At 41.0% G+C, this 132232-nt stretch overlaps 14 protein-coding genes across 17 annotated transcripts; 9 read left to right on the forward strand and 5 right to left on the reverse strand.

The window, feature by feature from the left end:
- Nucleotides 1-8657: 8657 nt before the first annotated feature.
- LOC106715565 (low density lipoprotein receptor adapter protein 1) lies at nt 8658-12445 on the forward strand. Its single transcript, XM_045682436.1, has 5 exons — nt 8658-8828; nt 11072-11174; nt 11357-11600; nt 11941-12026; nt 12157-12445. Exons 1-5 carry the CDS (start codon nt 8775-8777, stop codon nt 12249-12251), a joined length of 582 nt encoding a protein of 193 aa, XP_045538392.1. The 5' UTR covers nt 8658-8774; the 3' UTR covers nt 12252-12445.
- Nucleotides 12446-19014: 6569 nt separating this feature from the next.
- On the reverse strand, nt 19015-24097 carry LOC106715580 (uncharacterized protein PF11_0207). Of its 3 annotated transcripts, none has more exons than XM_045682519.1 (5): nt 24000-24097; nt 22931-23048; nt 20920-21005; nt 20250-20397; nt 19015-20113 (listed from the first exon to the last, which is right to left on the reverse strand). In XM_045682519.1, the coding sequence occupies exons 2-5, from the start codon at nt 23036-23038 to the stop codon at nt 19304-19306; spliced, it is 1152 nt and encodes a 383-aa protein (XP_045538475.1). In that variant the 5' UTR covers nt 23039-23048; nt 24000-24097; the 3' UTR covers nt 19015-19303. The 3 variants fall into 3 exon arrangements, with proteins under 3 accessions (XP_045538475.1, XP_014364381.2, XP_045538474.1); XM_014508895.2 differs by having other exon boundaries at nt 22931-23045; nt 23991-24097; XM_045682518.1 differs by having other exon boundaries at nt 23991-24097.
- Nucleotides 24098-31565: 7468 nt separating this feature from the next.
- Nucleotides 31566-32713, forward strand: LOC106715592. The gene is made up of 2 exons (XM_014508911.2): nt 31566-31645; nt 31797-32713. The coding sequence occupies exons 1-2, from the start codon at nt 31590-31592 to the stop codon at nt 32704-32706; spliced, it is 966 nt and encodes a 321-aa protein (XP_014364397.2). The 5' UTR covers nt 31566-31589; the 3' UTR covers nt 32707-32713.
- Nucleotides 32714-32901: 188 nt separating this feature from the next.
- Nucleotides 32902-34205, reverse strand: LOC106715588. Its single transcript, XM_014508907.2, has 2 exons — nt 34042-34205; nt 32902-33829 (listed from the first exon to the last, which is right to left on the reverse strand). The coding sequence occupies exons 1-2, from the start codon at nt 34095-34097 to the stop codon at nt 32938-32940; spliced, it is 948 nt and encodes a 315-aa protein (XP_014364393.2). The 5' UTR covers nt 34098-34205; the 3' UTR covers nt 32902-32937.
- A 5264-nt stretch (nt 34206-39469) lies between these two features.
- On the forward strand, nt 39470-41280 carry LOC106715575 (zinc finger protein 253). The gene has a single exon (XM_014508888.2). The coding sequence runs from the start codon at nt 39480-39482 to the stop codon at nt 41073-41075; it is 1596 nt and encodes a 531-aa protein (XP_014364374.2). The 5' UTR covers nt 39470-39479; the 3' UTR covers nt 41076-41280.
- Nucleotides 41281-42607: 1327 nt separating this feature from the next.
- LOC106715578 (angiotensin-converting enzyme) lies at nt 42608-50105 on the forward strand. Its single transcript, XM_045682672.1, has 16 exons — nt 42608-42623; nt 43921-44257; nt 45599-45675; nt 45793-46012; nt 46079-46460; nt 46645-46836; nt 46979-47093; nt 47296-47445; nt 47897-48021; nt 48153-48237; nt 48511-48604; nt 48928-49002; nt 49120-49194; nt 49395-49528; nt 49605-49703; nt 49907-50105. The coding sequence occupies exons 2-16, from the start codon at nt 44147-44149 to the stop codon at nt 50103-50105; spliced, it is 2133 nt and encodes a 710-aa protein (XP_045538628.1). The 5' UTR covers nt 42608-42623; nt 43921-44146.
- Nucleotides 50106-53890: 3785 nt separating this feature from the next.
- LOC106715567 lies at nt 53891-58766 on the forward strand. The gene is made up of 5 exons (XM_014508881.2): nt 53891-54233; nt 54540-54718; nt 56615-56696; nt 58023-58058; nt 58624-58766. The coding sequence occupies exons 1-5, from the start codon at nt 53975-53977 to the stop codon at nt 58764-58766; spliced, it is 699 nt and encodes a 232-aa protein (XP_014364367.2). The 5' UTR covers nt 53891-53974.
- Nucleotides 58767-59380: 614 nt separating this feature from the next.
- LOC106715568 (protein artichoke) lies at nt 59381-65928 on the reverse strand. The gene is made up of 18 exons (XM_045682719.1): nt 65731-65928; nt 64807-65091; nt 64470-64639; nt 64230-64382; nt 63937-64040; nt 63763-63861; nt 63571-63672; nt 63350-63494; nt 62842-63269; nt 62136-62339; nt 61827-62064; nt 61527-61726; nt 61218-61302; nt 60836-61031; nt 60672-60749; nt 60397-60594; nt 60034-60307; nt 59381-59946 (listed from the first exon to the last, which is right to left on the reverse strand). Exons 2-18 carry the CDS (start codon nt 65075-65077, stop codon nt 59496-59498), a joined length of 3396 nt encoding a protein of 1131 aa, XP_045538675.1. The 5' UTR covers nt 65078-65091; nt 65731-65928; the 3' UTR covers nt 59381-59495.
- Nucleotides 65929-67842: 1914 nt separating this feature from the next.
- On the forward strand, nt 67843-81743 carry LOC106715604 (3-hydroxy-3-methylglutaryl-coenzyme A reductase). Of its 2 annotated transcripts, none has more exons than XM_014508924.2 (2): nt 67843-68014; nt 78627-81743. In XM_014508924.2, the coding sequence occupies exon 2, from the start codon at nt 78688-78690 to the stop codon at nt 81226-81228; it is 2541 nt and encodes an 846-aa protein (XP_014364410.2). In that variant the 5' UTR covers nt 67843-68014; nt 78627-78687; the 3' UTR covers nt 81229-81743. The 2 variants fall into 2 exon arrangements, with proteins under 2 accessions (XP_014364410.2, XP_014364412.2); XM_014508926.2 differs by lacking the exon at nt 67843-68014 and adding an exon at nt 77296-77487.
- Nucleotides 81744-83576: 1833 nt separating this feature from the next.
- LOC106715569 (paired amphipathic helix protein Sin3a) lies at nt 83577-98815 on the reverse strand. The gene is made up of 27 exons (XM_045682673.1): nt 98483-98815; nt 95129-95221; nt 94693-94756; nt 94234-94421; nt 93839-94092; nt 93049-93172; nt 92515-92681; nt 92064-92182; nt 91644-91726; nt 91400-91528; nt 91030-91209; nt 90784-90933; nt 90543-90639; nt 90225-90462; nt 89618-89958; nt 89360-89457; nt 89154-89270; nt 88902-89078; nt 88233-88337; nt 87950-88148; nt 87571-87738; nt 87183-87295; nt 86554-86647; nt 86353-86471; nt 85923-86279; nt 85459-85596; nt 83577-84929 (listed from the first exon to the last, which is right to left on the reverse strand). The coding sequence occupies exons 1-27, from the start codon at nt 98813-98815 to the stop codon at nt 84357-84359; spliced, it is 4818 nt and encodes a 1605-aa protein (XP_045538629.1). The 3' UTR covers nt 83577-84356.
- A 3922-nt stretch (nt 98816-102737) lies between these two features.
- On the forward strand, nt 102738-106918 carry LOC106715603 (protein seele). The gene is made up of 7 exons (XM_014508923.2): nt 102738-102930; nt 103006-103073; nt 103948-104047; nt 104344-104498; nt 105832-105924; nt 106178-106273; nt 106469-106918. The coding sequence occupies exons 1-7, from the start codon at nt 102843-102845 to the stop codon at nt 106658-106660; spliced, it is 792 nt and encodes a 263-aa protein (XP_014364409.2). The 5' UTR covers nt 102738-102842; the 3' UTR covers nt 106661-106918.
- A 2072-nt stretch (nt 106919-108990) lies between these two features.
- LOC106715570 (ras-related protein Rab-17) lies at nt 108991-112174 on the reverse strand. Its single transcript, XM_045682674.1, has 4 exons — nt 111777-112174; nt 110422-110549; nt 109339-110128; nt 108991-109094 (listed from the first exon to the last, which is right to left on the reverse strand). The coding sequence occupies exons 1-4, from the start codon at nt 111817-111819 to the stop codon at nt 108991-108993; spliced, it is 1065 nt and encodes a 354-aa protein (XP_045538630.1). The 5' UTR covers nt 111820-112174.
- Nucleotides 112175-113567: 1393 nt separating this feature from the next.
- LOC106715576 lies at nt 113568-120198 on the forward strand. The gene is made up of 10 exons (XM_045682675.1): nt 113568-113691; nt 116373-116601; nt 117075-117198; nt 117469-117489; nt 118163-118272; nt 118564-118615; nt 118991-119199; nt 119353-119501; nt 119873-120013; nt 120145-120198. The coding sequence occupies exons 2-10, from the start codon at nt 116442-116444 to the stop codon at nt 120196-120198; spliced, it is 1020 nt and encodes a 339-aa protein (XP_045538631.1). The 5' UTR covers nt 113568-113691; nt 116373-116441.
- Nucleotides 120199-127584: 7386 nt separating this feature from the next.
- LOC106715618 (kallikrein-14) lies at nt 127585-131214 on the forward strand. Its single transcript, XM_014508949.2, has 5 exons — nt 127585-127668; nt 128611-128819; nt 128974-129122; nt 130693-130839; nt 131041-131214. Exons 2-5 carry the CDS (start codon nt 128642-128644, stop codon nt 131179-131181), a joined length of 615 nt encoding a protein of 204 aa, XP_014364435.2. The 5' UTR covers nt 127585-127668; nt 128611-128641; the 3' UTR covers nt 131182-131214.
- The last annotated feature ends 1018 nt before the right edge of the window (nt 131215-132232 follow it).

The following is a 132232-nucleotide window of genomic DNA, read 5'->3' on the forward strand; positions in this document are numbered from 1 at the left end:
GTGATATCCAGTAAATAATAAGAATAAGATCGCACACATATTTCGAGTTTAATCGGTGTACGTAACTTTATTTTTGATCTTCAGATGTGCGACTTTGAGTCAGACGCGTTGCTATGTTATATGCTACACAATCTAAATTACCATAGACAACAACCAGTTAGGGAAATCCTAAGCTATGTATTTTCATCTGTATATATAAAAGAAAGTCGTGTTAGTTACACTATTTATAACTCAAGAACGGCTGAATCGATTTGACTGAAAATTAGTGGGCAGGTAGCTTAGAACCAGGAAACGGACATAGGATAATTTTTACCCCGTTTTCTATTTTTTATTCCGCGCGGACGGAGTCGCGGGTAAAAGCTAGTTGTCTATATTTATCAAAAAGCTATTATGTCGTAGAATCTAGTAGAATTCTAAATTCTATGAATTAGCTAAATTATATGACACAGTTACGAGATATCCAGCGATCAACTCGTAACAAAAACCTCCCCCTACATAAAACGAAAAAAAACTATTTTTTTGAAAGCTACATAGCTATGGGTAAGTTGACAATGATCTAACATGATGGCCCTGTTTGATTCGCATTCGATTTGAATCTTGTACCAGCCACGTGATTATAGCCTAGAAACACCGTAACGGGATGACTACAGACTATCTCAATGTGCGTTCCCACTGCCGAAATTTCTGTGTTGTCAAACTCTCCCACCTCTTAATTTTGAATTCCAATAAATTATATTGCCACGTGCGAAATAAAGAGCCGCCATTATACGTATGGTTCGTATAATAATATTTGTACCGGACGAAGTTCATTGAATGGTAGGAAATTAACATAAAAAATTTACCTAAAAATATATTTCGTCATATGACCTTTAAAGCATCTGACTTCCAAAATATAGGTCATAGTACAAACGCGACATTACATCCCTAAGGTTGATGACACGATTAGATGGTCACAGCTGGTGGTCACATAACAACAAAGGTATTTGACGGTAATTAATTAGAGCCCTTATTACGCTGACTCACCGTCATTTAGGTAAATACTGTTTACCTTGTTAAAGTGAAACGATATAATTGAGAAGATCTTGCAAGAGTTCGGTGTTAAAATAAAAATTGTTGCGTACTGTTGTCGTTTTTATTTGAATTAAAATCCACTGAAAGTAAATATTAATCGAGTAGAATTGTTCAGTTCATTTTCTATATCAATTATTATATTACTTAGTTATGTTATTTTTTAAGAGATGATAAACAGTTGAACAGCCATCTGAAATGCGATGTAACCTCTGCCCATAGATAAGTCAGACTGCTAATTATTTTTATAATGTATTAGCACAGTAAAGCAATCATCACACTATATGAAATTCGTAGAGAATAATCTCGAGTGTTTGCAAGAAAGGGCTTTGTTTTACAAGTCTCATCTGATTTGTGTAATAACAATGAGGTCGTAGAGAGAGGTAGAGAGAGGACGCGGTGAGTGTGGCGCTAGTGTCGCCTCACAAGGTCGTTGCCAGCGCCCTCGCCCCTCGCCGCTACACTTCTCTCTCGTCTCAGTTCACACAACTATTTGTGATGCATACTGCGATTATTTTTTTGTACATATTTCTTAAATAATTCGTAATATTTTTTCACTCTATTTCTTGCTCAAAGCTGACCGTCCTCTTTCCCGCGTCAACTGACACAACTGCAGTCGTAATGTACCGACCCATGGATAGTTTATACTAGTTATATTTCATTTGTAATTACATTATATATAAATTGCACAGTGACGCGTCTTGAAGAACAGCTTATAGGTTAGAAGGTGAACTTTATTATCGTTAATTTTAAATATCAACCAAACAAAGCTCTTTAGTTTTCAATTACTACTATCAGTTGACAACTACATCAGACAAAAAAACATTTTCTGTCTTACTTAATTATAGCATTATCGATGATTTTATGTAAAGAAAAGAGTATGGAAAACATCACCAATTGAACATTAGTGTTAAGGTTTTACATCCCACCAAAAAAATATTAAACATGTTTTGTCTCATTGGGTTCCATTTTAAATTTAGAGAAGTGTAAGAAAGAAAGTAAATAGCCCACGATGGGTTTATAGACACTTTTAATATAACTTTGTATTTTGTACCCTGTTTAATATAAATAAATAAAAAAATAAAAAGTCGTATTCACTTTTGTAGCAATTAGTTTTGATCTTTCATTGTGGCAACGATACTGAGGCGTTCACAATCTGTCCGTGAACCGTTAACAACAAAACCGCAAAACTATAAACTGTCAAATAGAATTTGAATGATTTAGGTTTAGGTGTTGCTTTTAAATGAGATTCGATTACAACAATTGTAATTAATATTATACTCAATAATGTTCTTCTAAATTAAATAATTCTAGTGTTTATGTCAGGTATCTTCAGTTGCAACAGATTAACAAAATCAAATACTTTCACCATTCTTTTCATACATTGTTTCTGAAAGTTAATTGTCGAGGATTGTTTGTTCACACATTTTAAACGTGAACCCTAATCTGGCACAAAATTTTTATGATTTTTTCAAGATTATTAATTATTTAGTTAGTTATTTTTAATTAAATAGTAAAACATTTAATTGTTTTGTTGCTGCTTGTAATTTAAAAGGCGCGTCTCTTTAAATAGCTAACTTTTCATTCAAAACAATAATTCTAACTGAAGTAAATATATTTTGTCACCAGTGTAGCTATTGCTTCATTTATATCAATTTTATACAATTAATATGCAAAGTGATGAAATGATTACAAATATAGAAACACGATTAGTGTCATCTATTACGATGATCCTAAATTGTAATTTTTTAATTAAAATACTTTTATCCATTTCTTCCCCACATTCACTTTAACCGTGTCAAGTTTTACGTTTATCCGTTTTTTACATTAAACAGTCTTCATATATTAACGTAATGACTAACTCCTACGATAGTTTTTTTTTTTGACATTTTAATTTCGAATTTTTAATTAATTATTTCTTGAAATAACCTTTAAAACGGTAATGAGCCTTGTAAGTTTTTTAGAATTTAGATCGATGTTCGTTGTCAGCAGAGGGTGTCGAACTCTGGGCCCCGAACTCGCTGAACCATACCGGCACAGTCGAGACCGTGTGAGCCGCGTGGGCGACGCGCCCAACCGTAGACAATACATACGCCACCCCACACCTGTACAAGTATGCTTCACTTGAGGATTTTTATTAATGACAATAGATTTTTCATTTATAAGTTTCATTTAGTATACTTCATCAGTCTTCATATATATATATATATTTCTTTCCTACTTCGTTTCTGAATAAAATCCACGGCAAAAAAAAATTTTAGATTGTTATGGTTTACTATTTACTATAAATTTGTATTTTTAATCTGCATTTTTAAATTAAATATAGACAGTTAATATTCTCGATAATTAATCAAGTTTTTTTGTACGTATAGTAAAGTACATTTTAACCCTGACTACGAGTAATATTTTCAATATAAGGATATTACGAAGTTAATTAGGTGAAATTGAAGCAGAGCATCCTGGCGTGCAGTGCCGCTCCATGGCCGCAGTGCGTGTGAGTGTGTGTGTGCAGACATACATACACGTTAGCAGCGCCACAGGTGATCATGAACACTATACAGCATGTTCTAGATTTACTTTGTCCTATCAACCAGCGAGATTATGTATAATTTTTGTCTATCCAAATCTATGTTGAAGTATTTTTAATTATATATTTTTTATAAGAGAAGGGGGCAAACGAGCGCGGGAATACTGAGGTGATCAGCGATACCTATGGACATCCGCAACACCAGAGGAATTACTGCCGGCCTTTAAGGAAATGGTATTATCGCTTCTTGAAGGACCCAAAGTCGTAATGTAAACTAATTAGTATATTTTACTCGTAGTACAATATAGTAATGGGTTTTACATCAGTGTTTAACTGTTATTGAAAAACATGCACGAAATGTAAATGTATATAGAGTAATTACGTGATGTAAAATGAAAATTATTTCATACTTTTATCTATTTTTTATTTTTGTGTGACTTACTAGGTTCTTGTAATTATGTAAAATTTTTAAACTTAATTTTAGAAACATACTGTATGTCTTATCACTTCATTACCTTAACCATTGATCAAAGAACCAACATATGTGTGCAGTTGTTAATACACTACTCAACTTTCTTGCTAAAGCAATAAAGTTGATTTTGTAACAGCAGAATCGCAAAAAAAACTTATGATTATACCAGTATAACTTGACCTCACATGGCGCAGTTGACGAGGCAAGAGTAATGTAGCATGCGGATCATCATATTCTGGATGTGATATACGTACGTTTTGAAAACACAATTTTGTATTCAGAATTGCGCGTCGCCCGGCCCGCCACGGACGCGGCCATTTTGCGATTGACATTTTTAATTTTATATTTTTTGCTGTGATTTGGCGCGATTTATAACAGTGTAAAAATTTCAGTGTTTTCGAACTTTGGACTGGATTATTTTGCTATTGTAAGTTTTTAATTTTTATAGATATTTAATTTTCAACCAGCCTTATCATTAAAATAAATCTTTCAATGATTATCAAGTACTTAATGATACATTGTGTGTTTTTTTATATATGAATTTTGTTACGTTTACGCGGTTCTACTTCTCCGTTCATTTACAAGGCAAAGGCAAACTTTACTTGTAAAAGCCTCTTTGAAAAGTAAATTATGTATGAGAGTGGATTTATGAACTTATTTAGTTTAATAACTAGTAAACAAGTAAAATATTTAATTCGACAAAAACTATGCATTTGAACAATTCTTTGATACCAACTCAACGTTAAGTTTTCGAAATATTAGACTAACGTTTGGATAGATTTTACTTTCCGCCTTTTCCTCTGTTTATCATTTCAAATAGTCTAATCGTGTTATAGTTACTGTACGAAAAATTATCAAAATTATTTTGAGTTTTCGGAGCAAAAACTTAACCTTGTATAGAGGATAGAGGTTGATATTGTCATATTGACATTGTTACCTGTATAATGAACATAATCTTACTAACATTATAAATGCGAGTGGATGGATGGATGGATGTTTTTTGAGGATATTATCGGAACGGCTCAACGGATCTTGATGAAATTTCGCACAGATGTAGAACATAGTCTGTAAGAACACATAGGCTACTTACGAGTAACAAATTTTTTACTTTTTAATTCCGCGCGGTCAGAGTCGCGGGCTAAATCTAGTAGATTATAAAACAAAATTATAAACACAAAATACGAGTAATTTTTATGTGAACACCTACGTGTATTTGGCGCGTTAACTCCGCATCTTTCAAACAATGATATATCTCAGTTTGTCTGTTTGTACAACTTCTTAAGAAGCTCCCATATATGAAGCAGAATGTTTAACTTTTTATCACGATGTGAATTCGTTGCGCACAACAAAATTCGTTACATAACCTTGTTTTGTGTTGAAACTCGTATTTTGAACGATTTCCGTTACTTTTAAATATGAAAAATAACTTTATACGTGAAAGAGTATATGCGTAAGAATGGAGTGAATTTAGATATGACAGCTGATTGATGTATGAAGAGTAAGTATTTACATTCAACCCCTCGTAAGGAAAAAATTGAGTCATCCTAATTATTTTAAAGCGAATCTAATTTTGATACTTTACTATAACTTTACTATAACAGACTTAACGTTATACGTATTTATAGATTATAGACATAAAATTAATTGCGGACAGGCAGACGGCCAGCCGTACAAAATTAAGCCAAAACTTTAAGGTTTGCAAAACCTTGTGCTCCGACACGTGAGTGGGGAAAGGTCAGAGAAATGATGAAACTTAGAAAATAATTATAACTTTTTAATATAAGGAATACGTATCGCGCAAGTAAAAATATATCATATGATATGTGATATATTATCACTATCAGCAGTGATAATGTGCTATCAGCTCAGCCGGCGACATGTTTTCACACAAACGTGACGTGTGACGTCACAAATATTTGCAACCAATTTGTCTTTTTTAAACGACACTGCGAACTGAAATGATAAATTTTATTTTACTTAGTTTCAATGTACAACTTATTCACTAAAATAATTGTATTTTAACTATATTTTTTTTATAATATTAGGTGGCAAAACAGCGAAGCGACCGCTACCCATAGATATCAGCAATTTCAGATGCGTTGCCTACCTTTAATCGACGGAGGAGGGAACGCACATAAAGAGAATATTTTTCCTTCCTTGGGGTCCAGTCCTCCTTTAAATCCACTGCCCCTTCCTACCCTTTTCTTATAAGGAAAGTGGGAAGGGAAAGAGGACTAAAATTAGGCCTCCGGCACCACACTTGACGTCTGTGTTCTCTGTGGTCGTGGTATTGCACCGGGCGAACCAATCAATTCGTTCAACTGTTCAAAGTTCAAAAACCGTGTTCAAAGTATGTAGCAGAAGTCCAATAACTTTTTAATTATCTTAGTTCGAATCATCAAGTTCTTTAAGAAGCTAAGTCCCTTGAAGTACGTGAATGCAAAATAGTTATATTTGGTAATTACGTCGGGTGGTAATGCCTCGGAATATTGCCACTGGCAATAATGAGATGGGAGTTCCGGCACGAAACCTTTACGGTCCTAATCTTTGTTGTAAAAAGCATGTATGTACACTTCTTAGAGTTTGTAATCCATAATGAAAATCAATGATAATGTTGTTAGCACACCGAGCGCAGCGTGGCGGGCAGCCGCCGCCTGACAGATTGATAAGATAATACGACTACTAAACCCGCCAATGACACCCGCTTTTTTTATTAATTGATTATATTTTTATGACCACATGAATCACTCGTTAACTCCACTATGGCCAATTGAAAATCTTTCAAACCAAGGTAATATAAATCGGAATATAAGGTGGTTAAATTATTATGAATCAACTAACACAAAAATTCTAGCTGGGGAAAAATGAATAGTGCAAACAACGCCCAGTAAATATGTTTCCATGCATCCCTCTCGTTATCTTTGAAAACAACAGAGACAATAATAATATTCTTATGCATCTGTTACAAGACAATCGGGCTGAAATGGCTCGAGACCAAACGCAGAGCCCAAGATAGAGCGAGCTGGCGACGCACTGTGGACACCCTCTGCCTCACTACGAGGACATAGGACATTAACTACTAACTACTACTATATGTTATGACAATAAAAACGCTTCGAGGCATTTTGAGATATACTCTTTGTAACTTTTATAATCAGAATAGCCAAGATCAAACAGCGTCAGTACAATACTTGTGATAAAACATGTGGGTACTTACATTCATGCACAATAGTTCTTAACCAGATATTACAGACAATAACATAATTACGACCGCAGTGATGTGTGTACAAGTGCATTTAGAGGTGAGAGTATCTAGAAATGATTATAATTGGTATAGTTTACAATTATAAACTTAAAAGCCAGACATTGTGCGGATAAATAATATACACAAGAAAGCAACGAGTTGAATGTGGATGGTTGAGGTAGAGGATGTCCAAAGAAAGTATACACATAGTCCAAAAGAAGGTGAATTTGGATATAAAGGTAGAGTTCCTAGTATACTGTGCGTATTCTCCGTAGTGAAAAGGGTAGGCAGATGATGTTAATTCGTTCTGAGGTCTGAAACAAATGCAGAGTCAGTAACTGACTCATTTGGCTCATTGAGATTAATTGATAATACCAATTTATTATGACCTCTTGTTGTTAGTATATTTATTGTTTTGTTGTCCAATGTCCGCTCCCTCGCAATGTTTTGAGACACGTCTTTCAACAATCATAATGTTTTTGTTTGTTTATTTGGTCGTCTCGTCACTCACACGCGTTCACAATGACATCTCGCATAGTCGCCCCTTGCTCTTTGTCCTATAATCAAAATAAAATATTACTCATTTTCACATAATTTATTCATATGAATACTAACAGACATTTGTGGGACGTAATAACAGCCCTTGTAATAAACTGAAGTGCTTTAAAAAAAAGACACATCGTCCTTTTGCAATGTTTACAGATTAAGTAAAACTTTGATGAAGATGATTCTTATTTTTCTAATCCAAGAATATATTTCAATAGCGTTGCATTTTTAAGTGTCTAAAGAAACGCTAGAACCAATTAAACTTCTGTTAAATTTCATTCACCTGTTCTCTTGTAAGGTATATTTGGGGGGAACGCAACTGTCGGTCCCATTTTAAATAAAGCAGGTGCGATGCCATATGTCTTATTTGTTGATACCTGCTTATCACCCTAATCTAATACAGCTCGATTATAATCCAAAACCATAGCAAAGCAAATTAAAAAAAAAGTAAATAACCGTGTATTTCCACTACCAAAAAGACGTTGATAAAAACATGTCAATTTCTTTGAAATGATAAAGAAAATAGTACGTTTTGTCCATATGTTTCCGCGGTGAAAACTTACGTTTACAACGAAATACGTAATGTAGTATTTACATATATCACTCAGAGTAACTGTACAGTTTGTAGCTCCAATTACAGTTAGCCGTAACAATTAGAAGGCTTCGAACCGGTTACATGACGTCAATGAACCTGCACGTTTAATTAAGTATTGATAAACAGTTGATAAGCGCTTGAAACATACGACAAAACAAAAGGCAACACCACCTTTAGTATACTGCCTATGTGCCTATGTGAGAATTTATGTATTCAAATGAACCCTTTTTATCCTTTCAGATGTTATATAATGCTGTGAACTGCTAGTGGCTAGTTTGAATGGTTCAAGTTGGAGTGATCGTATTATGTGAAGGGTACAGCAATGGCGGACAACGAGGGACCTGTCACAGTGGACGATCTGCCGATAACATTTCAAGTAAGCTCCTCTCGTCTTGATATTGTTTAAACTTTCTTGAGACATTCATCACAGTGTACGAATCAACTGCTGAACATAAGCCTTCTTTAACACCATTCCGTACGATCCGCCGGACTTATTCAAAATCTTTTTTTTTTCACATTAGACAATCTTATTAATGTTATAAATGCGAATGTTTAAAAGGATGGATGTTTGTTAGAAGGTATGTCCGGAACGGCTGAACGGATCTTGATGTAATTTTGCACAAATTTAGAACATAATCTGGAAGAACACATAGGCTACTTATTACGTTTTTTTTTAATTCCGCTCGGACGAAGTCGCGGGCGACAGCTAGTATATTAAAATAAAAAATGGTTACACTCACACTTAGTTTAGTCAGGTGTCGGCACCGACTACTTTCGAAAACCTAACTAATTAAGTTCTTGATAAAGAAATTATTATGCTAGAAGCACATAGCGCATAACCCACATTATTAAGTGACTCATAGAGCACAATTAGGGTTAATTAATGTTACATGAGCTAGCAGTGACGTCATGTTACGTTTTATAAAGTCTGAGCGTTAGTAAAATAAAATGTACGAGTAAGCTTTTATTAAATGTAAGTAGTATGGACGCATTTTTTTAATGATTTTTTTACTTATATAATATATTTTTTATAAAGTGGCAAACAAACGTGCGACCACCTTATTCGCTGAGATAGCGAAGCGACATCCACAATTGCAGATGTGATACCTATCTTTAATAAGAATGTTTCCCCTTACTATGCGTCCCCTCCTGTGACAAATCCTCACCACATTCCCATCCTTTATAAGAAAAGGGTGAAAAGGGGAAGAGGTCTAAAATTAGGATTATTAACAACTTACATCAAAACTGCGTACATACACTAATGTTTAGTTTAGCCTAGATAAAAAACAATGCTGTAGTTTACGCAATAACTAACCTCGAAGTGATAACATCAAAAAAATTCGTGGGATTTATTTTAAATCTAACGGAATTGTTGCTAAAATCAAGTATTATTATTATCTTTAATTACAAACATAACAAATAACAAACTATGTCTGACCAACAAGGCTATATTTTAATCTGACTCAGATATATTATATAATATATTACTACATATATAAGTATATCATAGTATATATAACTGATCTATTCATATATTAGGTATAGGACTAACAATGAGAAGGCTGCACACATTCGCATACAAAATGTATGTTGTATTCAGTAATTTAGCAAGTCGGTTCCGCTCTGCTCACTCCGATCTGTGCGATAGTCGTGATGGATGACTCCCCCTCCCCAACCTCCACTTCGTGCCTCTTCCTCCCTACACATTACTATAGATTAAAACCAGGTAGCCTGCTGTTAATATTCTTATAAAGCTTTACTTAATTATCACTAGTAAACTGCGAAAACACAGGCAATTCAGATGCGTTAATAAATGAAAATAATTATATTAGGCTAGTTTTTATGATCAGAAGTCTTAGAGTTATGTCACTTTAGATTAATTCTTCTTAAACTGTCTGCTGCTAGGATTGATGTCAGTATTGTAACAAAAAAAAACCTCCACAATGTAGAGTCATAACGAAATGTATCCGGTAATTGGAGCAGATCCGAGGCACCGGAAGTGACGTCACTGAGCTACGCCGCGACCACCGGAACTTAACTGGAGAGCTGTGGACTGTTGGATAACTGTTGAAATCAATATTCGATCCTTGGGATCGTTCACAAAATCCTCGAAAACTTTTTGTAAAACCGAGTACAAATTTTATTAAAATGTTTTCTAAAACAGTAGATCATGTTTTGCGTTTGCTTTTGCGATCTTATTATGTTACATTTCGGAGCCAAATATAGCGGATAAGCAAAGAGTGGTTCGAAGCCGATTTCAGTAACCTTTGCGGAGGACGTATAGCTTTAATATGGATTCCGTTTTCAGTTGTATGTAGCAATAGGTCTGTGTACGATTTTGTAATATTACTCGTTCATTAGAGCATAATATTATGTATGACCTCGGGTCCGCAGAGAAAGTTTATTGAACGGAAGTGCGACAAAAGAAGACATGAAAGTGACGCCTCATGTCACCGCCGCTGCTACTGTATGGTCAAGTCATTACAAAATCACATCGTTATGATTATGTCGTAACTTAGATATTACTTAAGTGCACACAGCATACCAGCTATGAGTTTTCTTTCACTATTTTTGAAACATGAAGGATCTTTCTCTTAAAAAAGTTGTTTTAATTTACAGGTAAAGTATTTGGGTCAGAGCGATGCGAGAGGCCTGTGGGGCATCAAGCACACGCGCAAGCCTGTCGACCTCATGGTCGCCGCCGCTAAAGCCTTGCCACCAGGTAACCCTCCAACCCTTTACGCACTATGTATATTTTACCTCACTATAACAGTTTCATGAGTGAAACACATTGTTATCTGCTTTTTAATAAGCAATTGAAAAGGATAACAATATTTTGTACGCAGTTATTTCAACTGCAGTAATCCAAGGCTGGTTGGATGACAGATAATTGGTATATTCCAGGTCAAATCCTGCCGATGGTAAAGCTGATGATCACAGTGGATGGCGTGCACGTGGAGACGGCGCGGCTGGCGGGAAAGCGCGACGAGTTCGAGCACATGGCGGTCTTCTTTAACATCGAGTCAATCTCGTACGGCGTTCAAGACCTGGTGTACACGCGCGTCTTCTCCATGATCGTCGTCAAAGATAACGCGGACCTCAAGGGGTTAAACCCATTCGAGTGTCACGCCTTCGTCTGTGAATCTAGGTATGTATTTTTAAAAGATGTCCATCCGATATATTGTCTTATTCACAGCAGAGCTATACATTGCTTCATCGCATTATCAGATCTCGTCCACTCTCGAGCGATGTCTGATAAAACATTGCAAATAACGCACTATCTTCTGAAGACGCATCTCACTTGACATGTTCCAATTTTAATAATTCTCACGGCACACTTCATGCTGTTTATTTTTTACAACATATAAATCTGTGTCAGATAACAAAAATAATTTTATATTTTATTGACTCACTTCCTAATTGATTTGTTTTTAGAACTATATTATTCATTTTATATATCGTTATAATTTCTAAATAAAAATTTTCAGAAACGCAGCGAGACGACTGACATATTCACTGGCTGCTGCCTTCCAAGACTACTCGAGAAGAGTTAAGGAAATGCAATCCGCACCAGGTGATGACTATGTTCTTAAAATTACTGGTTATTCTACGATCCATCAAAAGTCCTAAGTTGTTCAGTTTGAACGCTTTATGATCACTTTACTCGTTGAATTCTAATTACCTTAAAAATATGTGTTTTCCAGATCAAGAGGACAAGCCTCCGAGCCTTAAGAAAAGATTTGCAATCGACTTACGCACGCCTGAGGAGATAGAAGCGGACTTTGAGACCGAGGCCTGACCAAAGATAATGCAGTACCCAACGCCTGTTGGCACGTCAGACACTAGAGTACCCTTGTTACCGACGTGCCAACTTAAATACCGAGTACCTTTGCATACGAGTATTAAACTGCCTCACTCATTGTCATTAAGTGCTTACTAAGCGGGTCTTACTCTGAGAGAGGCTATAAATAGTACGTATAATATATTATACACGTTTTTAGTTTTATATTGTAAAGATGTTAGTTTTTATTTGCAATGTTAGGTGACTATCAAATGAGTGAGTATTATTTTTGTTTATTTTAAAAACTGTATTATTTCTAGATTATAAATATGAATGATGTAAATACAGTCAAAGATTGTCTAATTTAGTAGTTTCAGATTTCTACATTTTAGTAAAATTTCTAAAATTCGATTTTTATTTTCGACAATACGATGTATTAAATAGTCGTATTTTCATACAAAAAACGATTTGTATAAAATTTATTATAATTTTCTGTAGAATTAATAGACAATAAGAGCTCTTAATAATAAAAGGCTGATAAAAATCCTGCCAAAAATAATTAAAGGTTGTATCTATTGACCAGAGACAAACTGGCTCTTTAATGAGCACTTAAACAGTGCCTTACTGTTCCTTTAACGTTTCATATAGCAGTTAACTGTGAATTTCTGAGAACAAAATATCAGTTTAAAAAATTTTTAGTCATCTCTGTCCTTATATTTGACAAAAAATAGATAACAAGATATTTTGGTCTCAGAAACCCACGATAAATGTTTTTGATAGATTGTGTTATATCGTAAACCAAAGGTTTCACTTGTGTGTGTAATAAATGTGATTCTTAGTATTTTAACATATTTAATTTTAGATTTATTATCGAAAATTGTACTTTTAATTACTTATTTATGTAAATTTTTATTAAGCCTTTTTAAAAGAAACCTAATATCTTATCTTGTAATACCACAGATAAGAATTAATTTGATAAACATTACTGTAATTTAAAATTTTGTAATATTTTTTCAACCAAGGAGTTTCCGTTTGAACTCCGTTGTAAGAAACATGTTGAAATCATCATCATCAGCTCACTATAAGTCCCTCATTGAGGGGCTTGGAGTCTACCCTGAGTCAGGGGTGACTAGGCCATAGTCAATTACTCTGGCCAAGTGCGGGTTGACTTCGCACATATCTTTGAATTTCTTCTCAGATATGTGCAGGTTGCGTCGAATAAATGTACATATGTAAATCAATAATCACATTGGTACATGGCAGGATACGAACCCAGGACCTGCAGATTACAAGTCAAGTACTTAACCCCTGAGCCACCAACACACCATGTTAAAATACCAGCATGAAAAAATGACTTAAGCTGGTTTGAAAATTTGTTTTTCTTTATATTGAACTTAAATAATTAAATGAATATATGTAAATAGCTTATAAAAATAAAGGCATAATTTATTAAATTGTTTAAACTTTCGTGAGACATAATAATAAATTATTAAAGAACGACTTAACTCACGTATAATTCCGATGATGGCACCGAATAGTTTGGGACCTGTCGGAGGTCCCTCTTCAAGATGGGTGTTTATTTAGAGAACTCCGCGGAGATCTCGAAGATCTCAGGCGTCATCGGAAGATCATACGTCAGTTAAGAAGTTAATTATTAATTTAATATAATTTTTTGTGTGAAGGTTTGTATTTATTGGTTGAGTTATATTTTGGTCGCTATTACGTTTCATTTATTTGTAATTGTAGTTTTGTGAAAGTTGTGATACTATTAAAAGTAATAAAACAGTTAAATATGTTTTTTTTACATTATAAATAACAAATTTCATCAACTTTCCGCTTTTTTTATTGCTCTCAACAATCTCAACACAAAGATGAATTCCTCTCTTGTTCTCTCCACTTCTTCTCTATGGTTCTGTACGAAGATTATAAAGTTATCTTCTATACCGTTCTTAGCACCATCTTCTATGACACCGAACAGTTTAGAAGTAGCGAGATGAAGAAGTAAACTCAGAGATACTTCTCTCTCCACAGGTAATAGATACAAATGCTTTAAATCGTGAAACCAATTTTGCTTCTTAAATGTCGTGATAGTTGCTATTTCCTTAACTGCTTCATGAAGCTAAAATTATTAAAACATGGTTAATGTTAAGTTAATCAGACCATCTGTTTGATATCAAAGTTTAAGTTTAGATAAGTTCAAGTTTAAACATATTGAAAAATCAATAAAATCTATATCTATATATATAAAAGAAAGTCGTGTTAGTTACACCATTTATAACTCAAGAACGGCTGAATCGATTTGACTGAAAATTGGTGGGCAGGTAGCTTAGAACCAGGAAACGGACATAGGATAATTTTTACTCCGTTTTCTATTTTTTATTCCGCGCGGACGGAGCCGCGGGTAAAAGCTAGTATTCTACAAATCGTATTTTTAGGTAATGAAATTGCGTCCAGCCTTCTGTGAACGATTAATTTCATTTGACAGTATTTAACTTAATCATAATTTGATAAAAATACATCATATACCTTGTTCAAACTTGACTGTAGATCTAATAAGAAATTCTCGAATTCCTCCAATGCGGTGCCACTCATCGTTACACTCATTTCTTGAATCTCTTTAATGTCTTCGTATATTTTACGTAGCGTCTTCACCGACTGGTCTATGTTACCACCCACTCGATTACTGACAGCTCTCAGTGGGGACTTTACAATTTCATCTTGTTTATTTTGACTTCTTTGAATGTCCCGTTCTGCATCTTCTTTGATAACTTTATTAGAAGTTTGATATACAAATAAGATATATTTAATAAGTTCAAAATCTGAATAATGTAATTCTCCGTTTATTTGTAAAGCTTCACTGGAAAATATAAAAATGCATGTTAATATACATATTGATTATTCCGTATTTCGAATTTCCTTTCAAACTTATTTTAATATTTCCTAAGAAACATTGGTCTTTTTATTGACTTTTCACTTAAAATAATTGGTTTTATTTAAAAAAAAAGAGTATAAATTATTCATGTACAAGACTCACGTCAACTGAAGTAACTTGTCGATAGCTGACTGTATGTCAACAGTGCTGCCCAGCCAATGATACTGCTGTAGACCCTTGTCGTCGTGTTCTATCATATCCTTCATTACATTCATATAAGAATTCAAATACACCTCGAATTTATCAGGCTCAGGCTTTTTGACGTTCCTAAATATAACATTAACGTTATTGCCATCCTTTACAGCTACATCTATTTTCAATATATTATCCGCATTTAGGGGAATTTGTATACGTTTTTCTTTTATGATTTTAACTTTCTTATCTTTCACTTTTTTTAAAGTACGTATATTTTTCAGTTTGCTTTTATCGTCTGTCGGTGGGATTCTATTATCAGGGATTGGTTTATAGTACGTCTCGTTGCTGTCACTCAAGGGTTGTTCTTCTGAATTCATTCTGCTAAAGTAATAATCTACGGCGATGTTTTTATCATCATAAGCACCCTGACCCCCTGCTTTGCCCCCCGGCAAGAAAATAAGAAAAGTGTCGTCAAGACCTCTCAATACTGGGTCAAATTTTTTTTTCCATTTTGTAAATTTTGTTTTTAATTGGTAATTTTTGTTAATAATATCCGATAACTTTGTTTTTTTACGATACTTATGTATGTATAATGCGTTGCGCAGGGCTGCAATTTTATCTTTTATATTGTAGTGCTCTAAACTTGCATCCAGATCGACAACGTCTTCAGATTTACCTTGGCGAAGTTGCTGGGAAACATAACTTTGTGATGTTTCATGAAAATCGTCGTCGTCAGTATCAGGGACATCATTATTTCTTCCTAGGTAATAGTCCAAATCTAGATAATCATTAGGATTAAAACTTATGTCTGAAAATCCACCTTTCCAAGCTGGTAATAAATGTTTCGGTTGAGATGCACTTCGGGGCTTAAAATTTCCATTATTTCTATCGTAAAAATTAAGATTTCTATTATTTTTAAATACGTTTTTGTTTTGCTTTTTAGGTTTATTGTTTGTATAATCTGGTTTGAAATTTTGATTGTTCAATTTTTTATATACTCTATCATTGGTATTTATTTCACTGCTTTTATCGTTTTCTACGTAATTGGGTCCAAAATAATTATAACCTGTATAAAATGCATTGCTAGGATCGTAATTGTAAACTGGTACATAATGAGGTTCTTCTACTAATTCAGAATTTACTTGCTCTAATGGTATAAATGGAGATTTTTTGTTAGCTGAAAATAGAAGCAAAGCAATAAGTAAATTTAAATTTTATTAATGGAATATATTTTATGATACAAGAAGATAAACTCATATTTAAACTATTTATTATTATTATTCCTGATATATTACGATATTAAGCGAGATTCGGTAAATAAAGCCAAAATAAAATTAAAATCGTGGTTGTTGAAAATAACGTACGAGGACACAGAAGATATTCTTAAAATATTGTATTGAGTTTATTACTATTTATTTTGTATTAATGATTTAACTTTACTTTTAAGACAAAATGGCACTTTTGGTTTTCTTTAGTTAATTTATTGCTGTCTAACAAATCTTTGATAAAACAAAAGAGCAGGATCCTCGCAATACAGGCTACGCCTAGTGCGAGGGTACTGAACAACACTTATAAAAGCAACCCTTTTGTATCCATAAAGTTTCTTAGCTTAACTGTTCAATGTAAACTTAAACTTAGTCTTTTGGATTGTAATAAATTATTTTTCATTTTTTCATTTTCATATTATCATTATCTAAATTTAAGAAAAAATACCAATTATTTGAATATTGTAAGTACTAAATATTATACGTTAGGTTAGTAAAGTAATATATAGTATAGCAATAATAAGTCCAACTTCATAATGTCTAATACTTACAAACTTCGAAAACCTGATAATGACTTTTGTAACTTTCCGTACTGGGTGCCAAAAGATTTGGATTTTTCACGAAATATTTTGGCGTAAATGTATTCTCAAAATGTTCTGTTTCTTCATTACCATATCTTAACGACTGTTTCAGATCACTTCGATTTTCTTTGCTGTTCCCATTTCTTTGTACAATTTCAGTCGTATCGTTAGATGTGTTTTCCTGTACAATGATACTTGTAGTTGAAACAATATCATCGCCATCGTTATGAATACTATTTGTGCTCGTACTGATTTCGTCATTTTTTTCAGTTTCATTCACACTATCGTTTTCTATATTTGGTTCATATGTATTAACTTCACTTCTTAATATCGGACGTGAAGCGTATGTGATATATTTTTGAGATATTTTCAACGGATCATGCATTTCAGCAGTGCTTACACTTTCCTTATTGCTTTTAGGCGTAGTACTTATGATGTTTTCAGTACTTTTGACATCCAATAAAAATGACTTACCGTTAGAAATATCTAAAATTTTCTCTGTAGTAACTGACTCCAAATTTTTACCTTTTCCCTGTATAATTATATCTTTCGGTGTTATATTTATTTTGAATTCTTTAGATTTTTCTTCTGGATCAAAGTAATCAATTAAAGTTCTAGGTATATCACTCGTTGCTTCTGTCTTAGTTTCATCAGAGTTCACGTAAGTGTGTGTTTGTTTGTTATTTTCTGAATTATGAATATCAGTTATTTCTTTAGAGTTGTCTTCATTTTGGAAATGAAAATCTGATGTATCATTACGATTTTCAAAAGCTTCAGGATTTTCATATTGTTTATCCGATCTGTTACTAAGACCTTCAACTTTTAAATTTTTCTCCACTGAGTATTCGCTTACAGGTTCGTCATTATCAAATACGGTTTCAGCTGTAACTATAGGGTGTGAATTACTCTCTTCGTCGTATATTAGAGGAACTGGTATTTCTGTGAACATATCTTCTGAGTTTATTCTCCTGCTCTCAATTGATGTTTGTTTAGTTTCTTCATTGGTATCTTTTTTTATCCGTATATTACTTTTAAGTAGAGATAAGTCTGTATCTGATCTATCTTGATCAAGTACATTATCTTTTTCTATAGGTTTTCCTTTCGATTCACTGTCATCATTTTCGACATCGTCACCTATGCCGTGACTGCCTAATCTGCGCATGTGTTTGAATTTTTCAGTTTCTTCTTCCATTATTCTTTGAACATAAGCATCATGTTCGTCAAGTCTTTCGTCAGTTATCTCGACACTGGTTCTATCAGAACGATTTCGACTTTTAATTTCTGCCAAAATTCTCAGCGCAATTTTATGGAGAAATTCTTGTTTTTCCTCCTCGGGCAATAAATCGATGTACTTTGCTTCGCCACTATCAGTATCTTTAGATGTTATTATATTTACACATGTGAAAAGTAAAAAGAACACTTGTAGATACATTGTTTTGACTAGAAATCAAGTCATCGTCATAAATTGCCGTCTATTCTCCATGCCAGCATCTGGAGAAGTATAATCATTTTAATTGAATCTCGTATTTAAGTTGGAAGTCAACCATATGAATTGTTATTAACTACATTGATAAGGCAACAATATTTTCTAGATAGCGATGTATGTTTGTTTGTGTATTTTGCACTTATATAATGTGGACATTGGTTTAATTTGACTTTACCAATACAATAAGAAAACAGTACCTTGACTAGTGTCTACAAATGCAATTAAAATAAATATTATGAAGATAATACATTTTATACTTTACAATATTTATAATTTTTGGTATAGTTTTGGACTATTCGTTGATGATTTTACTGTAGATTCCATTTTCGCTACTACTGAAAATACTTTTTTAAGTAGAAATAAATAACACATTAGTTAGGTTGTATTTTTTATTCTCATTTTTTCTTTTCATTTAATGCCTATTTACAAGGTATTCGTACGCTTCTAATCCTACTATGCACATCTTCTTTAAAGGTCTCGAGGAATGTCTTAATATTTGATAGAAATTATATTTTACTGTGGTTATTAAATATACGACAAATGTCTACATTATGACAAATTCATATACTTTACATCTTGCGGACGAAATCAGGAATAATTTCTACTTCTGCAAAATTGACTTATCACAGTAGAATATAATTCACACTTAATTTCTATATCTGTCTGTTTTATCACAAAGTAGGTCTAAACCTTAACGACCCCCGATACATTTTTCGACCAGTCCTTTTCAAACTTCTTTCTGCTGCTATTCTAGAATTATCAATTTCTGCCACAGTCGCATCCTCGTCTTCTTTATTTACTTCTTCAACAAAAGGAATGACTTCCTCCGCCACCACAGGCATTACGGGCTCAGCGTTCATCTCTTCTATTTTTTTCAGTATGACGTGAGGTAGCGCAACGGCTCCTTCATTTATATGAGACTCTATATTGTCATGGCTCGCCTCACTATTCATTAATTCTTCGTTTCTGTATTGTACAATTTCTTTTGTATTATCCTTTGTTACCTGCATCTTTTCATAATCAGTGTCCTTAATATCATCAGTAATCTTCACAATTTCCTTTTCGATACCTTTTATTTCTTCTTTAAGATCGTGGATGTTTTGACTCACTGTACTGAAATCTTTATTTACTGTTTGCAGCGTGTTATAATTGTAATTTCTAATTTCTTCTTTAACTGTGTCTATAATTTTACTATCGTATTCCTTGATATCTTCCTTTACGGACTTCGTATTTGGTACTACGTCGTTAAAAAGTGTTTCAACAACTAAGTTTTCTTTTTTTCTGTTTGCTTGATTCCATCTCTGTGGTGACGACGACACAGCTTCAGTGTTCGGTGCAGAATTGCTCATCGGGGCATTGTCTTCGGGTTTTGTTTGTTCCTTACTGTCATTCACTTTACCGAATTCCATATTGACATCGTAATACATTGGCGACTCGTCGCAGGAGATAGCATCACGTGGTCTTGTGCACGTTAGTACTTCCTACAAAAATTAATAATTCATTCAATAACTTTCTTAATTGATCCATAATTTTATTTACATATCTTAGAGCACATTTAAAGCTTGTAAACAATAGATGGTGTGAATTTCATCTTCATATTGTAAGATCATGACTTACTTGATTGAAGACAGTTTCAGCTGGACAAATGAAGCTCCAGCGGAAGGTGACGTTTCTACCGGTGACGGCCTGCGAGGGCAGGCAAACGTGGAACACCTGGCATTCATTGTCTACGTCCGCGTAGTAGCCGTACGTGCGATTCTCGCAACTGAAACAAACATACAAAGTATTTATTGTTGGTACTAAGGATATTTTCAAATCAGCCAAATTGAAGTGCACTTATTTGCTGATTGTACCTACTATTAAATTCAGAAATCTACTGCTCTACAGATAAAATACTGCTTGTATCATATAAGGGAGTGTACTCGTAGAGGAAGCTACAATGTAGAGTGACCTGGAATTTGTTGTACTAAAAAAAAGGTAAGCTGAGAGACTAATTTATCAACTGTAATAACAATAAAATAAAAAAAATTATCCACAAAATTTTACAATTTCTCAGGTCTCTGCCTCCTGTGCTAGGTGGGCATATGTGTTACTGGAGGTAGTGACTCCTCTTAATCTAAGTCTTAAACAAGTATTTACCCATGCAGCATGTTTTATGTGTGTGTGTGTACGTATTTTATTTTTGCATTTTCTGTTTTTTAAAATTCAGTTTTAATAGCCGCTGTATCTGTAAATCCTAAGATACTACAAAAGTGACATAACTGCAATATTATTAATATATTGTTACCTGAATGTGTCGGTGATGTTCTCGCGAATGGACGTGGCGTTGGACGGAAGGTTCAGCGTGTCCACTTTCGTCTGGTTCACCATCTCCTGCAACAACAGATTTACTATTACTTTAAATCATTACAATAGCCTCTTTAGTTAAGAAAATTAAGTTTTAATTTTATTCAATTATAATTATATTTCAAACGTAAATATTATTAATATTAATAACTAAGGTACATGATAAGGTCGAGGTAAAGTTAAAAGGAACGTTGTTACTTAATAAAGCTAAAGCCGGCAGAGAACAATGCAATTCCTGAAAAACATATAATCCAAAATTGCAACATGTTAAACAATGTTAAATCAAGAACAATTTTCACTAACTTCGATGTTTCTATTTTAAATATTTTTACGACACAAATGTCGTATCTCCTGATATCAACATAAACATCAGAATAAGATCATTGGTTTTGATCAAGAACAAACACACAATGATTTTATTTCATAAAGAATTATTATAATAGTTAATTATTTAATTATTTTTAAAATTTATTTATAACTAATTCCTTTCATTAAAAAAATTACATGGATATTTATTTGGAATTTAATCTCAAATCAAGAGACTTATCTATATGATATGCATATATAAGTAAATAGATAAATAACTCTAGTGTATGTACCGACACGACGTCTCAGACTCAGGATACATATTAATGCGCCAAAGCGGATTTAAAAGTAAAACAATATTTTTAAAAGTAAGGGCCTCCGCCGTCAACCTGGTGACAGCCGGCCGTATATAAGACTCAAACTTGACAGGTTTAAACGAGTCATGTCCCTGTTTTGTTATAAAGTTATTAAATATTTAAATGCAGTTGTAAAACCTAATTGACCTGATTTACTAATTAAAAATGTTATACGACTGATTCAGACTTTGTGTATATATGTAATCTCCGTGTGTGTAATATCCATCCAATCAAATTCAATCCAACAAATACTTAATACATATTGAGCTGGTAGATGGTCTAGCAAATGTAGAGTTAAGAAAAATCTAAGGCATAGAGTGTTATTGACTCTAGATTTTACAATGTTTAAAGAGCCATATAATTTATTCGAAAAACAAAAAAGAAAACCTTTTTAAATATCTGATATTTCCAATAGAAGGTCAAAGTTGTTACTATATTTTAATGTGGATAAGAATCTCTGTCGCATTTTGCATGAACTGATGCAAGGTGCTAGTGACAGTACGATTTGAGTTGCGAAGCGCGTTCAGCGATGTATATCGGAGATTCAATCGAAGGATGTTTGACGCATTCGTTGTATTTTAATTATTTCCTGCAATAATTCAATTTAATTTCCAATCAAATGTCATTATTTCAGTGAAGAGATAACGCCGTGATCCATTCGTTTCGTTATTTTCAATCAATTATAATGTATCTGTTTTATCGAATTATATTTAATTGGATACTGTATTTGTTTTTATGACTGTAAAGATACAATTATCATTTTAATTGTTACTGTTTTTATTATTTATATAAGAGATTAACAACCGCGAATATCCGTTTAATTGTAATCTCAAGCATTAGTAATATGATTAACATTAGAATGCAATAACATCACTGATTCAGAAAGGTACGGTGACGGACTGACAGTTGCACGTGTGGTGTTATCACATTCCTCTAATGGCATTGTTCACAAATTTATTTTGGGGCCGCACCTCTGTCACATCGTCAATCGTCAGTACGCGTAACTACTGCAAAAACATATCTCCCAACTTCACGACTGTTTATTAAAAAAAGCTAACTTATGTGATTTCAAGCCAAAAAACTATTTGAATTTTATGTTACTTCTTCACTTCTTATCATTTTTGGCAACTGGCAATTTATTTCTCACCATTAGACTGCTGTTTACTCCTGACCACCGCTTCCATAAAAGGGTTAATAAAACCCAAAGTATTCGGATGCTTTGGGCTTTATAATGTAGTTAATATACTATTTATATACTACATACTTGGACTTTTTCATTTGAAAACATACCCTCAGCATCTTGACGAGCAATCCGCTCTGTAACTCCAGCTCTATGTCGTCTGACAGCACGACAGCCGCCACCGCGCACGTCACCACGCACCACAACAACGTCTTCATCGTACACCTGCTACAGCATACAGCACAAAATTATTTACATCATTGTGTCTTTAGGATATTTGTGTGACGTGGGACGGTTTGTAGTTGAAAGTGACTTAGGGGACAGAAGAATGATTTCATATATTAATTTTTACTTATAAATGCAAATATCTAGATGGATGGATGGATTGTTAGGTACTGCCAAAACGGTTAAACGATGCTAACGATGTTCGGCACAGAGATTACTGATTTTAACTAATTGTCTTAAATTCGCGCGGACGAAGTCGCGGGCAACAGCTATTAATGAAGAGCTTTTTTAAAATAACTAGAGATTACAGATTATATTCATTTAAAACTAACTGTCGTCCGCGGCTCCGTCCGCGCGTACCTCTAATTTGTGTGTTCTTCCAGACTATGATCTACATCTATGAAAACTTTCGTCAAGATCCGTTGGGCAGTTTTGGACATACCTTGAAACAAACATCCATCCATCTAAACATTCGCATTTATAACATTAGTAAGATTAGCCAATAAAAATAGTGTGTATTAAATTACTTGTTGCTTAAGTAATATCACCAAAAATATTCATTTCTGCAACAAATAATAGCAGGATAGGAGCAAAATTACAACAAAATTATATAATAATAACTTTGACGATAATGTTGATGAAAAATAAAAACTTTACAGCTGTCTTCGCCGAGTTTCCCGCCAATTTTCTCAAATAATTATTCAAAAAGATATACATATTTTACCTTTTCTGTAGAACAAAATTAATTTATGTAGATTAATAAATTATATATAATTATATACATTTATTGGATCCTACTACAATTAGTTTTATGTATATTGTAATGATTCAGTGTTTAATATTTCTGTTATAAAAACATAAAAAATTATAAAGCTCAAAACTAAATTATTTTAAAACTAAATTGGATAAATAGTCAAATATTTAATCTTTAAATAAAAAACTTACATATCTCACCGATGAATAAAATATAATTTTAAATCAAAAGCAATGACACTATCAACACTTGAGGAACTACCACAACCACGTTCACCGGACAACGAGGGCGTTCGCAAAAAACTTAGGAATGTGAAAATTTTCATTGTATTACGCTCTTTTATAAACGATAGCCGGGACCATCCGCGGCACCGGGCTCGCGGAATCCGCAATGAGGGCCCTGTAGCGTCTGCAAAATATCACTATTTGTTTTTTCAAACATTTGTAATTCCTACATTACTCACTAATATATAGAACATGCATTCGTTACGCATTTTATATTTAAATGCTCGCCAGCGATAATTACAGTTTTTCTTTATGTTTAAGGTGGACAACGATCAAGCGGACACCATACTTTGCCAAAATAGCGACCGCTGTCAATAGACATCTGCAAGTACAGGTGCGTTGCCTACCGTTAACGGACGGAGGAGAGGACGCAAAGAAAAAGAATATTACCCCATCCTATGCATACTCTCCTCCGTGAAATCCACTTCCGCTTTCCATCCTTTTGTTAAAAGAAAAGTGTTGGAAGGGATAGAGGAGTAAAATTAGGCCTCCGAACGCTACAGTATATAATAAATAAAAATTTATATTATTTAGCACTTCTGTTTGTCCTCTAAACCTTAAACCTTTGATGACATTGTGGTCAACTTTGATAGTGGGTTCTGTGGAAGCTCTGTTTCTGTACCTAATACAATAAAATAATACATAATACTTAATACAATAAATATAATAATACATTTTGTTTATTTCTAATAGAATAAAATATGAATGTTGTTGCTGACGGTACCGCGGTTCTCTGGCGGGCCGCGAGGGATGTGATCCGAAATACAAATGTGCTTAAATTCTGTCGCGGCAACAACCTTGACTCTCCGCTTGTGCCCTCTGCACCTCCCGCGCTCCCCGGACCCCCCGGACCCCCCGGCACCCACCAGCGCCGGTTCTATTTCACCTCCGGGCACTTCAATCATCAGTATATTATTCGTACATCAGTATAGTATTCGAATGTATTGCTTTATATTAATGGCGGAAATCTATATTCGATCTCAAACCAATTTTGCTTATCCGCAATAATTTTAACTAACATTTTTAATCCATTTGTTCAAATTAACTGTTCCAGAGGCTACAACAGCAATAGAAGATCATGATATATTTAGAGGGCAATCGAAAATCTAATATTGATAGTCTGTTAATCTCTTTTTATAGGTAAAGGCAGCGGATCGCATAATGTTAAAATCCTAAGCCCATGGACATCCGCAACACCAGAGGAACATCGGATGCGTTGCCCGACTTTGAAGGAGGTGTACGCTCTATTCTTTAAAGACATCTCATGTCAGCTATCGGTACTTATCACAAATTAACCCCTTTATTTATACACCTTTTAACAGTTTTCTACCATACTTTTACCATACCTAGTTGGTAAGTGTAAGGATAAACCGGAGATTTTGTTTTTACAGTAACATATAGAGGTATGTAACACTACTCGTTTTTATCTGATCGACTTTAGATCTCAATAAAGACATAAAATCACGATCAAAAGCATACACACGTCTCAAATTACTGTTATAACTGTAGAAGGTTTAACGACACTTGTAAAGTAACGTGTTCTAAATTATTCTGTTTATCACCTCTTATTTTATTCTTAATTTTTAAATTAAAACTTTGACAGTTATTATTTAAGCAGTTATTTGATATGAAAATAGTTTTATAGTTGTTTTATATATAACATGTTTTACATAATGTATCAACAAGAAGTGAGTCTAATTTCAATCACTAGACACGAATAAACAAAGCAAGTTAAATAAGAACATTTGATTTACACATATTTAATTCAGAAATACTTGAAGGTTTTCTGTTTTAAAACATTGTGATTCAACTACCAAAAAGAAAACAACTGTTTATGTTTCATTAGTCATACATTTTTCCTCGTTTTAGTCAAAACTTTAAAACTAACGACAGATCCAAAAAATCCCCGATAATCCCAGTAACAGTACTAAGGTCGCTAACTGTAGCGTGGCCCACACGACCCACAAACATGAGCGGAATTCCTAAATATGGTAACTTTTGATGCCCTGGCGATTTAATGCGCAGGTTTATGACTCGCTGATAACAGCGCGAAAGGCCCATAAACATTTTAATTGATTTTTTTTTAATTTTTACAGCAATACAGGAATAAATTATATTTTTAATGTTACGGTTAATTTTACGGTTCTAATCGAATATAAAAAAAAATTTTTAAATTTTAAATAATTTCAAACCTCCCTTTTCATTTATTTTTGACCTCACTAATGACTTAAAGTAACGTGATGGTCTAATGATAGGCAGATGTAACCGTCATTGTCCACTACCAATACATCAGAACAAAAACATAGTCAGATTTTTAGAGATAAGGTGATTATATGTTTTTGTATGATATGTTTCGTGAACGCTAGGTAAAACAAAAATAAAACTAGCTATTGTTCAAATAGTTTACTTTAATACATGAGCGATAAAATATTTTATTAATTACTTCCACTCGTCCTAGACTTTGTCATCGCAGAATATTAAAAAAATCCTATAATATGCCCGCGTGCATCACTTACCTTCTCGTCCAAGTCCCGTCAAAAACGGTCCAACCGTTCCGGAGATTACCCGGAACGAACGCGGTCTTGACGATGCGGTTTTTCGTTATCAACACAAATAATGTACGAAATATGACCTTTTTAATATGTATATATAATGAGACCAATTTAAAATAAAAATCTTTTAAAACAACAATAGATTTTCAACTCATAAGCTTTAAGAATTTCCTTTAGCCTATGATGTTTTATATAAATCTTGTTGAATCTTAAATACCGTTAAACGACACAACGACAAAGACTAAAATCAGGGGTTATCTTTTGAGTAGATCGTCTGGGAAACGCTACATTTTTGACTACGACTGGTCCCCAGACATGGCTATGAGACGACTTTTTAAAACATATCCCTCTTTCTCTTATCCGAGATAATCTAGGTACGATTTAAGAATTTATAAGTCGTATGTAGCTTGCAAATTTGCAGCTGCGTTAGAAATAAAAACAGTATCTGCATTGACTAGATTGACAATCAGATCATAAGAGATTGAACCATTTTCCCTTTTCCACCTAAAACTAGATGTTTTAGTAATAATTTCCTTATATGTCAATTTTACATATAAATTACCATGAAGGATTTGTTTGTGACTGGAATGACGCAAACCAAGTCGACTCGAAAACATCGAAGTCAATGGCTCGTTACTCTGCACCCCGCACCCCGCACCCCCTCGCGTCTCGCCCAACCCAATGGAACTTGCGGAATTTTTAATAAGCTCATTTGAAATATTTGTAATGGCATCAGCAAACAGAGCACGCGCCGAAATAGTTTGAAGGTATTATAAAATGGACGTCTGGGATTCGCACGGGGTCAACCACCTCGGCGCCTATACCTACAGGAATTTATGATGATCGACAACTGATAAATCAGTCACGTCTCGCTTCGGCTAACTGTATGTTATGGATGACAGCTTCACCACAACGGTATCGTAGTAGGTCATAGTTGTAGGCACAAAGATACTGACCTCTGAATGTTTTGTCGTTTCAGGTCCACCCTACATGTGAAAGCGGTCGTGTCAAGCTAACGATGGCGCAAACATACGATGTTGCAGCAAAACTGAAACCCAGTCAAACTTAAAACGGACACATTTAAGCCTTGACCTTAGTGAAAAGTGAACATCGACTAGAGAACACAGAATAGAGCTGGAGATAAAGTATGCGCGGCGGCTGTCTGAAGCGAGTTCCAAAATTATCAAAGTTATATAAAAGTAGTGTTTACGGAGGTCGTTGGCACAGGTCACGTGGCTTTCGTATGCCAGATGTGTCCGCCGATTGCTATTCCGTATGAATCTAAATATGCATTTATCGCACTTTGTAGTAATAAATAGATTTAACTATAAATGCCTTCAGCTCGCTTGGCAGTTGCCCTTTACGACTCAACATAAACGCTGTGTACTTAACAGCGTCGTTTCGGGATTCCAGCGCACTTCGTTTCCTTAGAAATCAAAAAAGGGGTAACAAAATAATCCGATGAGTAACTTTGTAACAGTCACATGAAATGAATGAATTTATCTTTCGATTAAATAATAACTGGACGTAAATGTGGTCAAAATACTTACAAATGCTTACTAACCATCAAAATTTGTCTAATAATTGCGATAGCAGAGTCGTCTTTAAAAAATTGGGTATTCCGGTGTGGCAGTCTAACGCCTATTTTTATAGGTACTACCTCTATTGCAGGTACGTTCATTGCACTTGAAGCAAATAAACTATCACAGATATATTATATATTATCTATATTTTGAATAGCATATCATATCGAGCAATTTAATGTGTTCTTTGCCGAAAAAATCTGGTTACATTTGATATTTATTATCATTATCGCAACACAATTGAGCATTCCGATTCCAAGAAGACAGGTCGTTTAACCTGAGCCTAATAATGCCTGCCTGATGCTTAATAAAGTGATTTGAAAACAGTCGAAACGTGTTTATTTGGTAGGAGCGGCAGCTTTTTGTTAAGCACTAAAAGTATGACGCTAACGTACTATTGTCATTTTAGGGTATATACCATACCCAATAAAAAACGGAAACTAGCTCGCAGTTGTCAGCACCGATGCTTAAGGCACCATCGCTTTCCACCACCTAAAGTGTACCCGATGAAGAACTTCTACCCTGCCTTGAATTTTTATTCACAAGAGGGAATTCGCTTTACAGCGCCATGGTTTTTGGGTTTTAAAACACAACTATTTTCTTCTTTTAGTCCACTTTCAACATTTTTATTTATTTTGGTGTATTCCTTAATCATCAGCCTGCCCTTTTCGGTATGAAGAATCGATGAACCTCCTACCGCTACTTTTTCAACTTATGTATACTGAACCTTGTTATGCACCTTGCCGACATGACGACCTGCCCACTGTTTTAGAGTTGTTACATGACCTCCGATTTGATTATTAAATAAACATACAATATCATGTATGTTCATACGTATACTTTAATGTAAACATCTAAGATAACATCTAAGAAATAGTTAGCAGACAAAGTGAAGCCGCGTCCGCTTATGTACCGTGATTTATTTGATTGGTGTCCATCGGGCTCAGCGTGCAATCGCGCACGACGCTTCGAAAACTGCTCACGTATGGGCTTTAGAAAAACATCTGGAAGATTTAAATTTGTACCGATACTAGGAAATTTATTAGCGCTGCAATAAAGTTATGCTTGCACGTGAGACCTTTTCTGAATGCCCGCTGCTACTATGGTAACTGGTAACATGTTCCACACCGCCTCGCCGCGTCTCGCTGGCCGAGGAATGTAACAAACAAAATATTACTTGGCGCTTGCTGGATCTACAGGTGTATTATTCTAATTCTACAGAATATCCATTTTGCATGTTATTTTCGTGTGAGAACAGATATTTAAAAGAGTTACTATACATATACGAATAATATCATTGAAATGTTGCATGTGTTTTCGTTTACTTTAGGCCTCAGATATCTTACATATTACAAATGCGAATGTTTGGGTTGATATTTATTAGAAGATATCTGCAGAAGGGCTGCATGGATCTCGCTGAATTTGGCATAGATGTAGTGCAGAACACAGTCTGGAAGAACACATAGGAAATTTGTCCACCAACATCGTCTCCTTCACGTCAATACATTTAGTACCGCGGCTTGTCCTCCGCACGCCCGTCACCCGGCGCCGTCATCACGGCCGCCGATATTTCGTGTAGATCAGCGCTACCGCTTGAACGGTGCCGACATTATGGCGGCCCAATGTGCTAGCAAAACAAAATAGATTTGTACATATCCTCGCTGGCTCCATCACGTCATAAACGAACGGTTTTTGTTTCATTTTATTTATACGCAATACCACACATAGTAGCTACAAGAAACCGAATGTACCACCGAGATCGTCGCTGTGGCGTGTGGACAAACGATCGCCATCACGAAATTAGCTCGTGACGGTGCCGGTGCCAAAGACCGTGTTGGTGGACAAACGGCCATAGGCTACTAGGACAGAGTCGCATGCGGGGGCTAGTGTGTCCTATATAAAAGTTCAAGTCACATACATTTGAACCTTCGAGCTTCGGCTCAACAACTAAATTAGGAGCTCATCGATGGGTCCTATAACTGAACTATAGCTGAATCGGCTTAGCTGATGAGCCACAAGCTGCCTAGTGACTCGCAGTTCGCAGCACGAAACTCAAATCATAGGTCATAAAAAAACTTGAGAGGTGTGTTGGGACACCCGGATGGAACGAAGTTCCTTTCAATTAATTAGTGAAGGAACCAATGTTTGTTCTATGAATAAAAAACTTAAGTCTTCACAAGAAGTACATTTTATTTCTATGAATTTTCGTTATATATTGTCACGTCGTTGCCATGGTGAAGTAGCGCTCATTCGTCTGTAGCAAAAAGTGTCGTGACAACTTTTTGTAAGAATTTTTTCCGTTTAGCCCCCTTTCACAACGCGCGATAAGGAACTTCGTTCCAAAAGTACGAATTCAGCTGAGCTGCGAGCCGGTGCGCTGATCTGCTTTACGCATGAGCTGATCTGCAGGTCATCAAGTTTAGGTGAGTAACCTATCTTATATATATAAAAATCTTGTGTCACGATGTATGTTGCCAATAAACTCCAAAACTACTGAACCGATTTCTATCAAATTTCACATGTACCCGTATTTTGGTCTAACTTACTGGATAGAATAGTTATCATCTCAATTATTCGCTTATGTCGTGAATGTAAACGAATATATTTACCAATTAATTGTTTCTTAAGCAAGTTATTATTTACTGTTTAGTTTTATGAAGTTCTCATAGATGGCGGTGTACGTTGATTCATCGTACATTGCTTCTTAATCTTACTAATATTACATATAGAAAGTTTCGATGGATGGATGTTTGTTTGAAAGTATCTCCGGAACGGCTCAACGGATCTTGATGAAATTTCGCACAGATGTTGGACATAGTCTGGAAGAACACATAGGCTTATTACGTTTTTTAATTCCGCGCTGACGTAGTCGCGGGCAACAGCTAGTATGACTATAATTATACACGACATAGATAGAGTGTTCCATACATGTTTGATGTTCTCACATCATGTTCTATGTATATAGGATTACCATATTTTTTGACAATGACAAACAACAGTATCAGAACCGAATGCGAAAGCAGCGCCTCTCTTACCGGCTTTGATAAGTTTGTCGCATTATCTACGCATGGTAACATTTATATTTTTGCTGTCGCCACTAACTCATTAGTCAAATATTTGACGCTGTCAAAATGACATTGTTATGTCTGGTTATATTTTGTTTATAAAGTACAACAATAAGATTTTAAGATTCTTGTTCTTGTCGAACTGTATTATTGTGTGAAACCCGATTGGGTTTCGCGCACATTTCCTAGCATTTCAGTGCATTAATTGTTATGTCTTTTTGTATCACTTAGTACGTTGTTTAATTGGTCCAATTTCTTTATTTACTTATTTATAATATATTAATTAATTAAATATTATATACAATTATGTCATTCGGCACAAGGAAACAATTTATGATAAATCCAATACGGGAAGAAACAAGGTATATCAAATATAAACTTTACGGACTTTAAAAAGAAAGAAATTTAAAGCAATTCATCTGGTTTTTGAGTTAAAACGAAATATTTGTCTGTCTATGCTAAACATAATATACTAAAAACTAGTAATAATTGATTCGTTATCTATCTTTACAGTTGGAAATTGTGCAAGTTGATTAGTAATGAAGACTCTCTAAACTTAAAGATAACCATTCAAAGTGGTAAAGGAGTGGATAGTACTACAAAGCTGTCCCGTAAATACATCATCAATAATGCAGTTTACTTCCAGATGAGAATGGATACTGGCCTTTCATCTAGTCAACCTTCTATTTTTGCACCACAATCTACAAATTACCTTAGCTATGACACATATTCATTATTTTGCAGCTTTGAGAACATTGAAGGCAGTGAAAAGACCTATATGGCTGAAGTGTCAATAAAGTCGTTTATAATTAATACTAACAAAACATTTTATATACACAATAAAATATGGAGGTTACTCATTGAACCCACCACTTCAAATTTTACAACCTCATTTGATATAATTGTCACTCTTAGTTTAATGGATAAAATTATAAGACCATTTGCACTGCTCTATAAAGACTCAAAATCAACTGATTTAAGACTGATAGGCAAAGATGGAACTATTGAAGTGCACTCTGCAATATTGATTGCATACAGTTCAGTCTTCAACAAGAAAATATCTGAAAAGGCTCAGGAATCACCTCGTCCCTACGAACTAGCTCTGCCACATGTAAAACAATCAATTTTGCAACATTTAAAAGATTATATTTACTTGAACAAAATACCAGAGTCCCCATTGTCAAGTTTAACGGACCTCATAGTCTTTGCTTCCGAGTATAATATGAAGGAATTGGGTCAGATGTGCACACAGAAGTTGGCTACAATTGCTGTTGCTGAAAATTTTTGTGATTTGACATATTTTGTGCTGAATAATGGTATGATGGAGACTTTTTTTGACATTTTAGAACTTATTGAAAGTAGCAAAATAAAAACTGAAGATATTAAGCAATGTATTCATACAGAAAATGTAAATGGCAGATAAAATTAACTTTTTTCTACGCTATGTAAAATAGATGTAATTATTTTGTAAGATTAAATAAGACATTGCATATTGAAATGTTCATTTTTGTTCGCTTCATTTTCTATTTAAAATGTGTCAAAATCATAATGAAAATATAATTCAAATAACGACTTCTATACACAATTATATAATTAAATATAATGTTATAGAACAATAAAACTTAGCCTCTTTCCTCCTTCCAACTGACATAGATTAAGCATTAGAAAGCTTTAAGCAATTTCTAATGTCACTTACTTTGATTTTACCATTTTGGATATATTCTAAAACATTCAAATATAGTTCATGTATCTTATGTTGTTGAGCAAATTCAGTGATACGGTACACATCAGTAGCAGTCAGAGTGGCCATTATCTGGCTGATACATTTGCGCTCCAGCTCGACCATTGTTGCTCTGGAGGCCAAAAGCAACAACTGCTCTATGTCCTCTTTCGGCAAAACGTACAAGTAAATGTAGGATTTAAAGTCTTGCAAAGTTTTCTCATTCACTCCACTATATTCGATAGTATTGTCCTTGATTGTTTTTTCTTGTATCATCTTCATGATACTGGGGCTCTGAGCGGCCAGCACTGCCCCGTGTACCTTCACCTCTGACCCTGCATCGCCAATCAGTTTGAAGTCCATCAGCTCTGTGTCTTCATACAATGCTTTAAATGGATTTTCACTTTTAATGATTGTCATTGTGAAAATAACATTGAAGCTAAATTTTGGAGATGTTGTCTCACGGATCAAGAACCAAGAATCATTATCAGTACAAAATGCCTTATCCAAGAGACCTAAACCTATACTGTTGCAAATGATTGAATACATTGTATCATCATTACTGTGAGTTTTCACAAATTTAAATAGTAGTAGAATGTTAGGTTTGAAAATGTCAACTTGTTTCTGTGCACCAAATGCGAACTGATTATATTGTTGTGATTGTTTAGGTACTTCTGTTGCCTTTGCCTGTATAACTTTCAGACAAATTTTTACTGATGAGTTTATTTTATGTTCACTTTCTGTAGAATTACCCTTTGCATTGGTCTCTATATCAACTTTTAACTCTAGCCAATTGTCTCGTTTATTAACTTCTATTACATTTAACCTGAAATCAAATAATATATCATTAGCTTGTATGTTAGAAACAAATCAGTTTGTTTTTAAACATCAGTTTTTTTAGAAATCAATGAAATAAACAAAAAAAAAACAAAGTAGTATCTCAAGTTTATATTTCTACCTTAGAATTCTAAACAAACTAATATTTTATTTTTATCCAAGTAGTTTACACAATTTAAAAAAGTTGTCATCCAAACTTACACATTTTCAGTTTTAGGACCCTCATTTACTATTGCTGGAGTTGCTGATCCAAACATAATTAAATTTTTAAACTGACGAACTTCGACATATATCTAAACTGCAAATAATATGTTTATTATTGTGCCTTTAAATAATACTTTGAATCGCAATGGATCGTAATCGTAAAGCAAAGTAAAGCAAGTGTTACCAGCTTTAAATCGAACAGTGTGACCAGATTTAAATCGAACATTATGCGAGTTACTCGTCTCAATTCTGTTGGTTTTGTTAATAATCCTAAAATTCTGCTAATCGTTGAGGTTGTAATTGGTTTAAAAGAAAAAACAGAATTTAAGCCTTGGTTTATTTATTGTTTGGATTAGTTTATATATTACCAGAGCTGGGCATTAACTCGTTAATCCGTTAATCGTTAATTAACGAAGTTAACATTTTGCTTAACGGATTACCTTTTAAGTTAACTTCAAAAAGTGTTAACGCTTTTGTTAACTTCCGTTAAACTCAACTTCCGTTCATAAAAGTCCGTTAATCGTTAAATTAGAAACTTGGAGACGTGCTGTCATTTTGTTTAAATTACGCGCCACGCCACGCTCGTAAGTTCAGCTATGTCGGGCGACTGTCGGTGACTCGAATGGTGAACGAACGAGTTGATAATTGAAATATGTGAAGTTCACGTGCAAGTGTGATGCATCAGAGCGTCCGGGAAAGACGTGAACAACAGGACGAAATCAAAAGAAGGTTCGAAATAGTCAGAGCTGGGCATTAACTCGTTAATCCGTTAATCGTTAATTAACGAAGTTAACATTTTGCTTAACGGATTAACTTTTAAGTTAACTTCAAAAAGTGTTAACGCTTTTGTTAACTTCCGTTAAACTCAACTTCCGTTAATAAAAGTCCGTTAATCGTTAAATTAGAAACTTGGAGACGTGCTGTCATTTTGTTTAAATTACGCGGCACGCCACGCTCGTAAGTTCAGCTACGAGTATGTTGGGCGATTGTCGGCGACTCGAATTGGTGAACGAGCGAATTGGTAATAGATATATGAGAAGTTCGCGTGCAACTGTAATGCATCAGAGCGCCCGGGAAAGACGTGACCAACAGAAAAAGAAGGTTCGAAATAGTATATTTCATTACGAGCATATAAAAGCAAGAGTATATAATAGCCTACATTCCGAACGCTCTTTGTCCCTGCAATACGCCACTTTTTGAGCAACTGTATTAAAACACTTTTTTACTCGTGCTTTTTCTTTAGCTTTTCCAAACTCGTGCGTTCTCTTTCCCAACTGTCAAAATTATGTCTATTAAAAAGAAAAAAACAACCGCGAAGTTTTTACAAAAAAAAAAAAAAAATCATTGAAGTTTTTATGATTCATGCAAATATTTCTAAAAAGAAGTTCCTAATTTGTTACAATATCAGATTTAATGATTTGATTCAATGAATTAGGTTAGGTTTCATTTTATTTAATCTCATTAAATTTCATTATCATTTCATATTAATAAAAATAATCTACTGAAGACTTGGCCGTTTGGGCATAGTTCGCTTTGCCTACCCAGAATGGGTAAAGAAAACAAAAAAAAACTCTGTTTGTATTCTTTTACAGTTGGCGCCATTTTTCAAACATTTTAGTTAGTTGAGTTTATTGTGTTTTTATTATTCTATTAAATTGTTTCATTTTTCGCAACTATATTAAAAAGAGTTGTTTAGTACACGTGCGGAACTGTCATTACAACTTGTTCCAAATGTCAACCCTCACCTTCGGCTGCGCCTCGGCTCGGGTAGACATTTGTCGGAACTCTTTGCAATGACAGGCTTTCCGCACTCGTAATGAAATATACTATAATGAATTCATACTTGTCTCTAATACTAATGTGTTATAGAATGTATTGTCAAATTACTATTTTAAACAAGTGTCGCCACAATAAGTGTGAAATTAGTATGTATAATTTTGGTATGGTTAACTGTTAACGATTAACTTTAACTTGCGTTAAATTTTCGAAAATTTAACGCTTTAACGATTAACGAAGTTAATTTTTTAATTAACGAATTAACGATTAACGAAGTTAACTTTTCGATTAACTGTGCCCACCTATGGAAATAGTATATTTCATTACGAGTATACAATAGCCCACATTCCGAACGCTCTTCGTCCCTGTAATACGCCATTTTTTGAGCAACTGTATTAAAACACTTTTTTACTCGTGCTTTTTCTTTAGCTTTTCCAAACTCGTGCGTTCTCTTTCCCAACTGTCAAAATAATGTCTGTTAAAAAGAAAAACCAACCAAGAAATTTTTACAAAAAAAAACATTGAAGTTTTTATGATTCATGCAAATATTTCTAAAAAGAAGCTCCTAATTTGTTACAATATCAAATTGAATGATTTGATTCAATGATTTAGGTTAGGTTTCATTTTATTTCATATCATTAAATTTAATTTTCATTTCATATCAATAAAAATAATTTACTGAAGACTTGTCTATTTGGGCATAGTTCCCTTTGCCTACGCAGAATAGGTGAAGAAAACAAAAAAGGTCTCTGTTTGTATTTTTTTACGGTTGGTGCCATTTTCGAAACATTTTAGTTAAAGTTGAGTTTATTGTGTTTTTATTATTCTATTAAATTGGTTCATTTTTTCGCAACTGTATTCCGCACTCGTAATGAAATACACTATAATGCATTCATACTTGTCTCTAATACTAATGTGTTATAGAATGTATAGTCAAATTACTATTTTAAACAAGTGTCGCCACATAAGTGTGAAATTAACTTTAACTTGCGTTAAATTTTCGAGAATTTAACGCTTTAACGATTGACGAAGTTAATTTTTTAATTAACGAACTTAACTTTTCGATTAACTGTGCCCACTTGTGAACACTTGTATACAAAACGATTTCTTTGGTAAAACATCTGTTTTACCAAAGAAACTTGAACTAAAACATAGTGATATATCTATAACACTATGTTTTAGTTCAAGTTTTACGGCATTTGAAATTCACGGTAAAAACTAAATCTAAACACTGCCTGTTTAGGCGTAGCAAAGTTTGGCCGAACATGATTAAAATATAACAAGTGATTAATAGAAAATACTCGAAATAAAACAAGATCGTATAACTTTTCAGACTTGTACCATAACTAGTTCGTAATCTTAAGATTTTCCTGATACCGTGCTTTTACAGTAACACATATTTACAACTGAAATATCAATCTGTTCATTATCTTCCGAAGAGTGTAGTATGAGTGTGTTCAAATAAATATTTTACTTTATAGTTTGTTTGGCTCTATAAGTTTTAAATAAACTGAATACTGATAGTATTCGATCCGATCCACCGTGGTCGTCTATTGATCCACTGGTGGATTTAATGGCGTTGTATCGATAGAAAAATCGAATGGATCGTATTACATTGTATCGATCACTGACCTCTATAAATGGATAGGCGAATTCTTAGCTTTTACTTCGTTCAGATTTAAACGCTCCTGTTAATTTATCTTCATAATTAGTTAAAACCCACACCATCGCAACCAAGTCTATGACACGGTAATAATAATACCGTGAGTGAGAGAGATACAGTTATACCCAATTCCTGTGACGTGACAAAGACAGGGATAACTATCTTCCGTCCCTTTCTGCGTACCAGGGTTTGGGCTTTGTTTGGAACAAAGGTTGTCCCCTACAAACAACCTAGGTTGTCCCTAACAAAGTTTGACATTCGTGCTATTTTTCGAAAATTGTGAGTACTTAGTGGCTGTAATTGTGCAAAAATATTTTGATATTACAGTTTTAGTAAGGTAAAGTTTATAAAACATGGTATACTGCTGTATCGTCGGTTGTAAAAGCCGTAGTGAGCGAAAAGAGAAAAACATAACCTTTCACTCGTAAGTACTGAAACTACGCATTTATTCACATGTATTCATACAAAATAAGGAAAAAAATACAAACTAGTTGTTCTTTACAGTCTTTGTAATAACTAATATGTTAAAATACGGGTAAAATCAGCTAAAATAAAATAGTATTTTTCGAACATTATGCGCCCAAACGCAGATGTCATTTGTGTCAAATAATATACTGTAGATCTGGGAAACAAGCGGCCATATTAAACTTCTTTTCAAATTGGTTGGTTATTACCCGTAAAAATAATACCACCATCTTGTTGTAAAAATTACCCTGAATTTAGGGGAAATAAATTATAGTATGTATAATGTATATAAATGAAACAATTCACATTTTTTATACTATTTTCAACAGATTTCAAAAGGAGTTTTTAATTCTGGTATATGCTGTGTTTTTAAATATTTGATACTTTCTTATCCCGTTGATTTTAAAGAGTATGCTTTTTAATTTGTCCCATGTAAATTTTGTTTCTTAGAAATTACAATCAAAATAGTTTAATATTAAGTAGTTTTACATGTAGTGTTCACTGTAATGATATACAGAGTAATTTAAAATTATATGACTATAATATTGGTATGTTTTTTGTAGTTTTTTATGAAGACTTAGGGCTTCGTGCATATCGAAGAAAAATAGGACATCGTTTGAATGCTCGTCTAATGGACCTAAGACTGAAGAGATGCCGCGCTTTGTTGAAGCAGTACGCGGGAAAAAAATATCGGGAAATTCTTTTTTTGGAGTCACTCAAGACATCCTTGATTAAGGCAGCCGCCGATATTGACATGGACCTCGTTCGTGCTGTGATAGACGACTGGCCGAGCAGATTGAAGGCCTGTATTCAAAATCACGGATGTCATTTTGAATAAACTTTAGTGTCATAAGAATCTATGTTTTGTTAAGTTCAATTTGGTATATAAATGGTCACATAATGAATAAACTTGTTTCAATTATTTTATATTAAACATGTGACAGAATTTATGACCTGACTAAGTATTACTAAAAAAATCTGTTTACGTAATCTTAGTCACATAAACAAAAATTACGCATTGTTTTTTATATTTATTACGTTTATTAATTACAATTTAATTGGGAATATATAAATTGGTCTATATTAAATTATATCGTAATTATTCATTTTCGGGACAAAACAAATAACTGGTAACCCCAATCCTTTTACATATATATAGGTATAGTCTATAGTACTCTCTATCTGTCCCTTACGGGTGAACGCGCATGTCATAACTATATAATTCTTCATCTGAGATCGCAACAAAACGCCACCATCAGCGCCAAAATGGCGACCATCAAATAGGCACAAAATATTACGTCTTACAACTAATCCATTTATAGAGGTCTGTGGTATCGATCCACCAAAGTATCGGATCGGATCGTGCATCCCTAATTTTGACTTATTTTTATTTTCAAATGTCAAATAAAGAGTTAAGGTTATGTATGTTGTTGATTTACAAATTGATAATTTTGATATAGGAATCTAAATGCAATCTATTTGAGTGTTTATTGGTAAAGTTAATTAACTAAATTAAACTCTATATACTAAAATGACCAAAGTTGATAAATATTGTCGGTTGTGCGCCGAACTAACTGAAGATTTAATATATGCTGATGAAGAAGCAGCTTTTAATTCAAAGATTGCAAAGAAGATGTTGTGGATAAATATCGACGTTTCTCCTTCAAATAAGCTCCCTAAAAGTATATGCTATTCTTGTTTTGATCAATTAGAACGGACTTGGATTTTTCTCAAGAACGTCAGAGAGGCGCAGGAAAAATTGAATCAATTATTTTCTACGAACAGTGAACATAAAGTTAAATTAGGAAAGCAGTCATCCGATGTGGCCAACCCCGTCGATATGAACTGGGATGATTTTCAGGATGTTAAAGTTGATATAAAAGATGAAGACATTATGACTGTGATCACTACAAATAAATTTATTGAGGGTCTAGAGAATTTAAAAACGGAACAGTGTCCTGAAAACGACCAGGATTTTGTGATTGAAGACAATGGGTTCAGCAGTAGCACAGATAGTGAGCAGCCCTCTGATGTCACAGTCAAAAAGAAAAGAAGTAAGAAGAAAGTGTCTCAACATGACAAACACACAGACAAAACTTTATATATAGAACCTATTGACATAGCTGACTTGGATGTGACATGGGAGGAGGAGGCATGCCGCTGTGCACACTGTGACGCCCAGTGCAAAAACATCTCATTGTTAAGATTACATTCCCAACATATACATAACAGTTGTTGCATTTTTAAATGTGTGAGCTGCGGCAAAGTTGTTTCCAATTACAAATCATTTGTCAAACATCTGAGACTGCACAAGGAAAAACTGAATTATTGCTGTGAATACTGTGACCAAAAGTTTACAATGACAAAATTTATTAAAAGACATAAACATGTTGAGCATGGCAGTGGAAACTTAACTTGTTGTAGGAAATGTGGCATGATATTTGACACAGTGGAGCAGTTACATGACCATTTAGAGAAATACAATAAAAGTATTAAGAAAATGTTTAGGAAAGCCATTGACAATGTGGAGGAGCAAGACTTGAAGTGCAACCATTGCCACAAAGAATTCAAAAAGCGTACTCATTTGAATCAGCACAAACTGGTGCACACGGATCGCAGCAGAGACTTCTCCTGCCACATCTGCGGCAAAATGTTCTTCATGAAGGGAACATTGAGCACCCATATAATGACACATGAAAATGTCAAACCTTATAAATGTGAATTTTGTCCGATGGCATTCAAAGCAAAAGGAAACCTTCAGTCTCATATCACATTGCATTCCGGAACAAAACCGTTTGTTTGTGAACAGTGCGGGAAGAGTTTTAGAGTTAAAAGACACTTGAAATCACATTCCATAATACATACAGACCTAATGCCATACAAATGTCAATATTGTGACAAAACTTTTAGATTTAAAACCCGTCTTAACTTACACCTGAGGCAGCACACGGGCGCTAAGCCGTACAATTGTGCTCAATGTCAGAGAGACTTCACGAATGGTTCAAACTATAAGAAACATATGAAACGGAGACATAATATTGACACCTCATCAATATGGAAAAAGTATTTGAGCAATGGAAGTGCGGCAACAGAAGAGGGTAAAGATATGGATGCTGGCAAGACATAATTGAATTGACTTTGTAAATGTATTTATTAAGATAGAATTAAATTATTTGGTGTAAAGTGAGCAAAGGCTCTGAATGGATGTGGTAAGGAGTGTAAAGTTAATCTCACAACCTACCTCCGAGGTCTCTTCACCCGGCTCTGTGTACATAACTTTGAGGATTGTACGTTTCTCAATAAAGTACTGAAATTCATTTATTAAGACTAAGGCAAGGTATTAAAATTTGAGAATTAAAAATTATAAAAGTTCATATTCTTTATATTATGAAAAATAATTAAGTTAAGGTGTGTCTTTTATAAGTGATAGTAAGTTAGTATATATCAATTGAATATTAAAATAAGACATGATTAAATACAATTTTATGTATATTTATATTTTCAATTTAATTTTCAGTTTATTTTGATTTCATTATTTAACAAAGGAACATTTATACTTTACAATAATTGATTAAGGTTTGTATATAAAATAATAGTTGACTTGAGTCAAAGATGTTTATGAGCAATACAATTTACTTGCATAATTAAATATATTTTTGTACATAGAATGGTTGCTTTTATATATTTATTTTTTCCGTATATGTGGCTAATGTAAAAAATTCTAACCTCTGCCCACCATTATTCAACAAGTCGAAAAAAGCCTTGATACTTAGTCTTAGGAACCCAAGATTGTTTTACATATATTCTTTCCATATATTTTGAGCGTCGGTGTCTCAGAGGTTAAGCACTTAACATTGCATCTGCAGGTCCTGGGTTCGAAAAATATGTACCAATGTGTTTTTCGACCTTCGATTAACATATTCTAGAGATATGACATATATTTATAACAAATATCTAGAGATTCAAAGATATTTGTGAAGTCAATCCCGACTGGGCCAGCGTGGTTGACTATGGCCTAGTCACCTCTAACTTAGGGTAGGCTCCGAGCCATTCAGTGGGGTATTATTTCCAAAAACAATAAAATAATATAGATTTACATAATTTCAATATTACCATAGGTTTCCACTGTCAGGAAAAATGTTTTCATCCCATTATTCTGCTTAAAAAATATAGGGACAACAATATACTTCAAATCCCCAGAGTAATTCTATGATGAGAATACTGTACAGTCAGCTGCAAAAATAAATATACATTTACAAAAAAAATACATTTGTATAAGACTTCGGTTCGAAAAATATGCTTGTACGTATTTTAAACCAGTGGCCTAAACGTTTAGTTGTAAAGTTTTGTAAATGAATGTACTTATTTATGCAGCTGACTGTACAAATATCTAGGGTTGACGATTTCGATCGATAGATCTATTCGATCATTTTGATAAAACCATAAACCACCCTTGAGGACTGACGCATGAGGACAGAACTTGTCACGTCATTTATTGTCAAAAAAGTGATAAAATGGTATGTAAACAAACAAATATTTGAAAAAACTTAATTTCAGGAAGACTTTTAAAACTTTAAACTAGGCTAGATATAGGTTCTACCTAGGTATATAGTGTTCAGCCTGCACTACCTAAGGAAATGAGACACCAACAGTCTAAGAGCTAGTCTTTTTTTAGGTATGTTTCTCTTAATATTATGGAAGGATGTCGTTTTTGAGTCTGTTTACCTTACTCTTACTTATATTATAAATGCGAATGTTTAGATGGATGGATGGATGTTTGTTTGAAGGTATCTACGGGACGGCTGAACGGATTTTTGTGAGATTTAGTACAGATAAAGAACATAGTCTAGAAGAACACATAGGGTACTTGTTAAGTTTTTTTTTTTGTAACTCCGCGCGGACTTAGTCGCGGGCGATATATATGCCATCTTCCCCAGTAGCTGCATATGTATGACGCAGTGCTCTTGAAGTACTCATGAATATCGTTGTGATCGCGTCAATTCTGGACAAACTAATTTGAAACACATTAATCAGTTGTGCTTATTGTTGGTATAGCAATCAGTATTTACTTAATTATATATTTTTAGTTTATCTATCCTGGATATTTTCAAACCAAAACCATAACAATTAAAATAATTCATGACGTATTATTTATTAAAGAGCTTTCAGTTATCTCCCCCTCCTTGTGTACTACTTGGCAGCGTTTTTGTTTTTTTGCTGAAAATTGACAAAAATGAATAAATTAAATAATTTTTTACTTCTCTTGACATCTGCAACAAAACTTGCTATTTTCCTACGTTTGTTTTAAAATTAGGTCAAATGTAGTATATGGCAGGGGCCAGCGTAGTGTAAACAGTGCGCTGCGCCGGCGCCGGATTTGCACAATAGGTAAGCGGAGAGGAGAGGTTGCGCCTGCTGACTCCACATTGTCCGCTCTCACTCATCACTTTCCTATCTTATAAAAGTTCCACTAAATAAAATAATATACATTTGAATAATTACTGCAACAATGTAAGTCAGCGATGTCGTTTTAAGAAGTTGCGGTAAATGGCCCATTGTCTTAAATCTTTGGTAGGCCCTCAGCTTAGATAATGTTTGGCTTAGTTTTTCATCCAAAATAACGCAAGTTTAGGCTTGAAGAAATGTATAGATTTTGGCAAATCAGAACTCACGACCATGTATTTTGTAGTTGTTACTCTGAAACAATATGCCATTGGCGTTAACTATCTTTTCGTGTATCGTTCTAACACTTTAAATATTCGATGCGGTCTCTGAAGCATAAGAAAAGTTTGTGTAGACACTCTCTAGTTATCAAGTACCAAATGATTTATGAAACAAACATATTGTAAAGTATAATAAATGTGCGTATCGTAAGAGGAGGAGGAGGAGGAGCTCGCGCGTGCCACGCTATGTGGGGCGCCGGTGCTCAGCAAAGCATGCACAAGACAAAGGCGACGGAAATATTGTTCCAGTCGACGACAAGAAAGCCGACGAGACAGTTTCCCGAGCCAGGCCTGACACACTTTTCAAATATTAAAAAAAAAATAGACGAAATTCCCGCCATAATTAGTGACGTGTCAAATTGTGAAAAAGGAATAAAGAAGAGTTTATTTTAAACTATTTATTTTGAAAACTTGCTAGTTCGTAATGATATAAAAGTTTCCTAAATTCATAAATGTGTCCCAATCGAAGACTGACATGACAATTTGTTATTTAAAAATGTACGATGGCAAGAGCAGTGCGCTGTGGCATCTGGTACTGATTGCTTTCTGCACACGGCATGCCTCCGCCGACGACTATATCAGGATGGTGAGTATCTAACAAGAATTTTTTACTTTAATTAATAACGTAATATTTTATAGTCTATTTCATATCTCTCTGTAGTACCAAAGTTCGTAGCGAGTTTTTATATATATCAAGAAGGCGGCAAACGACGCAACATCATCTAACAACAAGTGATAAATGACCACTATCCATTGAGAATAGAGATCTGCAAAAACTTACTGTGAAATAGAACAGGCGCGTTTTTACATTGAGGATAGGATAAAGTGAAAAGGGAAATTTCTTTTATAACGTCTGCTCCGTCAAGTCTATCTCCGCTTTCCTGTTTCTTCATTTTCTTTGCTCATATTAACTCATCTCATCTTTTCCAATTTAGCTTTATATTAAATACTAGCTGTAGCCCGCGACTCCGTCCGCGCGCAGTTAAAAAAAATGAAAAATAGATGTTGGCCGATTCTCAGACCTACTGAATATGCTCACAAAATTTTATGAGAATCGGTCAAGCCGTTTCGGAGGAGTACGCTTACGAAAACTGACACGAGAATTTTATATATTAGATTTTAGATTCAATTAATCTAACAACTTGTGAGTTTCATTACATTATAATTTGAAATGTCAGCACAGCGTCATCACCCGCATCCACTTATCTCGTATATTCAGCGTGAATGTCAAATATGTCATTTTTCCTGTGTAAAAATTTAAATAGATCGTTACATAATTTATCCTTGGGAAAAGACACAAGCCACCGGATGTCTCCAAAATTAAGTGAATTACTAACCGTGTGGTTTAATGAGGGTATTGTGAGACATGACGACCTTCGACGCAACAAACATCTACTGCAATACACCTCGTGTCTGATTGTTACCATTATATATTCACAGCTAGACGTCCTTGCGCCGAACCTGTTACTATTTTGTCTGACTAGGCCGTCTTTTTGCACTATTACTTCAACCATTTTGATGTTAGGATACTGAATTAGATATTCTAGAATCTTGTTGTAACCACACTCTGAATAGAGGCGAGGAGCAACAAATTAAAATCACCGCCGTGTCATTTTCATTCTTACTTAATGCCATTCATGCAGTAGATACTAAAGCAGTGCTGTTTTAATTACTTAAGCTTAAGAAAAATTAAATTAATATTATATGCTTAATCATGCACACGGGGTGTGACGGGTATGGCCAGCGATACGGTCTCTTCGTGGCGTTTTGCGCTCTGTTTATTTACAAAAGACTTCGAGGCACATGTCATATTGATATGCTGTGTGCCTACTAACTAGATATGTAATAATAACTAACGATTCTTGAAAACTATTTTAATAACTACACTGCTTTTATATAGTAAATGCAAAAACCTCCGCTGTTGCAGGGTAGCAACACGAACGCGGCAGAGGCGATGCAGTTTCTGCGTGAGTACGACAGGGAGGCGTCCGGCATGTGCTACAGGTCAGCTGACTATTTCATTACTCGCCAACTGTAACGATTTAATAAAAATTAAATATAAGTAATCAGTTTAGTGATTGATTTACTTTGATTTAAATATGCGATGGGTGATTTGCGCAGAGTGACTACGGCGCAGTGGAAGTTCGTGACCAACATAACGGAGCAAAACCGGCGACGGATGAACGAGGAGCTGGCGCTGAGCTCCAAGTTCGAGCGGCTGTCGTGGCGCAAAGCGGCCGCCTTCGACGTCACACGTCTGGTCGACCCGCAGGCGCGCCGACAGCTGCGCAAGATCGTGCAGGCCAGCCGCGCCTCACTCTCTGATGACAAGTTTAATGAGGTACCGTATTGTTCATGCTAAATACACTTTCTTCCAGACCGATATAAATTTACGATTTCATTTCAGCTTCAAAAACTGATAACAGAGATGAAAGAGATCTACAACTCGGCGAAAATTTGCCCATTCGGGCAGAAGCCGTACGACCCTCACGTACCGAAAGTGGGCAGCCCGGCGACCACCCCGCCCGAACCCTTCCCGCTGACGCATCCGCATTACCAGCTCAACAACCACCCTTATCAGCACTACCAGCCGTACCAGGACAACCCCGAGTTCCCCAACTACTGCGACATGCAGCTGGACCCCGAGATCTCGAGAATCCTCGCCCACTCCAGGATAGAGAGCGAGCTCCTCTACGTGTGGAAGAGCTTCCGGGACCAGACCGGGCCCAAGCTGAGGGACAAGTTCATAAGATATGTGGAACTGGCCAACGAGGCCGCCGTTCTCGCCGGTAACACTTTCATACTTTAAAACATGTATTCAGTTTTGAATAAGAAACTCGGTTAGATGAAAAGAAACCTTGTGTTAAAACTAGCACGTCGCAAGGGATCGTAATCTATTAGATGGCAAACAGGAGACGATGTTAGGATACATCAGGATGGATCTGTCGAATGTTTAGAGGCGATGGTGACCAGGTTTCAGGAACGCGGGGGAGCAGATGCGCGCGGCGTACGAGGAGCCCTCGCTGCGGGAGAGCGTGGAGGAGGTGTACAATCAGGTGGCGCCGCTGTACAAGCAGCTGCTGACGTACGTACGTCGCCGTCTGCTGCAGCGCTACGGCAACCACACGCTGCGCCCCGACGGGCCCCTGCCCGCACACCTGCTCGGTACACTTCCTCCTTTCTTCGTTCCTTCAAAATCTGTTTTGGTCGCAGCCTTTCTTTCTATAATTAATTTTACGAGGTCATTCTCAGTTTTTTGCGTGATGTAGATAGAGGTGACGGGTGACAAGTGATGTTGTGTCCGCAGGCAACATGTGGGCGCAGAATTGGAAGTCTATCATGGACCTGGTGATGCCGTTCCCGACCTCGCCCGCGCTGGATGTCACCTCGGAGCTGTTGCGCCAGGGGTACACGCCGCTCAGGTAGGTGCGCGACGTACCTAGCTTACCTTCTCACAAGTACCTTCTTGTACTGTACAAAAAAATTAAATCTTGTTTCCTTTTTTAATTCCTTCGATGCCGTCCGGACTAACTATTAATGAAAGTTATACTACGAGCTTAGATCTATCAGTATCTAGATTAAGTCGCAAGGGCGATGGCAGTAGTAAGATGTGGTGGGGCGCAGGATGTTTCAGCTGGGCGAGGAGTTCTTCACGAAGATGGGCATGAAACCGTTGCCGCCGGAGTTCTGGCGCAGCTCGGTGCTGACGCGGCCGCGGCGCCCCGCCCAGTGCTCCGCCAGCGCCTGGGACTTCTGCAACCGCATCGATTACAGGTCGCCATCACAACCATCACAACCACAACATTATTCTTTAGTTTTTTATCTCTGTATTTGACATCTACCATTTTAAAAGGTATAAATTTGACAAATGGCTTAAAAGATATCACGATCGCAAGCAAGAAGCAATCATACATATATAAATCCTTGGCCACCCGGACGAAGCCAGGGCAAGTCGCAATTTCTCGTATCTATCGTTTTAGAAATAAAACAACTTTGTCATGTTATGAATGTTAATGATGGACCTGACTCGGTACATACTCGTATTTTTGAATATTTTTTTGTTTGATCAAATGTGAAGTATTGCATTACAAGTTATTGCAGGCGCTTTACTTTCAGATTACGATTTCTTTGTATCCCACGACTCATATCCTACTGTGTGTGTGTGAGTGTGGGCCGGGTGTGTGTATGTGTGTGAGAGAGAGATGCGAGTGTTTGTGTGTCGCAGGATCAAGCAGTGCACGGAGGTGACGACGCAGGACCTGGTGTCGACGCACCACGAGCTGGCGCACATCCAGTACTACCTGCAGTACGCAGACCAGCCGCAGCTCTTCCGCGACGGCGCCAACCCCGGTAACTACACCACCTCACACCACCTCACACCACCTCACACCACCTCACACCACCTCACACCACCTCATACCTTTGTACTTTATCTCTATCTGTCATGTAATCACAGCGATTTAATTGAACCTTATGCGCAGCGTTCCACGAGGCGCTCGCCAACGCGGCGACGTTGTCTGTCTACAACATGCCGCATCTCTACCGCCTCGGACTCTATAACAACAAGTCAGTTATGACACTTATAATTACATATGCAATATTCCACACTGTCATCTATCTCTGTTCCAAATGTTATCCAAATCCAATGATGATGATGTTAACGTTGAAATTGATGATGATGATCTTTAAAAGAGTCGGTTCTCGAGAACCGACTCTAACCGTTTACTTGAGTAAACGGTTCGGATACCAAACGATAGAAGATGGGATTGAAGTGATGGGAATTGGAAGGAGACGCTGGCATACGCCGCAGTGTAATTGCATGTTGGTCGACATCTGCAGGAGCCACGACTCGTACGAGGTGGGCATGAACTTCCTGATGACCATGGCGCTGGAGAAGGTCGCCTACTTGCCCTTCGCCTTCATGGTGGACCAGGTGACCACTCGCTGCACACTGCATCAAGACACACATAACACGCATTAGTCACATTCTTCCACAACGAAACAAGTTGCCAACCTGTCTTAGAAAGTAGAGGAAATTAGAATAGCTCGTAACGGAACTTGTTATAAAATATACGTAAATTTAATCTTTTCCAGCGACATCTTTTGATTGTGGTAATTTACTTTTGCTGAACTTTTAATATTTGTGTTACAAACAGTTAACAACTATCTATATAGGTATATAGGTATATAGAACCGGCTGATAGCTTGTACTCGTACAATATGTATGAGTAGATCATGTCGGCACCATTGTTGCAGTGGCGCTGGTCAGTGTTCGAGGAGGGTGTGGAGAACATGAACGAGCGCTGGTGGCAGATGAAGCTCAGGTACCAGGTACTGTGCCTCCACAACACTAACAACCGCAACTTTTTGATATTTCGACTTTCCTTGTTTCATTGATTTTATATTTTAGATGTAGGAAACTAGTGTTGAGGTTGTATTTGGTTGCAGGGCGTCGTCCCGCCGCTGAAACGCACCGAGGAGGACTTCGACCCCGGCGCAAAGTACCACATCATCTCCGACCAGGTCATCTCACTTTACTGTAGATACCAAGCTACCCTACTTTCTGTTTAACCATCTAGCAGTTACCGCACCCCACCAGTTTAAAATTTTGCGGTTGATGTATATAGTACTCTACTACTCTCTCGGCACACATTGTGCGATGTGGGCGTTGATGTATGCAAGGAGGAGATGTTATATCTACAATGTGGTGCGGCGCTGTGCAGGAGTACCTGAAGTTCTTCCTGGCGACGGTGCTGGAGTTCCAGGTGTTCGAGCAGCTGTGCGTGGCGGCGGGCCACGCCGAGCACCTGCACCTCTGCGACCTGCACCGCAGCCGCGAGGCCGGCCGCCTGCTCGGGTACCACTCACCTACGCTCGGTTACGAGTTTTTGTCATAAATAAATAAGCGATGTCGTAATGTATGCATGTGACAGCGAGCTGATGCAGGCGGGGGCCTCCAAGCCCGCCGGCGAGCTGCTGCGGACGCTGACGCGCGGCAGGACCGACAAGATCTCGCCGGAGGCCCTCGTCAAGTGAGAACTTTATACCCGCATTTCTTATCTAAGCCTTTTTAGGCCGTTATAGAAATAGAACCTGTTTCTCTCTTAAGTCTACATCGCATCGAACTATTCATGGCACAAAGTGTTGCGCAGAAGTCAGTGTTCAGTAGTGAAAAGTGAACCATCAGTATGGTAGTGGTGGCAGTGTGCGAGTGCGAGTGAGATGGCATGCGCAGGTACTTTCGTCCGCTGGAGCTGTGGCTGCGCGCGCAGAACCGCGACGCGCCACTCATCGGGTGGAAGGCGAGCAGGCCGGACGTGGCGCTGTTCTCGCCGCGCGCCTCCGCCGCCGCCGCCGCGCCGCCCGCCGCCGCCCTCGCCGTGCGCCCGCTGCACCTCCTCCTTCCCTGTGTCGCCCTCCTTCTAGCTCACTAAATAAAAATGTTGATACTGTTTTTTTTAAACCTTTGTTTCAATTACGACTGAAATCTGATCGCAAAATGAACGAATTAGTAACTGAGAACGTGTCATTTCTTCTGACTCAACTTTCACGATGGTATTCACCCTTTGTTTACAAAATCTTACAAAAAGGATACTTAGAACTAAAAACCACTAAAAGCGAAATAGATTGTTAGTGTTATATTTACTGTAAAAACAGTACTGTTCTACCACTTGGTGTTCTTTCAAATGCTGACAGTGCTGCGCTGCCTCACTGTTCTGCCCTCGTGTGAAACTATCAAAGGGGAATGTGTATTTGCAATTTGCGTGTAGATGATTTGTTTTTTACATGTTCCTTGCATGTAAAAAATTAGCGAGAGACAGAACTATACAATTATAACGGAATACAAATACATATAAAGAACATTATCTCGCACATCGAGCGTCGTATCAAATATATTGCAAAAAACGAGGTCATCAAAAACTTTCAAGATGAAAAAAGCTTTATAAAGTTATTTGATAATGTTGAAACAATAGATGCGAGTGAAGCTTCAACTATTTACTATAGTCGTGTGGAATTTAAGACGCTTTCATTTAAGGTGTTATATTTCTAGTATTCCAATACTTAAAAGCTAAATTTTTACTGTCTGTTCTTGTTATACTTTTCTTTTTTATTTAGACGCTCCTAGATTACAATAAACTAGTGATATGATTTATTAAATGTATCTCTAATCTAGATCCGTACTAAACGAAAAAACTATCTTTAAATGTTTGTCTAATCAATATATGATCTCAAATTGTTACTAATTCCATTTCTGTTAATCTGCGGTATTTTTAATTAACAATAATCCTTGAAGTTCAAATTTAATAACTGGTATAAAGATCTGAGTAGCAATAGAAAAACAATTTCAAACAAAATTCACTCAAAAGTAACATAAAAAAACAATTTCAAACAAAATGCATTCAAAAGTACCATAAAAAACAATCTCAAACAAAATACACTAAAAAGAAACAAAATAATGTCATGAAAACTTCTTTCTTTTTTTCTTCTCTCTTTCAAAAACCCTCTAAACTCTAAAGAAAGTTCTCTTCTTTCTTGTAACATGTCTATATTGTATAATTATTGTTATTTCGCAGTCGGTGTCGGCCGAAGTAAATAGGTGACATTTTATATTTGAGATGTATTAGACATACTTACGTTTATGTCCCTACTTAGGCCGAAACCGACTCCAAAATAACAATAATTATACAATATAGACATGTTACAAGAAAGAAGAGAACTTTCTTTAGAGTTTAGAGGGTTTTTGAAAGAGAGAAGAAAAAAAGAAAGAAGTTTTCATGACATTATTTTGTTTCTTTTTAGTGTATTTTGTTTGAGATTGTTTTTTATGGTACTTTTGAATGCATTTTGTTTGAAATTGTTTTTTTATGTTACTTTTGAGTGAATTTTGTTTGAAATTGTTTTTTTACGTTACTTTTGAGTGCATTTTGTTTGAAATTGTTTTTTTAAGTTACTTTTGAGCGCATTTTGTTTGAGATAGTTTTTTTTTGTTTTGAAGTCGGCTATTTTTTTTTCTTAAAATGTTTGTTTTATTTCTCAATTTTTAGTGAATTTGAAGTTTAATTACAAATTTCCTTAATACGTATAAGGACATAAATAAGACAAATAAAGAAAAGGACTTTCCTATTGTGTGTATATATGTGTGTACTTCAATTCAAAAACTAATTTAGAATACAGCAGATAACCACTTATCCTTTAAACAATGAAATAATTATCAAAATCGGTATACAAATTGAAAATTAACGAACTAATACATCGTAGCGTGCCTTTAATTTTGTCCAGCCGCGCGCCGCAGTAGCATTTTTCGAATGCGCGTAGTTTTTAATAATTTAATATCTTCCAAACTATTGATCAGAATTACATAGTTTAAAGGCTAATGTAATCTGCATTTAATACTCTAGCCATCAAACATATTTATTTGGATAAGGATTCATATCGAATATAATATAATAGCGCCGTAAGCTTACGACGCTGTTTTTCGTGTGCAATTTAATCGAAGTTTGTTCATAATAACATGGTTTTTGTGAGACATCCATAGATGATAGATATATGCCACCTGAGACTTTTATTTAGCAAATTTAAGGATCTATAATTACTCGATACATCATTTTAATGTAGGTCATATAGTTTGACCTACGTAAGCCCAGAAAGCAAATTTGTGCTATTCATTGTAACGCGATGTAGCATTTTTCGTTTCCGCGTAATTTTATTCTTACGATATCTCCTAAACTATTAGACAGAATGATATAGTTTCAATTGCAAATATAATCTACATTTAATTCTCTTGATAATGAACATATTTATTTACATAAGGGTTAATACTGAACTTGAATAATAGCGTCGGAAATAGGGCATGAATTTAATTAATATTTCTAAAGAAAAAAATGGTTATTGTGAGAAAACTATAAAAGATAGATATATGCTATCGCGGACTTTTATTTAGCACATTTAAAGAGCTACAATTCGCCATACATCATTTTTATGTAGGTCCTATAGTTTAGCCTACGTAAGCGCTGAAAGCAAAAATGTCCCTAATTTCCGCAACAAATTTTGAAGCTATATTCAAAATCTACTAGTCTTCTAGTTATTTAAAAAAAAAAACAAAAAAATGGGACCCACCTGCAAGCACTTCCTTTCGATTAAAATAATTTTTATCAAAATCGGACCACCAGGGGCCGAGTTTCGCGGTAACACACATAAAAAAAAAAAAAAAAAAAAAAAATACAGTCGAATTGATAACCTCCTTCTTTTTGAAGTCGGCTAAAAACGTGATCTATTTTGTACGTCGTTTCCTACAAAGTATTTAAAATAGTTTTTGGATCGATCTTAAAGATCGGTTATTAATTTGAGCGGTTAATACAATAAGCTATCTAACTATATGAGTGTATGTTATATTTGCGATTATTATCTGGTGAATGACCTGATCGTCTTGATTATGTCTTAAAAAAATGTAGTCTATATCTTACTAATTATTAATATTATAAATGCGAATGTTTGGATGGATGGATGGATGTTTGTTAGACGGTATCTTCAGAACGGCTCAATGGATTTCGATTAACTTTGGTAAATTCAGTTTTTATTAATTAATTCCGCGTGGACGGAGTCGCGGGCGACAGCTAGTATAAATATAAAATTCAAAACGGCTACACAGATAATGAGAGGGAATTAAATTTCGGAGTCCGTACGCTGACTGGTCAGTGGTCATCACCGGCTCTACGCGCCTTCTACGTAACCTGATAAGATGCGCTTCAGTAGTCTTTACTGTCTTTCCCCGTTTGTTTTATTTTTGATGCAAACAAAAATATTAAAACATTTTTCTACACGAACGTACACGACGTGTGAATCAAATCAAAAGAATAAAATAAAACTAGTTACGAACGTTCTTACCTGTAAAAAATTAGTGCTAGCGATTAATCTAACTAACGGTAATCAGTTGAAACAGCTATAGAATATACTCTTTAATACTTAAAAAAATCATAAATTATAATAACTCTATTGCCCATATTTTTTAATTTAAGAATTTAAATAACACGCGCCGCTTCCTCGTAGCAAGCTTACCTTACCTAGCAATATTAAGATTAAAATGTAGAAATACAGAACTCATGAGATATGTCTGATTAACTTAAGTGCATCACAATTTTACTGTTCGCATTAAGCTTTGATTTCGGCAAACGGTTCTGTGTATCAAATCGTCAGCCGCCGTCAACCGCCGCGAGCCACCGCAAGTCGCGCGGCCTCCGCACTCCGCACTCATCAGTCTTAGTTGACGACCGCATTGGGACGCACTCTAACATTTGACGACGGGATGCGCGTACACGTTTATACGTTCGCTTTACTCATCTGCTGCGGTATTAGTACCGCTCGAGATGGTGACAACGATGAGGAACGCAGTTTTATCACAGCTGTAGAAGAAACGTTGGAGACGAGGTACGAGCAGTTTGTGTTCGGTGCGGCGCAGTGGCTGGAGAGCGTCAACGACCGGCGGCTGGGCTCCAGTGTGCTGGGCCGCCTGCTGCACTACAACGACATCAAGCCCAAGCTGGAGGGCCCCGGCCCCGAACACGGTGAGCACCTTTCCTTACAAACTGAGTATATCCACTGCAAAAATATACATAATATAGTCATAGTATATTTTACATTTAACAGCGACATCGTCCGCGAGGAATTAAAAAATCTAGTAATAAATAAAACCTATGTTACACAGTAATAATGTATCTTTCTAATGGAAAAAGCTTTTTGAAAACAGTCCTGATTTTTTTGAGTTTTTTCGATGCATACATAAGTACAAAATCCTTTCCTTTTTATAATATTTGTTTTTTATTATTAGTGTCTTCGGTCACGAGTACATCTATGTGTGTTGTATGCTGTAGGTGCTGGTGTGGAGGAGGGCCGCTCGCTGAAGAAAGCAGCGGCCGCGGGCGTGATGCCGCTGGTGTTCCACGTGGGCGCAGCTTCAACCTGGATGCTGGTAACATCACTGCTGGCCGCCAAGTCACTTGCCCTTGGACTCCTGCTACTCGTCTTCAAGATCGCCGTCAGCTCTGCCAAGGTACCGCCCTTTCCCAACACAGTTACTCTCTCGCTTACACTAACACAATTTTCCCTAAACAAAATTGTACCAACAATACTATTAATGTATTTGAGGTGTAACTTACACCAGCATTGCTTTGCTTCCATCACATTAATACGACAAACATTCAAAACAATGAAGGAAACCAAAAACATTATCTTGAGTGTAAGATTAAATAATGTTATGTATAAGAGCCAAAGTAATAAATTGATGATTTTTACTTTTTTGTGTTAAAAGCTACTTCTTAGTTTAGTTAACATGCACTAAACAAAATACACATTTACAGGTGTAAATGTTATTTTTTTGTAGGCGTACGCGGCCTATTTTCTTGTATGGTTGAAATATTGAGAGCCTCTCCTGGATAGTTGTCAATTTGCACATTGGCCCTTAATCGTAGAAGCTATCGTAATACTTCTTACAGCTGATTAAATAACTAAAAAATATTAGAAAATACAACCAACAATTTTAGAAGCGAAAGGTATTTAGACCATTCAGTGAGTACGAGATATGCTGTTATTTCTATTGATGGTCAATTTTCGAGAACACCGTGAATTTACAATGGCAACAGAAAAAGTTAAAGGTTTTGTCACAAAAAGTGTTGCAGTAATATATTTAGCGCTTTGGACGGCAAAGAGCTTTGCGAGTCGTGACTTATTATGAAAATTGAAATTTAAGATTAACATTCGTTAGCAAAAGGAAACATCTGTTATACATTGTCATACACACACAAATAATGTATTTACGACTGCATGAAATATTTTAAATGTGAGAAATATTTCGTGTTTATTAACCATCAGTATTAGTCATGGAAATTATTATTAACAAAGAAATTCTTCTGTCACCGAATTGAAATGAAGAGCTGTTGTTTTCCAACTGACAGTCTATCAAATTATTCAAACTTTCGTGAGACATTATCACTAACTTATATAGAAACGGCTAAAACACTCACGTATATATATCCGGTGTCGTCACCGACTAGTTTCGAGCCCTACGGGGGCTCTGTGAGCGACGGGCCGCGTCCGCGAAATAATACCAATCCCACTCATCCTGATGAAGAGCCCCCGTAGGGCTCGAAACTAGTCGGTGACGACACCGGATATATATACGTGAGTGTTTTAGCCGTTTCTATATAAGTTAGTGACAGTCTATCGTTGAAAGTGATGATGAAAAGGGTGAAAAGAAGAGTAGAAATGGTTAGAACTACAAATTTACGGAACTGAACCGATTTATCATATAAAAAATTTAGACATACCTATATGCGTTACTTCATGCGTTAAGAACTAACAGTTTCGTTAAAAAATATAGTAATTACACCTCTATTGAGATGTTGTAGTTTAGTGCAAAATTATGAGCGTTCAATGATCGTTACCATGCTACGAGTAAGTTCAGATAAAAACAAAAACAAAACGAGTGTTGCTATGCCTAACGTCAAATAGCTGACCCACAAGCTCAACAAAATTGGTTTTTTGTGCTGGCAACTCGCAGCACTCACGTAGCGGCTACTTATTGAAAGTAAATTGATAGAATAAATAAAAAAACATTTTTACGTCAACTTGTATGCGTTGTATTTAATTAAAACAGAGCAAGGCTCGTTTCAATTTGCTTTACGCATATCTATTAAAATAGGGCGTTGCAATTGGACCACCAACAAAGATAGACCATAAAATATATATTATAGGAAATTGTTTAATTTGGTAGTTATAAACTTACAAACGCAGTCCATTTCTGTTCATAAGTAGCAAAATAAGAATAAAGAAGAAGATAATCATCGCAATTTAAGAAATACATGAGACCGACACAAGTACTTATTTGACTCCGATATTATCCCAAACGATTTATGTAAATGTAATTATGTAATATTCGCTTTTCCGACAGGTGGCGTCGTTCTTCACGGCCATGAAGGGCAAGCAATCGGAGCACCACCACGACTGGTCCTGGTCCCCGCATCACCACCACGGTAAGTTACTGCCTTTGCTACCAAACAATTTTTTAAATTCAAATCTGAAAAAGATGCAAAAAATTTAAACGCAAAAGTAAAAAAATTGCAACAATTGTGGCCGCAATAATGACCACTATCATTTTGCATTTTCATACCACAATAAGATTCCAACGAACTTTGTACCGATCAACAATACACTAACGCTAATGTCCGCCGACATTTTAACATTCAAAATGGCGGGTGTGTGTCGTTAACGTTATGGCGGGAACTTTACGGCCAAATAAAAAAGAGTTAGTCCATCTATTCCCCTTCAAATATGACTTCTAGGTGTAATTATTTACCATTCTGTCTAATGTTAAATAATTATCATATGTACTATCAGAAACAAAAGTGTTTTTGTGATTTTTAAAATAACTTTTTTAAAATTTTTTTAAAACAATATTATAAAAAATTATTCTTTGAAATGACTAACTTAAGAAAGACAACTTGCGGCTCTAGTGCATATAGAATTAATCTCCGTAATAATTATTATTGTCTTACCCATAAAGAATAGAGGTAAATATCTAGACATTATTAAATAATGAATCGAATATGTAATTAAAATTAGATAAAGAATATCTTTAGTAAACAGCGTTTCTGACCATCGGTGAAGTCACGGCCCCACAACAACTTTCAACTGAAATCCGGAAAGTGACAACCGCAAACGCACTGGCTGTATCAAATATTGATCAGTCACCCATAGATTTCCACGAGACTTTTTAAGAATTTATCCCACTAATAGGCAATTTTGCACATCAAAAATTTCATAAGAAATGACGAAGTGTTACAAGTCGCGCCACCTGACTTCACATCCTAATTCCTTAAGTAGTTAGTGGTCATTGCACAGGCCGTAGCCCGTGTCCGCCACGTTACGGCCGACGCACAAACAAAAACACAAGTAGAAAAACATTTATATAAATGTAAAAAACCATGTGCCCAATAGAAGGTATCTACATAGTAAGTTTGTATGATAGCTTCACTTAAATGCGTGAGGTCTAGTATCGGGTAATTATTGGGCAAGTGCAGCGGCCTAAAAGACTACAGGACTACGGGCATACCGTGTATAGGTAATTCTGCTTTTGTGTTTCACGTAGTGCGTGTGATGCCTCATGGCTTTTCTCTCCGACTTTATCTATTTGTATAGTCATTTAGATTATTAATTACTTAAAAAGTAGTAACAAGTAGTTAAACGAAAGATTCCTAACTTTTCTGATAAATAAAAGAAGCTTTCGCGAGACGATATACGCTAAGAAAATGTCATTTAAAGTTTACTTTAGTGTGACAAGTGAATCTGTCTGGTTGCAGGATACGAGAGGAGTCTGTCCGCCGCCGCCGGCGCCGGTGAGAGCGCATCTATACTTTCAATAACATTTTGTTAGCGTTACGTCTGATGCAATCTTTTCTTTATCTACTTATTAGCGATACTATTAGACAAAATGTATCACACCGATGATAACGCAACTGTAGTTCTTCTGGTGTGAACGCTCGTTTGTTCCATTCTCTTATAATAAAAAAAAAAAATTGCTATGTCACGTGCCATATTGCTAATTTAATGTTACTATGTCTAAGGGATACACTGCTCTAACTTTAATTATCAATAACTTGCCCTTTGCACAAGAGGAACCGCTTGCTTGTTTCCCCTCTTGCATGAACATAAAAAGATTAAGAAGCTTTTGCCCGCGACCCCATCCGCGTGGAATTAGAAAACTTAATAAGTAGCCTATGTGTTTTTCCAGACTATGTTCTACATCTGTGCAAAATTTCATGAAGATCCGTTAAGCCGTTTCGTAGATACCTTCAAACAAACATCCAAACATTTAAAACATCTAAAGTTTCGCATTAAAGTAAGATTTCTCTTTTCTGTTGTTTTTGGTGCGATGTATGCCACGTGCAAGTACGTTTGCAGACGTAGCAGTGAGCCACAGCGGCTGGAGCTCGCACGCACTGGACTGGACCCCCGACACCGAGTACCGCACCTTGCCGCACGAGGGACACGAGGGACACGGCGGCGAGCCACTCAACGCTGACACATCGCTACTTCATACTTGATTATACGTGAACGCAATAAAGCATTAAAAACTATACGAGTGATTTTTTTATGGATGACCATGTTCCTATTCCTCTTCACATTAACCATTTGGCTTTTGAAAATACAACCTCAAACAAATACACATCTTTTACTACTCACGCACTGATTACCCTTCTTACTTTATACAGCCCTTCTTTTTATAATACTCCACATACATAAACTCTCTTGGATCGAAAAACATATGTACAGGCTTATTAGCCTGTACATATTTAACGCGGGTAACAAAATGAAGTGGCTTATTTGTAATAACAAAGTATCCTCAACAGTATCTCTGGCCAGTGGGCAGCGGTTAGTGGGCAGTGGGCAGTAGACAGTGGGCAGTAGACAGTGGGCAGCTCGCGCGGGATTAAATCAAACATGAACATTAAATTTATCAAAATATCGTTTACTGCAAAAATAAAAACGTGTAAATTTGGACGGAATTTTTAATTGACATTTGAGCAAATATATTGCATGAGAAAATATTCATATAATATTTCAACATATTATCATATATGTAAAATATAAACGTCGTTGTATATAAATATAAATATAAAAAGTTGTATCCATACATTTTGTCTTACAAACTAAAAAAATATGTAAACAATGGAATGTAAAAAATACTAAAAAAATCACAACGAGATTCAATCATGAGTAGAAACGTTAAAGCCAATGTTCCAGCCACCTCCCCCCCCACCCCCCATGTGGAGTCAGAGGTCGATGTCGGCGAGGCGGCGGAAGCAGACGCCGATGAAGATGCACAGCGTCAGCAGAATGGAGTCGCCGACGAGCGCGAGCGCGCCGCCGCCCGCTGCTGAGGACGCGCCGCGCCGCCGCCCCACCGCTCGCCGCCTCCCCGGCGACAGCTTGCGCGGCCACGACGCGAACCTCCCCTCCAGCGTCCGGCACTGCGCCTCGTGCCACTCCAGCGCGCCCCCCTCCGACGTCATCGGCAGCACGCACACCTGCAGCGAGTCCGCGCCCGCCTCCGCCAGCGCGCGCCTCAGCCCCCCCTCCACCGGCACCGTCACCGAGCGCACGTGGTAGGGCAGCGCCTCGCGGTGCAGCACCACGTTGTCTGCGCCCCGCACCACCAGCACCGCGTCCGCCACGTCCCTGGCGCTCGACACCAGCCACGACACCGACACCGCCGTCTGCGAACTGACACCCGCAGCGCTGTAGCCCGCCCGCGCTCGCCCAGGGCGGGCCAGGGCGGGCCAGGGCGGGCCAGGGCGGGGCGGCACTCACCACTGCACGTCGCGGAACACCACGTCGGGCTCGGCCCCCAGCGCGTACACCGGGTCGTCATCGGAGGGCGGGTCGGGCGGCAGGTGGGGCGGCGGGCCCGCGGCGCACCGCAGCCGCTCCTCCGGCACCTCGGCCATGGTGAGTCCCGCCAGCGCCGGGGGCTCCGCGCAGCGCAGCGCCGCGTAGCCCTCCTCGTCGGGCGGCTCTCTCCGCGGCAGCCGGGACACCAGGTGCTTCAGCGGCCGCGCCGAGCAGTCGCAAATCAGATTGTTGCCTGCGAGAAAAACCGAGTTAACATTCCTCCGTCCGATTCTCTTCATCTCCCGTTTTATATACAATGATAACGGAGGCGATCTCTCCGACCTTCGAACTGCACGTGCAGGTCGTGTTCGCGCACGCGGCGCACGAGGTCGGGGGGGAAGGCCGCCAGCGCGTTGCGGCGCACGTCCAGCCGGCGCAGCTGCGGCGCGGCCAGCAGCGCGCGCAGCGGCAGCCGCCGCAGCAGGTTGTCGCTCACCACCAGCTCGCTCAGGTTGCGCGGCAGCACCAGCTCGCCCTCCGCTGCGCGCACACATTCATTGAGCAACCGATACTTCAGGTGGAGAGGACGGTGAGCTAGAAGATGGCGAGGTACGTACAAGTCCGCGAGACGAGGTCCAGAAGCCGGTTGTGCGACAGGTCCAGGTGCTGCAGCGCCGTCAGGTTGGCCAGCACGCCTGCAACAGGACGCGACTCTTGTCACTCTGGCGGCGGGGGGTGAGTGGTGGGGGGAGGTGGGGGGAGGTGGGGGGCGGGCGCTCACCGTGGCGGATGTCGTCGATGTAGTTGTGGGCGAGGTGGAGGCGGAGCAGGGTGCGGGTGCCGTGCGCGAGGTCCGCCGTCAGCACGGGCAGCCGGTTGTTGCTGAGGTCTACGACGCGCAGCCTGTAGGGCACCCACGGGCTCGACGGGAAAGTCTTCTTGCTCAGGAAGCCGAACTGGTTGTGACTCAAGTCCACCTGCGAAGTCACAGACACGGTAAAGGCGTGGCGGAGCAGGGCGGGGCGGGGCGTAGCGGAGCAGGGCGGGGCGTGGCGGAGCGAGGCGGGGCGTGGCGGGGCGGGGCGGAGCAGGGCGGGGCGTGGCGGGGCAGAGCAAGGCGTGGCGGAGCAGGGCGAGACGTGGCGGGGCGTGGCGAGACTCACCTCCTCCAGCGAGAGGCAGTCATCGAGCAGGCCGTGCGTCTTGTTGTCGATGCGCTCGAGCTCGTTGTGGGAGAGGTCCAGCTGACTGCGAACACGTCACTGCTGCATTTGCGGCTTACAAAATTATATCTGCACATACTACGTCTACCGTTGTACATACATGTTGTATTAGAAGACTCTCCTTTACTCCCTGCCGTGCGTTGTGCGAATCCATAAATAGTAGATTAAACATGTTCCAAATAAAAAGTTAAATACTTGCATGTAGTTATTGTAAGACAGAATGAAAGAAGTAAAAGTGTGTCGCGGTACCGCAGCGCGACGAGTCCCTGCAGCGCGCCGTTGGGGAGGTGGGCGAGGCGGTTGTGGGCGAGGCGAAGGCGCAGCAGCTGCGGCAGGCCGCGGAAGGCGCCGGGGGCGACGGCCGCCAGCGCGTTGTGCGAGAGGTCCACCTCGAACGTCGTGGGCAGGTTGCCGAACGCGGACTTCGACAGCGTCGTTATGTTGTTGTACTGATACGATCATAATAAATTAACTAAACGTAGGACCGATCCGACATCACTCGACGAGTTACGCCCATCGAAACGGTGAAGGTGAGAGGTGAGAGATCACCTGGAGGTGGAGGTACTGGAGACTGGAGAGGGCGTTGAGGGCCTGCCAGGGCGGCGCCGCGAGGCCGTTGCGCGCCAGGCCCAGGCGCTGCAGCGTGAGCAGCGGCACGAAGGAGTCTCCGGCCAGCTCGCCCTCGCCCAGCCGGTTGCCCTCCAGCTCGAGCGAGAGCAGCGCGTTCATGGCGGGCCACGTCTTGCTGCGCACCTCCGTCAGGTTGTTGTAGGACAGGTTCAGCTCGCTGCAAGCAGGGCGAGGTCAGCGCGGCGAATAAGGATTGTGTAGCGGCGCGGCGGGACAAGGCGAGGCTACCTGAGGCTGATGGGTATCTGGAAGATGGTCTCGAGGCGGTTGTGGGAGAGGTCTATGATGCGGCAGGAGGCGAGACGCGCGAGGGCGCCGCGGGAGAGGTCGCGCAGGCCGTTGTGAGCCGCCTCCAGGTGCAGCAGCGTGGCCAGCGCGCCGAATGCCGCCGGCCCGATGCGCTCCAGCGCGTTGTGCGACAGGTTCAGGTACCTGCGCGGAGCACAGAACTTGTGTCACATACCTGCGCGGAGCACAGAACTTGTGTCACATACCTGCGCGGAGCACAGAACTTGTGTCACATACCTGCACGGAGCACAGAACTTGTGTCACATACCTGCACGGAGCACAGAACTTGTGTCACATACCTGCACGGAGCACAGAACTTGTGTCACATACCTGCACGGAGCACAGAACTTGTGTCACATACCTGCACGGAGCACAGAACTTGTGTCACATACCTGCACGGAGCACAGAACTTGTGTCACATACCTGCACGGAGCACAGAACTTGTGTCACATACCTGCACGGAGCACAGAACTTGTGTCACATACCTGCGCGGAGCACAGAACTTGTGTCACATACCTGCGCGGAGCACAGAACTTGTGTCACATACCTGCGCGGAGCACAGAACTTGTGTCACATACCTGCGCGGAGCACAGAACTTGTGTCACATACCTGCGCGAAGCACAGTGCACAGAGGCGAGACACAAACCTGAGGGAGAAGAGGTTCTGGAAGGCGGCGTTGCCGATGAGGGAGATGTTGTTGTACGCGAGGTCGACGGTGTGCAGCTCGTAGAGCTTGGGGAAAGCGAGCTTGGGCAGGTCTCGCAGCGCGTTGTGACTGGCGTTGAGCACGCTCAGGCCCGACATGTTGTGGATGGGGATCTGCATGAAGTCCTCGAACCGGTTGTGGGAGACGTCGAGCACGAAGGCGTAGGTGTTGAGGTCGAAGGCGCCGCGCGGGACGGCGGTCAGCCTGTTGTGACTGAGGTCGAGCGCCGTCAGGTTGTTGCAGTTCTGGAAGGCGCCCACCTCGATGTCGGCCAGCGCGTTGTGCGACACGTTCACCACGGCCTGGTACAGGTCGGTGAACGCCTGCCGCTCTATCACGCTTATCCGGTTCTCCGCCAGGTTTATTATCTGCAACGTAGCGGGCGATGCGGCTGTTAATTATCGACATGATACATATGTAAGCGAGTGACCGGCGGCCGGCGACCCACCTCTGCATATTTGACCTGCTGGAACATCTGGAAGTCGACCTTGGTGATGAAGTTGCGCGCGAGGTCGACGGTGCCGATGCGCGTCACCGCCGCGAACGTGCCGCGTCCCACCTCCGCGATCTGGTTGTCCTGCAGGTACAGCCGCCTGCGCACACGCACCCTCTACATTCTTGTGTACACATACAGCGTCCGCAGCACAGTGCGAGAAGGAGTGTACTTACCTGAGGAAGCGCATGCCGCGGAAGGCGTTGGTGTCGAGCTTGCGCAGTCGGTTGTTGTCGAGATGCACCACCTTGATGACCGTGTTGCGCGCGAACATGCCCCTGCAACGGCACGCGAACGGCTCGCTCGCATCATTACATTCGATAAAGCATATCCCGGCCTGCGGGTTGCCGTCAGTCGTCGCGTATCACCTGGGTATGTCCGCGATGAGGTTGTGGCTGGCGTTGCACCAGCCCAGCTTGGTGAGGTCGCCCATGTGGCTGCCGTCCAGTTTCGTTATATTGTTGTAACTGCAACAATGCATGTCGTACACTGACTGCGGCTACGTGGGGAGGTGGGTCATAGCGAGCGGTGCGGGCGCGTACCTGAGGTCCAGCAGCTCGAGGTCCCGCAGGCCGCGGAACTGGTTGCGCTTGAGGGCGGACAGCCGGTTGCCGTGAAGGTCCAGCGTGCGGAGCTTCTTCAGGTGCTATCAAATAAAGCAACAGTTACTCTGACAGAACATATGGCTGTTGCTGTCTATGAAATCCTTATTATTAATATAAAAAAACAAGTAAAATACAAGGCGAGTTCCCCGGCTCAGGGACTAGCATTGAGTGATTAGTTGCATCTCTTGACTCAAGGATCAAGATAAAAGAAAAGCTTCCACAAAGAAAACCTGAAAGGCCTCAGGAGGTATGTCTGCGAGGAGTCCGTTGGGCAGGTGCAGTCGCAGCAGGCTGCCCGCCGCCGCGCTGCCCACGAATATATCCTGCGCTAGGGACTGCATCAGGTGCCCATCTATTGAAAGGATCGACAGGTTTCCCAGTATCTGGATAAAAAACACAAACACTGCATATCCCTATCCCACTAGCGACTAGATCATCATTACGATCATCATAAATTAAATATACTGCACCCTAAAGGCTTCTTTAGGGAAGGTGCCTATTTGTGTGTTGCGCATATAGAGCTCCTGTAGGGTGGTATTGGCGCCCTCAAAGGCGGTCTCGTCTATACTGCGCAGCGGAGTATCCACCATGTGCAGCACCCGCACCCGGACTCGCCGCAGAAGCGCGCCGAACAGTCTGCCTGCAACCAATACATCCACAACTAATGTGCTTACTGCAACTCTTAAATAAGAATGAAAACAGCTCCAACTTTGTCCCAACTCTCAATTTTCACATCTGTCCTCAGCACAAAGGGAAACATGTAATATGGTGGTGTTTGAAAAAGACTTACGAGTCAATTACACTAACCTATTTTGCATTCTCTGAGCTCCAGCCTTTCGATAGGCAAGCCGAGGCCTGCAATGTTCCCAATACCCACGCTGAGAACCGCTAGCCCCACATTCTCGCAACGGACGTGTAGCCCTGCATCCGTTCCATTCTCACAGGAGCAAGGGTACAGCAACTGTCTTTGAGCATCTTTGGGACATGGATATGCGGGTCCCGGAGGAATGTACTCTGCACTTATAAAACAGACTGGTCCTGAGAGTAACAGGCAGAGCCACCAGCGGCTCATGCTCATGGTGGAGGTCTGACCTGCAATATTATCAGCATGCCATGGTAGAGAGAGGTGGTTGATCAGCACTTATGTTTAATTAATAATACTAATCTCGTTAAAAAAAATTGTTGACATATAGCCTTGTTCGTTATTGAAAAGATGATGGCATATGCTTTAAATTTATGTAAAAGCCACCCCAAATTATATTAGTAGTATAGTGATGTCCCCCTCATATATAATGACACTCCAAAATCTTCAAATTTATATGGAACAATCCAAGAAGGGATTAATAATACTGAACATTATAAAATTATAATATTTACTATTAATAAATAGCTTTGTCTATCGTAACATACACATTTAAGATGTAAAAGCACAATTATTATAAGATGAATGCTTAGTTAAGATTTTAGATATATAAGGAGCAAACCTCATGGAAAAGGAAGTATAAATTAACAGAAAAGTAAAAACAAGGTCAAACAAACTTGTTTAACATGTTTTAATAACGTGAATTTGAAAGAAGTTAAGCTCCAATTGTATGAAAAAACACAGTTTCGTCTCCCAATTATCATTAAATAATCCTACTTGTCACAGTTTTGCCAAAAAATGAGTAACTTAAATTAAACTCAATCGCGTAAACACTTTCACCACGATTCATCACTTTGTCACATATTTACCTGTAAATATTCATTAGTCAATCAACAACAAAAGTAAATCTTGCAACTTTCTATTGAATCATAATCGTTTTTGACTGGGAATTGGGACTGTGACTGTAATTTAAGGTACACAACCTATCCCTTAGTTACCCTCCATCTGTATCATGAAGGAAACAAAAGGAAAAAGTGAAACTAAAATAATTAAGTTAAAAACTGACATTGGCATATTTTTGACATTTGACAGCATATTGACCATATGTTGAGCAAAGAGTATATACACAAAAATTGACATATATGGCAAACCCGTACAGATTAAACATTTAGTGCCCTCTCCAATGACATCCATATATCTGCCCATGCTCGACTCAGCGCCCATTGGGTCGTGCCTAACTATCAAATCTCGAACCACCGCAATCTCATCAGCGGCCACGGAAGCTTCAGTAAGAGGGTGAACGATATGAATCTGGTCGAATCAAGTATGCGTGAGTGCACTGAGGTTAGGGAGAACGCTCATCATGTTTTTGGTTTAAATCTTCATATTTTTTGCCAAGATGACTGTGGTCTTCTGTTGGTCTTTTCCAGATACTTACCTGTAGAATCTAACTAGATATGTAACCGCATTAGCTCGGTGAGACTTGCGCTTTTATTGCAGTTATATACTTTTCAGTCACTGATGAATTATTTCAGGTCACTGCTTCCAGATAAAGTTCTGTCAGAAAAAAAAATACTTTGAAACATAAATGTCAGATGTCCACATACAAGACATGACAAGAATACTTTTGTTTTACTTTTGTTTTTGCCGACAACAGCAATAATCTTACATATTGACTCTGAACAATTTTTATTTATAAATTATTTCCTAACTTAATTAATTGCTGTATTTACAAAAACAATAATTAAATTTTAATAAAAATGGGCGACAGAAGAAAAAGAGATGACCAACCAGATTGTACGAAACTTGCTCAGGCACAAATGTTTGTGCAAGAGGATGATTCAGTTGGCTTTAACTGGATAGAAATTCTGTGCTACCCGTACATTGTTTGCGGCAAGGCGTGGGAGTTTTGCGTTCGAATATGCGCAGGTACCAACGCTTGCATGTTATGCTGGCTCATCATGCAGTGGGTTATGTGCAAGATATCCGCCTACGGCGCCCCAGATCCCGTCTTGTTTCCTTATTATTTTTACATTTTCTGTCAAGTTGTCCTAATGTCTCTTTTATTTGCATGTCTTTGGTTCTTCTTCGGGAAACCTGTTGTTTATCCATATCTGTTAGCGATCTACAACACTCTGTCAGACAATAAAATTCTGCCAAGTGGAAGTAGACGTATGGCCCTAAGGAGGTACTGCTTTAAGAAGAGTGAAATCTTCGGTACCAGCGTGGAAAGCGGCAGCGCTTCGCATAATATTGATATCTACGCACATACAGTTTCTGCAGCTTTATATTTACTTGTATATAATGCTTTGAAATAATAAAGTATTCGTTTTAAAATTTTGGCATTTTAAATTCCATTTGTTCTTTTTTTATATTTGCATTTTATATTGTGTATTTTACATTTACTTTAATATTTTAGGACAGCCTTGAAGACCTTTCGTTTTAGCCTGATCACTAATAAATAAAACGGATTCGGGACGCTTCGGACGCCCATTTCTAATGTAAAGAAACGGACCCGATTTAGAGCCGTCGATGTACTAACTAAATTTTGCTACTGCCTGCGGGGGGAGGGTGAAAATTTGAACATTATTCTGGCACTTTGGTCTTTAGAAAGACTTTTTATGAAGGCATCAAGAAGTCAAGCACACAAGCAAGTTATTTGTAAACTTATCGTTGTTTACTCGTATGTTCGTTATGTTCAAAGAATCGCGTAAAGGGGTAGAATTTTTTAGGTAAGACGACGGCGCTGCAGCTCTTTACTTATTCCGTTACTTAATGAAATGTAGAAAATTTAATACCCCCATGATATGAAAAGGAAGACTCCCACACTTCCATATAATTGTGTAAATGAGTGTCACATTAAAGAAATACACTTTTTATAGAATTATCAACGTTCCAATTCCATTGAACAGTCTGTGGCTCTATGACTCTGTGGTGGGTTCATTATGGTTGTCTTGTCTGTCATCATTCGTCCTCGCTGTCAGCCTGTGTCAGTTGGTTAAAAAAAATTGGGTCTTTCTAACATGAACAAGTTATGTTATAGTGTGTCAAAACAATTTTATTTCACAATATCTTATTTTTGAGAATACGTTTGCACGCGAACATAACACTGATCCTGAGATTTTTTTTAAATCAGCATATATTTGTCTACTGGTAAGTTTATTTTTTTACGTAATTGAAATCATTAATGTATCTGCTTTTGTTTACATTAAAAAAATTATTTATAAATAAAAAACATCGTCCTTAAACAAAACAAAAGATTTGGCGACTGAGATCAATGTTTTACTGATTTCTACAGTAATATTCGTTGAGTTGCATATTATTAGACGCGTGATTGAATACACGCCAATGTTCGCTTCTTAATTAATTTCCCGGTGGTATTGGTATGTTCACGTTACGAGTTAGATCGCTTTCACACGGTTACGGCGGCCCCGGACGGCCAGCGGGCAGTAGTCGACCCACTCTCTCTTGAGGTGTGACCTTCATTTTTGGCACACTTTTGTATTTACGCCATCCACTTTAATATCATCTTTCATACAAACATACGTGAATTATAATTAATATATCATACTACCATAACCTATTTGCCTATTAATTTTTTAAACAGTTAACTAATAAATAAAGCAACTTTCTATATTTACAATATTGTTATTTATATATTTATATATTCCATGTTTATAATGTTGTCATAGAAATAAAAATAAAATAAAAAAATAAAATCCAGTTTATTAACCAAAAACAAAACAAATTACACTTATAAAGATATTGATTAAAGAGAAAAAAAAAATAGTTCTTGGCTAATGGGAAGAGGCTCTGCTGATGCTGCCTCCAGCTTGTCACTGAAGGCCGCGCTGGTTTTCAGCCTCCCCGTAATTTATATACTAGTATATTACTCGAACAAGGTGAGGGTAATTTAGTACAGGGGCAGTTGAGAGTTCAGCCATTCATTAATTCATGTTTGGGCGCGTGTGTATGTGTGTGCGTTTGTTTGTGCGATAGGGATAAATTGTAAATGTTACATTTCAGCACTTTCTAAAATATTACACAAAACACATATAATGTTTTAATGTTAAAATATGTGTCTTAATGTAAAAATAATAATTGTACATATATCTATTTAGTTTAGCCAATATATAATGTCATAAGTTATCAAACATGGGTCAGGTGCCTAAAAAAAATTTTGATTATTTTATAGTTGATGGTTAGATAATTTTTAATAATCCTAATCATTAATGGAACCGTGACCACATTTAAAGTGGACTCATTCAGATATTGTTATACTAAATTCTGATAGCCTAACAAAACTAAGGTTATGTTTAATGTAGAGTACAAACCTATATCTATACATATAATAAAATAAAAATGAATCTTTACATCTAACTAATATTATAAATGAGAATGTTTAGATGCATGGATGGATGGATGTTTGTTTGAAGGTATCTCCGGAACCGCAGAACAGATCCTGCTGAAATTTGGTACAGATATAAAACATATTCTAGATGAATTCATAGCCTACTTATTATGTCTTTTTTTTAATTCTGCACGGACAGAGTCACGGACGACAGCTAGTTGAGAATATATAAGACTAACTAATAGAGAAGGTGTCTTACAATGGTACAGAGAGATTGAGGTTTCATGCTATTGCACTTGTTTTAAGATGATGTCAATATGATTTATGCAAGTGTGAACCCGGTTTTAGAATCAACTTGACCAAATCCAACGAAGAAATATTTTGTCTATTACTTAAATGGTGACATCTGTAGAATATCTTAAAAAATAAAACAGGTACACTTGCTTTAAATGGTGGTTGGTAATTTTTTAGTAAGTACACACAAAGTACTTTGAATGCTGTGGGGGGTGCTTCAGCATTCAGTACGGCCAGTATAGATTAGATCGCGCTTCTATACGGCATTTATTACATCTTTGGCCGCGACTTCGTCAGTGCAGAATTTAAAAATAAGCAGCATATCATATGGCCGCGTGCATCATCTACCTTCCCGCCCAAGTCCCGTCAAAATCTTTACAGACAGTCGGCCTCGCGGTTAGTAATCAGCTTCGCAAATACTTCACTTGTACGAAATATTTTAATTTTTTCATAAATTTCGTATCCTTCTTAATATTACCTCTTACTAATATTATAAATGCGAAATATAAGATGGATGGATGTTTGTTAGAAGGTATCTCCGGAATTGCTGCATAAATTTTGTTTAATGAAATTTGGCACAGATGTAGAACATAGTCAGGAAGAACACATAGACTACTTTTTTTTTAATTCCGCGCGGACGGATTCGCGGGCGACAGCTAGTTAATACATATATGTGCAAACAATCGTGTGTGCAGTCGGTTGACGCAATGGCTTACGGCTTGCTGAGGCGCGCCGTCCACCTTATACGTCACCTGCCACATCTTTCGGCCGTTTTAGTATTAGGCATATATATGGACCGGCGATATATAATATGCGTAATAAATTGTAATTGATCTTGTCACGGTCAAATCTATGTCACATCGAATCATATCGTTTTCTGTACGCATGTACCTACACATCGCCGAACCCAGATCCGGCGCCGGCGCAGCCTTGGCTTGGATCCGCTCTCTGCGTTATGGTCTTGTTATGGACCCAAAATTAGTATTTCTAGCTAAATATCTAGCGACGGTGGACAAATCGAAATGATTGTGCTATAATGAATGCCTACTCATATCCGATCTCGCGGTCACTCATGTCTTTGTCTCCGGTACTCACCACAACACCTACGACAAAATACTTAGGTTTAGTACTGTATACCCAGCAGTATGCATTGCGAGAATTTGTCTAAGAATTTTTTTACATAATTTACACTGTTTACATTTGAAATGCAAGTTATAAATAGTGCGGGGAGCAAGAGGCGAGAGCAGTTGTTCACGAGCTCATATCGATTTTACGCAATGATAAGGTGCGCGTACGGTGCGAGTGCGCTACTCTGTACTACGTCATTGTATTGCGTGCACGTGGCTATGCTGCCGCTGACGTCAAGGATCTCTATCGGTGTCGGTGTTATTATAATTGTACGTATTGAATTTGTTCTGCTAAAGTCTTGTCATGTAGAGTGAGGACGGCAGGCCGCGGCCCCGACGCCGAAATACAACGTGTATTGTTTGACATTTATGAGTTATACAAACACGGACTTGATAATTATTTGAGTATATGTAAATTTATGTTGTCTTCAAGCAAAGAGAATAAGACATGTTTAATAATACAGCTAAGGAGAGGAATGAAGGTTGTCTTGCGACGCTCTGTGCGTATGCGCGTGCTGCGAGCGGTGTCCCGCCTGCCTCCATAAGTGCAGACTCTCACTTACTTTGTCTATATTGTGTAAATGTACATTTATATTTTGCATTTCATATTGCAAATCAAGAGTCTGTAGGCCGCGTATAAGCAATGTTAATAAACGATTTCACGATCTTCCGCAGATTGCGAATTTTACGAGTAAAGAAAGAAAGAAAAACATTTATTGCCACACAAAGAATATAAAACAAAAAAGTAGAGTAGTTTGTATATTTCATTATTTTATTTCAATGTTGGTAACACTGTTCTTTTTACACCTGGAGAAATTTTTTAAAGAATTGTAATTTTAATCAAATATGTTTGCTATTTTATTTCTGTAGGAGCAATTAATATTTTCTTTGTCAGTTTTAACAAAGCATGTCAGCGGCGACACGCATGCGAGGATCGTGTGCAATGTCATTATCTCCAATCACACATACGTTCCTAACAGTTTTCCTTTTATAGTAAATCTCATACCAACTATAAAGTTACTGTACTATAGGTAAATTGGGCCAAGGAATTCTACATGATGTTGATGCGGATGTCGTTCTGGCTGAAATCAACTTTGGTGTTGTCGCTCCATGTCTTTTAATTTATTTTCAAGTTGAGATTTGATAACATAATTAGTGAAAGAAAAACATCAAGTTATTTGTTATTTAGCATTAATTGCTTTTGAACATAAAGCCTATTATAGATATAAAGTTATCTTTGCGTTAATGTCGCTCATTTAGTAATCGTGTTATAATTTGTGGTTAGTAAATAATTATCCGTTGTAAATGTTCTTATTTATGTTTTTATTGACAATGATCATTTTATAATTCTTTCTTAATTAATTTACTTTTTTTAAATGTTGGATATAAAAGTTTTTTGTTTTGAATAATAACCCGATAATAACGGAACGAGTTACGACACTAAAGGCGGATATATTATTGCAGGCTGCATACCGTGATCTCACAAATGTTTCTTAATTGATTCCACATCATTTAATTTCGATGATACTGGTGTCCGGATGAGCACAGATTCATTGGCCGATATGTCGATTTAATTCTACTTACCTCGTGTTTCATTTTCATAATAAATTATCCACACTTGACAACTGTGGTGTTTGATTCAATGAACTGTACATGTGTACAAAAAGTCGAGTATCCAAACGCAACCGCCTGTACAATGTGTTTTTTTTTAATAATAAAATTTAATTTACAAGACTCTTGTAAAATTATGATGAGGCTTAAACGAGTTTGCCATAAAATAATATTTACTAAATTATTAGGCGTTACTTTTGCAAAAGAGTTATTTTCACAAGTACATTTCTTCAAGTGAGTAAGGTCATAAAAGCCATTTCCACAGCAGTAAACTGAGACCCATTGAACAAACAAATTGAACAATTGTGTGTTGCACTACCACGCGGCGGCAAGATTTAAACTCAATTTGCTAAAAAAAATGCTGCCTTATTATGTTATCAGATTTAACTGTCTATAGTTAAAAAAATATTTTGAGGCAAAACTATAAATTAAAAAAAAAAATAATTCATTTATGTATGCATGTAGAAATTAGTATTGCCTTAAAAACGAACATGCCTTAAAACTCAAAGTTGGTGCTTTTAAAAAGTTCTCGATGAACTTTATAAAAGCACCAATGCCGACATTGAGTTTTTAGCGGACGTTAAAATGCGTCCGTGTGAATGAGTCCGTATCTGGCTAAGAGCGAGCCATGAACACGGCGATCTTATCACCCGCCACCGCCGCGCCCCGCATCCGCACCATCCGGCGAGGAAGCCTTAACATATCAATAACGATATTTTTGAAACGCTTTTTAAACAGTGCGATGAGGATCTCATTACTTTGCATGAACGCTGCTGCCTGCTCCATAGTTATATAACAATACGTGTTGCGTCAGCAGAGCCCTACCTACCGTACCGCGTTCGTACCACGATCGCCACGTGCCCGCGACGTTACTCATTGCAATATTCACAGTTTATTTGTTTGTTTTATAATCAGATGAGATCGCGGTCAACCACTAGTCTGCTCGTTAATAAATAAGAAACCGCATTTCGGAAGTCTACGCAAAATCTTATACAATATCATGATTTATGGAAAATTCTCGACCGGCGCTAGAATTCCAGTAATGTCTAATGTTGTATTTAGACTAAAATGTAATTGAAACACTGTTTAAGTTTTTTGTGGTAAGACCCCGTATATTTAAAGCCATGCCAAGCCAGATGATTATGATAAGGACCGACACAGTCGTATGCGCCACCTCATTATGTCACAATGTTGTACCATAGACAACTGCCACGCTGGTCTGCGTCGCAATGCATCAATGCACAATGCCATCTACCACCGACAATATGAAGCGATTACAAATGTAGATTCAGTTCATTGGTGAACGTGCTACGTATGCGAATGTAGAGGCGGAGGCAGAGGTGACCTCTAAGAGATCGCTACACGTTCACTGCGTGGTTATGTTTGCCGCGCTACCCCGCCTCCCCCTGCGTACTATCTTGACTAACAAATTAACAGGAAAATCGTCGTCCGAATTCATAAATAATATTGTACGTCATTGCATCGTGTAATGTTTAAAACGAGAGCGACTAGGTACTGCGATGTCCCACTGATTCAGGCAATTAGTATGTATAACTACGACTGACTGACAAACAGATAAGCAGAATCGTCTGCAAGTAGATGAACGCATTTTACGCAGAATTCGTTAAAATAGCGAAATGACCAATGGCCATACGATCAAGAATTGTAGATCCACGTTTGCCAAAACCACTTCCCCCTCCCCTTCGTTTTCTAATGAAAATGATAAGAAGAGAAAGAGGACCAAAATTCAGGTCTTCCTCTCCACGCCTGTGTTCCGTATTGCGGGAGTATTGTTTCAGGTGAGAGTGCAGTCATGATGACAACTGCTGCTGACTCTACTTCCACTACTTCCACTTTTATAAGTTTCATCCGTTTGAAATGTTTAACTCCGACGCAAAGCAGTTTTTTGCGTTTATACATAAAATTATTTCGAATTTAAAAAGAACTGCAAAAATACACTTTAATAACACGACACCAATGTCAATACAAGGGCAACGTATATTTTATAATGAAATTGTGTTGCCACTCCAGCAAATTGGTGCCATACGTTTTCCGCAGTATGGTTAAGTTTAACATTTCCCTGCACCGCCGCCACCACACCGCTCTAGCCGCAGCGTTGGCGGCGGTGGGTATTAAAAAAAACGTAATAAATAGCTTATGTGTTTGGGCTATTTATTACGTTTCTGTTCTGGAAGACCATAATATTTTCTACATCTGTGCCAAATTTCATCAAGATCCGTTGAGTCGTTCCAGAGACACCATCAAACATCCATCTAAACTTTCGCATTTATAATATTAGTAAGATGAGATTTGATAGCTCATTAATACATTATTCATTCTAACTCAAAAAAAAAAACATGGAAATAATAAGAATTAAACTTTACAAGTATTTATTAATTTAAGTTATACGAATGTGTTTACGACATATGCATAACTATGTAGAAGTTAAACATGTAAACTGTACAATTTATCATTTACTCAAATTTGCAAAATAATAGATACGAGTAGATTAGATGTTAGTTATCAGTCACAGTATTTCCCTCATCGTGCTCGGCTGCACGCCGCCACCACCGCCACCGCCACCGCCGCCGCCGGGGTACAGTAACGACCGAAAGCCCTCAAAGTGTAAAGGATAACTCAAAATAACCAATGGGGCCAAGTGTACATCAGATGCATTTGATGAAAAGAATCATCAAAGTCGTTTCACCAGGAGCAAGTTTACACCTAACACCATATAACGTATGGTTGACTACTTACTCCGCTGGTGCAGCGACCCAAAGTGGGTCTTGGCCTCCGACACAAGAGATCGCAAAGAGATAGTCATTAACGTATGGTTAAATAATACTTTTTTTTTGAATTCGGTTAAAAAGCGTTGTTTAGAGACAACAAAGTATCTGCCGTTAAAAAAACAATCGCCACGAAACAGCATTAAATTAGTTCGTGACATCTTCCATCTTAAGTTAATTTTTATTAGAAAAAAAGAAGACAAGAAATAATTATTCACTATATTTTTTGCATTGACAATAATGACCATTGGCTTTTATTTCCGTGTAGAATATTATTACAGAAGACAATTTAAATGCTCAAAGCGTCAGCGTCACTAGGACGGACGCCAATGTCATGGCGATCCTGCAGGCCGCGCGTTCGTCATCCACACGGATAATTCACCAGACTGTGATGAATGAATGGGTCCGAGATTTTCTGTCATAATAACACTATTTAAAAACATTTAAATATCATCTGTTAGTAAAATAGTAGTATATAAATACTGACACATAAAGGGAAGACATGACGGCGCAGCCTCACTGGTCTATGAGCATTACCATACAGTACATACAGCTACAAAACCTGTTTTATATCACTTGAACTCGGCTAAATATAAGGTTATCTCATATCCGTCAACGTCCGCGTCCTAAGGCTGGCTTTCGCGCAACCTTTCCGAACAGGAAGCGCCGCTCTCGCCGAACTCTGAGCGTCGCACTTATTAATATGGCCAAAACATGTCTGCGTCAAGGAAAACCCGTCATATTGACCTGTTACATGACGCAAACAATAAGTGCTCTCTTCCTTGCTTCGGTTACTACTTGGTTCCAGGAGCTAGTTGACGGTCAAATTAGTACCGTAAGTGTCCAGGGCTTACAAAATCACTGGAAGACATATTTTTCTGGTAGAACGTCTCGGGTAGCTATTCGAGTGGCCAAGACTCGGGCCGGCAGTTCCGGCAGATGTTAAAAAAAATGTCGAATTTTTGGAGTGGCTTTTACTTGTCGATTTGTGTATCTTATTAAGCTGGATTCGTGATGACAGAAAACCCTACGATGTACTTAATTCGTGTTTAATTACTCGGTCGTCTGTTCAATGATAAAAGTGTAGAAGAGCGCCAGCATTGATACTGATGTTAATTACACATCAAATTAAGTGTGTCTGGATTGGGAGGGGGGGGGGGGGCAAGGCTCTGCCGCTGGTGGACTTCCAATGAGCCGCGCACGCGCCGCCGGCGTGCTGAGCGCTCTACAAATTGCGCTTGATAAAAACTTACTTTTCATATACAGCGAACACAATCCGCGATAATAAAAAAAACACGTGTTTAACCTTTTGACCGCTTGTTGATATTAAACACACTTCTCATTTTTCCCCGATTGACTCAGGAGTGTAAATGTTTTTTCGCGTATATGTATAGGTTTTATGGATTCGTATTCTTCCCTCGAGTGATAAGAGTCCTTTCAGTCGGCTTTTGTTGCTGTTGATATATCAGACACACTGACGCCGAACGAAACACTGTTTTATTTTGTTATTTAATAAAGAAGAGATGTGAGACGCGTCGACGATCTCCTGCGTGGTGTCGTGTCACGTGTCGGAGAGGAAATTGCGTGTGTCCGCCTCGTACTGGCGATGTTTTTTATATTATCTCAATCCACATCGATATTATTAATATTTAAATATGTACAAGTTGTATAAAAAGCACTCGAGTTACACAAGACAATGTGTAATTAGCACTCTGTGTTATATAACTCTATTGTTAATTGTTATTATAAAACATAATTACGCCACCATAATCACAATTAATGTGGGAGGCACAAGCAAACAAACCCCTCCTCCCCGCGTCGGTCCTCATGGCGGAGGGCGCGCTGCAGCCCGTTGCTCGACTCCCGCTGCTGCTGCTGCTGCGACATTAACATGTAAAAGCACTATTAAATATAAAAAAGTTTTAGATGATAGTTTATTTTCGATCATTTTGAAAAACCGGCAAAAGATGTAAATTACATCAGATTTGTAACAAATAAGGAAAAAGAGTTTAGCATTAACATCGTCGTATATACAACAGTTGAATATTGATTAGCAAAGAAAGTTCGATGGGGGCAGTGCGGGACCTCCTGCTGCCGATGTCACATCGAGGCGATCCCTCTATTGCTAGGCTTCGAACCTCGCAATGGTTGGCGGCGTATAGTCGTCGTCTGTCAGAGAACGCGGCACCGCGACACCGCGTGACTCGCCGACGTCATCGAACAAGAGAAAATAATTAATAAACGGCTCGCACATTAAGTTATCTTTCGAGAATCGTTATACAAACGACCGATCGGTCCGTGCGGTCGCCATTACACTTTCCAATAAATGCGGCGGCGTAGCGCGGCCGAGAGCAGACTGAGTCGCAGCGGCATTGCAGTCGCGCGCACAGAGCCCGCAGCCGCACGCCAGCGCTTCCTCCGCCGCAGCACGCGACACTACTTGTCTCATATACTCTTGTAAGTCTCTTCTCTCAAATACTTCCACCAAACTCCTCATTTATTTACGATCCGCACTGGGTCCTTTGTGGGTAACGAAACGTAGCTCGATAGACATTAGTCTCACAACAAAAGCACTAGCCCCCAATACTTGCCAGTTCAGATCTATTTAATGGGCAATAGTTGTTCGGTTTGAACGTCCCCGCGCTTTGACCTTGTGCAAATACTATAAGTTGTCTGCTGAAAGGGGTGCCGCCCTTTTCCCGGCGCGTTCTGTTCCCGGTGGCACGCGGGGACAAGTGGCTCTTGTGCCCCGCTGTCGGATCCCCTTGAACCATTCCTTGTTGCCGCTTCGTCGTCAGCTCAAGTGCGGCATCGGAGGCCACTGAGGACCTCGAGCCTACTCTAAGTTAGGGGTGACTGCGCCTAAGTCAACCCTAGGCTAGCTAGCCCAGTGCCCATAGCTTTATTTCACAGACACCTTGAAATTTTTTCAAGGATATTATGCAGATTGCATTACTTTGTTTTCCTTTATTGTAAAAATGTCGGATAAATATATAAACATTTCATAATTGAAACACAAATCCGGACGCTATCCCCGCCCCACCAAATCATTGGTCGTGGATCAAATCGGAACTATGTTAATACAAATTATTTAAATAATAAATAATAATAAAAATTAATAGATTAACAGTTCGTACTTAACCACTGCGCCATCAACGATCACATTTACATTTTCTCACATTGCAAATGTGTTTTTTTTAGTGTAAAGTACTTTTGACCTTAGTGCTACAACATTGTAGAAGGAAATGACTTCAGTTAACTCAGAACGAATTGGTTTTCTGTCACTTTAATTTGAGGAATCATTAGTGATGTTTGTAGTAAAGTAGTTTTTTGTCAAGTTTTAAACAAAGTAGATATGTAAATAGTAACGAGAAAGGTTAGCGCTCGCCTGCGACTGCGACAGACAAATTGTTCCGATTTACATATTTGTTTATTGCTCCACATCAAAACACATTTCCGACGACGATTTCTCATTTAGTACAGCGTAGCCTATACCAAGAGAGAGAGAGAGAGAAGTCGTGCTGCTACTGCTCGTATTGAGCGCAATTTAGTAAAATACCTATGTAATTTGAAAGTTTGTGTGTTGTTGTCGACAGAAGTGAGCTGCTTGCGGCAGCCGGCATCCAGTGGGCAGTGGGCAGTGCGCAGCGAGTGACGATGAAGATGAAGGTGTGGGGGGCGCACGGGGAGTTCTGCGCGCGACACCAGTGGGAGGTGATCGTGGCGACGCTGGCGCTGCTGGCGTGCGCGGCCAGCGTGGAGCGCGGCGGGGCGACGCGCGTGCAGCGCTGCGCGGGGTGGGCGCGCGCCTGCCCCGGCCTCGAGGCCGAGTACCAGGCGGCCGACGCGGTCGTGATGACGTTCGTGCGCTGCGCAGCCCTTCTCTACGCTTACTACCAAGTCTCCAATCTCCAGAAAATCGCATCCAAGTATCTGCTCATCATAGCCGGCGTGTTCTCTACCTTCGCCAGCTTCATCTTCACGTCCGCGCTCGCGAGCCTCTTCTGGAGCGAACTGGCGAGCATCAAGGACGCGCCCTTCCTCTTCCTGCTGGTGGCCGACGTGGCGCGCGGTGCCCGCATGGCGAAGGCCGGGTGGTGCGCCGGCGAGGATCAGGGCAAGCGCGTGGGGCAGGCGCTGGCACTGCTGGGGCCGAGCGCTACGCTGGACACGGTGCTGGCCGTGCTGCTGGTCGGCGTGGGCGGACTGTCCGGCGTGCCGCGTCTGGAGCATCTCTGCACTTTCGCCTGCCTCGCGCTGCTGGTCGACTACTTGGTGTTCGTGACGTTTTACCCCGCTTGCCTGTCGCTGGTTTCGGACTTCGCGGCGGGAAGAAAAGAGATAGCCGCCGATGGCCTGTTCTCCGAGGCCGAGGTCAAACCGAACCCCGTGGTGCAGAGAGTGAAGATGATAATGGCCGGAGGGTTGCTGTGCGTGCACTTGACGAGCCGCTGGCCTTGGAGCCGCGAGGGAGGTCTGCTCGAGGGCGCGCTGCGCGACGACGCCGCGCCCAGCGCCGGCGACGACCCGCTCTTCCACTCGTACGTGAAGTGGTTCTCGGTGAGCGCCGACTACATCGTCATAGCCACGCTCCTGTGCGCGCTCATCATCAAATTTATATTTTTCGAGGAACAAAAAAATTGGATTATCGACATGAACGATATGACCGTCAAAGAGGTGGTTCAAAGCGAGAAACCCATGTTCTCGATCGGCGAGGAGCCCACGGTCAAGGCGGACACATTCACACAGACCGAGGAGTTGGTCGCCGGCGATGAACTCCAATGGCCCGTCCTCTCACCGAGCTCCTCCGCGGCCAAACTCAACGCCAAGAAACGGTCGATGGCCGAGTGCTTGGAGATCTACCGAGCGGAAGGTGAGTGCGCCACGCTCAGCGACGACGAGGTGGTGATGCTGGTGGAGCAGTCGCACATCCCGCTGCATCGGCTGGAGGCCGCGCTCGGAGACCCACTGCGCGGCGTGCGCCTGCGCCGGCGTGTGGTCGCCACCCGCTACCACGCCGAGGCGGCCATCGGCCAGCTCTCTTACCTCAACTACGATTACAGCAAAGTGCTCAACGCGTGCTGCGAAAACGTAATCGGCTACGTGGGTATTCCCGTGGGATACGCCGGCCCGTTGGTCGTCGACGGCAAGCCCTACATGATTCCGATGGCGACGACGGAGGGAGCTCTCGTCGCGTCGACCAACCGCGGCGCGAAGGCGATAGGCGCCCGCGGAGTGACCAGCGTGGTCGAGGACGTGGGCATGACGCGCGCGCCGGCCGTGCGTCTGCCCAACGTGGTGCGCGCGCACGAGTGCCGTCAGTGGCTCGATGACAAAGACAACTACGCCCTCATCAAGGAGGCCTTCGACTCCACCTCGCGGTTCGCGCGCCTTCAGGAGGTGCACGTCGGGGTGGACGGCGCCACCCTCTATCTCAGGTTCCGGGCGACGACCGGCGACGCCATGGGCATGAACATGGTATCTAAAGGCGCCGAGAACGCCCTGAAAGTGTTGAAAAACTTTTTCCCCGACATGGAAGTCATAAGTCTCTCCGGAAACTACTGCTCGGACAAAAAAGCGGCCTCGATCAACTGGGTGAAAGGGCGAGGCAAGAGGGTCGTCTGCGAGACCGTCATCAGCGGCGAGAACCTGCGGAACATCCTGAAGACCGACGCTAAGACGGTCGCGCGCTGCAACAAGATCAAAAACCTGTCGGGCTCCGCTCTGGCGGGCTCCATCGGCGGCAACAACGCGCACGCCGCCAACATGGTGACGGCGCTCTTCATCGCCACCGGCCAGGACCCCGCGCAGAACGTCACCAGCAGCAACTGCTCCACCAGCATGGAGACGTGCGGCGAATCCGGCGAGGACCTGTACGTTACGTGCACTATGCCCTGCCTCGAGGTGGGCACCGTCGGCGGCGGCACCGTGCTGCCCGCGCAAGGCGCCTGTCTGCAGTTGCTCGGCGTCAAGGGCGCCGGCCTTCGCCCCGCCGAGAACTCGGCGCGCCTCGCCTCGCTCATCTGCGCCACCGTGCTGGCCGGCGAGCTCAGCCTCATGGCGGCGCTCGTCAACTCCGACCTGGTCAAGTCTCACATGCGCCACAACCGCTCCACCGCCAACGTGCAGGGCGCCGCCCCGGCCCCGGCCTCCGCCCCCGCTGCCGCGGCCGCCGTACTGCGCGTGCCCACCTCGTAACGAACGCCGGACAGCGGGACGATGCGCGGGCTCTTCGTTAAAGCTTTAAAAATATACCGTAGATGAGCGCAATCTAAACACCGAGTACTTCTGCTTCTTTAATTCGATGACATTTAGTGTCTTAGAGTTCGGGCGAGCTGAGCGACACGTCAGTGTAAAGTTTTATTTATGTGCTGCGAGTGCTTCGGTTTATAGAAACCTTAATAAATAACAAATACACTCTCTACGTTATCCACTGTTGACTTTTATACCAAAATGAAATGCGATCGATTTCGTCCACAAAGCCCCGCACTTGGCATCTGTTCTCGGCTCTTGCTCTGCCTATAAATATTATTTGGGAGTTTAAACTTAATTATTTATATAGATGTAAAATGCATGGACTTGCGTCGGCGAAGTCGCGTCGGACTTCCCGACACATTGTATATTTGTCTTCCGAATGTAGTTGTTGTGTGTCCGACGCTTTGTTTATGTCGCGGACTGAGGGATAATGTTAAATAAATAATTATATTTACCTACCTGTTGGTTTCATTTCAGTGCCCCTACGTAAGTAGTGCAAAAGTCAAATTTTAGAGGAGAGGAAAATAAACGTTCAAACAAGAATTTCTTGAGTTCTATAACAGACTGATGAAAAAAAATTTTTTTTTAATATACTTCCACTACAACAACACAATTCACGCCCGTAACCCAGAAGGGTAAACAAAGATCGAGGACCTTTATTTGGCGTGATCCTGACTTACCTCGCTTGCTTTTTCCACGTTCATAGATTTACGCATACATGTCGGCGTCGCTCCAACATTGAGTGGCAATCACATTCGCGCCATAAATTTCCTTTTTTTAATCTCCTTTAATTTTTTTATATAATTCAAGAAAAATTTAAATTAACTAAAGAGATCACGTAAATGTTTTATTTGTAACTTATACAGCGGAAAATTTCAAAGTATAATTACATCCCATAAAAAATATAAACTGCGAGTCTCGGTGAGCAGCCACTGTCTCTACAAAAATTTTTTAGATGTGAAGTAAAATCTAGTCATTTTAGTGAGTGTCTATATAAAGACTTGGCAGTAAGATGGCACCATATTCTTCTAATTAAAATATGTATTTTATTTTCAAATGTTTTGCTTATAGAATGATGGCGTCGTGTTAATGCATGATAATAAACAAAGCACATCTTTGAATTTCATCCTCACGTGTTTTTATTCAAAGAAATAATTGGCTTCTTTTTTTAAGAGTAGCGGTCGCTCGCAACTTCGTCAGCATGGAAAAAAAAATAGCCTAAGTTCATCCCGTTTACATCCGATACCTTCCAGTCCACATCGCTCAGGCAGTTTCGAAGATTTACCGAAACAAACATACACTTGCAGACAGTCAGATAAAACATTTTAAATATGTGTATGAGTTATACATATGTCCAGGAATCAACGTGTACAAAGGAGTACCACAGATTCCTTGGTTGAAAATACGACGATTTAACCCAACTTACCTCATTAGTTACTTCATTTGGCCGCTAGAGGGCTTTAAAGTTTGCTAACTATTTTAAACTAGCTGTCGCCCGCGACTCCATCCGCGCGGAATAAAAAAGAAAAGTAGTCTATGTCTTCCAGATTAAATTCCACATCTGTGCCAAATTTCATCAAGATCCGTTGAGCCGTTCTGGAGATATCTTCTAACAAACATCCACCCATCTAAACTTTCGCATTTATATTAGTGGGACTTATTCGAATATCTCAAAATCATACAGATTTTATTTACATTGAAAACGCGGGTTTTGTTTCATAAACTACCTTTTTTTAAAACAAACATTTGTCATAAAACCTTCAGGGCCTCGAAAACACGAATATCGAAACAATCAGTTATATTTTTGCAACCGCTTGTATAATCACTTTTTTTGTTAGAAAGTTTAATTTAAATATATTTGAAAGCTTTTAAATTTTGAAAGTTTTGCCGCAAAATAATGTTACGAAGTACATTGCCTTTAATTCGAACTACGAGATAACGCTACTAAAAATGTTAACAAAATCTAATTTAATTTTTGTTAACACATGGCATTGTCATACAAAATTGTTTTTTATTTTTATTACGTTGTTATTCCCGGACACTTGTGTATATTTTTATATTATATAGACTAATTTTATAAACGACATGGAAAATGTGTTCGTAATAATGTAGGTGTGGGGTCTGCGCCTGCGCCTGCGCTCCGCCTGCTGCAAGAATGCGAACCTCTAATGCTGTTTACTCAGAACATGTTGAAGCAATTATGCAATTAGAAATGTTAGTAGGTCACGAAATAAGACTAGCTATAGTCTGGAAAGTTATGATAATATCGGGATAAAATAAAACTTCTCTCATTACAAATATATAATATTTATTACTTCTGTCAAGTAAGGTTTTTTTACATTGAACAAGGAGTCCTCGTGTTATTGCAGCCGCCGCGGCCACTAGAACGCGGCGCGCGGCCGCCGGCTGTCTCCCGCACACTCCCGCACAGTGCCGCACATTGCCGCACATTGCCGCACACTGCCGCACAGTGCCGCACATTGCCGCACACTCTCGCTCACACACGACGCTTTTATATACAACAATCACTAAGTATTCGAGAGAACGCCGACATCACAACATCGCCCCGAACACAACACAATCAAATGATTCCTCATATTTATGATTCAATTAAGGCAAAAAGAGCATCAAAAGAAAAAGAAAGTGTAATTAGCTGATACTTGCTAAACAAGTCGTACAAAAATTGTACGTTAATATATACATGGAAATTGTACCTCGGTTCTACTTCAATATTTACTTAGAAGCAGATTTCGAGCCAAATGTCGGAATGAATTTACTTATTCGTATCAACTTTTACCAAATGTATTTAATAATGAAATTAATGTTATCCTTAAACGCTGGCACATTTCACGTCTCTGTTTTTACTCACGTAAACACCAATTACTATCACCAATTCAAATGGATGCATCGCTCGGAGTCAGTTTGACTTCATCATCATTAAATACGATGACTAACGAGTTATCGTAATATTGTCCTTTCTCACTTGAATGACTACATCAAAACTTTAAAAGATCAATCACAGTTGATGTTTTGGTAGTTCGCAGCTCCGAGGCGATGGTGCGAGGGGGTAGTTATGTGTGTGGGGGTTGCGGCGGGCGCAGATGTCGGCGCAGCCAGGCTCTGAAGCGGGCGCGCCTTGCGGCGTGCAGACGCGGGTGCGAGGCGCGCGCGGCGGCCAGACTGCCGGCGCGGTATGCGACGTGCGCCCGCCGCGCCACCAGCCGCACGCCGCCGGCCAGCGTGCACTCAGACTGGTCGTGCAGACGCGCAGGCTTGCGGCGCCGCGGGGCCGGGGCCGGGGCTGGGGCGGGGGCGGGGGCGGGGGCGGAAGACGGCGCGGGTGGGGCGCAGGGCGCGGCGCTGGCGGAGGGCGCGGCGCCCGCGCGGCGCGCGTTGCGGCGCAGGAAGACGGGCTTGTGTCGGTGCGCGGTCGGCGGCGGGGGCGGAGGGGTCGCGTCGGGTCGCGCGTACCTCTCCGCGTACAGCGACCAGGCGGCGACGCGCGCGACCCCGGCGGGCAGGGGGTCGCGCGGGCGGGCGGTCGCGGGCGGCGAGAGGCGCGCCACGTCGCGGTGAGGGGAGGCGCGACCCTCGGCGCCGCCCTCCAGCAACTCGAATGTCACCTTGCACTCGTCTCCGCCGTACTGCGCAAGTGAGATGACCCCACATTATATAACAAGATTCGCACGAGCACGAGCACATGCATGCGGCAGACAAGAGACATCAGAAGGAAGGCAGCATGCGAGAGTTCAACACTGGCACTCAGCTAGGAGCACATCGCATAGTTATCATCATGGTACGTCACCCGCGGAGTATTACAATGTGTACAGAACGAGCCGGTGGACATCAACTATATTATGATAACACACAAGCTTGTCGCACTATATACTCGTATTTAACAAGAATGAAAAATTATATGTACAAAAATAGGCAAACGTAAATATATAACCAGATGAGGCGCCAAAGATGCAATAGCGGTCAATTTTGTCAGTAAATACGTAACACAGGAGAGCGCTTTATAAAAACACTGGTTGTAAACAACAATTATCGATCCAAATTTAAGAATGCGAGATGAATAAACGTATTATTTCAATATTTTTTGTAGATTTGGTATCGATAACTAGAGGTGTCGCGCTGTTGGTCACCGGTGTAAAGGAGCGAGAGGACACTCACGACGCGCACGAGGAAGGCGGTGTGGTCCTGGCGCAGGTAGCGGGCCGCGCGGCGCACGTAGCCGGCGCCCGCTCGCATCCCGCGCGCCGCCAGCTCCGCCGCGCGCACCGACCACGGCTCCGAGGCGCAGTGCTGCAGCTGCAACCACATCGCGACACATTCATCACAGTGGTACACGACATCAACATTTACTAGTGGAAGTCAGTCCGCCTTTCTTCCGAGGGCGGTGTCGGAGCCCTCGTTCCTCTTCCCTTTCTCATTCTTTTCTTATAACAGGGGACTACACGAAGGAGAAATAATCTTTTTCTATGCCTCCTCCGTCAATTAACGGTAGGTAAAACATCTGCAATTTCTGATGTTTGCCACCTGGTGTTATCCTTTTCACTAAACTGACACAGGGGGAGGGAGGGGTTAAGTTATTGTTTATGACCGGTCGGCCGTCATAAATATAATAAGAGACCCACCTGCCTGACGGCGATGGAGACGACCTTGTCGAGCGTGTATGCGGGGTACGCCTTGATGCCGAGCATCTCGCGCGCCGCGTCCTCGTAGGCGGCGGGCTCCGTGTTGCCATCCAGCACGGCTCGCACCAGCTCCAGCAGCGCGCCGTAGTAGTGACGCGGCTCCGCGGCCTCGGGCGGCAGGTTGCAGGGGCGCAGGCGCAGCGCCGCCGCCGCCGCCGTGCCACCGCCCCCGCCCCCGGCCCCGCCCGCCTCCGCCAGCGCGGCCGCCGCACGCCGCGCCGCGCCCAGCCGCGCACACAGCACGCCGTGCAGCCGCAGGAACAGGTACCACGAGGACGTGCACACGAACCGCGCCTCCTGTCAAACATTTCACCTGTAGTTTGAGCCCTGACAATGTCGGTGGCAAGTGGGTCCGCTTGAATATACTGACATTGGGCGGATAGTCCTTGTAGTCGTCCTCCGGCTCATCGGGTCTGAGGTCGGGCTCCGGCTTGACGGCGAGGGGCTCCTCGAGGCTGGAGCTGCGCTTCACGCCGCCGCCGCCGCCCTCTGCAACACAACACAACACACTCGCCGCTCAGTATGTGCGAGACGCCAGTGACCGAGGAGCAGAGCCGGCTCCGAGACTCACCTTTGCTCTCCATGTTGTTGTTCTTGGGCTTGTTCTCTTTGTCGTTCTTGTTGTTTCTGCTGCTCTTGTCGGAAGCGTTGTCGGACTCCGACGACTGTTAAGAAACCCAACAATATCATTAGTGTTGCGTGTGCTTTGGTTCCGAACACAATATGGCAGAACCAAAACGTACGAGGGCGGAGTGAAAAGTACTCGGCCTATCTATGAAATATTGCTATTTCGAATATAAAAACGATTTAATTTTTCCACGTAATCTTAATTGATTGCAAACCACTGGGTCCGCATCTCCGTCTTCAAAATTTCTTTCTCACCGCCGTATTTGCAAGTGTAACGTGGCTGTGAAAGATTTTCAGCATTCAATTGATCAAACAACATTCCGGCAGGTAGGTATTCCTCTTGATGGCATTCATTTGGCAAAGTTTTTTCGAATCCCAACAAATGCAGACCTCGTTTTTTTCAGCGTCCCATGTGCGGACCAATTTCGACTTTGTGAAAGGCGGACGGGACATTTTGAAACAACTGGACTCAACCGCACTGAAGCTTGTCCTACAAATTTAAGAAATGCTACCTCTTTGTGAGATCGAGAAGTACAAGATGTACGGCCTGTTGCAGGTCGCAGCCAAAGTTACCTCGTGCTTGTCGGGCTTGCTGGCGGGCGCTGCGGGCGCTGCGGGCGGGGCAGGCGCTGCGGGCGCGGGCCTGTCGTCGCGCTGGGCCGGGCTGGCGGCCTCCTCCTTGTCCTCTGCACAAAGAGGGCTGTGTGAGAGCGCGAGGCGACGCTCGCGGGGCTTCGCCACGCGCTACAACACACTCAGTAGGAAGGCAGCATGCGTGTATTCAACACAAACTCTCTGATAAAGGCACATCGCACGGTTTTCATCATAGCATTGTTTTGTATACAAGTTAGGTTCAGTTTTGTTGCGCTCAGTTTATATATGAGATGTGTGATGTGATGTGGTGTGGTGCGGTGTGGTGTGGTGTGGTGCGGTGTGGTGTCAGCGAGGGCGGAGGAGGTACCTTCGTCGCGCTCGTCATCTGAGAGCGGCTGGCGCGGGTGCGCGAACAGATCAGGCAGCAGATGGCGCAGCAGCTGCTTTATGCGCCGCTTCTCCGCCTTCTGAATGCCGGTCTGCCGGCGCGCGTGGTGGATCAGCAGCTCGGCCGCATCGCGCAGGATCTTGATGGCTAAGACATAGCAAGCGGCGCGCATTAACTCTCACGTCAGCCAGCACACAGCACACAACAGCACGCAGCACAGCGCGGTGGGACATCAGTAGGAAGGCAGCATGCGTGTAATCTACATTTAGTTCTGACAAGGCACATCGCATGGTTATCATCATAGTCTCTGTAGGCGCAGGGCGCAGGGCGCAGGGAGGGGCGGTGCACGTGTCGTTACCTTCCTGTCGCGACTGCATCTGATAGTCGACGACGAGATGGGGCGCGGGACGGCGCGCGGCATACGCAGCCTCCACCTCGTTGAACAGCGACTTGGAGCGCATGGCCTTCAGGTCGTTCTGCTTGAAGTTGATGCCCTGGTGGTCCAGCGACTTGAGATAATACTTTTCATTCTGCTCGCGCCACTGCTTGTTGAAGCCCTGCCGGGGAACATTCAGCGCGTGTTAAATACTCGCACCCAAAAAAAACAACAAGTTTTCACTCACAGGAGAGCGTGAACTAACCTTTTGCGCCTCGCGCCACTCCTCCTCCTTGGCCTTGAGTCTGCGCAGCACCACGGGCACCGCCACCACGGGGTTCTTCTTGAGGCCGGCGATGATGTCCACCGCCTGCACACACACCGACCACGCACTCACGTTATTACATTTATGTTTTACAAACTATTGCAAAGATCGAAATGTTCTGTCTTGGTGTGTTTATATTTAGCGCGTTGATGTAATAAACTAGATTCTTTTTTTTTATATCATAAGGTAGCAAACAGTCACCTGGATTCGCCGCAATAACGAGGTGACCGTTGCCCGTAGACATCCTCAATGCAGATGCGTTGCCTACCTTTAATTAACGGAGAAGGGGACGCACAGAAAAAGGATATTTCTCCTTCCTGTGCGTCCCCTCTTCCGAAAAATCCTCTTTCCCTTCCCATCCTTTCCTATTAAGAAAAAGATGGGAAGGGAAAAAGGACTAAAATTAGGCCTCCGGTACCACACTCATCAGACTGTACTTGGAATTGCTTCCACTTGACGCCTGTCTTCTGTGAGGTAATGGTATTTCACCGGTCAAGGTCAATTCGTGCACCCAACAAATATTATTGTTGCAGGATCTACCACTGTTGAAAAGATTTCAGATTCGTGTGCGTGTGTTTGTGCGCATGCGTAGAGCGTGCATGGCCGTACCACCTTATCACCGTATATGCGGCGCAGCGCTCGCTGGTGGATGGTGGGCGAGTGTCCGCCGAGGCAATCGTCGAGGCGGTACTTTGCGGCGTCCTCGGGCGCCATGCGCGACATCTTCTTCTGCACGCCCTCCAGCACACGGATGGTGGCCGCGTTCGTCTCGATCACCACGTCCAGCTGCACAGAGCGCGAGCTTATACATTCTGCTACGTCCCGTATCGGCGGCTCGACCTCCTCGAACTGATCACATACCTCAAAGCGCTCGTCCTCGCATCTGTAAATGTACTCTTCGTACTGCGTCTTGCGGGAGGTGACGAAGGTGGAATCCTCGCTCCACGTCGGTATGGACACCCAGGTGTCGTTGAGCACCTGAAACGGTAAGCGGCATCGGCGTGTTGCTGTATTCGTGTACTTTGTTTAAATGTTAAATGACAAAGATATGTATAGCGGAGCTTCACCTCCTTGCAGAGCGGCGTGCGGCCCGAGCAGCGGCGTGCGGCGGCGTCCCGCGGCAGCGCACAGTACGAGGTGCCCAGCCGCTTGCACGTCGTCAGGTCTACGCAATCAGGTGTTGTATTGTATCATATCACTAGTCTGACAGTTTACATTTATGTTCCAACTTGTGGAAACACTTAGAAGACTGATGTGTAATGGTTATAAGTATACTCCAAATGAAAGTTGGACAAGAGTGAGAGGACGCGGATGCAGCTACACACCTATATCCATAGCGGCGTCTCCCTGCGCGCGCTCGTTGCGCAGCTGCGGCGGCTCGTAGCGCAGTTTGCCGTCGCCGAGGCGATCGCGCGCGTAGCCCAGCAGCGGACCCGTCGCCCCGCCCGCCGCGCCGCCCGCCGCCCCGCCCGTCGCCGCGTACGGGGCGTGGGCGTGCAGAGGCGCGGGCGGCGGCGCGGTGGGCGTGTGCGGCGGCGAGGGCGAGGCGGGGCCCACGAAGTCCTGCAGCCACTTTTGCAGCTCGGGATGCCGGCACAGGAACGGCCCCGTCACCGACACGAGCTCCGACGACGAGATTATCTCGTTGGTGAACAGCAGCAGGCATCTGTCACACCAAACTAACAGTCAACAACTGAACCGGACCATCAAAATCGCACAAAAACATTTTTACCAACATCAGCATTTAATACTTTTATAAGACGCGTACGGAATTCATACAAATCAGTACACCTTCTGTCACCGATCATTCCGTGTGTCGTCTGCAATCATCTATCCGTAGTTGTAGAGAATATGACCATCTATTTTGAAACGTCACGTGAGTATTCACGTGTATACGTGTATACGTCCGATACGTGTGGTGTGTGGTAGTACCTGAGAAAGTTGTCGTAGACCTGCTGCGAGCGGAGCGCCTTGCGCGCGCGGTCAAAGAAGCTGTAGTCCTGCGCGGTGGCCAGCTTGGCCGCCTCCGCGTACGACACGTCGCGCAGCGCGCCCGCGCCCGCGCCCGCACCGCCCGCGCCCGCACCGCCCGCGCCCGCACCCGGCGGCGTGCCCGAGCTGCAGCGCGGCTTCTTGCTGGGTGGAGCGCCCGACCCTGCGGGAGTGCCAGCTTCAGTACACCTCATCAACTTTCCTATCTCTCCTTATTTATAAATAAAACGCAACTCAATAATATAATAATTAACTCACCGATTTGACTGGTAGAAGTGAAACTCGGTGATCTTTTTAAATGATGATGCTGAGGAGGCGGAACCGGCACGCTGACGGACGTCGGGTGCTTCAGAACCTGGGAAGCAGAAAAAAGCAGCAAAGTTGCATTAAACGATTGTGTTCTCAGAATACTTTACCCGAGTATCGAGCCATACTTAAATGTAAATTGATTTATTGTAAGGCGGGTTATACTAGCACGTTGGTATCTGTATGTACTTACCGGGGCAGCGGGCGCAGTGGGCGCGGGGTGCGCGGGGTGCGGGGCGTGCGCGGGCAGCGGCGCGTGAGCGTGCGCAAGCGCGGGGTGCGCGGGCGAAGTGTGGGGTGCTCCGGGCTGCGGGGAGGTCGCCGCAAACCGTTCGCTCTCCATCTGCGAACGCACAACACGCTGTCATTTGGGCACTCGTGGCGCGGGCTGTGGGCTGTGGGCTGTGGGCGCTGGGCGCTGGGCGGTGGGCGAGCGTACCTGCGCGGCATGCGGCGGCGGCGGCGGCGGCGGCGAGAGCGGGGAGCGCGCGTGCGGGGGGTGCGGGGGGTGCGCCGAGTGCAGCGCGTACTGCGCCGGCTTCGTCACCGCCTTGGCGTCCGGCAGGAACTGCCCGAACTCCGCCAGCAGGTCCTCCTGGTTCTCAAACAGCTTCGCCACCTTCAAGCGATACGATTGCACAGCGGATAAACGATAGAGTATTTTCGCTAATACCATTATAATTAGCAAAAAAGAGAGGAATGGATGAAAAGTGGGAATAGGCCTTTGGCTAGAGAATAAAAAACTTTGAAATACATGGTACTATGTGCTTTTGAATGTACAATTGGCCATTGAAATGTGGGCAATGTACCTGCGAGTACACCTCCTGCTCGGTCTGCTGTCGCGCCTGCGGCTCCTTCACGTCGCGGTGGCCGCGCTGGTACGCGTGCAGGATCTCCAGGAACCTCTTGTACTTGTCCGGCTGCCTCGAGAACCGCGACTGCGCACAAACGAACATCATTCCTAACCTCTCCCCACATTCATATACTGCATTATACTGCGTACCATATTATGCATTGCGACGCGATGCTATGCGATAGATTTGAAGCGCTCACCTTGATCTTGTTGACGTACTCTATGGCGTGGTTGAACTCTACGGGCTGTCCCGCGGCCGCGGCGTGCGCGCCCCCGCCGCACCCTGCACCACACAACACACTAGTTAAACAATCGCTCTACCACATCTCATACATCCATGTGCAGCGGGACCAGCTCTACCGAGGTTAGAGTTCGCAGCACCATTAACAGCTGCTCGAATTCTGGTTCGATACCACGAATACCACGTTTCTTATATTATTTTTTTTCTCTTCCCATCCTCTTCTATTGGGCGAGGATGCGAATGGAGGTCGGAATCGACAAGGAAGAGTATAAAATATATAAAGCCTTAAAATCTTATAATGTTATAATGTAAGACATTGGTGTCGTTGCAGATATGTTTATGTAGCGGTGATTCAACAGTTCGCAATATAACAATGTACCTTGGTTGTGGTGTATGGAGGCGGCCTCGATCTGCTGATGCGCCTGTGAGATGTGGTGCAGCGTGTTGGCTGCGGGCGCGCTCACCGTCATGTTGTGCACGATGGCGCCGCCCACAGACCTGCGCACACCAGCACACCTCACTCAGTGCACATCGACACCACCTTCGTCTCACATTCGCCATAACACTCGATGTAATCAGAACTTTAATAAGCAGCCATTAGTTTTATCACTAAATTCAAACGGTAATTTGTTTCATCACGTTTGTGGGTGACTACAATAACGGAGGGCGTATGAACACAGGCGACACAACAACGGAAAGCCGTCAACCATTTGCCCTGATAATATATCATATAGCATAATAACCAATTCTTTTCTAACCCATGTTGCGTACTTAATTACAATACGCAGCAAACAACACAAATTATCATAATTCAGCAAAGTGTATCGTACGGTTGCACGGGCAGCAGGTGCAGCAGCTGCGGCTGAGACGAGTGCGTCACGCCCAGCACCATTCCGCCGCCCACGCCCACGCTGCTCACGCTGGCCACGCCCACTCCTCCCACGCTGCCTACGCCCACGCCGCCCAGCCCCGTCGGAGACGGCATCGACACCGACACCTGCACCACACACAACATTATATACAACGAACGCTACAAATCATAATTGCGCATAACGCTCGCTTTGTGTAATATGTTGATACTTTGTGTAATCTATATTTTGGTCTTTAAATGAGCCTTTAAATATTTTAAACAAAAATAAAAACTATACAATAGCAGTAGTAAATGAACATGGTATTGTGTAGCGGCTCGTAGTGTTGTGTTGTGTTGTGTTGTGCACATTTGCTGAAGTCAGATTATAATATTGCAGCCATTGATTATCGTCACAGTAATCAAACGGTAATTTTTTTCATCATTCTTGAGCAATGCGGCTGGTGTAGGTGAGTGAATGAGTGAATGAGTGAATGAGGAGTGGTGGGTGAAGTACCTGGCCGTTGCTCTGCACCTCTATCTTGTACCCGGGCGGCAGGAAGGTGTTGAAGCCTACGATCAGTTCCGGGTGCCCCTTGAACAGGTTGGAGACGCGCTTGATGACGCCCGGCGTGTCGATGCTACAACAATGGGTACTGTTCAACAAACGAGATGCGGCTAGTCTGGGAATGGCCACGTACAAATCACATCAGATTCTAATATTGCAGCCATTGGTTATCGTCAAAGAAGTCAAACGGTAATTAGTTTCATCACGATTACGAGATACATTATACTGAGATGGTCTGAGTGTGTTTACATTAGAATTACGAGTCATGGAACACTTCGCCGCTACAAAACTTCCAGATGTAGCAATGCAATTATATAAAAACTGCACTAACATTGAGTGTCATCCGCTACAACTTGAAACCAAATGCAATTAGAGTTTAGTAATTCATATTTTTCAATCGTTTGTTGAAAAATACAGGATGAATCGTGAATTATTAAGTGGATGTTCAGCCCAAACTGAATCTATGAAAAATTGTGAAGACAATCTAAGTTGGAGATTTGACATCAGCTTCGAAACTAGATTTTAATTGATATAAGTTTTTTATTTATACACGGATTGACATATACACTAGTGAAAACCGCAGTGCAATCTGCTCAGCCGTCCCCGAGGTTAACGCGCACTGACTCACACACATCAATAAGACACGTTAAATTTTATTTATGTGTATATAGAAAAATAGGTATAGATGAACTGATTATTTGAAACAATCATTATGAGAAGAAGATGGACACAAACTTACGTCTGGCTCTTAAATTCCTTCATGATGTCGAGGAAGTCGTTGTACACTTGCGGCTGCGTGCTGAACTTGAACTTGACCTGGTCGAGGTACGACAGCGCGTCCTCCACCTTGAGCCGCTGGAACTGTGCGCCGGGTGCTCCCGGGCCCCCCGCCGCACCCGGCGCGACCCCCGGCCCGCCCGGCGCCGCGCCCCCCGGCACGCCGCCCACCGCACCCGGCGACTGCCGCCCCAGCGGCGTCGGCGCGTGCGCCACCTACACACCAACACTAAATGTTTTAAATGTGCATGTTCTCCGTAGATATGGACAACATCGCTCAACTATGGTTACGAGGCAGTTTTGTAAATTATTCATAGAACATAATAATTTGAATGTAGTGATGATGGGCACACTGACCCGGAGGCGCGGCGGCTGCGGCGGCTGCGGCGGTTGCTGCGCCGGCGGCTTGTGGGCGCCGTACTGCACGCCCGCTTTCAGGTGGTAGTTGATGACGGGCGCGGCGGGGCGCGAGGCGCGTGCGAAGCCCCCGCCCACGGGCACCATGCCGCCCACGCCCACACCCACGCCGCCAGAGGACGACACTCCTGCGCGCGCAAACATTTCTTATTCCAGATCACTACAGTTACATTCAAAAATTCATAACATAGATGTAAAATTGATCGGGCTGTTTAGAAAATCGGGCTGGTAGCTTTATTCATTACATACAAAAAATAAAAATCTTCCTCTTTATAAGTGGTGATTTATATGACAACCGATAGCCGATAGCTGGTTTGTGGTGCTTGTTGCTCGTGGCCGGGGCCAGGGCGCCCCACAGGAATCTCTCTTGGATATAGTAAGTGTGTATTGTATACTGACCGATGATCTGCGGCTGCGCTGCCGCTTGCGCCAAGGAGTGCATGGTGGTGGCCGCCTGCTGCACCTGCAACACAACACGCTGTCACTGCACGGAATCTCCTATCTATTGAAGGTAGGCAGACATAAGACTTTCAATCACAGACAGTTAAGTCTGTCCCTGCATTGTTGAGCCGGCTTCCATTTGCCAGTTTTAATGTCAAGATTTTGCCTTGTATGTGTTTCATGAGTGGTAATAAATGTTTATCGTTCTTTTTCTTTTCAATCCAAACGAACAATACGAGGACTAGTTGTAATGATGGCGTATAACTTAGGCGTGTGATGTAGGTACCTGTGCAGCCGAGTGCGGGGCGGAGTGTGGGGCGGAGTGCGGGGCGGAGTGTGGGGCGGAGTGTGGGGCGGAGTGTGGGGCGGAGTGTGGGGCGGAGTGTGGGGCAGCGTGCGGGGCCGAGTGCGGGGGGGCGGTCTCGTCGGGGCCGAGGCGGCCGCCCGTGCGCTTCATCAGACCGCTCATTGTGCGCCCATCACACGCTCACACCGAGCGCCTGCAACACACAACTGCTTCATTTGGTTGTTTTGCAGTTTAACATCTCACATTGTATTATACTAAGTGGTCTGGAAAAAGTGGGTACTAATTCTCAGGCGAATATAAAAAAACAGTTTATAAAAACATTAAAACACAATGGTAAGTAGCAGTAAGGTTTGCCCGACAGATAGAATCCGGCAAATGAGAGAAAATATGATGGTGAAAATGTTTAAAAATATTTTGGGATGCATTTTAGAAGCTATCGGGAACATTATGTATCTTTGAAATGAAGTAGGTGAAAGTTTGAAGCCAAATTCCAAGCAAACGAAAACTACAAAACTATCCACATTGACCCAGCAACAACTTGTTTATAGCCACAATAATAAAAAGTAGGTATTTACAAGAATTCCATATTAAAAGATTCCGTTTGATTAACCAAAAAATGATTGTATGCAGACTGACTTGGTTACACGCTTAATTGAATATTACTTTACAGAAAATTTATACTAAAATGATCAATTAAAAACAACAAGATTCAAATATAATATGTAGTTACAGAGAAGACATTGACAGCACTTTACTTGTGCCTATCAAAGTAGTTCTAGCTGTTAGAAAATAGTAAAAAAATCAATCAACATAATTCTTTGCTAAAAGTAAATGGCTGATAGATGTTCTGAAATTATACGAATAGTGACTTAAATTGAGGAGCAGAAGGTTAGCATGGTTTGGACATGTTATGCGGAGGGATGATGATCATATAAACAAAAAAGTACTGAGATTGAATGTGGATGGCTATAAAGGTAGAGGAAGGCCAAAGGAAGTATGGATAGGTTGTGTGAAAGAGGATATGTGTAAGAAGGGGGTAAATTCAGATATGACGGCTAATAGAGATGTATGGAGGAGTAGTACATACTGTGCCGACCCTCCATAAGGATAAGGGCAGGTTGATGATGATGATGAGTGACTTAAGAATATTTTTAAACTAAAATACATAATTTGTATAGAATGTAACATGTTAACAGACTATATATATGTGGCACTTATTTTATAACACTGCTTAACAAATGGCAGAGCTTTTTACATTATTATTTTTGTTCTAAGACATGTATGTCAAATTTGACTAGTAAACAAAGAGTTAATACTGAGCTAGAGCCAGCAGAAAAATTTAGTTCACAATGTCTTATCTTTATATTATTTAAATGTAACATGATCAAGATTTATCTTCTTTTATAAATGCCAATGTTTGGATGGATGTTTGTTTGAAGGTATCTTTTGTTTTGTTTGAAATTTGGAACAGATGTAGAAAATAGTCGGGAGGAACACATAGGCTACTTATGAAGTTTCTCTTTAATTCCGCGCAGGCTGAATTGCAGGCGACAACTAGTTTAGTAATCAAATAAAAATATTTTGTCTGGAGTTGGCTGTAATAAACTCAAATTTTAACAAACTAAAATTTTCTTACAAACAAATTTGTGTTAAAATATTAAAAAGATGCTGAAAAAAAGAATATCAATAGAATAAAATGTTTGCTACCATGTGCTGTGCACAATCACAGTAACATTTTTTTTGGATAGATATATAAATTTTGCAAGGACTTAGTTCTCTTGTATAATTCTAACTGGGCTAACTGATTAAACTAAAACAATATTAATTACATTGAACCATACAGATCATATAGATGGAGTATTTGATACAAGCTTGATATCTAAGAGTACAATATAGTGATTACAATGTGCGGGGGACTTCATGTATAGGTGTAACAGAAAATTTAACCCACTTGGGAACATGCAGAATATAAAGATCAATATAAGAAAACATTTTCTTAAATGTTAATTACTGTTATTACTATGTTAATAAAAAACAAAGGAATACAATATTGTGTTTCATCATCAGCTCACTATATGTCCCCACTGAGAGGCTTGAAACATACCCCAACTATCGTGTTTGAATGTATTTTGATTGTTTTAAAATAATATATTATTAATTTGAATTTTAAAAATGTGAATTATAATATGATATAGAACTTTATTAAAACTAAGTAATAAATAATAAATATAAGAAAATGTAAATGACAACATGTGAATTTAAGACCAAAATAACCCCTGAGGTTCTTTTTCTACTCTTTTTTTATTTATGCTTCCCATTGGGAACATATAGGTTAGGCCCAAAAAAATATTTTTTTTTCCAGTCTCGTATCAAAATATATATGTTTATAATGTTAAGAGTCTTAAGTCATAAAAATGAGAAGGATTCTGAAAATCTCGAAATTTTAATATTTAAAGGTCGCTCAAAATTTTTAAAAGTTGCCAAGACAATACAACATCAAAGTATCTCGATAAGATTATAAAGTACACTTTAAAAAATCCTGTACAAGACCGGTGTAGAGTGAGTGGCCGGTTGTGGCACTCAACAACGCAACAGCAGGCCAGGCGGGATCACAACACGTGGTGGCCTCACGAGCATGACGTCATGGCCCGCGACATTAACTAATGACAACGCACATCGCACAAAGCAACGACATCGAGCGAATCAACATTTGAAGCAGGGTTACATCGCGATATCATTATTTATATCTAAATTAAACATGACATTCAACGTCGAAACGGTGCAGAATTCCTCAACGTGCCCTGTGAGGAATTCCGCATGTGCTTCTAAGTAGCAATCCGGCCTCGGACCGGTCCTGCGCGACGCTACGCCGATAACACAAACCTGCACTTGTTAGTAGCGAAAGATAAATCGATAACCTGTCGACTTGTCATGCGTTGCAGGACGCCATTTCGATGGCTTCACTAAAATCGCGCCATCGATATCCCGCCTTTTTTAACGCGCGTTTTGAGAATGTACACCGAGCCCAGAGTTGCTCCGCGACAAGTCTTACAAAATTATATTATTACTTCCACAATGAATCATAGCGGATTTGTACGTATAAGCAACTATCGACTTTCCAGATAGTTACCTAAGGTCTGATTTGCTAAACCAAAGAAACTGCGCGGCGGCATTCGTCACACGTAGAAAACGGCGATTCAATGGCAAACAATTACTTTTGTAGTTTCAGATTCAAAACTGATACTCGGCTTACATAAAGCGCGGTAAGTAAAAACGAGTTACACACCAACAAAAAACATCAATCGACAAGTGATGGAAATAAAGAGTAAATACGTACCCATATGTTACACGAACGTGTGAATTGTTTCTTTTAAATATCAAACTATATATTGGAGTCAATCTGTTATTGAAGATAAAATTCGACAATATCCAATATATTACGGTGTAGCGTGCACATTCGTGCGCCTCTAAATAGCGCAACGGCGCAACTTTTTTGAGCACGGCGTCAACACAGTCAGGTGGGCGAGGTTGCGACACCGCCATGTCACCGTCCCAGTCTCGCGCGAATGTCTCACTCGGACTCCACCGTCTCTCTCGCACTCGCAGGAGCATCTCACTCGAGCGCAGAATTAAGTTGGCGCTTCGCAAGAACGTCGAGCTCCGAGCCGCGTCACTGACTGACTGAAAGCGATCGCCAGTTCGCGAGCCCGAGCCGGAGCCGGTCGCCGCATGGCGAAAGGCGCAGCACAGCAGCGCCGCCAAGTACGGCAACATCGCTTTCCGTAATACAGACCAACAAAAAGCCGCGACCCAACTTCAATGATGGGTCCACCGCCTTTGTATGTGGAGACCACAGCACCTTTCTCTAAAATTATACAACACGCAGTCACACCTAGCAGTTTGGATTTACTCTCTCTCTCGCCTTAGACAGGTGTCCCGTAAAGAATGAGAAATTCTGGAACCCCTAATGCTACATCTATCAAGGTCTCAAGAAAGAAACTATTCGGGGAAAACGTAAATTAAGAAGGTTTTTTTTAATTAACTTTTTTTTGGCTTATTAAATTTTTAGGTTTTTGATGTTAAGTATTCGTTAACGATATCCCGAGAAATATCTTTGAAGTAAATATGAAGTTACAGCTATCAAGACGCAGGTAGACGAAATTCATCTCAAAACAGAAATTTACATTTACTTATTTAGTTTTTACGTACAATTTTGTTATAAATCAATGTTGCTTCTTGACAAAAAAAATTTCGAATTGTCACAGAGGGGCAATTTGATAGTTAAGGGGTTGAGCAGAAAATAAAAAAGCGCGAATTTAAATGCAGTGCTCGATATCAGTGCAAAACAAATTCTTTAAAAAATTCTGTAAATAATTATAATTATTAAGTGTAATTTCGTTTGATGTTAAAAAATATACATCGTGCAAAAATATTTACGGTGAGGCATGGCACAAAAAAGGTTGAGAAACACTGAATTAACTTCTTGTCTCAAATATCTTCACTTAAAAACGTAGAATTCAAGTCAGGGAATCGAGATGGACACGATAGGCGCCAAACGTTCAAACTTTTTGAATCCTATTTTGTTTTTGGGAGATGTTTCAAACAAGTTATTTAAATATGTTAAAACTACTAAAACGCGTTCAAAGGGCTGTTGTCACAATATTTAAGTTTATTATGCGACAAAGCATGGAAAGAAACGTTGTCCTCCCCATTTGCAGTCCTGATAAAAATTCCCTAAAATGAGCAACATGTGGCCCCTGTACAATTGTTCTCTCAGCACTGAAATGGTCGTCTACAGTATTCCAGTTGCTGGGTAATGTCCGTTGTAACTGATGTTGCGCATTGTTTAATTACATTAATTATTATCTATCACATAAAGTGTTTTTTAGATTTACAGTCGAACTGTGCAATTGAAACTCAAGGTTTATAGCGGGCTTGAGATGGTATAATAGGGATGCCGCCACATACGAATGGAAATAATTTCGTATTCACATGCAACAACAACATTGGCAAGATACAACTTATCATCAAGCACATTAAATATCTATTTAATTAAACACCGTGCGTGCACTCGATGCCTCCAACAGCATGCACCGTTTATCTTTCCTGTATTATGCACACCGCATTGTTAAAAGACAACATGTTTATCGCAACAATAAAATGCCTAATGTCTACATGCGCGCGTCGATCGCAGCTCGTCGGTACCAAACAATTTGTATAATACAGCCTTGAGGTCTCTTTATCTTCTGGCCGTACAAGCCTGCGACGGCGCGTTCAGTTTGCGGCGTTGCCAACATTCCGCGCACTCGATTACCTCCATTTTATCTATGATTACACGTCCTACTTAACGACACCATTTCGATTCAAGTCATTCAGGTGCAACTATTTACCAATATTTTGTTTTAAAATTATTTTATTTTACTCATAGGGAAATGTAATTCTTACGGATATGGGTATTTAAAAACCTAATTGCATAAATTTGAAATACCTACCACGTGGTGTAGTTACGTAATCACTAAAGTACCATTAGATATAGTTATTATATAATTAAAGACCTGTTAAATTGAGTCTTGGAGCGGTAACCAGGGAAACTAGCAACCGCTAGTGAGAGTACATCTGTCGCATATCTTTTTGTAGACATGATGGTAGTGTCGGCGCAATACGGTAGATGATACGTACATTGGACGGGTTGGGAGCAGATGCTTAGTGTAGAGCGCACGCTCCGAGCTTCCTGGGCTTGGCCGACCCACAATTAGATTTATCACAGATTCAGGCATTTTTGCAATATATCCACAATATTGATCACGCACAGCCGCCATTTTGAACAGACACTGAACGGTAAGTGGAGTGGATGGGCAGGTTCTCCGTCGGCGGCGGCGCGGCGTTGCCACGTCGTTATCGCTACCCTATACACACTTCTATTTCTGGCTCACTCGGCATCGGCATAGCCGCCACCGCCCCTCTCACCCCGCTGCCGCCTCTGACACGCTACGCTACAAACAAAACGCTTACAAAACAATCATTGTCAACTATTTTGAACTTTGCTGGCAGTAACTTCATTTCCGTTTCAGTACTAACATTTTGGCAATAATGTTTCTAAAATTGATAAAAACACTATTTAATAAAAGTTGAACATGTCTTGTTTCATTATTATAGATAGTGCTTGCTGCTTGCGTGATACTGATACATCGGGCGTCGGCGTCGGGCCGGCTTTCACCAGTGCGGAGCGAAGCGGGGAAGCGGGCGACGCGTAGCTCATGCTATTGGCCGGTGGCCACCGCGGAGATCGATAGACAAACAGCGTTGAGGACGCCGACCCACATGCTATTATCGGTCTTGAACAGCGTGCTATAGAGAGCATTTTGCCACGGTTCTAATTATAAACAAACTATATCGGACAAATACATTGACGTACTCACAATCACAAAGGCGTCCACTGCACACACACACACATCAGCACACAACAGAAGTGACTATAAGCCTGTGGAAACGACGCAAGCGAGCGGCAAGCGCGACCCGAGCTACGAAAGCATATCATCATATTATATTAAGGCACTTTTCTAAAGTCAAAATTTCTATACCTCGACTGGTCGGCACACCCACTTTTCGCCAGCTGTTCTCAATGACCAAAGACTAAATTCACCAGAGAAATATTAGAAAATTCCGGTATATTGATGTCTGTATATTGTTTATAGTAAATAAAACTATTCGTTTACGTGATTAGATATCGCAATCGTTTTCATGCGACCTTACTTGTATCGCATTTTTTAAACTTACTATAGATTGTTATATGAATCTGAACCGACCTTATCACTGTTTTTAGATGCAAGAGTTAAAATATGACTATATTATATCAGATATTGTGTAAAAGAGGTGTAACACCTTAACATTTTTTGTTTTATAACGTTTAATTAAGAAAGCTGTTGGATATGACTAGAATTGGAAAGACGCAATCTGTCAACTAGTTTACTTACCGCTATTTTACTTAAATAAAAATCGTAGTTTTCTTAACCTACTTCACAGGAATCTCACTTCTCTATAAAAATAAACGTCACTTATGGTATTTTAAGATTTACGAATAAATTTAGATCCACAAAAGAAATACTCATAACGTTAAGTTTAAGTCATCCGCGGTCTAAATGCGTAACCTGCCGCAACAGAACTGTTCGGTTGGTCGGATTCGGGCTCGGCCTCGGGTCGGGTCGGTTGGCTGACTTGACAGTGGGGGAATGGCGGGCGGAAAACTATAGAACGGGTGGCCGAGGGAGACAAAAACCAAACATTATTTCATGTAAAATATTGACTAACAAAAAATATTTTAATAATAATGCCATGCATTAACAAACTTCTTTTTCTTTTAGATTTATCAAATTACAGATTTTTTTTTAAAAGTAGTGAATTTGACAACCTTACATTTCGCTTAACGATCGACTTCTAGGATTTAAGTTCGTTTTACGCATTTGAATCATAGAGAAGCAAGAAAGATTGATTATTCGTTTCCATTTATCTCGAGGCGTGCATACGAAAGTATTTAAGAATGGCTAAAATGATGTAGAAGAATTCACCTTTGTTGTTTAATCTTAATTTAGTTTTGCCGATACTTTTGATGCAACAATTCTTTTAACATATGCTGTGCTAATCCTTAAGTAACCAATCACGTTGGAGTGCGTGGTTTTGACTTTTGACAGAAAAAGATAATGATAACAAAACACACGTAGTCTTAGAATTTTAGAACCATTTAAAGTTTTCCTGTCCTACTACAAAGTTTATGTCTAGTATTCGTATTTTGTAAATCAACATAATGCGATTTATTTCCTTAATTATAAGTTATTCGCTATGTTTCTTGTACGTTTCTGCAAAAATAGACCCGCAAAATTTAAAATGCCTTGGTATGTAGTAATTTTTTTTTTTGGTAAAGATAATTCCTTCATTCGTTTTAATGAGGAAAATGAAATAATTTTCAGTTTGTCGCCAGACGTTCGAAGAACTTAATAAGGCTATCAAGAACGTAGAGAAATGGAAAAAAGTGGATGTAAGTTACATCATAAGTAAATTGTAGTGTTTTAAAGATATTAATTTTGCTTGTTGTGTTTGATGTTCATAAATTGACAGTTGATTTTTTCATATATGTGGGTTTTTATGTATGTATGCTTAAAATTGCAACTTCATGGAGCCTAAACCACTGACTAGTGATAAGTATGCAAATGCAAGGCCCATTTCATTCCCTTCTTATTTGAATATATGTTTCCTAAAAAAATACAAGTAATGTATTTCTTATGTTTGTCAAGGCAGTTTCACAATCTGCATACATAATGTTAAGACCTGCCGCCATGTACCATCTACATCTTTAGCCGACTTTAAAAAGAAGGAGGTTATCCATTCAACTGTATTTTTTTATGTAATTATTTATCCTTCCTTTTGATCCAAAGCCGATATTAAGTAAACAGAGGTCTACCAACTTTTAAGTGATTATGACTGATAATTTGGCAATGTTACGGGAGTGCACTGGACTGGGCATTGAGGTAATTGTGGGAGAGGCCTACGTTAAGCAGTGGAAGAACTCAGACTGATAATGTTGATGATGAAGTAATTATGTGAAAATTGTAAAACAAAATACAGTCCATCCATATAAGCAAAAAACTTATATAAGCAAGTTTCATAGTCCGGTTCTGAAGATTTTTGCCCCTAAAACCTCCCTAAGTTATAAATTGAAACATCTCAAATCAAGATTTGTTGAACCTCTTTAAGTAAGATTCCTACATATTATCTATACTTCAAGAGTTGAGTTTTTTTATAGACAAAACAATAGAGCAACAAATAATAGAGATTCCTCTGCAAGACCATCAATGATCAAATAATGAATTGTGGTTTGAGTAAAATATTATGAATATGCACTCACATTGCAGGTGGGCAACTTCAGAATGGACGCGGAGGGCAACACCATGCAGCAGAAGGTGCCCGCGCACCGCTCCGCCGTCTACATCTCTGAGCTCATTGACAGCATCTGTGAGTAGCCAAGACCACTTCTCGGCAGGAGCGCGGCTGTGACTCCTGGCACGTGCAATGTGATGACCACCGCCGCCTTTCCTCGTCGGTCTAGCAGCCGCTCTTCAATTCCTGGGATTATTCCGCCAATTGACTGGTCGCTTATAAAAAACAAAGTCGATTTTCTCAGCGCAATAATTTCTTTTTCTCACCACGCTCGCCGCCATCTTATAAATTGTATGTCCCGATACCGGGTCAAGGCTAGAACTAGTGTATCGATAGTCGTACAGCAGATGTTCCTTATCGGCTATTTGCAGGCAAGAAGATGGACGACTACGTGCGCGTGTACTACAAGTCGACGGGCAAGCTGGCCATCATGCAGCTGATGACGGAGGAGGGCGGCATGAACCCCGAGTTCAGCAAGACCAAGTTCGTCACCGACGACGACCTCAACAAGAGTCTCGAGTACTACGTGAGTACCGCGCCCTCATCTCACCACACACACCACACACACCACACACGCACCCGCACCATCTCCTCGTTACACTCGTGTCATCGCTCTCCATGCAACAGTTGTATTTGATAATATTCACCGCCTATTGGCTGTCGCTCGCGACTTTCTTAGCGTGGAATAAGAAAGTACCCTAATTTCCACAAAATGGCTCCAGCCGCTTCAGAGATAACCAGTAGTGATGCAACGGATGTCTGTTTCCGTTTCCGCAAGTGCGGAAGTTCCGCGTGCTTTTCAACATCCGTTTCTGCTTCTGTTTCCGCAACTTTTATAACGGAGATAAAACGGAACTTTACGACGGCTGAGAGATCCAAATGCGCGGCGCGAGACGGGCAGTCCGTACGCGGCCTTTCGGCACTTGTCGCATTTGTTTGTTTACGTACTATTTTGTGAATTTAAGCGCGTAATATTTTCTGCTGCTGTTTGAAACAATCAGTTTCTCTTGCTGGAGTAAACTGTCTAGTTGTTGTCCAAATAAAATTTGACAACTGGCAAAATGTGACTGTTTCATACTTAAGGGTTATTAAATGTACTTTTGAATAAGTGATAACCATGTTATATATCATCATCATTATATAGTTAGAAATATATTTGTCGTTTGTCAACACGAGTGGTTTGGCGAACTTTAATTTGTAAATAGTGTTATTTTGTTTTCTGAAAATAAATTAAAAAAAAACGCGTATTTTAATTTATTGCAGCGCAGTAAAATACATACCTTGAAGGCTAAAGGACACCGATATCCAATGCCTTAATAAATTAAAAACGAATACAAACTGTTTTTACCGAAAAAAATATTTTTGTAAATATGTTTTTATTATTATTTACACTTCTGTTTCCGCATCCGTTTCCGTTTCCGTTTCTGCTAAAATTTAGTTTTGACATCTGTTTCCGTTTCTGGTTCCGGTAAGACACTTCCGTTGCATCACTAATAACCAGCAACAAATACGGATTTGGGGGCAGACAAACAGACAGACAGAGATTTTAAAAACTAATATTTCGTTATAAGTAAGGCAAATACATAATGTACACATTACAATTTTATTCATTGATATAGATTTAAATATAATTAATTTATTTTATTTCATTTTTTAGTACATTTGTACTTAAAATAAAGTTAATAGTAATAAAAAAGAAAATGTAATTTTAGTTTAGTTAGTATGAAACACATCAGTATGTATATGTTACATTGTCACTGGCTAGTTGGCTACTAAATGTCTATGTAGCCAGTGACAGTGTAAGGAGAGTAAAGAGAGCGTGTGTCGCGCGGTGTCGCGCGGTGTCGCGCGGTGTGCAGTGCGAGCGCATGTTCGAGGACAGCGAGGACGAGATCACGGCGCTGTACCAGCGGCGGCCGCACGACGACATCATGCCCGACGCCGAGCACGCGGTACTGTATCTCCCCCATCTCCCCTTCCGCCTCCCACCACACTCACTACACAACATAGCCTCTCTTACCGTTTGTTATTTTGTTGACCGATTTATCCATCAGATAGACACCTCACCTCAGCCGCCTTCCTCGATCTAGCGGGATAAATAAATTCGTTAGCAAAAACGATACTCGAGTGTCGTTTGTAACTCGACCACTCCGAGACGTCGATACGTAGGCGACGTCTTTGCGAACATTTTCCTAATTTGTTCAGATCTGCTTCAACCACACCAAGTACTGCGAGCCCTGGATGCTGCCCACGTCCGAGGACACCACCTGGACGCCCGAGATGGAGGCCGAGTACGTCAAGGTGAGGACTCCCTTCGCAGACTGAGCGGCTGAGCTAGTCTGAATAGCTCGTCTGCTTTTTTAAATGTGCCTTTTTTCCTATCTATAATTCCTAATTTTTAAAAGGAGTATTTCTCATTCATAGGATATATTTATATAAAGTTTATATAAAGGAGTACAGTCAGGATTGTTTGTGAGATGTGTACGATGTCGGCAGATCCATGGACCGGACCCGTACGGGTTCGGCGGCGCCCCCCCGCCGCCCGCCTCGCCCCACATGCCCGACCTGGCCGACCTGCCCGACCTGGGCGAGTTGCCCGACCAGGAGACCGAGCCCGACCACGACCTCGGGGAGGACGAGTTGGAGGCGGAGGCGGAGGCGGAGGCGGATAGTCGCGACGAGCTGTAGTCAGACAGGCAGACATTCCTACACCCCTTTGTACTCAGTACTTTTATTTGTTAAGTTTAGTAAATATATTTTATTGTTGTGAACTTTGCTAACAAATACACAATGATTGTTGTATGAAATGTACACGTTGTGACGTCACACATTCACCTCTCATACAAATACAACTGTGCCAATTATAAACAACATCTACAAGTTAACTAAGTTTGTTCGTGTGACGTGAGATGTCTCTCCACCGAGTCGTTGCCAGAGGAGGGACATCACACGTCACAGATATGTTGCGTATTCAGTGTTCAGTGAGCGCGTTGTGATGGCGACGTTTGTGTAAGTTGAACTTGTGGACGAGTTTCATGTATTTATTAAAAAATTGCAAAAGAAGAGGAAATTTATTTTTGTACAAAATTGATATATATATTTAAATTGTTACAATTGTTGTTCAAACTGTGGATAAAAATAAATGGAGTGTGATTTTATTTTCTGTTTTATTATTTATTTGCCGTTCTAGAGGTTTTGCAGCAAAACCTCAGCTAAAATCTTAACAGTCTTTCTTTTGGAAAACTAAATTATGTGGGTTGTTACCCGACTGACTCAGAAGTGTAATGTTGAAAGTGTACAGATTTTGCGGAGAGAATCAAAGTGTCATTCTACATTTTTGGTGGCAATACATAAGACTGTTCTATCCGATACTTAATAGCAGAGTCTTTAACATTGTGATTACCGCAAGAGGAAGGAGAGGTAACACAGAATAAATCAACTTCACTTAAAATTACAAATTCGATTTATTTTCATAACAGAGTATTTAAAAATAGTATAAAAAGAATTATATTTATATAACGAGTTATTAACAAAAATAGCGAGCGCGCCTCCGCCCGGAGAGTGCAGCGTCAGCGCCTCCGCCCGGAGAGTGCAGCGTCAGCGCCTCCGCCCGGAGAGTGCAGCGTCAGCGCCTCCGCCCGGAGAGTGCAGCGTCAGCGCCTCCGCCCGGAGAGTGCAGCGTCAGCGCCTCCGCCCGGAGAGTGCAGCGTCAGCGCCTCCGCCCGGAGAGTGCAGCGTCAGCGCCTCCGCCCGGAGAGTGCAGCGTCAGCGCCTCCGCCCGTAGAGTGCAGCGTCAGCGCCTCCGCCCGGAGAGTGCAGCGTCAGCGCCTCCGCCCGGAGAGTGCAGCGTCAGCGCCTCCGCCCGTAGAGTGCAGCGTCAGCGCCTCCGCCCGGAGAGTGCAGCGTCAGCGCCTCCGCCCGGAGAGTGCAGCGTCAGCGCCTCCGCCCGGAGAGTGCAGCGTCAGCGCCTCCGCCCGGAGAGTGCAGCGTCAGCGCCTCCGCCCGGAGAGTGCAGCGTCAGCGCCTCGCGCACTTTAACTAACATTATAATCTAAGTAATACTCGTAATGTACTCTAAGAATGTAAAGTTTGGTACACAAATGTGAGTAACACTACATCTTGGTCCCGTCGACGACGCTTTCTGATCTCGTACATGTATTATACAGAAACCTATTGAGTATTTAAATATTTTTGTGACATCAAGATCGCGAGAACAGCTGACTCCACGAGTCATGTACCTTGTTAGTATTTTGGCACCAGTTTTATTGAAAGTTAAAGTACATTTTTTTGTTGCCGCCAGAGCATGTTTAAACTCGACTTGAAAGTCTCTGGTCTCGTGCAGTACCGAGTGTGTCGTCCTCTGCTCACCCCACATACATCCTTGTGGTAGACGGAGTGCACGACGACGACGCAGGATGCTCTTTCACGATATATGTAAAGAGCTCAAAACTGGACAAAAATTTGCATATGTTTCCACTGTATGGAAACGTGTCGTCGCATCTCACATTCTCTTTGATGAAATTGATGCATTTTGTTGCGATACAAGTTGGGCAGCGGAATTATCTACGTTGACATATACTTGTGTGCTTTGTTAAATTATATGGAGAAAAACTGCGTACGAGTGTCGAATGGCAACACTTTCCTTGTCATATAATCACATCGTGAGTGTCGGAGTGCGGCGTGCGGCGTGCAGCGTGCGGCGTGCGGCGTGCAGCGTGCGGCGTGCAGCGTGCGGCGTGCAGCGTGCGGCGTGCGGCGTGCAGCGTGCGGCGTGCAGCGTGCGGCGTGCGGCGTGCAGCGTGCGGCGTGCGGCGTGCAGCGTGCGGCGTGCGGCGTGCGGCGTGCGGCGTGCGGCGTGCGGCGTGCAGCGTGCGGCGTGCAGCGTGCGGCGTGCGGCGTGCAGCGTGCGGCGTGCGGCGTGCAGCGTGCGGCGTGCGGCGTGCGGCGTGCGGCGTGCGGCGTGCAGCGTGCGGCGTGCGGCGTGCGGCGTGCGGCGTGCGGCGTGCGGCGTGCGGCTGCTAGCAGCAGAGTGGGCGCGGCGTGTCGGCGCGCGGCGTGTGCAGACTCCACGCCGGCAGCTCCACGCGCCCCCCGTCCGCCGCACCCCCCGCACCCGTCGCTTCTGCCGCACCCCCAACACACCAGGTCGGTAAGTACACATATCGACAGAAAGAAAGCAAAAAGACGGTACTGCTCGCAATTCACGGCCATCGAGTATCGTATTGTATATTTTTGTTTGATGAAATGAACAGTTAATGTCGTGCTTCATCGACGGGTATGAGAGAGCTGGCGCAGACTGAACCACTGCGAACTATCTCCTACTCTCCTGTGAATTGTCAATGAGTCGACTTGTATCACTGGCGTACCTGTGGGGGTGTGGGGGTGTTGGGGCGCGGCGGGGGTTGTCGTCGCGGCCTCCAGCAGCGCGCGCGCCGTGCTCACGAAGACGTGGTCGATGCCCTGCGAGCAGAAGCAGACGCCGTGTACAGAGAAGAGGGGGAGGGCGAGGGTGGCGGAGGGGGGTGTGGAGTACCTGGTCGTGCAGCGCCGAGGTCTCGGTGTAGGGCGCGCCGAGGGCGGCGGAGGGGGGTGTGGAGTACCTGGTCGTGCAGCGCCGAGGTCTCGGTGTAGGGCGCGCCGAGGGCGGCGGAGGGGGGTGTGGAGTACCTGGTCGTGCAGCGCCGAGGTCTCGGTGTAGGGCGCGCCGAGGGCGGCGGAGGGGGGTGTGGAGTACCTGGTCGTGCAGCGCCGAGGTCTCGGTGTAGGGCGCGCCGAGGGCGGCGGAGGGGGGTGTGGAGTACCTGGTCGTGCAGCGCCGAGGTCTCGGTGTAGGGCGCGCCGAGGGTGGCGGAGGGGGGTGTGGAGTACCTGGTCGTGCAGCGCCGAGGTCTCGGTGTAGGGCGCGCCGAGGGCGGCGGCGTAGCGCGCGGCGTCTGTGGCGGGCACGGCGCGCGCGGCCGCCAGGTCCGCCTTGTTGCCGACGAGCGCCAGCACGAGAGGTCCGGGCGCGTTGCTCTGCAGCTCCTTCACCCAGCTCTTGACGGCGGCGAAGCTCGCGCGGCAGGTGATGTCGAACACGAGCAGCGCCGCGTTCGCGTTGCGGTAGTACATGGGCGCCATGCTGCGGAACCGCTCCTGGCCCGCCGTGTCCCACACCTGCCGGCCGAGCGTCGCGTCATGCCCTCGTCGTACCCGCGTCGTGTCCCACCACCGCGGAATAGACAAAGACTTTTCGGTCTCCTTCCTTATTTATTTTAACACTACGAGAACAACAACGAAAAAGCCGAATACGGTCTTAAGTTATAATTCTCGTGAGTCACGGCGAGAGATTTGGTATAATTTCAATATTCTGAATTGTGGTGCACTTTAACCAGTTTTTTGTAATAGAAATATTTGAGATCATTAAATAATGTTAAATATGTTTTCCCCGCGAGCACGGCGTGCGTTACCTGCAGCTTGACCCGCGCCTCGGCCAGGTTGATGTTGCAGGTGAAGAAGGAGGCGCCGATGGTGGGCGAGATGTGTCGCGAGAACATTTTGCCGATGTAGCGCACCACCAGGCTCGTCTTGCCCACGCCTGCAAGCGGCGAGCGGAGGAGTCACACCGGGTGCAGAGGCGAGGCGGCCTAGCAGTGTTGCGACGGAAGTGCGACACTGCTAGGCCGCCTTGGTTTAACAGTAGTAGATGACAGTAACAACATCTGCTGCATGAATAGACCGGCTCGCTCGGTTCAATACCACGACCACACAGAAGATAGGCGTCAATTGTAAGTGACTCCGCGTTTCGTGTGATGAGGGAATTTGATGGAGGAGGGGAATTGGAACATAGGAAAAGGAAATATTCTCTTTGTAACGCTCTACGTCTATCCTCCATCGATTAAAGGTAGGCAACACATCTGCAATTGTGGATGTCTATGGCCAACGGTTGCTTCGTCATTTCAGTGAATTTAGATTATTATTTGCTCTTTTGTCACCTTATAAAAAAAATGTGGAAATACATTGGGTCATAAGCCTCCATCTAAACCATTTCAGAGATCTAGTAATTTTTTACTCCAGTAGCTCCAAGAAGATAAATTGCAATGTTTACCTTGCCCAGAAATCTAATCATATAGCTAACAACAATATTCCCATAATCCTGTCCGCAAAGAAATTGTCAGGCTGCAGGAAAGCTTATTGTAAAATAACTAAGTATTTAGTATTTATGTCATTATAATCTTAACTTTCTAATTAATGCATAGTATGATTATTTTCAACATTCTGCTAATTTTACCAAAAGTTGGAAGTGACTGCTGCCCGTAGACATCTGCAGCAAGTTAAAATGTTTTAGATATGTTGCCCAGCTTTAATGGGCTGAAGTAGGGACATAGGGAAAAAACCTACTCTTGTATGTCCTTTCATTTGCCAAATCCACTCTCCGTTCCCATCTATTCTTTTCTTAGAAAAGGAAAGATATCAAAAATTCTGCCTCCAGCATCACACTTATCAGGTGAATTATGTGAAATCTTTCACTTGATGCCTATCGGCTGTGTGGTTGCAGATGTCCTACACCTTTTAAGCAAGCAGGAGACAATCATGCAGCAGTGTCATGCTACTGCAGACTCTACCATTGTTAAATTCAATAAAGAGAAATTCATATTATATATATAACTTTATTTTATGAAGTTCTAGCAAACTGAGTGAGAAGTAACAGTAATATTGTGTATGTATCTGAGTATTTATTTGCCCATTTCCTGATAGCTTCGTAATCGAGTAGTCATGTCGTAACAAATACAATCACGTATGTAGTTAATTTCGTAATGCATACCTTGTGAGCCTAACACCACTATTTTGGCTTCTATCACTTTCATTTTAATCTTTACCTTATGTTCTATGGAAACGTTTAAATTCACTTTATAAAATTTTCCATTCACTAAGTATAACTGGGATTTTTACAAATGTTCTTCGACGAATAGTTCAAAATATTAAATAATCTAACGTGCACTTTCATTCTTCGCTAGAGACCAACTAGAGACGGACAAACAAGTTTTATTTCATTTAAACAGCATTTAATTCGCTTTATAGGTACTGGTATGGAATCTGTTTTTGTTAAAATATTTTCTCTTATTTAGTACTAATCAAAGAGTATTATAGTAAGTAAAGTCTAGTCATTCTAATAATTTTAGTAATGGTTTTAATTTTTTCTGTTATGTTAAACTTGATACTTGAAATAGAAGACATATTTGACATATGACAGTGACGTACATAAGTTGTACATGATACAGATTAGAATGTCCTCAGTGTTGTCATTTACGTTATAAAATGTACATTCATGCCTGTATTCTGCTGTTTAAGTTTAAATACATTAGATATATTTAAATAGCTTATTAACGTTAACTGTGTCAAACTTAAATTTCATTCGTTGTGGCAATATCCTTAAAAAGAACCCTTCCTTTCCAAAAATTCGAAGTTTTAGCTTGAAATATAAAATAAATTAGTAACGCTTATTTTGCAATATCACTTCACTTCAAATCACAATTTTTACAAAATAACTAAAAAATCAAAAGTCCAGATGATATTTGACGTGCTTCTGTTTACTTATTTTAGACTTACTTTTAATTGAAACGAGTAATAGTAAGGATAAAATTAAGTGAGACCATTAAAGTAGTAAGCATGGAAAATATTGCGCTTACAATGGTGTTATTTTAGCAGGCACTGGCGGAGAAAGAGCAAAATTTGATTTGGGCGACTTGTCTTCCGCAAGGCCCCGAACTTATTCATTTTAATTTATTTTTGGTATCATTTAATTGATTTTCGACAGCTCTGTGCCTTTGGACCCCTAGGTCATCGTAATTAGGGTGATTGAAGAAAACTTATCGCTATCCAACAATGTTTACAGTTTAGTGGTAATTTTACTACGAAATTATAAACTAGAACCCAGTTACGTCCCAACAGAACTCAAATCAATGTTACAATTTTATCTGTGCGTATATCAAACGAATTAAACAATATTGGGTTTAGTTAACATTAACAACATATTGTAGTTCACTTCACATAACATTTGATGCCTTTGTCTCAATCATTACGGGAGTTAAAACAACATATTTAGATTTAAATCAAAAGTTACGGATATTATCATAACATAAATTTTTACTCATATTGAAAATGTAAATTTCTCTTTCTTTATTTTTGGATCAATTCTTTTATGGGTATAACTCCAAGGCGCGAGGCTCCTCAGAGCACGAGGCCGGTGGCGATCACCCACAGCCCACAGCGCACACCGCCCACGCCTTCCTCCGCCTCTGTTATAGCAAGGCTTCTTTAGTACAGACTAAAGAAGCCTGGCTTGCAGACAGCTGCATTCACTGACATTGTCCCCGAGCTCGCTGTGGAGAGCGTAGCTTATGTCGGTTACAGCGACTTAAGGGTGGTAAAGGATGGATCTATATATTTATTTACAATTATGCTGTGAACTGTGGCTTTTTACAAACACCATGTCTGGGTACCAAGGAAAATATTTAGTATGATTGTCCTCATATTATCGCTTTAGTTGTATATATTTAGTTGTAATGCGTCAATATGATGACTAAGGTTGGTATATTGTTTTGTCATAAATTTCCAATAAATTAATAGAAGGTACATGTCCGCACCACAAGTAGTTGTAGCTGTAAGTAGAGCAACAAGAGCGCGCAGGACGTAGGAGGCAGGTCGCTGGGCTGGCTGTAGTGCTGTTCCCGTACATTGTAAGTTATATACTACGAGCAGAAGTTATATACTACATTAACATTCTTTCGAAAACACTTAGCTTGTTAAAATTATTACGTTACGTTCAAACAAAACTTACCATCATTACGGCTTGTGTACGCCCCGCGTTAAAAAGAGAACAGATCTACTCCTAAGTTAATACAATAGAAAAGCATCATTATTACTTTTTTTTCGGTACTTTTAACAAAGCTCCATGTCGTGGTTACAAGAAATCAGAGAACTTCAGAGAACATTTTATTGAGATCGGGCGAAACAGCAGATCAGATAGAAAATGAGACTGAATTTTTTTTTATCTCTCAGCGCTTATACTAGTACTTTCTTTAGCACCGATTTCTATAACAGAACTGACAGGCATGAAGTAGAAATAATTCCTCCTTTCGTCTGATGAGTGTAGTGTCGGAGGCTTAATGTTAGTCCTCTTCACCTTCCCACCCTTTTCTTACAAGGAAAGGATGTGAAAGGTAAGTGGATTTGGCAGAAGAAGAGGGGACATATGTCATCGGTGGCTTCGCTAGTTTGGCAAATCAAATGACCGCTTGCTCATTTGCTAACTTTTGCTAAAAAGTACGACATTGTGACATGGAAATTTTATATTTATGATATCTAATATATAAAATTTACGTGTCGCGGTGTTTGTGGTTAAACTCTTCGGAAACGGCTTGACCGATTCTCATGAAATTTGGTGAGCATATTGAGTAGGTATGAGAATCGGACATCTATTTTTAATACCCCCCCCCCATTTTGTTTTTTAACTGCGCGCGGACGGAGTCGCGGGCGACAGCTAGTATATATATATATATATATATATAGTGCATTGCGCTTCACTCGAATGTATAAAAAAACTGATGGACACCGCCAAATGTGAATAACGCTCTGGTGCCTAACCGGTTTTCGTTGAGAGGCTTTAATGTCGAGGGACCGCGATGAGATCACGAAGCGCGATGATCACCCGCACCGCACGGCTGACAGCTGTGACTGTGACGCATCAAACAAATCTCGACTGAGTCGAAGGCGAGGCAGAGAAGTCGTCGTCTGCTCGACTAGTTGTTGAACTTGTGCCGCGAGTTATCGTTATAGGTCACTATCGCAATTATAAGATAAATAAATCTGCAGTCGCGGTTGCGGTGGCGCAGCGAGTGCGCGTTGTGGTCGCCACTGATCGCCGCGTAGCGCCGTGTGACTCCGTGTGACGTCAGAGCACACGTCACCAGGATTACGTAAATGTCGGGCAAATAAATAATCTACCCTCAATACAGTTATTTCATATTTTCGTTTATCAAACGGTGAGTAGATCTGTTGTTAGTTATGAACCTTATAACCTTATGACTATATACTCAACCTCAACCATTGTGTATATATTACAAGTACATATATACTCAAAGTCATGACTTTGACCAAAGAGACTCAAACATAATGCTTATGTAGTTTTATTTATATACATTGTCATTGTCAGGACTATTGCAACAGTTTCCATCTATCAAAGTAGCGCCATCTGTTGGAAAATAGTCAAAACCACATTTCAACATAATTTTTAGTGTAATAAAAGTACCTATAGATGTCCTAATATCAACGTAAAAAGAAATTGAGACCTGAAATACATAATTTGGTTAGAATATAACATGTTAGTTGACATATTTGATATGAATAAAATAATACTTATGTATACATGGCTTGATTTAAATTTAATGCTCTTATTTAGTTTTATTATTTCATTCAACAGATGGCGCTTATTACATTGTTACTTTAAAGAATCTTTAATGAATCTTTATTTTTCTTACATTTTATTTTACGTTACTAAAAAAATGCATCAGTGATTAAAAAAGTTATGACGAGTGAGATTCGAACTCGGTTGTCAGTTCGCATTCGGAAAATGAAACAATTTTCTTCATACTCTCTTTTATTCATTACTAGCTTTTACCCGCGACTCCGTCCGCGCGGAATAAAAAATAGAAAACGGGGTAAAAATTATCCTATATCCGTTTCCTGGTTCTAAGCTACCTGCCCACCAATTTTCAGTCAAATCGATTCAGCCGTTCTTGAGTTATAAATAGTGTGTGTATAGTTAAAATAACTAACACGACTTTCTTTTATATATATAGATACATAGATAGGCAAAGCTTCATTAATTGAGAATAATAATTTATTTTGCTTATAACGTCATTGCCCTAGCAATAAATTCACACACATCAAACAAAACGCGGAAAAACTTCAACTTCCTCTTCCTGTTGTGTGACTCCACCTGTCGAGCCGCATGCAACATTCATGCAACAGATGTTCTTATTACGGGCACTATCACATATATACGATATACGAACCTTAAGGTTCGACAAGGAGGACCGCGATTTAATGTCATAATATAATGAATTAATTATTTTGATGGTTTTCTGCTCCTACGCTTTCTCACTAGTTGTTATCAGTTTTCATATTAAACTGTCAATAGAAGGGAGACTAATTTCGATTATCACATTTGTCCTAAATAGACAAGCTAGCAAGCTATATGTATAAGTGAGCGTAGCACATTGCGGGCGTGGGCGTGGGCGTGGGCGTGGGCCACCGGGGCGGTTGACGGAAACGGTTGTGCGTCGAATGTCCAGTGACTCGTCTACCCTTACAAGATTTTGTGACAGTTTCGGCAGACTTAATTTTTTTTTGTTTCCAGATACCAGCATAGTTGGTTTAGATGATGTTTTAAGGCGGTGTTAACGAGAGTGCACTGTTTGTGCAAAGAATGCGTGAAGCATCCATGGATGGCAAGGCGCCGGTTGGTCGCGGCAGGCGCGAGAAGGCGCGGGTGGCGCGTTGGGCGTTGGCGGTGTCACTGCTGGTGCTGATTTGCCCGGCCTCGGCGCGCTCTCTTGTGGCAGACGACGAAAACCTCAGCCCGATGGGTATATTTTTTTTTGAGTATAAGTAATCGGAGAACATATTGTTTTATTCAATAATAGACATCGACCCAAGGAATTGCATATTATGTATAGCTGTATAGTCGAGTCTGGTGAGATGCTAGATGAAGCGGAGGGGAACCCCACAGAGCCGACAAGCCACTGCGTCGCCGCCGGCACACGGGCCTTCGCTCAGCGAGCCGACCACATCCGCTGCACACTGTGTCCTTTCTGTGCCTTGCTCTAATAGAAAGTATACGAAGAATCAATGTAAAATATTATAATATATAATATGTGCTATATTCTCAGATAGCGAATACGTTTCAAAATGTTTCGTTTTCTTCATTGTCGGTCGACGATGTCGCAGCATGTGGCATGGCGGCATGGCGGCATGGCGGCATGGCCACACGCCGCCGGTTACGCGCGGCACGTGGACGGCGGTGTGGACACGGCGTTGTGAGTTGTGTGTTAATTCGCAGGAAATGAATACAAGCCGTGCTTTCGGGAGCGGGACCGCAGGGTGGGCGTGTGCGTGCACTTCACGCAGTGCTACAAAAACCAGTCCCTGGCATACGGCGGAAACATTTTCAAATACGACGTCAGGTATGCGGCACCTTGTATTAGACATTACTGCACACATTTTCAGTTTACAGTAAACTGTTTTGTGTAAAAACTTTACAATAATATACTTGAGTATACGTAAAGACCTATTGTTATGCAAGTCGCATGTCGCACGTCGCAAGTCGCATGTCGCACGTCGCACCCACGTGCGGTATACATATGCAATGTAATGTGATCGTAGCAACAGGTTATTTATTTTTTTATGGCTAAGATGTTTTACAAATTAAAAAAAATATTCTTTCCTTGTTTCAGGGACGGAGCGCCTCCAATTAAGTATACTCATTGTTTAAACTATCAATACACAAACACACATATCAAAAAGCAACGCTTATTAAATCACTTATCTTACTAATATTATAAATGCGAATGTTTAGATTGATGGATGTTTGTTAGAAGGTATCTTCGGAACGTCTGAACGGATCTTGATGAAATTTGCTAAAGATGTAGAACATAGTCTGGAAGAACACATAGGTTACTTATATTTTTATTTTTTAACTCCGCGCGGACGAAGTCGCGGGCGACAGCTAGTAATATATATTTACAGTTATAAACAGATTTGTTTTTGTATTATTTTACTTTTGACAAATAGATTAAATGTAAGATAATAAGCTATGTTATATAATTTATTTAGAAAAAAAATGTCGAACATTGCATAGGCGTAAAGTTGAGGTGATTTTGGTAGCACGAATTCGGTAGCGAATAGAATGGCGCTTGATTGCACTTCTTGGTAATTGGTTCTGTCAAATGTGTGTGAAGTCAACCAACCCGTACTGAGTCAGCTCAATTGACTGAAGTCAAGTCAGCCTTACTTGGGAAGGCTCCGAGTCTCTCGGTGAGGACATAAACTGACGACAACACATCAATAAAGCATGGGATTTAAAAACTGTAAGTTTGACCAAAATATCGAGTTGTTTACGCGGTCGTGTTATGTTAGTTACTTGTTTAGGGCTTGCGGCCGCGACAACTGGTGCTGCACTGATGACTCTGGCCTGGCCGCGCTCGCGTCTTCCGCACCGCCCGATGCCGCCACCAGCAGCACGCCGCCTGAGAGCACGGGTAAGCTGTGCGCCCTCGCTTTCAGCCGACGTCAGGCGACTTCGCATGTTTATTCGCCGCGTTCAAGAAATGTTCTTTGATTCCAAATTTGCGTAAAATAATTTGTTTATTGCGAAGGGAAAGTAGAGTTTGATATGCTATAGATGCGACGCCAGCCAACTATCACCTTCGCCTCTGCGAAGGTAATAGTTTCTTGAACTTTATAATGTGGACCAATATTGCCTCCTGTATCCATTTACGCGGATCGGCGCGGTTTGGTGTTACCACATTTCCGTGTTTGTTTTGTCACAGGGAACTGCATGCGAGCTTCCGACGACTGTCCGTGGTGCGTCGCCCTCTACAGGTTCGTTTAGACTCGTCGCTGACCTCGTGCGCTTCACCAACGACTTAAAGACCTTTTTTTTTTTTTTTTTTTGTTTTTTTTTTTTTTTTTTAACGTCAGGAAATGCATTTACGCACCCCTACGCCGGGCTGTGCAATGGCGTAGGGAGTGTGGGACTCGCCGGCCGCAGAAGGCGACCGGAATACCCACTAAAACCTGACTGCCCTCCGACGCATTATGGCGGGGCCACGGGAACGCGTGAGCTTACTTCCGTGACCCCGCCTGCGTTGTCGCCCACGGGGGGGGGCTCCTCTCACAAACGACTTAAAGACCTGTACGATCGGTCGGGGAGACCAACATACAGGCTAACTAGCCACAATGCGAGGTGTGTTACAGGCCGGGCGGCGACGTGAACCGAGGCCACCGCACCGAGTCCGGCCTATACTGTGGCGGCGCGCTGGTCAGCCCCCGCGCGGTACTCACAAGCGCCGGGTGCGTCACCACTGTCGCGCAGGAGAGCGTGTGGGCGCGCGTGCCGGCCTCCGCCGCACCCTCACGCAATTACGCCGTCACTGACAAGCTGCGGCACGAAGGTTACAACTCCGGTGAGCTTAACCTGCGACTGAGCGCGGCTCAACATCTCTATGAGTGTCGAAAATAACTCCAATAAAAATAAAGATCTCGCCTTGCTCGCGATGCTTTCCTTCTCGTTTGCAGCTGAAGAAATGGTGGATTTTTATATTGACTTAAAACTTTAGGTAACAGCAAAAACGACTTCGGCCTAATGATTTTAAAGGATTCAGTCGAGTTCGCAACGAGTCCCTTTAGTGCATGCGTGAGCTTTTCGCCGCCGCCCGCCGCCGGCTGCCGCGCCGTCGGCTTCGGAGTCCACGAGCAGGTCGTACTGGTGAGTGCACACATATACTACTTTTCATTATAATATATTCTTATTTTAATCTAAAAATCTCTCTAATATTATAAATGCAAACGTTTAGATGGATCGATGTTTGTTTGAATGTATCTCCAGAACGGCTCAACGGATCATAGTCATAAGTCTGGAAGAACACAAAGGCTACTTATTAAGTTATTTTTTTAATTTCGCGCGAATAGATTCGCGGGTGACAGCTAGTATATTTATAAGTATAGAACCGGTTTTATCTCGGTAGATCCTGGTTTCAAATTTAGAAAATTTAATACAATTTTAGATGTCCAGGATGCCGATGACTGCAACGAGACAAAATTAAGAATGTCGACTATAATAAATGTATCGACTCGCAGACGCCGATGTCCTTGCGAGACGGAGACTGTCCGCCGCGCAACCGCTCCATACCGGACCTGGTGTGCGCCATGCCCGCCGTGCCCGCGCCCTGCGACGTATCGCCCGGCGCGCCCGTGCTCTGCCCCACTGGCGACGCCCAGGTGCGCCCCCGTCCCCTATACATTACTTCTCACCTCTTTTGTCTTTACGTTTTTTTTTTATTTCATAAGGTGGCAAACAAGCAAGCGGCCACCTGAATACGCCTAAAATGCGATGCGACCGTTGTCCATAGACATCTGCAATTCCAGATGCGTTACCTTTATTACTCCCAAATGGCCCCGAGTGATACAATTAATACGGATCCGGCAAAATGCCTCAATGTTCCTTATTTTATAAAAATATCCAATGTTTCAGGGCGGGCTGGCGCTGGCCGGTGTGGTGCGGCGCCAGTGTCGGACGGGCGCCGCACACCTCGGCAAGCTGCAGCCGCATGCGGACTGGCTGCAACTGCAGCTGCGGCGGCTGGGCGTGCCCGCCTGGCAGTACGCGCTCTAGTCGCAACTGCAGCTGCGGCGGCTGGGCGTGCCCGCCTGGCAGTACGCGCTCTAGTCGCAACTGCAGCTGCGGCGGCTGGGCGTGCCCGCCTGGCAGTACGCGCTCTAGTCGCAACTGCAGCTGCGGCGGCTGGGCGTGCCCGCCTGGCAGTACGCGCTCTAGTCGCAACTGCAGCTGCGGCGGCTGGGCGTGCCCGCCTGGCAGTACGCGCTCTAGTCGCAACTGCAGCTGCGGCGGCTGGGCGTGCCCGCCTGGCAGTACGCGCTCTAGTCGCAACTGCAGCTGCGGCGGCTGGGCGTGCCCGCCTGGCAGTACGCGCTCTAGTCGCAACTGCAGCTGCGGCGGCTGGGCGTGCCCGCCTGGCAGTACGCGCTCTAGTCGCAACTGCAGCTGCGGCGGCTGGGCGTGCCCGCCTGGCAGTACGCGCTCTAGTCGCAACTGCAGCTGCGGCGGCTGGGCGTGCCCGCCTGGCAGTACGCGCTCTAGTCGCAACTGCAGCTGCGGCGGCTGGGCGTGCCCGCCTGGCAGTACGCGCTCTAGTCGCAACTGCAGCTGCGGCGGCTGGGCGTGCCCGCCTGGCAGTACGCGCTCTAGTCGCAACTGCAGCTGCGGCGGCTGGGCGTGCCCGCCTGGCAGTACGCGCTCTAGTCGCAACTGCAGCTGCGGCGGCTGGGCGTGCCCGCCTGGCAGTACGCGCTCTAGTCGCAACTGCAGCTGCGGCGGCTGGGCGTGCCCGCCTGGCAGTACGCGCTCTAGTCGCAACTGCAGCTGCGGCGGCTGGGCGTGCCCGCCTGGCAGTACGCGCTCTAGTCGCAACTGCAGCTGCGGCGGCTGGGCGTGCCCGCCTGGCAGTACGCGCTCTAGTCGCAACTGCAGCTGCGGCGGCTGGGCGTGCCCGCCTGGCAGTACGCGCTCTAGTCGCAACTGCAGCTGCGGCGGCTGGGCGTGCCCGCCTGGCAGTACGCGCTCTAGTCGCAACTGCAGCTGCGGCGGCTGGGCGTGCCCGCCTGGCAGTACGCGCTCTAGTCGCAACTGCAGCTGCGGCGGCTGGGCGTGCCCGCCTGGCAGTACGCGCTCTAGTCGCAACTGCAGCTGCGGCGGCTGGGCGTGCCCGCCTGGCAGTACGCGCTCTAGTCGCAACTGCAGCTGCGGCGGCTGGGCGTGCCCGCCTGGCAGTACGCGCTCTAGCCGCGCCTCGCATCTCGTACCCCACTTTACTTTGCAATACGCGATTTGACGCCAAACCCAACAAAACTTTCACAAAATTTGATTTAGTATCTATCGTATTAGTAATGTTGTGATTTGTATTTAGCTATAGATTATATATAGACTTGCGCATTACGAGCTCCTGCTGGCTGTTTCCGTGCGGCTTCGTCCGATCGAGATTATTGCATGAAGTACCTACTTAATATTAAAAATAAATAAAAATTATCTTGTGTTTTTGTTTTGTAGGTATGAGGAAAGACATTGTGCGTTTAAATTATTTTGCAAATGCATGCATACACATAACCATCCTATCTCTTGTCTTGTGTGTATGTAAAGAAAAGAGGACCTCTTTTCTTCTAGTTGATACTAAATGTACAACTGTTACTTCTTCCTTTTATTTTATCAACTACTATTTAAACTATACCTAGGATATAAAGAAGACTAAAACATACAACCTCCACAAAAAAAATAAAGGGTTCCCTTCCGACTTATGAATTACAAATTACATCGCAGACTTTGTTCTAAAATCATTTTTCAGGGTTTCTTCTGTTTTTATAAACTGTTTCCTGAAATCCAGAAAATTAAATACAACATTGCTACTAAGAATAAGTTTTACTTCTACCAAGAAAGAAAATTAAGAATCTGTAGCCGGGAGTACAATTAATTAGTAACAATTTTTATATCATATTTTGGCAACCGAGTGAGCGGCCACATGAATACACCGAAATAGTGAACCGATCGCTGCCCATAGACATCTTTAGTGGACGGAGGTGGGGACCAACAAATATGGGGTATTTCCACCCTCTATGCGTCACCACTGCCTCTTCCGATACATTCCTCTTGTTAAAGTAAATGAAGGAAAAAGAGATTAAAATTAGACCTCCGGCACGCACACAAATCGGACGAGACGCGGAATTGCTTCCACTTATCGTCTGTCTGCTGTATAGTTGTGGTCTTGCACCGGACAAGCCGCTCCATTTGTGTGACATATGTTGTTAATGGCGTCCACCACTGTTAAAATAGTATTTATTTTTATTTTATTTTATTTAAACTTTGTACATACACATATAATTTTGAGACATTACATAAGAAATGCAGTGTTGTACTGGAGAGCTTAACTCCAAAATAGTTCTCTTACAGCTAACCATTACATAGAGAGAGGTTGTTTAATGGGCAATAAGTAAATGTGTGTACAAGTCGTCATTAGTACAGTATATACTGTTGAACATACGAGTACGTATATGAATACTTACATACTACTATTACTTAATTAATTAAATAAGTAGTACTCTGAATTTAAATCTTTACCTTTTATTATGTTTTCTTGTTGGTCTTACGCTGGATTATGGATTTTACATCTCATGTTGGTCCAGAGTATACTTCATTATTACACAACTGCACTAATATTCACAAACTTTGAGATTATGTTTATATAATATTTTAATTTAATTATTTTAGCAGTTTGGAGGACGTATGTCATGGTTTGCATATTGTTTTTATAAATTTATAAGATTCTATATCACATTGCACTTTTACCTACTATTCGGAATATAGCAAAATAAAACTTTTACTCATATACAGTTAAGTTTTTATAAACAACATGATATGAAATGTATACCTACTGTATAGTTAAACAAATGGCAGCATTAATATCGTAAAGTGATTACGTTATGATACTAAATGTAAATTGGGAATAACTTTAAAACAGGGTTTTCCCCGCGGCAAGTCCCGGACAGCGGACAGATCGCCTTTATTATTATGTTGAGATTACATATCATTTAAAAGCAGTTATAAAACTGCCGATGGAAAAAATAATAATTGTAAATATAGACACAAAAATAAGTGAAGCGATCGCGTGTCGCTATCGTGATGTCGCAGGTCGCCGGTTGTAAGATAAGCTATCAATAGAGTGGGAGACAGGAGGTTTAGGGGCAGTTCGCTATCGTAGCCGCAAGCTAGTGCCAGCGGACCACGACGGCAGGCAACGGCAGACGGTGGGTCGACACCGCACGCTCGTCCGGGGCCCGCAGCATCGACCACTCACCACTGATACATTGTAACCAGACGGTAAGGTGAGATATGACAATGCGAATAGTCTGCCACGTCTGCTTCAAATAATCAGACCGACCTCATCTATTACATGGAATATCATTGAATCGAGTGAATATGATGATCACTAGCGACGTGACCACCTCGAGCGAGGCGAGGCGACGCGACAAGAGATTAAAATTTGTTCTTTTTATAATGTTTAATTTTTCATGTTTATTGTTATTTATTGTACGTGTATTATTTTAAAAAGTAATTTATAATTATTTAACTATATTTATTTAATCTATAATTGCATATTGATTTAAAAAATGAATATAACATTTTAGTTTATTACTCCCATGTAAGGTTGGTGTCATCCATACATTTATCTAAACATCCGCATTTATAATATTAGTAAGATTAAGTAGTGGTAGTTAATAGTAATGCATCTCGCAGATATCGTTTGGAGAGGAGATAGCAAAATGCTATTGGCGAGGTTCGGCGCACTGGCGACTCTGGCAGCTCTGGCGGCGCTGACGCTGGCGCGGCCGGCCTGCGCTCAAGGAACCGATGGAAAAAGTACATTTTCCTTTAATAATCATATAATGAATCATTTCAGCTACAAAACCTTGTGATATCTAAATAAATTAAATATATGTAAATAAGTGTAAATCATATTCTTATGATTAAAACAAAAATAAAAAATAATACTTGACTGCATTCCAGTGACTTAAATAAATAGAAATGGAATTAACAGAATATTCATTTAAAATCAAAATTTTATATTTTATAATAACGTTACAATTACAATTAAAATACAGTTTTTAAAATGTTGCTCTGTCTGCCCGCAAGTAATTCAAAATAATTCGTAATTGCTCGCAGACAACATGTACAAGCAGTGCGTGAGGGAGGACAAGCGCGTCGGCTACTGCGTAGAAGACAACATGTGCTTTGCTAACTTGACAATTGCCACCGGCACCACCTATATTGGTGATACGGAGGCCAGGTGAGGCCTCAATTTAGAATTTCCATATTTTGATGCTTCAATTTTTTCTTTTACCTGTCTCAAGCGGTAAACTATTCATAACTATTATATCTTTTAATTATGAATATTAGCCGTCACCTCATATATGTACTTAGAAGGTAGGTAGATAGGGACCGGGCCGGTTCGATTCGCTCCTGAATCACGGTTGAGTAGAACTTAGTCAACTATGCTGGCCAGGTGCATATTGCACTCACGCACTACTTACCTACATTTTAATTATTTAGTGGGTAGTTATGTGCAGGTTTCCTCGCGACCTTTTCTTTCACCGAAAGAATATCGGATAAATGTACGAGTATACAAATTAAATTGGCAAATTGAAAAACATATTAGTACTTGGTGGCGATCGATCTCACGACACCTAAATTACAAATTCAGTGCTTAATTTATGTGCAGCTGATCCTCTCCTCAATTAATCTACCTTCTCTGATGTATCACTAATACATCCTGCACAACCAGACAGCAGGTCACGTCCTCTACATTAGATAGATACGAAATGCTTTACTTACCCGCGAGTTATTATAACTTGTAAACTTCTTGTTGCAGGATGGACGAGTCGCCAATTCCGTAAGTCATTCTATTTATTATATTGTTGTTGCCTCGCATTGTCTGTTTTATTTTCAATAATGGAATATCAATAAATATTTACTTTTCATATACTATAGCCTTTGCCCGCAGCTTCGCCCGCGCGAAATTAAAAAAAAAACAAGATGAATAGTAGTACTGTGTGTTAGTTTACAATTTGATCTATACATGTTTTACATTTCAATATGATATGTTGTACCATTGCAGAGTTATCGAATAAATATGTGGTGTTTTTATATGTTTAAAGATAATCTTCAATTAAAAAACGTATCTGCGTTTCTGATAGCAAAAAGATTTTACTTATTACAATATTTACATATCTGATAACAAAAAGAAACAACATTAAACGTTTTTACTTTAACTAGAAATCAAATAATAAAATTAACAGTATTTATACAATGTCTAAAATTAATAAATTTAAATCTGTCATTCTGTCCGTTGACAAGGAAAGAAAATCATTTATTATAACTTGAAGGTTCTCTTTTCTTTACATATTTACAACATTTACATGACGATGATCAGTATATGAGAGAAATTTTAGTAGAACATGTGCCATTTACTACTAATGCAGGATTATTAGAATACACAAAAAAAAATACCCAGACGAATGGAAACCTTAATCAAAACACGGAGGCGAAACACTCGTTGTTGCACATTCGTTTAATTACATGTAAATCGTCACAAAAATCTAAAATTTTCAACTGTTTCTTTGTCTTTACTGTATCTAAGAAAAATCCATTTTAATTTGATTGTATCTTTTATCTTTAAACTGTATGTATGATGTAAGTATGATGTTGCAAATAAATGTCAAAACATGGTAATTTAATTGTTGTTTTATATTTAAGTATTATTTTTTAAAAATAAAACTTGCTATTTTATATTCTTATTTTTTATGTTCCACAAACTTTGCCTTGTGTTTTGTGTTGTGTTGTGTTGTGCAGCTTCTATCCTGTTAACAACATTTATAATCATGAATATACGATTCGTGTATCAACCTAACAATAGATCGCTCTCTCATCTGATTTACTAAATAGATGGCTGACTTCTTCTTTTCGGCCACGTGACGTCCACAGTTGGGCATAGGTCATCCCACGACGACCGATGATTGCTTTACTAAAGGAAAAATATGCATGTCAGTTTCGGGTGCTTTAAATACCGCGCTTCTTAAGTTTTACTAAAATACCTATCTCTAATAATAAATGAAGTAGAAGCTTTTCAATTATTTTACAGAGATTGTGGCGAATATCTATGGTGCTGCATACTAGAGTCAGAAACAGTAGCGCCTAGACCAGAAGCCACGCCAGCGCCGGGACCAGGAGTAATGCCAGCGCCGGGTCCAGGGGTAACGCCAGTGCCCGGTCCAGGGGTAACGCCAGTGCCGGGTCCAGGGGTAACGCCAGTGCCGGGTCCAGGGGTAACGCCAGCGCCCGGTCCAGGGGTAACGCCAGCGCCGGGTCCAGGGATAACGCCAATGCCGGAGTTTAAAAAATCAAGTAAGATGTCATGACTGTGTTTTGTACATATGTAAGTATAACTTTGAGGGAGTCGGGGACCTCACTTCTATGCATAATCTTTATTAAGTTAAAATGGACTTCGATTTAGTAAAGGGAAAACAAAATCTCTAATATTAAATATCAGCAAAGAATTAAATTGTTTAAACTTTCGTGAGACATCATAATTAATTAATTAAGAAACGGCTTAACTCACGTTTGATCGTCCGGTGACGTCACCGAAATGAGACGTGATCGTGAGATGACACGTGAAATAGTCTCAATCAATATAGGTATATACATATACCTACCCATTGTATAAATTGATGACAGCAGCAGCAACAGCAGCCAAATGCTTTTTATTCCGTTGTTGAAATCCCTTAATTTAAATCCCTAATTCTTAAAAAACTCTCACGACTACATCACGTTGGTAACTCCAGCGTGATTCTCTATTCTCTCTTCATCTATCTTTTTACTTTACAAAAGAAGGCCAATGTCTTGTTGGTCAGTATGCCACCTCACCCACCTCCTTGGCAGAATGTTTAACTTGTGCACTGAACGCCTATGATATATGTTGCATTGTTACACTGGATCTTTGCAGGACGTGTCATTGCCACATTGCTAACTATTATATACTGAAGTTATAAGAGCATTATTATATTTTTATATTATAAGGTGGCAAACGAGCAAGCCGTCACTAAAATTCGCCGAAATGGTGAAGCGACCGCTGCCCAAAGACATCCGCAATTGCATATGCGTTGCTTTTATTCAGCGGAGGAGGGGACGCACAGAAAGAGGATATTTACACTTCCAATGCCTCTCTTCCATTATTGCATATTAATTTTTTATTGACGTGAACAGATTGCTCGCTGTTCTACGACGAGTGCCCCTGGTGCGTCGGCCTCTACCGGTTAGTATCGCCTGTGACTGTGATGCGGCATTGCGTCCATTGGCGTTGCACGTGCCATCTCTGTCTGACATCGGGTCACCAGACGGTTGATCTTGGTTATCAGACTGGGCGCATTTACAAGCTTAATTTAATTTGACTCCGTTATTCATTTTTTTATACTATTTCCGCATCAAGTGTGGGTCAACTAAACAGTTTGCTAATCAGATTGTAGAACTCTAGGGGCGCGGTTCTGAGTGTTGAAGATATAACATAAAACAGTTGATTTTGTAGGTTTTTGCCGATAAGTATTATATTAGTAAGTCATTTTATAAAATGTATTTAAAAGAAAATAAATCACGACGCGACGTCAAAACACAAATAATATGCAAAAAGAAGAATATTTCATTAAAAATTACCTTCGAAGAAAAAAATGTATTTTCATTACATACATTACAATCTTACTAATATTATTAAATGCGAATGTTTAGATGGATGTATGGATGTTTGTTTGAAGGTATCTCCAGAACGGCTCAACGGTTGTTGATGAAATTTGGCACAGATGTAGAATATAGTCTAGAAGAACACATAGGCCACTTATAATTTTTTTATTTTTTTATTCTGCGCAAACATAGTCGCGGTCGACAGCTAGTAATATAATTAAAAGGAAAAATTTGTATTTATGTATGTACTGAATAAACTCAAAAACTACTTGGTCGATTAAAAAAATCTTTCGATTAAACAAAAAATAACCTTTGTGAGACATTAATCAGAGACTTAGAAACAGACATCTTTGTACCATAAAAAAGAATATTCCAAAATAAATCCATGGTATGATCCATGGTAATGATAAGGTTGGGGAAATTTGTAAATATAATTTCTCATTTCCATTGAATTCGAATCAAGTTAGTGACATCCCTTATAAGATCTAAGCATTGCACGAGACATATTGGGAGATGTCTGCAGAATCGGCGGCGACGTGGCCCAGGGCCACCGCATGGAGTCGGGACTGTACTGTGCGGGCGCGCTGGTGGCGCCGAGCGTGGTGCTCACGTCGGGCACGTGCGTGCGCACCGTGAGCGGTGAAAACGTGTGGGCGCGCGTGCCCCAAGCTGCCGATCCGGCGCACCACTATGCCGTCACCAAGAAAGTGATTCACCCCAATTATAACTCTGGTCAGTCCTAACTGTTTTTTTTTTTTTTTTTCATTTTGCAGCGTTCGATCGTTATGTGTTTATTTGTTTCGGTAAAAATAAGAAAATTATTTGTATTGTTGAATGTCCACCGTCGAGTCGGCCATGTACCTGCCACTATCGCATAACTCTTCAGGTACCCACGAGAACGACTTCGGGCTGTTCCTGTTGAAGGAAGAGGTGCGGTGGGAAGGGGGCCCGATGACGGCGTGCGTGGGCCGCGGCGGCGTGCTAGCGCGGAACTGCGTCGTCGTTGGCTTTGACACCAACGAGGAACTAATTACGGTAAATAGCCGCGTCGTCTCCGCTTATGGCCGCTGGTCGCAATGTTATCGAACGAGACATTCAGATTTTTCTAATTTGTATAAGATTATCATCTGGGACGATTAGATAATCACAGTAGAGATGTGTACAAATATCACTTATTTATATAAAGTTATGTTTTACACATTAAAGATAGTATTTAAAAATTAGCATTTTTAGGCCATAGTTATTCGATTTAAATGAAATAAAATAAATTAAGGCCTTTGTTGAGCGTGTGGACTGTATGTTGTAACAGCCTTGGTGCACAAGGCAACTCAAATCTTCAAAACCCCGCGATTATAATCACTCAGCGACTTGCGCCATACCAAGTTATAGAGCTTCGTACACACGCGTCGTCGATATTTCTAATCGTCATCGCATCGCCAAAGCATAACCTAACATTGTATAGCGTAAATCGCTTAGCGAGTAAAATTGCTTTTCCACTGGCGAGCGAGTAAGCAAAACACATATATATATGCTTGTATAGAGGCGCGGGCTCCTTGGGAAGTCACTAGTAGGTCTCAGTGCTACAAGGATAGATAAGATAAGTTAAGTAAGATAGGATAAGTTTAAGTTTTTTTTTTTTTTTTGTTGACGCGGGGAATGCATTTACGCACTTCGCCGTCCGTGCTGCGGGGGCAGCAGGGACGGTTTCGTGTGGGACTCGCCGGCCGCAGAAGGCGACCGGAATACCCACTAAACCCCGCGGTGTTCTCCTTCGCCTGACCGGGCCGTGGCATCTACGTTAGTTTATCCACGACCCGGCTAGGGGAGCCCCTTGGTAGGGGCTCGACACGTGTAGGGAGGGGCCGGATGTAACGCCCCTTCCCATCACCCTATATGATGCCCTCCCTCGGAACACACGAGAGAGGGCATCCGCCACATTCGGCGCAGCAGGCCCCCCGGCCTGCCGCGCGTGGCCACCTCAAATTGGTTGTAGGGCCACAGCGTACCTCGTACGTCGGCGGCCCCTCGCTGGGACCCTGCGGGGCGGCAGCATTTCGCTGGCGCGTTCGCGTTCCCGCAGGGCTTCTCTCTTGGCCGCCATCACCTCGCGTGCAAACGAGGCGACGGCGGCCCAGCTCTGCTCGCTGCCGGACATCGATCTAACAACGGCCGGCAGCGACAGATCGCGTCCTATTGCGCCAGTGAGTGTGGCGCGTTCAGCGTCCCAGGCCGTGCACACGGCGAGCGTATGCTCGGCCGTGTCCACGGCGCCGGTCGCGCAATGTCGGCAACCGGGATCCGACTCTATTCCCACAACTTCATACAGGTCCCGGCCAAAACAGCCGTGCCCTGTTAGAAGCTGCAGGATAAGTTTAAGTGGTTTATGTGTAGACAGCTGGAAACACGGTTCATGCGGAAGTTTTTGCAATTGGTCTTCTATACCTATGTTCTTAAGATATTTGATTTTTTTTTTTTTTTTTTTTCTTTCACATTTTTTTTTTTTTTATTATTATTATTGTGGTGTGAAAATGAGTCGTCTTTTACATTAAAAGCAATTCCAAAAAATAATATACAGACACATTGAATTGTATCCGTTTCGATGTAGACGGCGGTGTCGGTGACGGATGGCGACTGCCCGGGCCGAAAGCGGCCTCGCAACATACCAGACCTGGCGTGCGGTGTCAGCGCCGACGCCGCCTGCCACGCGAAGCCCGGCGGGGCGATACTCTGCCACTCGCCCGCCGACGGACAGGTACCACTATTCACAAACAGCAACACGTATCTCAAGGAGCGGCATAGCAATACCTATTCAATTTTTTACTAATGCTCAATAATAATAATTAGGTCATAATAATAACAATCTGTAACGCTGACTCAAGTCAGGTCTATCCGGAGGTGAATCTATTGTGTATAGGTAATTCATTGAGAATATAAGGGCATGATTTAACTTCAGGGCGGAATGGAGATTGTTGGCGTGGCGCGAAGGAACTGCGTAGCCGGCAATGTGCTACTGGGCAAACTGCAGCTACACATTGATTGGCTGCAGGAACAACTGCGCCTTCTCGGCTTCCCGCTGCTGCAATACGATGCCTAACAGCACGCGGCAAACCTTTCTTCTTCGTTGAAATAAAATCTTTTTTTTTTTTTTTTTTTTTTTTTTTTGTACCTTCGGTTATTTTTCTCTCACGTACTACCATGTCTACCCCGAAGCGCGGAGTATTTTATTTATAAAGCATTTTCCTCATTAAACGGAAACAAAAAAAAACCTAAATAGGTAGCGTTAGAGAGAAAACCAATGCTAGTGTATCGGCACAACAAAACCCACAAAAATATCCACGCTTACGTCATTACGTCCCCTAACTACATCTATCTGACACTTTTTTTATAATGTAATAATAATTTATAGAATGTGTATTGACTAATCGGATTATCACTCATTAAAGTGTTCCCACCATTTAAAATATGCCGTATTTTTGGAATTATATTTAGCAAAGTGTACGAATTAGAAATGATTATTATGTATGATATTCCAATACTTACTTTCAAATAGATACTGATTATTTATAATAGATGTATACTTAGTGAAAAAAAGATAGTTCTTTGGGCTTCAGACATTTTTAAATGACTGCAAACCGCACTACGTAACTATTTGCTTTTATGATTATGGCAACATTTAAAATGTCACACACGTCACAAATACTCCCTCGCCTTGTGTTTCGGTTGAGTTCGTGTGGCGCTCGTAGCAAAGAGTCGTACCTGTACGCCGCGTGACAGCTAGTGTTGCTCTTATATTTTTTCAAAATCAGCCACATAACTACTCGTAACCACCACCTGGCTGACTTATAACGATACAGATCTGATTTCATATACAAAATAAAATCACGTACTAGATATTTACTTAAATAACAACCTTCATTGCGAATTTTCTCTAGCTGTCATTACGACGTAACCTTAAAAAACGATAAATTAAATATCAAAATATCTATTATTTGCGGCTTTCTCAGGCCGAAATTCTTTCAGATATTGGCTCCGCAACTAATTCTGATCGTTTAAAGATATTTTTCTAGACGCTACCATTTAGCCTCAACTATTTTGATGTATAGGCGGCTGCCATTGTTCTTTCAACGTCTTTGGTAGGGTTTTTT

This window comes from Papilio machaon, chromosome 19 (assembly GCF_912999745.1).
Source record: "Papilio machaon chromosome 19, ilPapMach1.1, whole genome shotgun sequence".
In the NCBI taxonomy this organism is placed as follows: domain Eukaryota; kingdom Metazoa; phylum Arthropoda; class Insecta; order Lepidoptera; family Papilionidae; genus Papilio; species Papilio machaon.

What these genes read in the sequence shown, in the direction of transcription:
- LOC106715565 (XM_045682436.1), top strand. Translation starts at nt 8,775, where the DNA reads ATGGCGGACAACGAGGGACCTGTCACAGTGGACGATCTGCCGATAACA. An exon ending in ATCTGCCGATAACATTTCAA is followed by an intron (nt 8,829 to 11,071) that starts GTAAGCTCCTCT and finishes TTTAATTTACAG; the next exon opens with GTAAAGTATTTGGGTCAGAG. An exon ending in CGCTAAAGCCTTGCCACCAG is followed by an intron (nt 11,175 to 11,356) that starts GTAACCCTCCAA and finishes GGTATATTCCAG; the next exon opens with GTCAAATCCTGCCGATGGTA.
- LOC106715580 (XM_014508895.2), bottom strand. An exon ending in TGCTCGTCAAGATGCTGAGG is followed by an intron (nt 21,006 to 22,930) that starts GTATGTTTTCAA and finishes CTGTTGTTGCAG; the next exon opens with GAGATGGTGAACCAGACGAA. An exon ending in CTGAAACTGTCTTCAATCAA is followed by an intron (nt 20,114 to 20,249) that starts GTAAGTCATGAT and finishes TAATTTTTGTAG; the next exon opens with GAAGTACTAACGTGCACAAG.
- LOC106715592 (XM_014508911.2), top strand. Translation starts at nt 31,590, where the DNA reads ATGTCATTCGGCACAAGGAAACAATTTATGATAAATCCAATACGGGAA. An exon ending in CCAATACGGGAAGAAACAAG is followed by an intron (nt 31,646 to 31,796) that starts GTATATCAAATA and finishes CTATCTTTACAG; the next exon opens with TTGGAAATTGTGCAAGTTGA.
- LOC106715588 (XM_014508907.2), bottom strand. Translation starts at nt 34,097, where the DNA reads ATGTTTGGATCAGCAACTCCAGCAATAGTAAATGAGGGTCCTAAAACT. An exon ending in GGTCCTAAAACTGAAAATGT is followed by an intron (nt 33,830 to 34,041) that starts GTAAGTTTGGAT and finishes ATTTGATTTCAG; the next exon opens with GTTAAATGTAATAGAAGTTA.
- LOC106715575 (XM_014508888.2), top strand. Translation starts at nt 39,480, where the DNA reads ATGACCAAAGTTGATAAATATTGTCGGTTGTGCGCCGAACTAACTGAA.
- LOC106715578 (XM_045682672.1), top strand. Translation starts at nt 44,147, where the DNA reads ATGACAATTTGTTATTTAAAAATGTACGATGGCAAGAGCAGTGCGCTG. An exon ending in CTGATGACAAGTTTAATGAG is followed by an intron (nt 46,013 to 46,078) that starts GTACCGTATTGT and finishes ATTTCATTTCAG; the next exon opens with CTTCAAAAACTGATAACAGA. An exon ending in TCGCCTTCATGGTGGACCAG is followed by an intron (nt 48,605 to 48,927) that starts GTGACCACTCGC and finishes CCATTGTTGCAG; the next exon opens with TGGCGCTGGTCAGTGTTCGA.
- LOC106715567 (XM_014508881.2), top strand. Translation starts at nt 53,975, where the DNA reads ATGCGCGTACACGTTTATACGTTCGCTTTACTCATCTGCTGCGGTATT. An exon ending in TCGCCGTCAGCTCTGCCAAG is followed by an intron (nt 54,719 to 56,614) that starts GTACCGCCCTTT and finishes CTTTTCCGACAG; the next exon opens with GTGGCGTCGTTCTTCACGGC. An exon ending in GTCCGCCGCCGCCGGCGCCG is followed by an intron (nt 58,059 to 58,623) that starts GTGAGAGCGCAT and finishes GTACGTTTGCAG; the next exon opens with ACGTAGCAGTGAGCCACAGC.
- LOC106715568 (XM_045682719.1), bottom strand. Translation starts at nt 65,077, where the DNA reads ATGAGCATGAGCCGCTGGTGGCTCTGCCTGTTACTCTCAGGACCAGTC. An exon ending in GGACCTCGTCTCGCGGACTT is followed by an intron (nt 60,595 to 60,671) that starts GTACGTACCTCG and finishes GTGTGCGCGCAG; the next exon opens with CGGAGGGCGAGCTGGTGCTG. An exon ending in CCTGCACGTGCAGTTCGAAG is followed by an intron (nt 60,308 to 60,396) that starts GTCGGAGAGATC and finishes TTTTTCTCGCAG; the next exon opens with GCAACAATCTGATTTGCGAC.
- LOC106715604 (XM_014508926.2), top strand. Translation starts at nt 77,357, where the DNA reads ATGCGGCGGCGTAGCGCGGCCGAGAGCAGACTGAGTCGCAGCGGCATT. An exon ending in TACTTGTCTCATATACTCTT is followed by an intron (nt 77,488 to 78,626) that starts GTAAGTCTCTTC and finishes TGTTGTCGACAG; the next exon opens with AAGTGAGCTGCTTGCGGCAG.
- LOC106715569 (XM_045682673.1), bottom strand. Translation starts at nt 98,815, where the DNA reads ATGTTGCCGTACTTGGCGGCGCTGCTGTGCTGCGCCTTTCGCCATGCG. An exon ending in CGCCGCCGCATGCCGCGCAG is followed by an intron (nt 90,934 to 91,029) that starts GTACGCTCGCCC and finishes GTGCGTTCGCAG; the next exon opens with ATGGAGAGCGAACGGTTTGC. An exon ending in TCTCCATCGCCGTCAGGCAG is followed by an intron (nt 85,597 to 85,922) that starts GTGGGTCTCTTA and finishes ATGTGGTTGCAG; the next exon opens with CTGCAGCACTGCGCCTCGGA.
- LOC106715603 (XM_014508923.2), top strand. Translation starts at nt 102,843, where the DNA reads ATGCGATTTATTTCCTTAATTATAAGTTATTCGCTATGTTTCTTGTAC. An exon ending in TGAGCTCATTGACAGCATCT is followed by an intron (nt 104,048 to 104,343) that starts GTGAGTAGCCAA and finishes GGCTATTTGCAG; the next exon opens with GCAAGAAGATGGACGACTAC. An exon ending in ACAAGAGTCTCGAGTACTAC is followed by an intron (nt 104,499 to 105,831) that starts GTGAGTACCGCG and finishes CGCGGTGTGCAG; the next exon opens with TGCGAGCGCATGTTCGAGGA.
- LOC106715570 (XM_045682674.1), bottom strand. Translation starts at nt 111,819, where the DNA reads ATGAAAGTGATAGAAGCCAAAATAGTGGTGTTAGGCTCACAAG. An exon ending in AGTGGTGTTAGGCTCACAAG is followed by an intron (nt 110,550 to 111,776) that starts GTATGCATTACG and finishes CGCCGCTTGCAG; the next exon opens with GCGTGGGCAAGACGAGCCTG. An exon ending in AGGCGCGGGTCAAGCTGCAG is followed by an intron (nt 110,129 to 110,421) that starts GTAACGCACGCC and finishes CTCGGCCGGCAG; the next exon opens with GTGTGGGACACGGCGGGCCA.
- LOC106715576 (XM_045682675.1), top strand. Translation starts at nt 116,442, where the DNA reads ATGCGTGAAGCATCCATGGATGGCAAGGCGCCGGTTGGTCGCGGCAGG. An exon ending in CGAAAACCTCAGCCCGATGG is followed by an intron (nt 116,602 to 117,074) that starts GTATATTTTTTT and finishes GTTAATTCGCAG; the next exon opens with GAAATGAATACAAGCCGTGC. An exon ending in GCCCCACTGGCGACGCCCAG is followed by an intron (nt 120,014 to 120,144) that starts GTGCGCCCCCGT and finishes CGTTGTCCATAG; the next exon opens with ACATCTGCAATTCCAGATGC.
- LOC106715618 (XM_014508949.2), top strand. Translation starts at nt 128,642, where the DNA reads ATGGAGTCGGGACTGTACTGTGCGGGCGCGCTGGTGGCGCCGAGCGTG. An exon ending in TCACCCCAATTATAACTCTG is followed by an intron (nt 128,820 to 128,973) that starts GTCAGTCCTAAC and finishes ATAACTCTTCAG; the next exon opens with GTACCCACGAGAACGACTTC. An exon ending in CCAACGAGGAACTAATTACG is followed by an intron (nt 129,123 to 130,692) that starts GTAAATAGCCGC and finishes GTTTCGATGTAG; the next exon opens with ACGGCGGTGTCGGTGACGGA.